Below are 144179 nucleotides of genomic sequence, written 5' to 3' on the forward strand. Positions count from 1 at the left end.
GTCTTCGGATTATTCTTGATTTTGAGAGGTTATCTTCTTGCTTTTTCTTTTCTCTTCCTCTTCCTGGTCGGTGACTCTGTACTCCGGGTTCTGCCCCTTTGGCATGCTCAGGTAAAGGTTTGCAGTTGATAAGTCTCTATGGCAATGTCATGTATTGTGCTTCAGCCTCGTTGGCAGTTGAGGCTCATTAGCATTTATAGACTCCGACAGTGAGAGAGTCCATGTTCCTGGATCCTCTCTCCTAGTCTTTCCTTCCTGAATTAGTAGCCTGATAATCCAGCTATGGGGTTGCTGCTGCCTCTTCCTGGATAGTAAGAGGCTCAAAGAGCTGGCAACTCCCCACTCTATTCCCACTCAGCACAGCGTTCTGGGTAAGGCTCAGTCAGTCAGAGCTGCTAGCATAATCAGGCAGGGCTTCCACCCACTCAAAGACCTCTGGCTCTGCCACTCTGTCCGGTAACATGGGCGGGTGCCCATGTTACCGGACAGGTAACATGGAGGAACTTGGGGCACTTGGAGGAAACTCTCGCTCACTATCTGTGCGCAGATCAGGATATCAGGCCGGCCACCTCACCCTCTGAGTGAAACCCCGCCCGCAAGGAAAAGTTCCAGCATTGGAATTGGCTCTCGCTCCCTCCCCATGCACGGCTTTTTCAGGTCACTGGGGTGGCCTGGAGATTCCTCTTTTGGCCCACACAGAGGCCTCTGACTCTGCCCCTCTGTGGGATAACAGGAGCGCCCACTCCTGAGGTGCTCGGAGGAATCTCTTGCCCACTATCTATGCGCACCAACCAGGAGATCGGGGAAAATGGCTTCTCCACTTGTCTTTCTTTGTCTGGGTTTGGTGTGAGTGTTAGCTTGTATTGACTGGGTTGCCACAGGCACAGTTTTTCCTCGGCTTGGATCTCCATGCCATAGCCTGGTTCAGCTGTTTGTGCTGCGGCCTGGATCTATTCATCCCCTTTGCCCACCTTAGTTTCTATATTCTCAGTCCCAGTGAAAGCAGCCCTATTTAGGTCAATGAGGAAGGCGGAGCATTTCTTACTCCCTAGTTCCTTCGGGGTTTGATTATATATTTAGCCAATTTTTTGCTCGACCATACCTTCGGGTGTATTGCGAAACATCTGGAGGCTCCAAGGATAGGTTTTTCTGTTTCTGGTTGAAGATCTTGTTGAGTTTTGGGGGAGAGTTATCGGTATCACTTCCTACCGCGCCATTACTCTGACATCATCCTAGTATACCATTTGCATAGAATAACATTTTCCATTCTTTCACTTTCTACGTGTTTGTGTCTTTGAGTCTAAAGTGTGTTTCTGGTAGAACAGTACATTATTGGATCATGTTTCTCTTTTGATTTTTCCAATACCTGCCATTTTATTGGAGAGTTTAACTCTTTAAAATTTAAAGTACTTATTGATAGGAGAATAACTACTGTCACTTCTTTGTTTTTTATTTATATTTTACTTTTTTTCTCTCCATTACCTTCATCACTGCCTTCCTTTGTGTTTAATTGATATTTTGTAGCGTGTCATTTGATTTCCTTCTCATTTCTTGTGTGTGTGTGAACTCTCTACTCAGCTTTTCCTTCTTGGTTTTAGGCACTGCACTCTATTGTATGCTGCAACATAGTCTGTTGTCCCAGGAGGCTGTATATTGTTAGTTTACTTAAAATGTTTTGAGGAATCCCTGCTGCTCATCTGCCCTGAGTGAGTTCTAAATCAGGAAAAAAAAAAAAAAAGACAGACCTCTTGCTCTTGCATTAGGTCTTTATTTAGCTCCAAAGCAGATTAGAGCAAACAAACACATTTCTATGCAAATAAACTTTGCTTGGCTTCCTCTAGAACAGGGGTCCAAGGTCTCACATTGAGCATATGGGTTGACGTCTTCAGACCATTCCTGATCCTGGAAGGAGTAGAACAAGGGAAAATAAAAATACCAAAAACTATTTCTACCATTTTTAGGTTGTGTTTTTCTTGATACTATATTCACTTTAGTTGCTATGCACTTTTGAACACTTTTCAGAGTTGTGACAAATTTGATTCTGACAGTTTTTGTTCAATGTTTAAATGTGTCTGCAGAGAGGTGTGCCCTAAGGGGTCCCTGAATCAACTATTTTATTGACTCTCTCTCTCCTCCATTTATTGTGACAACCTCCCTTCAATCATTGCTTCCATTTCTCCTTCCCTCTCAGCCTCTGAAAATTCTTTAGCACTGCTGAAAGCTATCATTTTATTTTGTTTTATTTTAGTGTTTTTGTTGCTTTATGTCACAGTTGTGTGTGTTTGCTTGTGAATGTTGAGGAAAAAGGGAGGTAATAGCAAATTAGAAAGTCCAGTTGGCAGAAAACAAATTTTAAATTAGCCTAATTAGGTGTCTCTAAATATATATATATTTTACATTGAATACCATTTGATGGAAGGTGCACAGTACTTTTCTGGTGAAATATTTTATAATGGAATTTTGAAAACATCAATAATCAAGAATGATCTATTTAATAAAAGGGACAACCAAATGTTTATTGAAGTATGTCACTGTCAAGCTCATCGTGTTCTGGTTTAGAGGAAGTAAGAAATCCCTATTATGAGGGAATTAACACCACAAAATATAAATCTTATGAGTAATTAGGCAGCTGTATATTTATCAGTACAGAATGTATTTTAATTTTTAATTAGGGCTTTTGTTCCAACTGACAAAACAATGGCTTGTTTGCAATCTTCCACTGAAACAGACTTCCCAAAATTAAATCTGATGCATCTGTGGGTCCCACTGGGTCTCATTTGCTCTCAAGTGTGATGCAGCAGGTAGTCCCCTCAGTGAGTGTGCCCAGGGCAACGTTGTGCTGCTTTAAAGTTGGCTATGTTTTTTCCCCACATAAGATTCACAAGGTAAATAAAAAACAGTTTTTTTGAGCAATGCATTTCCATTTTCAGGGAAATAAAAGAGAAATGTTATTACAAAGGTATTGGAATTATTATATGAACAGCCAGAATGGTGTTTATGGGCCTAGAATGCAGATTCTATCTCCAGAGAAACCTCAGAATTGAAGAACTCTTATTGGGATCGTTGTTATATTGCCCATGACAAAAATCTTCCCATTTATCTCCACCCCAATCATAAACAATATGTATATAATATAGATGCAAAGAATAATGATATTTCAGAAACATATTTCTGTATCCCTGGCACTCACTTCTTAAGGAAATATTATTTGCTATATTAGTAGATATGAAAATGTGTGTGGAGGGAGTTGTTAAAAACACCAAAAAGAGTTCCAGAATTTAATCAGAAAACCCAAACCTGAATCCCAACTCTCCAGTTTACTATGTGGCTTGAGCAAATAGTTTTGTCTCTGTGTTTTAGTTTTCTCATTGGTAAAATGGGAATCCTTTTGCCTGACCAATAATTTTGCTGCATTGTCATAGTAATTTGATGATACATCATATGAGAAAGAAGCAGCATAACCACTTAAGTTCTGACTTTGCTGTTTACAGTGATATTTGGTAAGTCACCTAACTATTCAAGATCTTCAGTTTACTCTTGTGCAACATGGAGATAACAATGCTAATCTCACAAGGCTTTTGTAAGGATACCTGAAAATTCAGGTAAATGTTTTTGAATATTTTAAGAGTGTAATCATGTTTTTTGAATAAATACCATAGGAACTTTTTGTTCTTAAGAATCGACATAAATCTTTCTAACAAAAGTACAATGGAATTCACTTCAAGTTGATTTTGGAAATTGGGAGATTTGTTCATTAGGAATTTGAAGTGATACCGACTCGTGGGTAGGAGTTAAGCCCATGAAAGACTTCCTCTGTAATGGGCTGGATGATAGGTATTTTAGGTTGCTGAATGTTAGGTGTCTGTCACACCTACTCAGCTCTGCCACTGTGGCACAAGAATGTTATGTGAAATCCTCAAGGAAGAAAAGAACATGCATCTCTAGGGGAACGATGAGAATCCATGTGATACTTCTTTCCTTTATTGGGAGTCATTTGCAGGTGGGAGAAAGGGCATTGCCATAATAGATGAGCTTGATCCAATCTTTTCATTCATGTTTTCCTCTCTGTTAGATGTGAAAATAACCATCATTGTACAGGACCTTGTAGAATATTAATACAAATTAGTGGCCTGTAGTGAATGGACTTAAGTTAAGATATCAATTAGAAGACACAAGCTCTCTGCACTCCTAAAGATCCAAAGAGTATCAACAGGAGAAGGTCTGCTGATGACCAGCTATCAAGGCAACTACCCTGCGGTTGCTCACCCTAGTCTGTCTGCATCTAAAATACATGATACTGACATTTTATCATAATATAATAGCAACTGTCATTCAACTGGGCACCTGACACTAACAGTTGTGTGCCACCAGGCCATTCACTGTGTAGTTGTGGCCCCCAATCTCTCCTTATTTTTAAAAAATGGGCTGGACTAGATGATAACTAAGATACTGACATGCCTTCCCATTGTGGGGATGCCATGATGTGGATTGAGTGCATGCATAGGACCTCACTACCTTTGCAGAACAGCTGATGGACATAAGGTCTTTCAGACAATGAGGAACATCCTCCTTTGGATAAGATATCAGATAGGCTAATTTTGTACTAAATTTTGCTGTGTAGTGAATAATATCAATAAAGTTTTCCTTTTGCAGAACCTAGAACACAAGATTCTACTCTGCCCATTGTTTCTCTTTTTTCCTCACTGTCCTTTATAAACCATACACACTTAACCCTGTGTTTTTATTATTTTTGTTTGTTTGTTTGTTTTTAGGATTTCCAGAACACGTTTCTATTTGGCTTAACCAGATCTTTGAATGAAGCCTTGGAGGTGATGCAGTGTAGTGGTCACTGCCATGGGCTGTGTTGTCAGTGAGACGTGAGACCTAGTCATAGGTTTGTTGTTTAGTATCTGTGTGGCCCAACCTCACGTTGGTTTTACACCTGTAAAATAAGCACAATGCCTACTTCTTGGGGAAGTTCTAATGATTAAGTGTGACAATGATAATAAAGTTCTAAACATATTATCTAGAATATAGGAAGTCTTCAAAAATAATAATAATTTTTATTATTTTATCATTTGGTTCTCTTTGAAAAAAAACTTTTGTTTAGCACCACGAAGACAGATTAGAAAGGTGTTCCTTATTTCCTTCTATTTCAGCTACCAAAACCAGCTTTTTTGCTGCTGGACTACACTTTGATGGTGGTGGACAACTGTGGCAAACACGATCAGGCAAATACAAGTGCCATATCATGTGACGGTACCCAGAGTGTCTTCATTAGCTGCTAATGTGTTCATTAAGCTAGGAAGAGCCACGATGCAGTAAGTGATTTATTTTCTCAGCAAATAAAATGCTAATTGAATAAGACTAACATTAAAAATAAAAAAAATTTTAGTTCATTTTCTGAAGTTTTATTTTTGGCATATAGGCCGTAAGCTCTCTGACATCTCTCACAGCAATATATTTGCTGATTTACCTCTATGCACAGGGGAAATAAAGGACAGGATAAACAAATGGGACTATATCAAACTAAAAAGCTTTTGCACAGCTAAAGACAATATAAACAAAATAAAAAGACAAATCACACAACAGGAAAACATATTCGACAATATGTCTGATAAGGGGTTAATAACCAAAATTTATAAAGAACTTGTAAACTCAACACCAGGAAGATAAACAGTCCAATCAAAAAATGAGCAAAAGAAATGAATAGACACTTTTCCAAAGAGGACATACAGATGGGCAATAGGCATATGAAAAAATGCTCAACATCACTAATCATTAGAAAAATGCAAATTAAAACCACAATGAAATATCACCTCACATCAGTCAGAATGGTGCTCATCAACAAAACAACACAGAATAAGTGCTGGTGAGGATGTGAAGAAAAGGGAACCCTCCTGCACTGCTGGTGGGAATGCAGACTGGTGCAGCCACTGTGGAAAACAGTATGGAGATTCCTCAAAAAATTAAAAATGGAACTGCCTTTTGACTCAGTCATCTCACTTTTTGGAATCTTTCCCAAGAATACCACATCAATGATTCAAAAGAAAAATGCACCCCCATGTTTATGGCAGTGTTATTTACAATAGCCAAGATCTGGAAATAGCCCATGTGTCCGTCAGTGAACGAGTGAATGAAAAATGTAGTACATATACACAATGGAATACTATGCAGCCGTGAAAGAAAGGACATCTTACCTTTTGTGACAACATGGATGGACCTGGAAACTATTATGTTAAGTGAAATAAGCCAGGCAGGGAAAAAAAATATTGTATGACCTCACTCATTTGAGGAATCCAATGAACAATATGAACTGAGAAATAGAATAGAGACAGAGGAGGGATCAAAGGGTCCAGAGGGAAAGCAGACAGAGGGAAAGGGGATGATAGGAAGGGATCAGAAAAGGGAAAGATATTGGTGAAATTAGACACACATAACACAACGTTATAGAGCAGTGGTCCCCAACCCCCGGGCACAGACCGGTACCAGTCCATGGGCCATTTGGTACTGGTCCACAGAGAAAGAATAAATAACTTACATTATTTCCGTTTTATTTATATTTAAGTCTGAACAATGTTTTATTTTTAAAAAATGACTAGATTCCCTCTGTTACATCCGTCTAAGACTCACTCTTGAACCTTGTTGTGGTCACGTGATACATTTATCTGTCCCACCCTAAAGGCCGGTCCGTGAAAATATTTTCTGACATTAAACTGGTCCATGGGCCAAAAAACATTGGGGGCCACTGTTATAGAGAACAGAAAAGCTAATCTTGGAGGGACAGGGGTACTGCCCTCTGATACATGCTGGGTTATCAGTGGTAGTGGGTATAGAATGAGGTTCTAAGACCAAGGGATCTCAGAAAGCTTGGGAGAGGAGGCAGGAATTTAGAAGTTCCAATGAAGTAGGCCAGGAAGGGAAATTATGAATGAAAGGTTCATAGAAAACAGTGAGTCTAGAGCAGAAACTGGGAAACTTGGTAATGAGCTGAAGGGTAAATATTTTAGGTTGTCCTGTCTTAAGTGATCTTTGTGCCTTGTCTATTCAACTCTGCCACTGTGGCAGAAAAGCAGGTATAGAAGTTGTAAATGAGAAGGCATGGCTGTGTTCCAATAAAATTTCATTTATGAACATTGAAATTTGAATTTTATTAGTCTTTGTTTCGTCAGTGTATTTAAAAATGTAGAAGTCATTTTCTCTTGTTTACAGTGCGCAATCAGGAGCTGGTGACAGTTTGCTGACTTTTAGCCTAAAGTTACATTCATGGAATTGCAAATTACAGAGAATTGAACAAGAAAGGACATCAAAGTGTAAAAGTGCAGCTGCCAGGCAGGCCGAGCTCCATAGATAAGAACCTGGCAAGCCTCAGGGAGAAAATGGGGACACATTTTACCTGGGCTGGGCTTATCTTAAGTGCTGCCTAAGGTCATCGGGATTTGTGGAGGGACACGAGAGGACATGAAGACTGCTGACGGACAGGGCCTCACTCTGGCAGGTCTTGACCTGCTTTTTCTTATTATTTTAAAAATGTTTCCTTTCAAAGCTGCCACATCTCCCTCTTCTGCTGGTTTTGACCTGTCTTCTTCAAAATACCTATACTGTCTTCCTGATGTTTTTCTGAACAAATGCCCAGAGTCTTTTCTAAAGCCCAGTTTGCTCCACAAGGAGATTTTGTGTGAGAGGAGTAAAGCCTGCATTTCACACAAAGACGATTACTTGCTAAAGAGCTAAAAAGAGTCCCTGTCAGAAAATCTCACCCAAAGTGACCACTCTAGAGAAAACCTCCTCTCCAGCATGCATGTACAGGCACACCCGGTTCTTAAATGTCCTCACTTAATCCTAGCCTAAAACTCTGTGCTTCTCTCCTTTATATGCATAAAACACCTGAAAATGTGCATTTCTGATAATAATATCAAGCCTGCATAAACTCAAGCTCTGCTACATGCTGGTTAAATGACCTTAGACATTGTTTGAATTTTGTCTAATCTGGATTTTTCAAATACATTTGACTATCTCCTAATCTAATAATGCAAGCATTACCAGTTTTTCAGAATGTTTGAAAATAAAGATATTAGTAGATTTAACTAATTTGTATATTCCAATATGTATCTGTTCTAAATTATTTAGAATACATTACATACAGTGTATCCATAAAGTCATGGTGCACTTTTGACTGGTCACAGGAAAGCAACAAAAGATGATAGAAATGTGAAATGTGCACCAAATAAAAGGAAAACTCTCCCAGTTTCATACCTATTCAGTGCAGTTTGATGTGGGCTAACACAGAGATTTTTTTAGGGCTCTTTAAGTAGCTATCCCGTATAGCCTCTACAGACTCGTCACTGACTGATGGCCTACCAGAACTGGGTTTCTTCACCAAACTGCTGGTTTCCTTCAACTGCTTATCCCACCGAGTAATGTTATTCCTATGGGGTAGCACTTTGTTATAAACGTGCCAATATTCACGTTGCACTTTGGTCATGGATTCAAATTTAGCGAGCTACAGAACACACTGAACTTTCCTCTGTACCATCCACATCTCGACTGGCTTGGCTGTGGGCTGCTCCACTGTATACACGGTGTTACGTCATCATCTGCGCATGTGCACATGTTGCCACACCATCCTACAGAAACTGGGAGGATTTTCATTTTATTTGTTGCAGATTTCACATTTCTATCATCTTTTGTTGATTTCCTGTGACTGGTCAAAAGTGCACCATGATTTTACGGACACACTGTATTTCAAAGAGTCTTTTAAATACATTCACACATACACACACACATTGCAGTGAATGACACAGAGATAAAAAGTGTATATATGTGACTTCTGAGTTTTCTTTGAATTGGATTTAGAAGCAAGGAGATAGGACTAGCTTTACAGGCTTAGATTCATCTTAAATTAGATATAAGGGTGGAAATATTGTTAAATATCTCTGAATATTTATTTCTTCATTTTTAAAAATGGAGATATTAATTCTTGCCTTCATCACAGGATTATTTTAATAATCAACTGAGATGATAGAAAGTGTTTTATGAAAAGTAGAGTGCTATGCAAATCTAAGTCTAGCCTCATTAACATCATTTTCTTTCCTGTGGTGACCTTGAAATCTGGTCAAAACTCAACGAATCTCCAGCTTGAAAACCACTAACAATAGAACAACAAACTTTCAGGAACAGTCAATGGTTCCTTGACAGCAAAATATACTTACTGATTTTTCTATATATGGTTAGAAGACCAACTTCAAAATGTGCTTTATTAAAGTTCAAAAGGCACTCTCAAAGTTCAACAATTGGATTTTCACTGAATCTTGAAATAGGAGATTCTTTCCACATAGGCCACAAGTGTATATAATATATAATTTTCCGTGTATCTGTTATTGCAACAAAATGTTGTTACTAGGGCACCAGGAGTTTGATGTTTCCCTTTGATCTGGAGAAAGGAGAAACAGTCTCTGTGGGAGTCATGGGGGGAAGAAAATTTCTTCCCTGCTTCTGAAGAAGGTCAGACAACTGGCCAATTTTGCCAGAGCAGTCAAGCAGTTAGCTGAACTAATTGCTTCCCTGAAATGACTTTCTCTGACTGAATATACTAGCTGTTTGAATCTAGAGGGATGATCTCCTATTGCTTGCTTGGCCCAAAGCCACAGGCAACATAGTTAAAATAAAACAAAATAAAAACAATTAGAAAAGTGGTCTTAAGGTATGCACAGTGACTCGTTAAGCGGGTCCATCCTTTCTCTATGGACTTCCTTTCTTGCTCTGTTATGGTTGGTCCATCAAAAGGCCAAAATACTCTGATCTTTAATAAAAGATTCCCAAATAGGACTATACTGAATCATTAAAAAAAGATTTTTTTTCTCATTCAAATCAGTGGAAGGCCTTTCATTATAGCCTCTGCTTACTCTTCATGAGAAAATAAAAGTGAGATTAAAAAAAAAACCAAAATTACCAGATCATAAGGGGAAAAGAATGCCTCTTTTTTCTATTGGTGAGATTTGGTGAGTCAGGCTACGTAAGAAAGCATTCTTTCAAGGATACCCGTCTGGCAAGATTTTATTGATATTGACAGAACACGAGGCAATGAATGGTGCAAGATACTTACTTTTGGGAAATGGAGGTCATTCAGACTGCAATGTTTAAGGGAAGGCATGCAGGTGAAATAGCTTGAGAGACACAGGAAAGGATTGTCAAGACAGTTGCAAGCCTATCTTTTAGGCTCATGTCTTCAGTTCCTGATTGCATGCTGACTAGTGACTCCAATATTCCTACTCCGGTCCAGTTTTGTTTTCTGCACTCCAGATCAATACATCCATTTACTCATTTTATATCTCCACATGCAAATCTCAAAAGCATATTCAAGTCTACCTGCTCAAAACTGATAACCTTCTACTTAAAATGTCCTTTCTCAGTAACTGATACCATCATCTGACAAGGAACAAATCAGAAACTGAAAGATGGTTTTGAAACTTTTTCACTCTTCACCCATCACAGCTAATTTATTACTTTATTTTCTAAAAGGTTTTATTTTACTTAGAGCATTTTTAGGTTCACAGCAAAATTAAGGTTTTTTTTTTTTTTTCTTAAGTGAGAAGTGGAAAGGCAGAGAAAGAAACTCCCGCATGCACCCCGACCAGGATCCACCCAGTATGTCCCCTATGGGGCAATGCTCTGCCCAGCTGGGGCCATTGCTCCATTGCTTGGCAACTGAGGTATTTTAGCATGTGAGGCAAGGCCATGGAGCCATCCTTAGCATCCATGGCCAACTTGCTCCAACCGAGCCATGGCTACAGCAGGAGAAGAGAGAGATAGAGAGAGAAAAGGGAGAGGGGGTGAGGTGGAGAAGCAGATGGTCACTTCCTCTGTGTGCCCTGACTGGGAACTGAACCTGGGACAGGCACACACCAGGCTGACACTCTACCACTGAGCCAATAGGCCAGGGCCAAGAGGTTTCTAATATACTAGTATACGTCCTGGTTCCACACACACAGAGCTCCCTCATTATCAACATCCACCATCAGAGTGGTTATTTATAACAATGGATAAACCTGCATGGACACATCATTATCACCCAAACTCATTAGTTTATATTATGATTCATTCAGGGTGTTATATATTTTATAGGTTTGGATAGTGTAATGTATAATGAAAAGTATCCATCATTATAATATTATGAGGAGTATTTCTTTGTATTCAATCTATTCAACTCTATTGTCCCCCAACCACATACTGCAAACATTTATTTTTCTTCATAGTTTTGCTTTCTTCAGAATGTCATATAGTTGTAATCACACATTAAGTAGCCTTTTCAGATTGGCTTCTTTCACTTAATAACTGGCATTTAACTTTCTTCCGTGTTTTTTCATGGCTTTACAGCTCATTTCTTTCTAGTGCTGAACAATATTCCACTGCTTGGATGTAAAATTTATCTATTCACCTACTGAAGGACAGCTTGGTTGCATCCAAATTTTGACAATTATGAATAAAGCTGTTCTAATCATCTATGTGCAGATTTTTGTGTTGTGTTTTCAACTCCTTTGGGTAAAAACCAAGTAGTGGGATGGCTGGATCATATGATGAAGTATGCTTAGTTTTTTTGACAACCTCCAAGCTGTCTTCCAAAGTGACTGTACCATTTTGTATTACCATCAGCAATGACTGAGCATTCCTGTTGCTCCACATCCTCACCATGACTTGATACTGTTAGTTTTCTGAATTGTGTCCATTCTAATAGGGATGTAGTGGTATCTCATTGTTGTTTCCACTTGAACTTCACTAATGACCTATGACATGGAATATCTTTTTATATGCTTATTTATTATCTATATATCTTCTTTGGTGAAGCTTCTATTAAGGTTTTTGATATATTTTTAATCAGGTTGTCTGTTTTCTTATTGTTGATTTTAAGAGTTCTTAACATACTTTGAATAACAGCCCTTTTTCAGTTTATCTGCTTAATATAGGAACAAGATATGTTTTGATATATCTTCTTAACAGATGTTATTTGAAATTTTTTTCCAGTCTGTTGCTTATTTTCTCATTTTCTTGAAATTGTCTTTGCAGAGCAGATATTTTAATTAAGTCCAGATTATCATTATTTCTTTCATGGATTGTACCTTTTGTGTTTTATGTAACAAATCATTGTCATACCCAAAGTCATCTTAGGTTTTCTTCTAAGTTATCATCTAGGAGTTTGATAGCTTTGTATTTAACCTTTATGTATATAATGTATTTTGATTTAATTTTCACAAAGGTGTAAGTTCTGTTTTCAAAATATTTTTGTGCACATGGATATTCAGTTGTTCTGGCACCATCTGTTGGAAAGGCAATCTTTGCTTTGTTGTATTGCTTTTATTCTTTAACAAATACAGTTGCTTATATAGTATATACATATATACTTTTTAATTCTTTTTCTTTTCTAATTTCATTATCTAAAATATTCAGTATGGTTAGTAAAGAAGTTATAAAACATTCAAGCTTCTGACATATCATTTTCTTTTTAAAAAATGTATTTTAACATGTTTTTTGCAAGACAGATCTATTTGGCAACACATTATCTAAATTTTTGTCTGTCTGAGAAAACTTTTATTTCTCATTCATTTAAAAAGAATAATGTCATAGGAGACAGAATTCTAGTTCTTTATTCCTCTCATTTTAAATATTTCACTCTCTTCTTACTTGTGTGGTTTCTGAGAAGTCAGATGTAACTCTTTACCTTAGATTCTCTATAGGAAAGGTATCTTTCATCCGACATTTTTCTTCAGGATTTTTTTGTTTATCTTTGATATTCTGTAGTTTGAGAATGAAATGCTTAGATGCAGTTTTTCAGCATGTATTTATCTTGGTATTCCCTGAGCTTCCTTTACATTTTCTTTATCCATTCATCTATTAGTGAACACTTAGGTAGTTTCCATGTCTTGGCTATTGTAAATAATATTGCAAAGAACATGAGGATGAACATATCTCTCTGAGATAGTAATTTCATTTCCTTTTGATATATACGCAGAAGTACAATTGCTAGATCATGTGATAGATCTACAGTGTGTCTGTAAAGTCATGGTGCACTTTTGACCGGTCACAGGAAAGCAACAAAAGATGATAGAAATGTGAAATCTGCACTAAATAAAAGGAAAACTCTCCCAGTTTCATACCTATTCAGTGCAGTTCGATGCGGGCTCACACACAGATTTTTTAGGGCTCCTTAGGTAGCTATTCCATACAGCCTCTACAGACTCGTCACTGACTGTTGGCCTACCAGAACGGGGTTTCTCCACCAAACAGCCGGTTTCCTTCAACTGCTTATCCCATCGAGTAATGTTTTTCCTATGTGATGGCGCTTCGTTATAAATGTGCCAATATTCACGTTGCACTTTGGTCACAGATTTGAATTTAGTGAGCCACAGAACACACTGAACTTTCCTCTGTATCACCCACATCTCGACTGGCATGGCCATGGGCTGCTCCACTGTATACACGGTGTTACGTCATCATGTGCGCATGCGCACATGCTGCCACATTATCCTACAGAAATTGGGAGCGTTTTTCTTTAATTTGGGTGCAGATTTCACATTTCTATCATCTTTTGTTGATTTCCTGTGACCAGTCAAAAGTGCACCATGACTTTACGGATACACTGTAGTTTTAATTTTGTAAAGAACTTCATACTGCTTTGCATAGTGACTATACTAATTTACATTGCCACAAATAATACACAAGAGTTTTCTTTTCCCTACATCCTTGCTAATGCTTGTATCTTTTTTCACACACTCTCTCTCTTTTGTTAACAACCATTTTACCAGCTGTGAGATAGCATCTCATTATAGTGTTGACTTAGTGACACTGAGCGTTTTTTCCTGTTCTTGTTGGCTATTTGTATGTCTTCTTTGGAAAATTTCTAACCATGTATCCTGGCCATTTTTAAATCATTTTATTTATATTTTTCTCTTGAGGTATAGAAATTTCTTAATATTACAAATATTTTCACTCATTCCATATGGTTTTATTTATTGATGTATATATTTAACTTTTACTTAATGTTTGTTTTATATTTTGTGAGATATAAAGATATGAAATGTTTTAGATTATAGTGGACTTAGATAGATAAGAGGTATATAGCAAGCAATACAAGATGACATTTAATAAAAATAATGTGAGCGATATTTTTTAAAGATTTTATTTATTATTCATTTTAGAGAGGGGAGAAAGAGAGAGAGAGAGAGAGAGAGAGAGAGAAGGAGGAGGAGCAGGAAACATCAACTCTCATATGTGCCTTTACTGGGCAAGCACAAGGTTTTGAACTGGTGACCTCAGCATTCCAAGTTGATGCTTTATTTACTGCGGCACCACAGGCCAGGCGTAAGTGATTTATTAATACTATATTCAGATTAAAAACAAGATATCATATTCTGCTGGGTTAGAGAAGTTATTACAGACTAGGGCTAAAGAAGCTAAGAGAGTTTATGCACTGAAACCTGAATAATGGTTGTTTATCTTGTAACAAATTGCATAAATAACACCACCACCATTCAATTAGTCAAGCAAGGATAAAACCTGGGTATCAATCTTGACTTCTTCCTTTATTTATTTATTACCCACAGCAGAAAAATTTCTATAATTGTTATTTAGTGAGTAAGACCTGGGTGATTGTTTTAGACCTCAAAATATCTAGTTAACTTTTCCTCTTTTATTTTATTTATTTTTTGCTTTTGGACTTTTATTTCTAACCATTTAGTAACAATGGCATGGAGGACTTGTCAGCATGAGTTAGTCATGGGAATTACTTTGTCTATGTCAAAGCAAGTCTTAGGAATCTGTCAGGGCAGAGGACTTGCTCTCCCTGGGTCTGAGCTTCCACATCTATTAGGTGAGAGAGTAGGCTCAGTACTATCAATATACTACATGAGGCATCACTTGTCTTGTATTGCATGCATCATCTAGATGTGGCAGTCATAAAAAATGAAAGGTCAGTGGTATCTCTGGAACTGAGCAGCACAGAGTTCTAAATAATATCTAACATGCAACAGGCAAATGTCCTTTTGATTCACACCAAATAAGGGTCTGTATGAAAAACCACCAGCTTGAGTTTTGAAATGTATTTATTTTGCTTCTATATATGTTCTATTGACTTTATAAATTAAACAATTTAAGCTTGAGTTTTGAAATGTATTTATTTTGCTTCTATATATGTTCTATTGACTTTATAAATTAAATAATTTACTATGCAAAAGATAATCTGTGTTTGCAGAAAAAATACTGTAACCTTTATTCAATTGAACATAATGGTAGAGGTTTATGATTGTCAGTGGTTTGTGGTTTGTTCAAGGTAACCATTGCTATGTATTATCTCCACTGTTATTATTCTAGGTTGGAAGCAGATGAGTCATGATTCATGAGCAGTAAGAAAATATATGAACAGAGTTTACTGCTGTGATAAAATAAAACTAACCACACAGTTTATCTGACTTTTTATAGAATACATAATCTTTATTGTGTTGCACAGTAAACAGGCATAAATTGTAAACTGTTCACTTTAAGACTCATGATTAAAATTACTTTTACAAAGACAAATGACGTTTTTAGTTTTCTCAGTCTTCTTGTATCTTGAATTAACATCAGTGGAGTTCAGTAATCAAAGAATGGATTCAGAATGGGGTATCTACCACTACTTAAAAGCAAAATGATTAATTCTCTAAACTCATTATATCTATAGCTAGAAGAAGAAGAAATTGACTTTCCATGTTTCAGAAGAAAGGACAAGTTGTTTAGAATTTTTTTTTTACAAAGACAGAGAGAGAGTCAGAGAGGGATAGATAGGGACAGTTAGGAACGGAGAGAGATGAGAAGCATCAGTCATCAGTTTTTCATTGCAACACTTTAGTTGTTCATTGATTGCTTTCTCATATGTGCCTTGACTGCGGGCCTTCAGCAGACCAAGTAACCCCTTGCTTGAGCCAGCGACCTTGGGTTCAAGCTGGTGAGCTTTTGCTCAAACCAGATGATCCTGTGCTCAAGCTGGCGATCTCAGGGTCTCAAACCTGGGTCCTTCCGCATCCCAGTCCGACACTCTATACACTGTGCCACCACCTGGTCAGGCCAAAATTTTTTTAATAAAAAATTTGTAGAGGAGTAAATCTGAAGATTAAGTGTATCTATTACAACATAGAATAAAAATTAAAATGGTAATAATTGCATTTTTAATGTACTTGTTAAATGTCTAAGACATGATGATTTGGTAAATTAAAATGGTCCCCACTTGAAAGATCTTGGTTGGATATTAAAAAAAATAAACACTGTGTAATGGATGGACCTTCTTATGTTAAAAATATTTGCTGCCTTGCCCTGTGGGGAGTATACTTTTGACTCCCACTTACTTGGGATTTAGCAATGCAACTCAGTGCAAAAAGTATGAGGGAAATAATATCTGCCACATTGGAGCATAAACTTAGAAAACACTGTGAAGTTCTTTAATTTAAGAGGCATTGCCCTGCCCCGTGCCATCAATCTAGGCATTCATAGGTCAAAGAGCAATAATAACCACCATAGATGAAGAAATCCTTCCAGGACACAATTGCCTATTCAAACCAGGGTCAGTTAAGTTTTCTGTAAGTCTGAAATCAAAAGTTATTCAAAATTCCAAAGGTTACCCTCTCAGCAATGGCCTTGAAAATATAAATAATGGCATTATCTTTCCAGGCTAATGCCAGAGTAAAGGAAGAAAGAAAACAAACAATGGTTTTGTGTTCAGCTAACCTAAGAAGACTTGATCCAGTGTCTTAGGCAGAAGCAGTCTATATCAATGTCGCTACTTCTCTTTCTAGTCAATTTGATTTGCAGGTCTTCAACATTTGTACAAAATTAGGTATCATGTGAAGTCTTCTTTAACTGTGAGATGTGTTCCCCAGCCTCAATGCCTTCTAGATTTGTAGCAGTGTCAGTGGCCAGGAGCACTTGGTAAGGTCCATTTCAGCAGGATTCAGAGGTTGTCATCTTCTGATGATGCTTCCAGCATACCCAGTCAGCAGACTACAGGTTGTGACCAAAAGGATAATTTGAATTGAAGCCTGGAAAATCTCCCTTGAGTTCTTAATGATAGTTTTAAGTGTAAGACAGTAAAGACTTACAGTAGCTGATTACACTAGCACATGATAACAAGGGACCAGTAGAAGGTTATATACCAATAAACACTGGTCTACAAGTGACTATCTCATGTTAAGTCAAAACACATTGTCTTTTTTAAAAATATCTTTTATTTATTGATTTTAGAGAGAAAAGAATAATAGAGAGAGGGGGGAGACATCACTGTGTTGTTCCACTTCTTTATGCATTCATTGGTTGATTTTTATCTGTGCCCTGACCAAGGATCAAACCCACATCCTTGGAGTATTGTGAAGATACTCTAACCAACTTTGCTACCCAGCCTGGGACCAAAACACATTTTCTAATGGTGAGAGCATCAGCCTCGAGGCAGGGAAAGGTTTCAACCTATTTGGAGAACATCATATAACACTAAGAGCATGTTGAATACTCATACTAAGTGGTATTTGAATGAAGTCCAGTTGTAGGTGCTCAAAGGGGTTGGAGGGAGGAGGTCTGAGGCTCCTGAAGACAAAATAGGTTTTCTTAAATGCATTAAGGTAAGTAAAGCATAAACTAAAAATAAAGTTTGCAAGGAAGCTTGAAAAAAAATGATTCTCTTGAGTTTCCCATAGTCCTTGCTGTTCATTTAGTTTATAGACATCTTTTACTCATTTACATTTCTTTGATTCAGAAGACTGTTGCCATGTTACATGGATTTTAGAATAGAAAGATTTTGGAAGGGTCTATTTATTTTGCAGCAGCAGAACAGAATTCACTCAAATGTGCCATAATTCTTATAAATTCTATTGTTGCTGATTTGCATTAAAGTCAGCTACTTGGGCATTTCCCTGGCTAATGCTCAGGTTCAGTACTTTCGGTATGAACTTCAGTTTCATTGATAGCAATTTAAGAAAGTAATGGAATAGCAGTAAGAAGGTCATTTCCTTGTTGTCCTTTATTAGAAATCTAATTGAGAATTCATAAAAAATGAAATTGACAAGAATATTTGGTTATTTCTGTAACACTGAATAGTTTAAGATAATAACTAGAATTATTATAAGTGATAACATTATACCAGACCTTGTCATATTTTTAGGAATTTTATATAGTTTCTCTAGAATAACATATTAACACATGAAAAATAACCTAAGATGTTTTATCATCACTTATTTAATAATGCTTCTTACATAATTTAACATATCAAAAATAAATAATCAGTTTAATATCTCCCATTTTATAAGTAAAGAGAACAAATCTTTTGAAATGTTCTAGAGACTCTCTTACAAACTTCGAAGTTAGTCTGTGGTCAGACTTTATGTAGAATTTGATTCTTGGGAAGTGTGTCAAAAATATGAAAAGATTTTAAAGCACTTGACTAAATATGGTCACACATTATTATGAAACAATACTTAATTATCTATTTGACTAAAATGACATTAAAGATTATAAATACAAACACAGAAGGTTAGCACTTACTATTAAAAAGATTCAGTTTTGGCCCTGGCCGGTTGGCTCAGCGGTAGAGTGTCGGCCTGGCATGCGGGGGTCCCTGGTTCGATTCCCGGTCAGGGCACACAAGATAAGCGCCCATCTGCTTCTTCACCCCTCCCCCTCTCCTTCCTCTCTGTCTCTCTCTTCCCCTCGCGCAGCCGAGGATCCACTGGAGCAAAGTTGGCCCGGGCGCTGGGAATGGCTCTGTGGCCTCTGCCTCAGGCACTAGAATGGCTCTGGATGCAACAGAGCAACGCCCCAGAGGGGCAAAACATCGCCCCCTGGTGGGCATGCCGGGTAGATCCCGGTCGGGTCGGGTGCATGCGGGAGTCTGTCTGACTGCCTCCCCATTTCCAGCTTCGGAAAAATGAAAAAAAAAAAAAAAGATTCAGTTTTTTAAAAGTAATCAAAGGCAACATAAAACAGAAAATTATTTGATAAAACACAGACTATTGGCCCTGGCCAGTTGGCTCAGTAGTAGAGCATCACCCAAAGTGTGGATGTCCTGGGTTTGATATCTGGTCAGGACACACAGGAAAAATGACCATCTGCTTCTCCACCTCGCCTCCCCCTCTCTGTCTTTCTCTCTCTTCTTCTCCTGCAGCCATGGCTTGACTGGTTTGAGCAATTTGGTCCTGGTACTGAAGATGTCTCCATGGCTTCCACCTCAGGTGCTAAAAAATGGCCCAGTTGCTGAGCAGCAGAGAAAAGGCCTCAGATAGGCAGAGCATTTCCCAGAAGGGGTCTTGCTGGGTGGATCCAGATTGGGTAATAAATGAGAGTCTGTCTCTCTGACTCCCCTCCTCTCACTAAATAAAATAAATAAATAAATACAGAATATTTGTTTTATTGGAAGTATTGGAAGATTGCTTGAAAAGAAAAACCTTTTACAATTTGTTATAAAGATAAGAGCAGTGGTCCAAAAAAACATTTTTCCATTTAGTAGAAAAAAGAAAAATTCTGGTTTTACTTAAGTACACCTTTGAAATTAAAGCTTAAATTGAAAAAAAAAAACCCTTATAATAATAATTGAATTTTCAGCTTTTAATTACATAAGGCAAAAGTCTTTCTCAAATGTACTCTCTGTTTTCAACTTTTTGTATATATTTAGTTTGTCCTTCATTATCAGAAGTTCTAGTTTAGGCAAAATGACTCTCATTCCTTTAACAAAAATGCATCTTCTTTTATTATCACTTTTCTTAGCCAAAATCACATCTTACTTTTTGCATAAAGTTACCCCATTGTTATTTCTAATAGCTTCAATTATATTTATTAGATTTTTATCAATCTTTCTGTAACCTTTATTTCTAGTAAAAACTTAGGAGTAAACAATTTTGAACATCTTTTACATTAGCATTCTGTGTCTTAAAAATTTTATAAACCTTTTTAAAAATTTTTTATTAATTTTAATTTATTGTGTTAACATGGATTCAAGTGTCCCACTCAATATAACTCCCTCATCCATCCTCTTGTCCCCACTACCCCACCCTTTGCCCTCTTCCCCCAAACTCCCTCACCCCTTCCCTCTGAGATTTGCTTTCCTATTATCTGTATCTATGTGTTATAAATACTTTTTATAAGTTATAGAAGCATGCTTTTTCATAGAAACTTTCTGAGTGTGGCATAAAACATGTGTAGTAATAGACCTAAATTTATGTTCAGGTTTTTTTGCAAGAATAAACCAAAAGCAGATAAACCTATGTTCAGTAATTATGTTTCTATGTCTTTTTTATTTGGAAATGACTTAGACTTTTAATACATTTTCATAATTTAACTTAATGAAATCTTAAGTTATTGGACATCTATTAACTTACTTGCTCTTAACAATTATATTTAGACTAGCTGTACCTGACCACGCATTGCTGTGGCTCAGTCTGGTTAAAAGGAAAAGAAAGAAAAGAGAAAGGACATGTTTCTAATGTTTAATTTCACAGTGCTTGTGGGTATACAATATTTTTTTTGTTCCATTGTCTGTGCAGATATAGAGATTGTCTGGTTTGCCGAGTGTAGAACATGCAACATATAATTGTCATGTGAGAAACAATCCGTGTGTAGATCTAAAGTGCACAATTCTAAAGATTGGCCCTGAGCTTTGTTGATGGTGATTGCAAATGCCAATAAAATTGGAAACTGCAATCTCTTAAATTGAAATGGCATATCTGTTGGAATCGTAGGAATGCGAGGAATGAGGACATCTTCACCTTTGAAAGGTCCTGTCAAGATGGTTGCTTCTACTACATTGCTTATTTTTTTTTTTTACAGTGCACAGACCCAAACACTTCATGTTTTACCATGAAATCCATCAGCGAGTTCAGCTTCTGTCTGAAAACACGTGCTGTGATGTCATGCCTATCCACTGGTGATTGGCCAGGAAGTAAGAGCTGTTGTATATGGTCCCAAGCTGGATTGCATGTGAATGTAATGAATAGGTCCGGACTCCCCTAGTGACAAACATATGCAATTGCATCTTGAGCAGACTCATGCATATGACATGGACTGCCTGTATATGATGATGGCAAAATCGTTAGTCTTCCAACGTTAGTTGTATTACCGTCATTTACAACTGCATCTTGCAAATGAATATATTCTTCAGAGCGAAGCTTGGTCTGATTTAAATGGATAAATATCAAACGTTCTGTTTCAAATTTTGCATACATATCTACAATGTATTGGTGAAACAATTGACAGCATTTCAAAATGTGATTGTCTTCATTCTCTCAAATCATTAATCGGTATGAATAATAGTTCATAGCGCTGCATTTCATATTTATTTCTTTGCCACTGACTGAATTTATCATCATAGCATTGAAGTGATATCCATAGTTACCATCCCAAAAAGTGATTGGATATTGCAGGGCATTGTAGCATTGATGAGTTTCTGCAACTTTTGTCAATTGATTGTTTCTCCAATGATGAACAATAGTCTAGGTTGGAATTGATCTCCAACTATAACAATTGCCACTTCGTCTATAGTTGGAGCATTGAATCTTCGCACATGTTCTCCAGCAGCCATTTTGTCAGCATGAATAACAATCTTGTGTGTATCAGATGGCATCATGTCAATTGCTGTTTTGAACAAATGCACTAAATTTTTTTTTTTTTCGTGAAGAAGGTCTTACAGTTGGGAAACAATGGACCTTTTTATGCTGGTAGAAATTCTGCAGCATGCATTCAATTCATCATTACCATCACCAATGAAATACATTTGTAGGAATTTATGTTGACCATCTGGGAATGGAAGCAGGGATTTATGATAAATTTGTCCTTTCACTTTGAAAGTTGGCATAAATTGAGCTGTTACCATTTCTGTGCCGAATGAACAACGTCATTTGGAAGCATGAATTCTATTTTCTGATGTTAGATAGGATATACTTTGATTTGGTGCTATATCTGGCAAGCAAAGTTTTTAATGGCTTTGGCGGTTCTCCAAGTTGAGGCGGTTTAATTTTTCTGGAGGCTCAACACATTCCTTTTGTTTCTCCATTAAATTTCAGAGCCTTGCAATAAGGACACACTTCAGTCATAGTGCCAATGAGAACATGCCAGCTTAAATTATAATCATCAGCTGGGTTATACCGGAATGCAAGGCAATTGTAATCGCATAATTGCTGAGCATGGAGTTGTGTTTGATGCTAATCTGCTGTTTCTTGTTGATGTCTTTCAGCTACTCTCAGCCTGTCGCATTCACTCTGTTGCAAACAAAGCAGATCTGAAGCTGCAGAATGCGATCACCGTGCTTGCAAACGTGCATCCTCAAGTCTGGCTGCATGTAAATAGATTGTAAATTGGAAATATTGAAATGGAATTGTAAAATATTTAGTATAGTGTGTGTTGCTTTTACGTTCAACAGATGCACTGTTTTCTTTTAAAAAAGCATGTTTTTACCTGTCACAGATATGACATCTATATTTATGAATATTAGGTATATAAAAAAGTGTATATATTTGAATGCAACATTGCTTCAAAATTTCAAAGCAATCGATGAAGAACTTTCAGAGATTTAAGATTTTGAACAAACAAACATTTACATTTTTATTTATATAGATTACTTAGGAAAATTTCATGAGACATTAGATGAAGTCAGTTATTATCTTAAGCTATTTTGTCTGTTGACAAATTTTGTAATAGAGGTAACATAAACTTATTTGACCCTTGATAAATCTAAGTAGAAAAAGAATTGTTTATCTGCATTATATTCAATGTTCATAACTTCAGAGATATGTCTGTTTTAATTAAGCTAATATACTTAAACTAGATTTTATTTATTAATGATTACCTCAGACCATGTGAATAAATATATAAATTAGTTTGTTTTTAAACAATCAAATACAGCTCTTTTGAAGTTAATTTTAGCAATACCATCCTGAGGTAGAAGAATATCACACACTTACAATATACATATATAGATGCCTAGAGACAAATGAAAATAAAGATTTTTTAGTAACAAATATTTGTGAAGACACTTAAGATTTTTTATTTGCCCAATTTCTAAATGCTGTGTCTTTTTTTCTTTTCTCTTTCTCTTCTTCTTTTATAAAGAGAAATATTTGCATTTTAGAGATTGAATCTTAGGTCCTAGAGAGTAGAAAATCTACATTTATTCAAAAATGTATTCAAGTATTCTCCAAGATGGAACTTTTTTGGACATATTTTCAGGACAATTCTGTTTCTAATGTTCAAAAACATATAAGTATTTTGAAAAAATTAGGGAGGTTTGGGATTAGAAAGAAAAAAACTAGACACATCCTCTCATCTATAGGTGAACATCATATTCTGGAATCTTTCTTTCCCTCTGGGTGCATTTGGCTTAAAAGAGAAGGCCTAGAAAAATTTTCATTAGAGCTCTGATCGAGTTGCTAAGTTGATTAGAGTGTCATCCTAACACGCCAAGGTTGTGGGTTTGATCCCTACCAGAATCAACAAATGAATGCTTAAGTAAGTGGAACAACAAATTGATGGTTCTCTCTCTCTCTTTCCCTTCTCTCTAAAATCAATAAATAGAAAATACATTTTTTAAAATTCTTATCAGGTGATGAATATGAGCTTTCAATTTGGCTAAATTTCAGATCATGAGGTTATTAAATCCGTTCAGATATCTTAATTAGGTTTCAACTGGAATAAAGAGTATTTTATTTCAGGCAATATTGGACAATCCCACTAATTTTAATTCCAGTTTCCCCTGACTGTTGATGGCAATAATGTAGCAGTTTGCTAAAAAAATCTTCCTAGTTTTGTCAACTTTGGGACAGGTCCACACAAAGCATTTAGGTTGATGTTGAAGAGTTTGCTTAGGGTCTTTGAGGACAATCTTTTTTTTAGTGTCCCAGTTGATTACAATTGAAACATCAATTTCTGGGCCAGTGTTTTTGATGATATTCTTTCAGGAGGGCATCATGGGGAAGCCCTACATGTTATTTGGGGTCTCTAGCCCTGAAGCCATTGCAGCGATAAAGCTATTAGCTTGGTAGACTTATTATGTTTATGATCTCACTCCAGAGTCTTTTCAAATTTGTCAGTTGTAGTCCTGAGTTTAGACAAGCTTGGAAAAGATCAGCTTTTATTTTGTGAGTCCTTTCTGACCTAGGATCTCAAACATCATCCTTAGGTTTGGCCATCTTGCCTCCTGCATCCATTTCTGGGTTCCCCCTATCTTAGCAACATGTGTACAAGCTGATAAGTTTTTTTCCTAAAAACTTTTTGGGGTTCTTTTAAGGTTTAAAAAATTCTTTAACAATAGCTCTATTTCAGTCTTTGACTAAGGCGTAAAGAACATTTAAGGAAGTTCATGTACAACCTCAGGCAGCTTTATTTTAAATGGTAACTTTTGAATATTCTCTTCAGAATGAAAAAGCAGTTTAGAAAGAGAATTACTTTAATGAATACTCAAATAGAGGATGATCGAGAGGAGCAACAGGAGTTATGTCAGTCTTATATTATATATATATATATATATATATATTATTGTCTTTTGTTTTAGATACATCCTGTCTCTTTAATTTTTTATTAGCCTTTTGCAGTAAAACTACTTTGAAATTTTAAAATATTTTAGAAACCTCTGTGGAATTGGAACATTTTTCATAATGGCCATTGCAGTTCTTGGCAATTTATTATAAAATGTGGCCATTTTACTCAGTATCTACAGCTTCTGAGACCAGTTCTTAGACAGAAAATAAGCAGGTGTGCTGGAAGATGCTGCACTCAGCTCTCTGGGAACAAAGGATTCCATTTCTTTAGCTAGGCCTTTGATTCTTACAGCCAAACTAACATATAAACTCTCTGGCTTTCAATATTTTCTGTTAGCAATATCCTTTACCTTGTGTGCACATTAACAGAAACCAAAGAAATGCAACTGTGGACACCAGCAGTAATCAGGGAACTAGAGTTGGAGGGCAGGATTGAAGGAGCAGACTCCCAAAATGAGGACTGTGGACTGACTCTAAACAGAAGGAGAAGTGTAGCTGCTGCCAGCTGTTTCCAACATGGAATCAGGGGAAATATTTCAAATAAATGAAGAGCTACAGCATAAACTGTCCCTGTCAGCAGCTCCCAACAGGGACAAAACCAAGAACTGGGGTTTCAACATTACTGCAGATTAGCCAATATAGACCCCATGTGCACCACCAGCTATTGCCAGTGTGATCTTAGCCAGCAAACCACAGTATGTCAAGACCATGAGCTGGAATTAGGGAAGGGATTCCAACATGCAATTGCAAACTGAACCAAAGGCTAGGGACTTTGGATTTCAGAACCATCAGCTAGCTTCAACCTGACCCACTAATTCTTAGTGTGTACAGCCAATTAGATTGGGAACTCAAACACAAAGAGAGAGTACAGCTCAAACCGAGAAGGACTTACCGATGGTCCTGGGGAACAATGAAAAAGACAGTGACCTCAAAATGGGGTTCGTGGGCACCATGTCTATGTTGCTCACTGTCCCTGAATGCTGTCAGAAGTTTGCTTCTGTCCTGACACTGCCACTACTCTGATAAAGAACAAATCTCAACTGAGTAAATCTGAAGAAATATCTGGTTTTATTAAGTAATTCATAAATCAGGCCACATGACATCTCTCAAGTAGAAGGATGTTCTAAGGGGATGTACAAAATGGAAGGTTTTTCTAGAAAGAAGGGTGAGGTGAGACAGGAGACTTATTAGTCAAAGAAAAATAAAATAGTATTTGTGGACTGAAATCCCTTTTAGGTGAAAGAAAATGGCCAGGGTTTAATCATGCAGACTGCCTGTTCTCCCTTAGGCAGATGGAAAGGGCTCATGTGACAGATTAACATACTGTTATTTCACCAGAAAATTCCAGACTGCTTGATTAAGATGTTTCTGGGATAAATTGAAAATGCAATTAAATTAGATATTAAATCTAGGTTTGGTATTTAAGCCCCCCTCCTTTTTTAACATATATTAAACCCAGAATGACAGTCAAATTCCCATGGGCCACCTGGGTGTTATAAATGAGGAAAGTGTCTGGGACAAGCAAGTAAAGCTGGTGGTATTGGCCACTGGAGCACCTAGAGGCTCACCCATCTCTGAGTGTGACCAGCACACACCTGTGGACTTACACTGCTGTGAATATTGACACCTCTCTATCACACTGCACTATAGCTTCAGTGTAGCCAGATTTCATTTTTCACAAGCAGCCAGGAGTGTGGACTTCTATGTGAAATCCCAGAACTCTTCATGCTCTATTACCCTGTCATATCCTCAGGCTCGCCTGTTCTTCTGCTACATTGACCTGTCCCTCTTCTCTCCTTGGCTGAGTTTAGTATGTCCCTCAAGAGTCCCCTCCAATGTTATCCCCTTTGTGAAGTTACTTTTACATCCTGAGGGGTTTTATTCTACCTCTCTATGCTGGCATTACCACATCGTCTTACAATTTTAAAGCTAGGAGCTGCAGTAGGTGTGCTCTGCACAGCCCGGAGGGCTGTCACACACATAGGTTCGTAGGGAAAATGCGCCCCCTGGCATTGTGCACTGAAGCTTCCCCAAGGCAACAATGGCCTTGTATTTGTTCCAATGCGAGGACAGCCTTTGAACAGAAAAGTGTGTAATGTGCAATGAGCAAGTGCTTGCATGTCTGTGTGGGGCTTGATTCCTCAAAAGAGGAAAATGGTTAGTTCATTGTCCATTCCTGCAATAAAGAGACAACTGAGAGGAATCAAGTTTCTTTGCAGACTTAATAACATTTGAGGTTAGTTTCACATAAAAATCACATTTGGAAAATATTCTAAAAAATTATTTAAAAAATGTCTAATTCTCTAACTTCAGATATGCTTTTGCATTCTTTTCTCTAAGTAAGTACTACCAATACATTTTTGAACAAATCACACACACACAAAACACACACACACACACACACACACACACACATGGAGATAGGTGGTCTTCATGTGTGTCTGGCAGCTGTAGTCTTTTAGCCAGGATGCACGTTAAAGCATTGTTCTACAAGAAGTAAATCTGGAGAGGAAAAAAAAGAAGAAAAGACCTGGCCAACTGGCTCAGTGATAGAATGTCAGCCCGGTTTGTGGAAGTTCTGATTCAATTCCAGAACCAGGGCACACAGGAGAAGCGCCCATCTGCTTCTCCACCCTTCCCTCTCTCCTTTCTCTCTGTCTCTCTCTTCCCCTCCTGCAGCCAAGGCTCCACTGGAGCAAAGTTGGCCCAAGCACTGAGGATGGTTCTATGGCCTCCGCCTCCAGTGCTAGAATGGCTCCAGTTGCAATGGAGCAATGCCCAGATGGACAGAGCATTGCCCCTTTGTGGGCTTGCTGGGTGGATCCCAATCTTACACATGTGAAAGTCTATCTCTCTGCCTCTCTAATTCTCACTTTAGAAAATTATAAAAAAAAAAAAAGAAAGAAAGAAAAAAAAGGAAGCACAGTGCTGGAACATGCTGTAAATTCATGGCTTCTACACCAAGAAAAGTTTCTAAATGGCAAGGGATGTTAGAAAGGATATCTTGTAGAGGGTGAAAGGCAGAAACCATGAGTCAAACCAAAACACAAGGCTAATGTGTTCCAAAAGGAAAATTTATTTTAAAAGCACCTGGGTGCAAGCTGGCTGAGACCAGCAAAGGGTGTCTGTCGGCAGAGCTGTGAGAGAGAGAGAGAGAGAGAGAGAGTATTGGATATGGGGGCTGCTGCAGGCATACTGGGGTTTGTAACCTTGGTTACAAGACTGTCTCTCTTTCCCAACCTTCAGGTTCCTAATGATGGCCTTATCCCAAGGAAATACTCAGAACCTTCCTAAGGTGGAAGGAGTTGCTTAAGAGAAGAGGGAAGTTAGGTGAGGAAGATGCTTAATGAAGAAGTTGCCCCAGTGGAAGGTTGGGTGAGGGGAATTTGAGTTTAAAGGGTCTTTGATTTAAAGAAGCTCTGAACCAAAACCTAACTGAGAGAAAGGACAGGAGTCCATACATTTTTCTGAATTAATAGAAAAACTTGATTGACACAACAACCACATAAAGCAGTGGTTCTCAAACTTTTTGAAATTGGGGTGCATTTAAAATCCTACAAATAATTGTAGGCACACTATATACAAATTTCTGAGAAATATGTTATAATAATTAAGTCAAATATTAAAGAAAAAAAGTACAAGTATGCTTTTATGATAATTTAACAAAATAAATACAACAAAAATTAAATTTATTCTGACATTAGAAAACATCCTTATGTTATATTTTTTGAGTTATGCTTTTTGAATTCATAAAAAAGAGGGGTTAAATATTAAAAATGACAAAACATTATCTTTTTATATATATAGATACATTCTTAGTAAGATTTAGTAAATTTGGCAGGTCCTGGCATGAATGTGTTAAGTTTTTTCATTCTTATGTTTGTGAGAGACATGAGCCTGATGTGTCCTAGTGATTTCTTCAATGTTAGACATATATTTGAAAGACAAACTCTCATTTCCTCACCAATACATTGGAGAATTCCTCTCTTTTTACTTGTAATTGTGTTGAGGGTAGAAAATCCTAATTCACATAAATAGGATGTTGAAAATTGTAGTAAAAGTTTCAAAGCTTTTTAGATATTGCCACATATTCTTCTTTTATAGAAATCCAAAAGGCTTCAAGAGACAATTCCTCATGTTTAATCATCAATCCACAATCAGTGGATATAGCTGCCAGTTATTCTTCTTCTGTTAATGTTAAACCAAAATCACTTGAAGCTTCCATGAATGGGTTTCTAATCCAATCGTATTGTTCAGTGTTAAGTGATGGAAAATGCTATAAATTAAATTCTGCCTATCAACCTTCAAGTCCTATTTTATTTATACTTAACTTTTGCTCACTTCCAGAATTGAATCCTTCAATATCATGCTTCTTTTTGAGAAATCTATTCATTTTATTTGGGTGTATTTATCTAAAAATAATATAATGATGTGTTAATAATAAATATAATAATGATGTGTTAATAAAAAGAGCGGTATTTCCATAATGAAATGATGTATAGAGTAACTATATTTATTTTTATATCTGGGCACATGCCATGAACCAGTGCAGCTAGTTCTAGGTTCTGAGTGGGAACAGTGCAGAATTAAGAAAATACAAAGTTGGGAGGATCCTGTAATTGCTGTTAGCAAGAAAAAAGCATGCCCCAAAACTGCATCTTGCTTTATTTATAGGGCAAAGTGGGCCATTAGCAAATCAATAAGATCTTTGCTCATGTTTCCAAGACAATCCAAGAATTTTACCAAGTACAGAAAACCCCCATCATACATATCATGTTAACTTTACACCAAACAAAAGATAGAAGAAACTTGCCTCCAGCCTTTTCGGGGAACATGGGGGGTAGTGTAAACCATCAAGCACCACAGCTTAACAGCCTTTTGCAACCTGATCAGGCAAGTGAGGTGGGGGTTTGGTCAGACTGTCAGTTTACAGCCAATTCCCCACACCTCTGTCCCCCAAAAATCTAAACTCCAAAAATCCTGTTGGTTTTTTGGTCCCAAACAGGTACATATTTCTCTGGAATACTATAGGGTGCACCTGGATATCTTCTAGGGCACACCAGTGCACCCTGGTGCACACTTTGAGAACCACTGACATAAAGCTTTAGTGTAAGCCATTCTCATGAAGTCAAGCCACCCAATCTCTGAGTCCTTGTCCCTCTTTTTTTTTTGTTTCTTTCCTCATCTCTTTCTCCTTTTTTCCCTTCCTCTCCTCCTTTCCATTTTCTTCTCCTGTTACATTTCTTTCTTTCTTTTAATCCTCCACTTCCTCCTTTTTTCTTTTCCTTTCTTGTTCTCCTCTTCCTCCTTTTTCCTCATTCTTTTTTTCTTATTGTTTCTTCTCCTCTTAAAATATAGCCCTAATTTTGGAAGAAAGTGGATCAGCAGAATTCATTTGATAGTCATTTTTAATGGACTGCATCTATTCCAGGATACGAGGGCTAATGATAATTGAAAACTATTATGAAATAAAATTTGACAGATTAATCACATTTTAATTAATCCCAGTCACATTTTCAGTGATAACAATTTCTATATGTTTTGTGTAATATTGCTTTAGTCATCTCACATGGTTCAGAATAAGTGGGTTTATTTTTTAATTAACTATGGGTAGCCAATGAAATGGCTTTGCCAGTTATCTTCTTATCTGCCTATTTTGTCTTTTAAAGTATACTTAAACACCAGAAAATCTCTTTTGTTTAGTTTAATTTTATTAACTAATTTTCATTTTTAAGGGTTCATCTGTTCCATGTGTTCAGGATATGACTTAATATACTTTATAATTTCAGTAATTAATACAACCATTTTTCTAAAATTCAATTGCTTCCTTATTGAATCAACTTTCTCTTATCTTAGAATGCTAGAATTTTTATAATATTAAATACTCTGTAGTTATGATTTCATAACAGAGCTGATTAAAATCCATGAGGGTTTTTTAAGCTGCATGTCATGCTTAAAACTTAACAACACAGATTTTTATAAAGTGAAGTAGAGAGGAGATATATCAATGACTGGTTACTATTTCACTTATCATAAAGGGTTTATCACTTGTGCATATTGCAAATGTAATAAAAATATTTCACTTTTAAAAAGAGTAGGTCATAGGAAACCAACATATTCATATACTTGTGAAGATTTCAGGTTTACAAAATTGCTTTATTCTACTACACATTAAGAACATCTACTATTTTGAGACTTTGGATGCTCTTTCCATGTCTAGGCATCAATCATCTATTGTTTTCTAACTCTATAATTTATGTAGTAATTAATGAATATAAAGAAATTTACCTATACACGCAGTATTTTTTAATATTAATAGTATGTGTGACATTACTCTTAACTTGATAATCTCCCTTTCTTTCTTGTTTACTGTTTTGTTTTTTAGAGAGAGAGAGGAAGACAGACAGGAAGGGAGAAGGATCAGAAACATCAACTTATAGCTGAGGCATCTTAGTTTTTCATTGATTGCTTTCTTATATGTGCCTTGACTGAGGGGCTCCAGCTGAGTCAGTGATCTCTTGCTGAAGCATGAACCCTGGGCTCAAGCCAGCAAACCTTGGGCTTCAAGCCAGTGACCTTTGGGTTCAAGCCAATGACCATGGGGTCATGTTTATAATCCCATGTTCAAGCTGTTTAGCCTGTATCCAAGCCATTTGACCCCACCTCAAACTGGCAACCTCAGGGTTTTGAACATGGGTCCTCAGCATCCCAGGCCAACACTCTATCCACTATAGCACTGCCTAGTCAGGCAGTTCTATTGGCTTGATTCACACCAATCGCAAAGTGAGACCTTTTGGTATCTCCACCCTGGTCCCAGCCACCACCATATGATATCTTGTACCAAGTGAGAATGTCTTCACTTCTGTTGCCCATTTCATTCATCCTACTGATGAGCTAAAGTGGCTGTTGAAATGCAAATCTGATTAACTTCTCACCCTCCACTAACTTGGCAGTAGTTTCCTATTCAATTTGGTATGAAGTTCAAGTTGTTGTTTTTTTACAAGACGAGGCCCTATCTGTGAGAGCTGTTATCTTTGCCTATTTCTCCAGTTCTCCTTTTCACTCCACATCCCCAGAAACTCAACTGTTTCATCTGCTGGACTTCCTTCAGATTTTCCAACAAGCCAAACTTAGCTCTAACCCCTAGTCTTGACACATTCTATTCGTTCTGCCTTAAATGTTTTTACTTCCTCTAGTATCACATTATAAATAAAATAAATATACTCTAAGTTTGTGAAAATAATGTTTCTACCTAAAGTGTATTTTTAAAATAAAAATATGAATGAATTGATATTTCATTTCAATTTACTCATTTTGAATAAAAAGATTGTATTTACCTGAGGTAATTAAATCATTTTACTCACTCTGACACTTTCTGTATTTTAGTTGTTATACTTAGCTCATTTATATTTAAAATGATTATTAATGTGTTGCATTAACATTTAGTATATTTGTAACTGTTTCTTAAAAGTTACATTTATTCTTTGATCTCCCCCTTCTTTCTATCTTCCTAGTTTTAATTAAGCATGTTATATGATTCTATTTTATCTCCTCTTTTAGCATATCAGTTGCAGTGCTTTCAAAGCCTAACTTTGTGATTTCCTATAGTTTGCCATATATATTTAAATTAATCTAAATTCACTTTCAAATAACACTCCATCACATTAAGTTAGTGCAGGTGACTAAGAACAGAAAATTCTCAATTCTTCTATCCAGTTTCTTTCTTTTTTTTATTATTTATTCATTTTAGAGAGGAGAGAGGGAGAGAGAGAAAGGAGAGAGAGACAGGGGGGAGGAACTGGAAGCATCAACTCCCATATGTGCCTTGACCAGGCAAGCCCAGGGTTTCGAACCAGAGACCTCAGCATTTTCAGATCGACGCTTTATCCACTGTGCCACCAGAGGTCAGGCTATCCAGTTTCTTATTACATTGCTGTCATTCATTTTACATATACGTGTGCTATAACTACCCAATAAATTATTACTGTTATTACTTTAAATAGTTACCTTTTAAAACAATTAAAATATTTAAATTACTTTATTTTCATTTATTCCTTCTCTGACATTCTTCCTTGCTTTAATGTAAGTCTGAGTGCTTGACCTATACCATTTTCCTTCTGCCTGAAAAACTTATTATAACACAACTTGCAAGGCCCACTTTCTTGTGTAAATTTCCTCAGTTTTTGTTTTTCTGAGAAAGTTTTTATTCTTCATTCTTTAAAGATAATTTTAGAATGGTAGTTTTATTTTATCAACACCTTAAATATTTCATTCAATCTTTTTTTTTGTTTGTTTGGATGATTTCTGACAATTTCTTATTACTCTATTGGTACAATATTTTACTTATCTCTGCCTCTTTTTAAGATTTTATCTTTGTTTATATTTATTTATTTTTTAATTCAGTGAGAGGAATTGAGGTGAAGACAGACTCCCGCATATACCCTGACCGGAATCCACCGGCAAGCACATTAGGGGGAGATGCTCTGCCCATGTGGGGCATTGCTCCATTGCTCAGCAACTGAGCTCCTCTCAGTGCCTGAGGCAGAGGCCATGGAGCCATTCTCAGTGCCCAAGGCCAATTCATTTCAATTGAGCCCTAGCTGTAGGAGGGGAAGACAAAGAGATCAGTGAAGGAGGGAAGGGTAGAATGGCAGATGGGTGCCTCTCCTATGTGCCCTGATTGGGAATCTAACTAGGGAGATCCATACACAAGACTAATACTTTAGCACTGAGCCAACTGGCCAGGGACCATTTTTAATTTTTTTATTTTTTGCAGTTTGAAATGATATGTCTTGGTGTAAGTATTTTGATATTTATCTTGTTTGATGTTCTCTGAGTTTTCCAAATTGTGGTTTGGTGTCTGTCATTAATTTTGGAAAATTCTTGTAAGTAAAGAAATGACAATTTTTAAGCTTTTCCATATTGTAGCTAAAACTGGATATCTAACTGCATAATTTTTAAAAGAATAATAAATCATTTACTAATCTTTCTCTTCTTTAACTTGAGAATAGTAATACATATTTACTTTGCTGAGGTAAAAATAATAAAATTTTTAATATAATGACTGCTCACAGTAGGTGCACAAAAATAGTAGCTGCTTTTAATTTTATTATTATTGTTAATTAAAGTTTTCTTTGCATCATTGGTTCATTTTAATTATTTTGGTAATTAATGTGAGCTAATTAGTTCTCAACTGATATAACTAAATAACAGCTGTTCTGGAAATTTCTTTTAAGAAAGAAAGACTGTTTTTGTTTGTTTGTTTGTTTTGGAATGGGAGCCTTTATTTCTTTTTTTTTTTTTTTTTTTTTTTTTTTTATTCATTTTAGAAAGGAGAGAGAGAGAAAGAAGGGGGGAGGAGCAGGAAGCATCAACTCCCATATGTGCCTTGACGAGGCAAGCCCAGGGTTTCGAACCGGCGACCTCAGCATTTCTAGGTCGACGCTTTATCCACTGCGCCACCACAGGTCAGGCGAGAGCCTTTATTTCTTGAATAAGTTTTATTTTTATTTGTATTCTTGCCTGATAAAAATAAAGAAATAAAAACTAAGACTAACATTTTTTTTATTGTGTGCTTACATTGGAGCAATCATTTTATATATAATAAGTTTTTATTTTCCACAGAAGTATAGTGAAGTAGATGTTATTATAATCACTTATGTGTAATTGATGAGTTAACTATTTCTCAGAAAGGTTAATTTATCTAAGATTATTGAACCAATAAATGGTAAGGTCAAGGTTTGAAACCTTATGTCTAACTAGTATGTCTGACTTTCTTCACAATAAAGCCTTTGGTCTTCAATTGAGCACAAACATGTCTGAAACTTTAGTAGTGCATGAAACCGTTTTAAAAGAAAAAAAAATATGCTATATTACTTTATTTAGATGTTTACTAATTTTTTATAATATTATTTAATCACAGATACACAAGAACCAGGTATAAACTCTCTTTCAAATAGCTCTTATCCAACTACAGAATGAACCAAGAGCACAATTTAAACGGAACAGAATTATGCAAATGATCAAATTTAACTAAGTGTTTTTGCTACAGAATTAAAGAGAAGGATACTATAAGGCAAATGAATGTTAAAAACAGAATTTAAGCACTTTTGGTGGTGTATTTTGGTGGATTCTGATTGGTGCCAAGCTTGTCAGAACAGCAGCAATTATATGTAAAACACACCACATCTCACACAGGAAATTACATTTGTTTAGTCAATGAATAACCATAAACAAAAAGGCTCTCTTTAGTGGAACTTGTGGAAAGGGACAGTACAGAAACAGTATCTGGACTGAACAGTGTCTTCTGAAATGGTGACCTTGTGGTCTCAGTGCTAATGATGTCAACGATTTCATTGACCTGGTTTATATACAGTAAGCCAGAACCACTTTTCAGTTCCCTGACGAGGTATTCTACACTGCTAATAACTAGACATTTTATCCCAAAATGCACAATGCTATTTTATAGAGAATGTCTGCCTAGCTTTGTTAAAAATAGTATTATATTATTTTAAAAGTAAAAATCATTATAGCTTACTTTCATTTCAGTCCAACTTTTTTCACCAAGTGAAAGAGTAAAATAACAAAATCTTTTTTTCTCATTTGATACATTTTACTGCTTTATACTCATATGTGTTTAACTTATTATATAAAAAAATAGTAATTCAGGTATCCTTGACCTTCTGAGATATCTTCTTTGTCCAGGAGTATCAGCCTTAGTTTTTAATATAATTCTGACCAGGGAAGGCAATGCATTTGGTATTTTCCACCTCTATATGTGGATTAAGTATAAAATTAGTCCTGCTGTTAAGGGTTAGAGTCCTATTATAGCATGAATTTACAGAGTATTCCAGTCAGCCATAGGTTCCAAAATTCACCATTTTTGGCCGAATCATTATTACTTTTTATCTGCCTCAATTTTCTGGGATTTAGAGAAGCAGAAAAAAACAATTATCAAGCACTTACAATTTTTCAGACACTGAGCTAAGGGATTTCTATACAAGGATTGATTTAAGGAGCAAATAAACCTATAAAGTATTATAATCTATTAGAATCCCACAGAAATTGAATTCCAAGCAAACTGAAATTCATAGAGAATAAGAAGGGGGGGGATGAATTAGATACCCCAGATTAGTTGGACTCCAATAAAAAAGGATCTCCTCACATCTTAAACTGATCCTACTATGAACACTTGTAATACCTATATCTTGGACATGTGGGCTGGACAAATGTCTATTGGTTGGAGCCCTGCTATAAAATAAATGAATTTATGACATCCATGACATGGTTTTTCATCAGAACTTGAACACAACCAACAAACACATGAATGTTCAATAAACAAACACACAATTCTTATTCATTGCACATTCCAATCAAGATTGAGTTTGCTGCATTCTTAATGTTAAGTATGTTAAATTGATGCGTAACCCATCAAAGATTATTTGTTGTTGTTGATTGCGTTTTTGTCCCTAAGCCTCAGGCACAGAATCTCGGCTTTCTGTCTTGTCTCACTGGTAAAATCTGATTATCAAATTATCTGGTATGCTTTCTGGTAAAGCCCAGAATATCTTTCACATCCCTTATTACTTTATAAAGTAGACATTGAATTTTCTATACTTTAAGTAATTAAAAATACTTCCTAAATCTTAAATTCCTCACTTAACATTTCTTGATTTATGCTAAATTATTTGTTTTTAGTAATCTTAGTTACCTTAGTTATGTTACTTAATTATTCATGATTTCTCTATGTATTTCTAATTGGCTACATAGCTCTTTTTATTTTTCATCTCCAAGCTTTTAAAACAAAAACTGGTGGGCCCTACGAATGAGTGACAGAGGTTCTTAGACCTTCGCTATTAGGGTGACAAAACACGCCAGTTTATATGCTGGAAACTGATATCAGACCAGGATAAAAGGGAGAGTTTACCAATCTTGAAGATGCTGTGACAATTTAAATTGCATAGGAGATAAAATGCAGTATGACCTCTTAGGAGGGAAAAGACAGTTGTGTTAATGCTTCCAAGTGCTGAATTGCTTCAGATAAAACATTTATTCATGGTTTTAGTTGTATTAACTATGAGAGAAGCTGTGGTAAAGACTATGAAAGTGCAGTGCTGTCATTCTTTTCAAAGACCTTCCTGAAGGTTGGACTTTTAAAATGCTTCAGGAGCAAGAATGGGAAAACACTCTACATATATAAGGAAAGATAAATGGTTGCTACCATTCATGAAAAAGCAAATATCTGCCTGAATATAAACTCTCTCTTTATTCATTTGCTTATAATGATTTCTTTGCTTGAAGTGACTTCTCTATCTTGGTAGACTATTATCCTTCAAGACACTGCTCAGATATGACTTTTTTTTTTTTTTTAATGAGAGGAGGGGAGATAGTGAAACAGACTCTCATAAGTTCCCTGATAAAGATCTACCTGGCAACACCTGTCTGGGGCCGATGCTAGAATCAGCCAACCTATTCTTAACACCCCGGCCAATGCTTGAACAAATCAAGCCACTGGCTACAAGAGGGGTATAGAGAGAGAAGGGGTAGAGGGAGGGGGAGAGAAGAGGATGATCACTTCTCATGTGTGCCCTGACCGGGGTTTGAGGATGGAACCTGGGATGTCTGCATGCCAGCCAGTGCTCTATCCACCGTTGGGCCTAAATAGAATTCTTTGGTAAAGCCTTCTCCAATTTTCCTTTTCTTTCAAATTGATATAAATTCATTCAATTTAATTCATTCATCCATTATTTCATTCATTCATTTAGTCAATGAACCTTTCCAGATTATCTACGAAGAACTGGGTCTATAAATACCAGTAAAACTTAAATTCAATCTACTAAAAGTTTATAATCTACTGAGAATAGATTCACATATTGAGAAAAAAGAATTTTTATATCTGTCAAAGCTTCTATTAGAGACATTTTTATGAAGCATAAGAAATTCACAAAGCAAAAGCTATTAACCACCCTTGGGACCTAACAAAAATGTTATGGGGAAGGTAACTTTTGTGATTACCTTAAAGAATGTATATATTTGGCCAATATGACTTAAACTATAGGTAGCCTGCCTATATTATTTTTGTCTTTACAATTTTGGGGCATTCTGGCTCAAATGTTATGGAGCTGCTCTTTGGCCACATTCAGATCAGGTTTGAAATTCTGAGAATTAACCACTCCATCACAAGCAGCCCTCTATCACAGATAAAGATTGTCTATGATCAAAAGAAGGGTCTGTGATAGAACATTAAGTATAGTGGTTGGTGGATAAATCCCTCACCTTCCTTACCAAGGGCCACAATAACTCTGAGAAATGTGTACTGACTGGGAGGTCCCCAAGTAAAGTAAACTTCAGTTACCCACAGTAGTAACTGGCTTTATTATGTATACTTATAAGCGAACTTCCCTACCTGTCTCACTGCTTTATCTCCCAACTTCCCAAATACCTGCTATATGTTGTTGTAAGATGATTTTTAAAATGTAAAATCACGACTCTCATACAGTTGTGAAATAAATATATATGAATGATTTCATTTAATTTACAAATTAATAAGAAAAACAAAGGGACTGGAAAGATGTCACAACTGAATCAAAGGTTGAATTGCCAGATCAAATATAGGATGCATGGTTAAATTTGAGTTTCAGGTAAACATCTTACAATTTTTCAGTGTAAGTATATCCCAAATATTGAATGGGACCGTACATATGCTAAAATATAACTATTTACTTGAAATCCAAATATAACTGGCCATCTTGTTAGTCTTATTTGATAAATAAATTTCTCACAGGAGAATTTAAACTACTATATATGGATGCCAAATAAGGAATGTTGTGAAATAAATTTACAAGTAGATGCAAAACTGGAAGAACTGGTCAGTATCTACAGGACAATAATCAATTACATTCCACTCGGCACAATATGTGTATGGAAAAGAATCATTGGCATTGATAGCAGTTTTCTACAACTTACAAAGCTGTAAAATAGGTCAAAGACAATAAAAAATAAGAAAAACTGGGAGGATGTGTTAGATAGGGCATTCAATAGTCTTTTTGTCTACTTTTCATTTCATAGAGTCTTATTATTTCTCCCTCTACAATAAGAATTCTGAGAGTCTGCTTTTGAGAGAACACAAACTGCATCTGTTTTGGGAACACATGAAGTGATCAATCTAGAAAGTGGGACAGACTCATGGTACACTATAAAAACTGTATAGGGTTAAATGAAGGGTTGTGTTGAGTGGTAAGAGGATAGTGGTAAGTTAAGAGTGAGACAACTAAGAACCCTGTGTACATTGTTAAGTAGCTTGGGCTATATCTTGTAGCAAATCTGGAGCTACTGAAGAAGTAACAAATCAGACTTGCATTTATAAAGATCAACCAATCAATAGAATGATGAATGGATTTTAGTGCTATACAACTGAAAGTGAGAAATAGAGGCAAAAGAGACAGTAAATACAGAAATAAAAGAGAAAGGGGAGGAGAACATGGGAAACAGTTAAGGACATAGAATAGGCAGGAATGATATATTTATTAAAATGTATGGATTGCATTGGAAGAAATAGTGTAGGATTACTATAAAGTTCTGCTTTAGTAGGAATATTATCAGACATAGACTATCAAGCCTTAGTTGGAAATGTTGAGTTTAGCTTTGAATGCATAAACATCTCTCAGCAGACAGCTAGATATGTGGTTTAGGATCAGGAGAATGGTCTGGTCTAGAGGTATGGATGTGTACATCTTAGTACAGTTTAAAATAGAATGAATGAAATCACTGAGGAGAAGATGGGCAAAGACAAGATGCTGAAGGGTACACAGAGGTAGAAAACTCAGCAAAGTAACTTGAGAAGCAATGTTGGCCATTGGAAGAATCAGGAAGGCATGTTTTAACAGGAAAAGAGAAGATATATTCAGGAAACAAGAAACTGTATCAAATGCCAAGGAGAAGTATGCCAGTAAGATTAGTAAACCACTAGTAAAGTGGTAAGTGTTTTCATGAAATATTGGGACAGTGTTTCCCAAAGTATCTTTTGAGAAACTCAAGTTTAGGCTTCCATGTCCAGATAAGTTTAAGAACATTTAATATTATATCCTCCTTTTATTAGTTTAAAATAAACATCATTTAGATAACTGAAAAATTATGGCATATTTCTCCAAAAACCAAAAATATGGAAAGAGGTATGATGTAATGTTACTTACTCCAGAAGTTTCCAATTTGAGTTGACTATGAAGCACTTTCTGCTTTCTATTTATATGCTCTGAAACTCATGCTTCTGAGAAGGATGCACTAGAATTAAGAAGAAAATAAAAGTATTGAAGAAAAAAGTTGAAAAAAAAAGAAATGTAAATGTACTTGAGCAATATTTCAGAGACTGTACGTACATTATTACAATTAAACTTCACAATGATCCTATAACATGGACACTAGTATTATCTCCACTTTACTGATGAAGAATCTGAAGATATTAGAGAAGGTAACTAACTACAGTGTGTTCATAAAATCATGGTGCACTTTTGACCGGTCACAGGAAAGCAACAAAAGACAATAGAAATGTGAAATCTGCACCAAATAAAAGCAAAATCTCCCAGTTTCTGGAGGACAATGTGGCAACATATGCGCATGCGCAGATGATGACAAAACACCGTGTATACAGTGGACCAGCCCACGGCCACGCCAGTCAAGATGTGGATAGTACAGAGGAAAGTTCAATGTGTTCTGTGGCTTGCTAAATTCAAATCTGTGACCAAAGTGCAACGTGAATATCGGCGCATTTATAACAAAGCACCACCACATAGGAATAACATTACTCGGTGGGATAAGCAGTTGAAGGAAACCAGCAGTTTGGTGGAGAACCCTGTTCTTGTAGGTCATCAGTCAGTGACGAGTCTATAGAGCTTAGGTAGCTATATAGAAGAGCTACCTAAAGAGCCCTAAAAAATCTCTATGTGAGCCCACATCGAACTGCACTGAATAGGTATAAAGCTGGGAGAGTTTTCCTTTCATTTGGTGCAGAATTCACATTTCTATCATCTTTTGTTGCTTTCCTGTGACCAGTGAAACGTGCACCATAATTTTATGGACACACCGTATTTTTCCCTAGATCACATGGAATCAGCCTCTGAACTCAGGTAGCCTAACTCTAAGCATATGCTCTTATCCACAATGCATGTTCTATAGATTACAGAGGTTGGCAAACTATAGCCTATAATCCAAGTCCAAAATGTCACTTCTTTCTGTAAGAACTCTGATCTAAATTTTTTTTTACATTTTTAAGGGTTGAAAACAAATAAAGAGTAATGTTTTAGAACATATGAACATTATATGAAATTAAATTTTAATGTCTATAAATAAAGTTTTATTGGAACACAAGCAGTTCCATTTGTTTACACATTATTTATAGATGCACAAGCAATTCCATTTTTTTACACATTATTTATAGATGCTTTCATACTACAACAGCAGAACTGAGTTGAAACAGAAAGAATGAGCCACAAAGCCTTAATTAAAATTTTTACTATCTGGCCCTTTCCAGACAGAGTTTGCTGAGTCCTATAAGAAAGGACAGGATCTCTAGAGAAAAATGAAAGTACAGCTTAAAGCTTAGGTGACACAAATGACATTATTATTATTATAAGTTTATGCTAGGCTTGGGAAAACTGAAGCCTTCTATTTAGTTAATATAAGCCTGTTATAAATGGCAGTGTGCAGAGCCAACACATAGCAAGCAGAGTTTGGCTACACAGAACAGAAACCACTCAAGACAGCAAAAATAAAGGGTTGGAACAGCATCACTGTGTTCTCAAAATGTGGGATTCCAAGGATCAAGGAACTGAATTGCAGTCTTTCTGTAAAATGGACAACCGTTGAGCCTTCACGTGTGCCCTCTTTCTTATTTTAGTCTCTTGTCTCTAATTTGCTTCAGCCTCCTTTTTTTCCCCTCCACAGTGCATCGTTCTGCACATTCATTTGCCTTCATAAAGCTGCCCCCAAATGGTAGTCTGTCTGCACAACCCAAGCTCTGCATGACCTTCCAGCTTCCTGCTAGACATCACACTAGAAATGCACACCTCTGCTAAAGCCACAGAAAGAAATCTGACCACTCTGGCTCAGGGAGGTACATGACTCAGTACAATTAGTTGTAACTAAAGGACTGGTTCATAGGCTTCAGATTTCTTCTTCTGACCTGAAAGGAAAGAATTTAAGAAAGTCACGTGTTCAAAAATAGTTTTTATAGAGTTCCCACCCTGGGAACAAGACATCTTGGTATTAGTGTGTTAGCAAAACTGAAAAATGCTGTGTATGGTTTGAATGTAATGACAGTAGAAAGAGTTGGGAAACAGATCTCAAAGTGACTAGAGAGGACAGCTGTGAATTCTCATCTCCTCCCTATAAAATCAGGCAACTAATGAAGGCTCTCTTTTTTTGGTACCTCTCATTCCGTTTGTTGATAGTGGTGGTCTTTCCCTGGGCTGCAAAGCTTGCTGAAGCACAACTCCTTGTGGCCAGCATAAAATGTACAGATGTCTGCTTGTTTCCTTCCCTCATTTTGCACTGGCTCCAAAATAATGCCACTTTCTAATGAGATTTGGAATTAAATAGATAGGTCTTAGTCTGATGGCCTTGGGCAAAAAGTCCACATGTTGGTCCTGGAAGGTGTGGAAAATGACTATGACATATCAATTACTGATATATTCCCAGGATGACTGCCTGTGAAAACTGGCTTAACTCATTGGAGATAACTCAGATCAACATAATAGCTATTCTTGGATCATTTGTATGAAGTAGCAAATCAGAATATTTAATGGAATAGATGGGCTCCTGGAATGTGGAAAGTGGCATCTTGTGACAAATGTCTACCTTTTTAAAAAATATATTTATTTTATTTTTTATTTTATTTTACTTCTAGTCACTTAAATTGGGGCAGAGGAAAGGTAAAAAAAAAAGAAATTCAAAAGGTTGTCTGAATCTAGAGAATGTTGTGCATCATTCCATTCATTCAACACATTTACCTTGGTGATGCCACACAGGTTCAGTGACCATGTGAGATTAGCAGCACTGATTTCTAGGACAACCCTATGAGCACTGAAGAGGTATTCAAATGGGTACTAGTATTTAGCCACTGTATAAGAAAATGTTTTCTTGTAAAGTAACTCAGCAAATATGTCACATTGCCTTGTTGCTATACCCATTAAAGAAAGGCCAAGGAATCATTTACAACCTTGCTAATTGTAATATTGTATATCTGTCAAGGCTTGAGTTGGCTGTAAAGTCTGAGTGAAGAAACCAAGCTCCTTCAGATACAAGTTGAAGTAAAAGAATAAAATCACCTGTCAAAGAAAATATCTCATGAGCCATTTGAAGTAATTCTTATCAGTTTGTCCCTTATGGCCAGCAAGAGGGAAGCCACACTTTATGTCTTCCAACTGCTTATACTTCCTAAGTAGAAAACTTAGGACTTGGAAAACCTGTGAGACACTCATTTACTCCTATATCGGAAGAGAGCATGAGGGGTCATGTTCAATGAGGTAGACTCAGAATACTATTCTAATTGACAATCTTCTTATCTATGCATCCTCTCAACAAACCACTACATTTACCAGAAAGAGCATCAGTCATAAAGTTTGGACATTCAAATTGCTTTATAAAAGTTGTTCCGCCAGGCAGAGGAATTTGAAAGGTATCAGCTATCACCGATGACAAGAAATCATGTTTATCAATGTTCAAGCAAGTTTGAGATTTGAGGGGCTTCCCTACACACAGATGTAGTACCTGGGATGCAGATCACTCAGAAATAAAAACCTTTCTTGAGTCACTTTATCCTGTTTAGTTTTTGCACATATAAAGTCTAGTTTCATTCAGTGATTAGAGAAGTCAATGGATAATTGTATAACAATTGACAGACTTTTCCTCAGTATAGTGACTAATTTATAATATCCATAATCATGATGTGTTCAAGGTAGAATGACTGGCTGTGGCTGATCCTAGGTTTACTTGTGAAATTATGGTGAAAAGTGCATTGGATACTTCCAGGGAATCCTTGCTTCTGACTGAGGCTGGGGCAGAAATGTCAGAATTACCTCCCAGGTTGTTTATTGTGTACTAGGTATAAATAACTCTACAGGGGAACCATAAAAGGCTACAATCAAAGTTTTATGTGTGTTTTCCTCTGGGGAATGGTGTCGGAGAATGAAGAAAACATTTCACTTCTATCTTGTACACCTTGTATGCTTTTATTTTTTTACCAAGGTCACGCATGTGTTAAAAAGTGGACTGGCATTCAAAAGCTGTGAGAAATCTCTGTGTTCTAGCTGAGTTATTCTCTGCAGGATAGAGGCTGGTTTTGTTATTTGTTTATTTTTTTTTGTCTTTTTTTCTACTGAACTTGAGAGTATATGTATTTCACCAAATGCTCTTAAGGGAAATAGAAAAATTGACTCTAAAATCTAGATGTCACATATTTAATATTTGAGCAGCATAAAATCTGTCATGTTTGAACTGCTTTGGAAAGCAGTTTTCAACCTGTATGTGGCTTAGATTTATAAATACATTGTCAAAGAACATTATGCTAAGTGAAATAAGCCAGTCAGAGAGAGACAAGTACCATATGATTTCCCTCATATGTGGAATCTAATGAACAAAGTGAACTAATAAGCAATACACAGACAGACTCATAGATTGAGAGCAGGGGTTGGGGAGTGATGGAGGGATTGAGCAAAAAGGAAAAGAAAACATAAAAAAATCATAGACACAGGCAGTAGTGTACTGATTGCTGGGGGAATGAGGGTGGTTGCCCATATATACAGTGTACAGAAGATGATGTGTTGTAGAATTGTGCCCATGAAACCTGTATAATTTTGTTAACCAGTGTCACCCCCAATAAACTGAATAAAAAGAAAAAATAGATTTATAAATACATTGCCCTAGAACTCACTTAAAAATAAAGCAGTTAAACCAATTGATTGGGTTTATGAAATAATGGGAAATATTGCTTTCGTTAAGGTCTTCCAATCTTGTGTGCTTACTTCAATTTAAATCTTTTTATTCAACTCCTACTAAGTGCAAGATACAGTCCTAAATAGTCTGAGGTGAATCAGAGGTACATGGTGCCCTGCAGCAGTCTACTTTTAACTGGTTAAAGAATAAAAGATTAAATAAGTACCACTCAGGTGTGAATGTCTAAGATCTGTGCAGTACAGAGAAGTGACAGTGCTAAGGAATATCCAGTTGAAGATAAAGTTTTCTCCCTGAATGGTTATTATTCTTATAGTGATGGTGTATTTCATCTCTTATTATGAAAATATGTTTAAAACTAAAGTTTGCAGAGGACAGAAATAGCACTGGGCTGGTTATCTAAATATCTGGATTTCAGTTCCAGTTCTTTGTGGGTCAGTTTCACTGGGTAGATGTTTGGCAATCATTAGGTTCAAGGTTCCTCACTAGTCTGCCCTCTTGAGTACAAGTTTAAGGATACTCACACACCCATTTTGCTGTGCTGAAATCAGTCAGGTGATATAAGGGAAAGTCAAGGTGCTGAGACCATGGAGGGGGTGCTCCTCTTTGGAACCTTTTGGAATTTATCTATAGGGTGCATTTTACCTTAGAAGGAAGTGCTTAGAGAGCCAATGAAAATGATAGCCCCTCCTAAGGAAAGAAGGCATGAAAAGTAGCTTAGTTCTATACGTACAGGTTTTTTGGTCAGACTTCCTCCTTCCACCATACTTTGCTCTGCAATTGTTTTTAGAATTAAGATGCTAAATTTAGGTCAGAGGATTGAAAAGTGTGTGTGATCTCATGGGGAAATGTGTCTGGACAAAGTCAAAGAGCTGGCTTTTGTTTTTTTGGGACAAAGTCTTGATAGCTCTATAAGAGGGCCTTGTTTAATTAACAAAGAAATTCTAATATTGTCTGATGGAAATATCTCTTAAAGAAACAAAATAATTTTGCCTTGATGACTGTCCTTATTTTCTTTGGGAACAGGAGGATAACTGAGGATTTGCATTTTCAAGATGATAAGACTGACCATTTTTGGTTTCATTTTTCCCAAAGAAATAAAACTTCTTTAGTTTTGACTTTTTCTTGTGTCATCTTTCTTTTTCCTTTTATGGTGTTTTTATAAATATATCCACTCTGTAATTTGTCACAGGCAGAGGTACCAAACAACTGGTTATAGGAAAACACACGTATCCTTTTTGGTTCCAACTCAAAACCTAGGGATAGCTAGAATATGTTATATAGCATTCATAAACTATTTTGTGGATTAATCAATTAGGTGGGTATTTGTTGTGCCCTCCATGTAATGCTATCTTCTACGCTACACTTTTATCTAGGCCTCTCATGTAGAGGCCCTTGGATCCCTAGAGGTTTCAAGGATAATTTTCAAAACACTATGAATCCCTTCAATTTATTGTGCTGGCAAGAAAGTAATTTTGGTTTTATAGTGTGAAATAAAACTCTTTTTTTATACAAAAAATAAACTTTAATCAATTATGTATTTTCCATTTTGTTCAATGACCTTTTGACATCTTTTCTTGCATCTTCATGATTCCATGCTCATAGAAATTTTGGTTCTTATTAGCAAAAAACTGGACCAAGTGGATTTAAGGTCATCATCATTTGTGAAAGTTTTACCATTAAAAGAATTTTGCAAACTCCGAAATAAATGGTAATCAGATGGTGCCAGGTCATGGCTTTATGGGGGATACAACATCACTTCCCAACTAAGCTCCAGTAATTTCCCTCGAGTTATTAAAGATGTGTGAGGCTTTGCATTATCATGGTGAAACACAATTCCTTGGTGATTTGTCAGTTCTGGCTGTTTTTCTTTGATTGCTTCATCCAGTTTCTTTAGTTGTTGACAGTAAACATCTGAATTGATCATTTGGTTTCTTGGAAGCAGCTCAAAATACACAATACCTTTGTAGTCCCACCAAATTGACAGTATGACTTTTTTCTGATGCAGTTCAGCTTTAGATGCGGTTTGTGTGGGTTCATCACTCTTGAACCATGATTGTTTTCGAATGATATTACTGTAGATGACTCATTTTTCATCACCAGTGATGATTCTTTTCAAAAAAGGGTGGGTTTCATTGTGCTTGACATGCATATTGCAAATATTAATGTATTGTGTTAAGTGAATCTCTTTCAATTCATGCAGAACCCAAATATCGAGCATCTTAGCGAGTCCAAGACATTTAAAGTGATTTACAATTCTGTGTGATACGTTCAACCTCTCTGCAATCTCTCAAATAGTTATATGATGATTCTCTTCAATTATGGCTTTGATTTGGTCATCAACTTCAGTAGGTCAACCAGAACGTTGGTCATCTTTGAGTGAAAAATCTCCAGAATGGAATTTTTTAAACCAATTCTGACATGTGCATTCTGTTATGCAATCAACACCATGAACTTCACATATCTTTTTGTGAGCCTCAGCAGCTTTCTTTTCTTTACAAAAATAAAAAAGTAAAATATATCGATAATGTTTGTTTCTTCACTCCACATTAAAATTGACTCTAAACTAACAGTTGCAAACAAAATTATACACAACTTGCTTCTAAAGTAACCTAAATGTGACTGATATCAAATGTCCAAAGAAAAAAACCATAACACTAACAGAAGTCCTTCAAAACAATTACAACTCTATGTGTGACAACCAAAAATACATTCTTGCCAACCCAATATATGCAAACTTTGTGTATATGCTCATCTAAAAATATAAACTTATAGCTTTGATACAATTTCCAAAGGGCTCTATAACCTGAAAAATGTAAGAACAACAAATTTAAAATCTAAATTTTTAAAGGTCACAGGCTTTATCTTTTCTTTCCTTGGTGTCTGTTACACAAAAATCAGTGTACAGTATAAAATCCATCACTGGGGGTTAATTCAATACTGTGGGTATTTATGGAATGCCTGCTTTATTCAGGCAAAATTTTTATATGCTAGGCAAAAAAGTTGAAGGTTAAGGAGTGGAAAAAAGGAGTTTCAGGGTTTTCTGAGGAGGTCATTCCCATCAGCCACCTGCTGAATCAAAATTTCAAGAAGAGGAGTAGACACAGTGATGAGCTGCAAACAAGGTTTTCCAGGTCATTCTATAGGCTCTCACTCCCTCGTGCAGGTTCAAAATCATGAGCCACATGAGAAAGATAAAGAGATATACACTACATAAATATACTTCAAGACAAGACGGACTCTCTTTTAAAAAGAGAACTCATTAACGTGAACGAAAACAACATGAATTAAAACAGTGAAAGAGATGTGAATTTCAGAATATCAGTGACTTTGAGCCAGACCTTGACGTGTGAGAAAATTTCAGTAAGAACAAAATGATAAGACTTGAAAATGCTACTAGGTCTGATGGAGAAGGGATGGAAAACAGAGTTTTCTGATTTTCTCCCTTGACAAAGAGAGTGACCACAAGGGAATATGTCGTATAGGCATCAGGTACAAATACGCTATTGCAGAGCTGCACACAAAGGACTATGTAGGTTTATCTGAGCTGGCTGACAATACCTTTACAATTGGCTCCACCATGAATTCACCCTCCTTTCATTCATATTCAAGCCTATTATAAACAGTATGTATAGTCTGACTGAATTCACACAAATAGATGGAATTGCCAAGAGCCAATTTAGTATAATCAATATACTTTTTTTTTTTTTTAAACAAACACATACCAGTTTGATCCCTAGTCTGGGCACACTTAGGAGTAGATTGATGTTCCTGTCTTTCTCTCTCCCTCTCTTCCTTCATCACTCTCTAAAATCAATAAAATAAACATTAAAAAAAAAAACCTTTTTTAAAGCACACACATTTATCAAAGCTTCTTGATTAAAAAAAATTCATTATGAGAAGAGAACTTAGATTTTCTGGGATATCCTGACAAGGCCAGGGTTTGTCGCAGAGGCTGACAATTCGATTCAGATAATTTCCTGTGCCTTTATGCCTTTCGCTGGTGATTGGCTAACTGGTATTTTCTTCAGGGATTTTGCTCAAAAACTTAATGAATATTGTGTTAGTGCCCCGTGGTTGCTGTAACAAGTGACCACAAAGTTGGTAGATGAAAGCAACAGAAATTCATTCTCCCAAAGCTTGGAGGCCCAAAGATCAAACTCCGGGTGTCAAAAGGAACACATTTCCTCTGAAGCCTCTGGGGCTGAATCTGCTCTCTGCCCCTTTCAGCCTCTGGTGGCTGTGGGTGCGGCTCTCTGCTTCATGCCTCCCCCTCTGTGTGTCTCCTTGGAGTATCTCTCACAACACCTTTTCCCCCTCTTATAAGGATATTTAAGATAGTGTTTTCTACTTCATCAATTTCTGCTCTAATTGTCTAATTTCTATTTTTTCTTTTAATTATTTTGGATGCAAAATGCTCTTCTTTCTCTTTTTTTCTTTCTATCATTCTTTCTTTCTTACTATCTTTCTTTCTTTTTTAGTTTTCTAAATAGCTTCAAGTATTAATTTATTACTTTTATTTGAGTATACACATTCAATATGCTGTAAATATCCCTGTAAGTTCTGCTTTCACTATATCGTAAAAATTTTGATAAGTTGTATTTTCATTTATTTTTCAGTTTAAAATAATTAAAAATGTTTCATGGTTTCTTCTTGATCCACTGTGTTATCAATGTCTAAATATTTTCAAATTTTTCAAACTATTATTCTATTATTATTTTCTCACTTAATTGGATTATGGTTTTATGAGTTCACGTCTTTTACATTTGCTTTACGGCCCAGAATGTGGTTTACCTTGGTGAGTGATCCATAAAATCTTAAGAAGAATGTGTTAGATGAATCGTGTTATGAATGACATTTAGACCAAATTACAGGCATAACTTGTTTTACTGTTCTGCTTCATTGCACTTCGCAGTTAGTGCATTTTTTACAAATTGAATGTTTGTGGCAACCATACCTTAATCAAGTCTATTGACACCATGTTTTCAATAGATTCAGATGATGGCTAGCATTTTTTCATAAGTATTTTTAAATAAAGGTACACATATTTTTAAAAACAATGGTATTAAGTGCTTAATAGATTACACTATAGTGTAAACATAACTTTTTAAAACATTTTATTTCTTGACTTTAGAGAGAGAGAGAGAGACATGGAGATGAAGAAAGACAGACAAAAACATTAATCTGTCCTGTATATGCTCTGACTGGGAATTGAACCAACGACCTTTGTGAATCAGGACAAAGCTCTAACCCAGTGTTTCTCAACCTTTATTGTGCCATGCCCCACCTTAACCTTTCTAAAATTTTTATGTCCCCCCCTATGTAACATACATAATTTTTAACATTAAAAAATGATTTGTTCACTTAATAAACATAAATGATAGGTTCTAGGAAGAAATCACTATGAAATTGTTAACAAAACACAGTAAGTAAAATTTCAAAACATATAATGAAAAACAGAAATTTAAATTCCAAATAATTTTAATACAGATTTTTCTATATTAATTTATTATTTTAATTTAGTGTGATCCTTGCGCTTGATGCTTGCTGCACAGAGATTTTATATTAGGTGCCAATTTGGTTAGCTTTAGTCTCAAGTCTCCACGTTGTGTTATATCCAGCCGATTTCTTTTTTTTACCAGTAAATCATTTACAGCACTAAATCCACATTCAGCTAAAAATGAAGATGGAAACGGTAGCAATAGTTTTCTTGCACATTTGGTTGAATTTGGGTATTTGATTTCTGTTTCCTCACAAAGCCATGCCATCGCTCCTTTGATATTAAATAAAGCTTTAACTGACTCACCATTTTGCAATTCTGCAAGTTCTTCTTGATACTGCATATTTGATATATCAGACAAATCCACTAACATTGACTGCATCATCCATGTTGGGAAATCAATTTGTTTTAAATCAGAAAATCTTTCTTTTAAATCAGCCGATAGAATATTCAAATGATTGACAATAACAAGTAAAGCAGTATCAGTTACTTCACATTTTTGGAGCCAATGAAACTGTTTAAAGTTTTTGTTGTTAATATGTTTCTGACATAACTCAATATTGGTAATGAAACCAGATATCTTTGCTTTTGTATCGACAAGAGTTTTATTTGTTCCTTGAAGTTGCTTATTTAATATATTTAGTTTTTCAAAGATATTGGCTAAATAACTCACAAATGCTTTACCATCTATTGTTAACAGATACTTCATTTCAGGTTTGTTGCTTAAAAAATCACTAAGAGTATCAAACAGTTCCATAAATCTTTTCAAACAGTTTCCTTTAGATAGCCATCTTACTTCAGTATGAAGTAAAAGTATCACATGGTCTTCATTTTGTTCTTCACAAAATAGCTTGAAAAGATGCTCACATTTGGCACTAGCTTTAATAGCATTAACACACTTTATTACTGTATGTAATACTTCATTCAGAACAGGTGAGATGTTTTTAGCTACCAAGTTTTCCCTATGAATAACACAATGCACAAGAATCATTTCTGGATTCGCATCTTTCATCAATTTTAAGCAGCCATTTTTCTTGCCCATCATATTGGGAGCACCATCTGCAGCACAAGATGTTATATTTTTCATTGGTATATCATTGATATCTAAGTAGTTTTTTTAGCTTATTATATATATCTTTGGAGGTAGTGGTGCTTTCTAATCTTTTACAGAACAACATTTCTTCAGCAAAATGTCCTCTATCAATATATCTTACGTAAGTTATCAATACTGCCTCACTGTCTCTCAAAGTTGATTCATCCATTTGCAAGGAGAATTTTCTTGTTTTCAGCTTTTCAATAAGTTGTTTTTCAATATCCTCACTCATTTTGTCTATTCTTCTGCTAACAGAATTGTTACTGAGTGGCATAGTTTTTACATCTTTGTCATCTTTTTCAAGAACCGTTTTAAGAAATGCTGATATTGATGGTTTTATTAAATTCTCTCCTATAGTGTGATTTTCTCCAGTTTCAGCGCTGAATAAAGAAATTTGATAACTAGCCTCAAGAACACAATTATTAGTTGAATTATGAGCAGTAAATAGCGACTTTAGTGTTGTTCTTTTTTCAAAAATTTTCTTTAAAGTTTTAAAGTAACTCAAATCTGAATTAATATGAGCACTATATTTCACCTTCAAATGCGCCTCAAGATGACCTTGTTTCATTGATTCGTTGGTCAAGCATTGCTGGCATAAAAGACAAAAAGGAATCCGCTCATCGTGAACAGCGGGTATGAACCCAAATTTTAAATATTCCTCTGAATATTGATGAGTTTTTTTCTTGCTTGCACCACTCATTTTACCATGGGCTATAATAAAAATAAGATCAATTAAAAACTAATATTAAAATATGTGTTAAAATATATTCAATGTGACATAGAGTAAATGTATACTAAAAATTCATATTTATTTAAATGTATATAACACATTTACTACACTACCACCGCAAATCAAAAGGTATCTATATTTTTTCCACTTGACAAAATTTTCCGGAAAGCTATGCTTCTAAAATTAAAATTGTCATGCATGCACTATTATAGCCCCAATAATATTTATAAAATATTAGTGCTTTCTAGCCCCGATGCAAGAAGTACTTAATAAAGAGTTTAATATTGATGAAAATAAAATCAAATACTTACCAATTATATCTATACAATATATATATGTATATTTATTAAATCAACGAGCTTTTACAACAGTTTTGACTGACACTTATTTCAAATTAACACCAACTGAATGATGTGAAACACAACAGAAGTTGCGATGGGCCAATTAGGTGAGAATAACTGCGTTGTTTAGCGAGTTTTTAAAACGTCCGGTATTCCCTGCGGCAGACGGCACGCTCCGCGGTGAACCCAGGACGAAGTTTACTTGAGGACGCCAATCACCCAGTTGATATTTTGGTCTCGTCAAACGAAATTATACTTAATAATTATTTACCGCAATTATTTAAGAATTGCATTTTTTGTTAAATTTGGCACCGATATCTAGCATTGCATTTAAATGGCCCAGGGTGCAAGAATTAAAGTTGTTGCTGGAGTCCATTTTCAAATTGCCCCCCTTAACTATCGAATTGCCCCCCTGTGGGGTGTGGGCCCCACGTTGGGAAACACCGCAGTCTAACCAATTGAGGTATCTAGCCAAGGCTAATCATAACTTTTATATACACTGGAAAATGACAAAAATCATGTGATTTGTTTTATTGCAATATTAGCTTTATTGAGGTGGTCTGGAACCAAACCTGCAGTATCTCGAGTTATGTCCTATAGTTGACAGTACTGGTCTGTTCAATTTCATCTTTATTGATTTTCTGTCTGCTGGATCTCTTTTCAACTACCATAGAGGATTCGTGTATTTTTCCTAGTAGGTAGGTCTATCAGTTTTTGCCTCCTGTATTTGATACTCTGTTGTTAGGTGCAAGATAACATTATGGATTGTTAAATCTTGGTGAATTGACTCTTTTATTATTATGGTATGCCCTTTTATCCCTGATAATATTCCTAGCACTGAAATCTTTGTATGAAATTAATATAGCTTCTCCAGCTTCTTTTAACAAATGTTGATGTGGTTTATTTTTATCCATTCCTTTACTTTTTATTTATCTATCTTTTTAGATTTAAAATGGATAGTATCTTATAAGCAGCATATAGATAGCTATTATGTTTTTATCCACTTACTTGAACAATCGATCTTTTAACTAGTTACATTTAAATTGAAAATTGATATAGTTGGATTATACCATGTTTGTAATAGTTTTCTATTCAATATCCTTGTTCACTTTTTTATATCATTCAACTCTTTCTTATTTTTGTTTTTAAGTGAGCATTTTATATAATTCCTTTTTCTTTCTTCTCTTAGCGTATCAATTATACTTATTTTAAAAATTATCTTACTGGTTGCCTTAGTTTATAATATACATTTGCACCTAATCTAAGTCCACTTGCAAATAACAACAAAACACTTCATGGGTAGCGCACATGTCTTCTAACAGAAAATTCCCACTCTTCCCTCCTGCTCCTAATTACATTCCTGTATTCGTTTTACTTATTCATAAGTTATAATTGGGCTATATTTTGTTGCTATTATTATTTTCAGCTGTTATCTGTTAGATCAACTAAAAATTGGAAAAAATAAATTTATTTACCCTCATTTATTTTTTTCTAATGCTTTTCTTTTCCTTAGATTGATCAGAGTTTTTAAGCTATATACTTGTTTTTATTTTTGAACAATTTTGTTTAACAGCTCACTGGCAAAATTTCTCTCTCTTTCTCAGACAGGAATATTGAGCTCTAAGCAACTGAACTATCTGTCCAGGGATTCATTTTTCAGTTTTTTTATTTTGTCTGAGAAAGTCTTATTTTTCCTTCACATTGAAGGATCATTTCACTGGATACAGAATTAAAGTTGCTATTTTTCTTTGCTTTCTTCCTATACTTCAAATGTTTTACTTCACACTTTTCTTGCTGGCATGGTTTTGGGTAGAAAGTCCACTGTGAATCTGATCTCTGTTCCATGGTTGCTTTCCCTTCCCCCAATCCTTGTCCCCACTTTCCTTCCAGGTTTTCTTTAATGTGGTTGCAATAGACTATGCCAAGTATGCCTCATTATACATTCTGTAGTGTTTATTTTGCTTCATCTCTAAGCTTCCTGGATCTGTGGTTTGGTATATGTCATTATTTTTGGACATTTTCATCTATTATAACTGAAGCTATTGTGTTTTATTTTTATTATCCTTTTTTTTTTCTGTTTACTTTGGGAATTTTCTATTGACATATAGTGAAGCTTACTGAGTTCTTTCTTGGGTCATTTCAGTCTACTGGTGAGCCCATAAGAGGCATTCTTTCTTTTGCAGTGTTTTTGCTTTCCAGAAATTCCTTTTGATTCTTTCTTAGAGTTTCCATCTTCCTGATTACTTCATCTATCTGTCATTGCATACAGTCGACTTCTTCCACAACAGCAATTTTCTTTGTTAACCACAGTTATTTTAAATTCTTTGGTCTGATAATTCCAGTATATCTTACATATTGGAGTCCAATTTTTATGCTTCTTTTGTTTCTTCAGATTGTATTTTTTTATTTTATTTTTATTAATTTTAATGCAGTGACATTGATAAATCAGGGTACATATGTTCCGAGAAAAAAATCTCCAGATTATTTTGACCTTTGATTATGCTGCATACCCCACACTCAAAGTCAAGTCGTCCTCCGTCACCTTCTATCTGGTTTTCTTTGTGCCCCTACCCACACCCCACTCCCTCCCTCTCCTTCCTCGCCCTTTCCCCACCCCTCCACCCCACTCCCTGTTACCATCACATTTTTGTCCATGTCTCTGAGTCTCATTTTTATGTCCCATCTATGCATTGGTTCATATAATTCTTAGTTTTTTTCTGATTTACTTATTTCACTCCGTATAATGTTATCAAGGTCCATCCATGTTATTGTAAATGTTCCGATGTCATCATTTCTTATGGCTGAGTAGTATTCCATAGACAGGGGTCTCCAAACTATGGCCCATGGGCCGGATGTGGCCCCCTGAGGCCATTTATCCAGCCCGCCGCACTTCCGGAAGGGGCACCTCTTTCATTGGTGGTCAGTGAGAGGAGCAAAGTTCCCATTGAAATATTGGTCAGTTTGTTGATTTAAATTTATTTGTTCTTTATTTTAAATATCGTATTTGTTCCCATTTTGTTTTTTGTTTTTTTTATTTAAAATAAGGTATGTACAGTGTGCATAGGGATTTGTTCATAGTTTTTTATTTTATAGTCTGGCCTTCCAACAGTCTGAGGGACAGTGAAATGGCCCCCTGTGTAAAAAGTTTGGGGACCCCTGCCATAGCATATATGTACTAAAGCTTTTTAATCCACTCGTCCTCGGACGGACACTTGGGACACTTCGCTATTGGGAACAATGCTGCTATAAACATGGGTGTGCATTTCTCCTTCTGAAACCGTTCTATGGTGTCCTTGGGGTATATTCCTAAAAGTGGGATGGCTGAGTCAAAAGGCAGTTCGATTTTCAATTTTTTGAGGAATCTCCATACTGTTTTCCACAGTGGCTGCACCAGTCTGCATTCCCACCAGCAATGTAGGAGGGTTCCCTTTTCTCCACATCCTCGCCAGCACTTATTCTGTGTTGTTTTGTTGATGAGTGCCATTCTGACTGGTGTGAGGTGATATCTCATTGTGGTTTTAATTTGCATTTCTCTAATGATTAATGATGTTGAGCATTTTTTCATATGCCTATTGGCCATCTGTATATCCTCTTTGGAGAAGTGTCTATTCGTTTCTTTTGCCCATTTTTTGATTGGATTGTTTGTCTTTCTGGTGTTGAGATTTACAAGTTCCTTTTTTTAAATTTATTTATTAAATTTAATGCAGTGACATTGATAAATCAGGGTACGTATGTTGAGAGAAAACATCTCTAGATTATTTTGACATTTGATTGTGCTGTATACCCCTCTCCCAAAGCTAAATTGTCTTCTGTCACCTTCTATCTGGTTTTCTTTGTGCCCTTACCCTCCCCCAACCCCTCTCTCCTTCTTCACCCCCTCCCCCCTCCCCCAACCCCCCACTCCTGTTGCCATCACATTCTTGTTCATGTCTCTGAGTCTCATTTTTATGTCCCTTCTATGTATGGATTCATATACCTCTTAGTTTTTTTTCTGATTTATTTATTTCACTCCGTATAATGTTATCAAGGTCAATCCATGTTATTATAAATGATCTGATGTCATCATTTCTTATGGCTGAGTAGTATTCCATAGTATATATGTACCAAAGCTTTTTAATCCACTCATCCTCTGACGGACACTTGGGCTGTTTCCAGATCTTCACTATTGTGAGCAATGCCGCCATAAACATGGGGGTGCATTTCTCCTTTTGGAGCCGTTCTATGGTGTCCTTGGGGTATATTCCTAAAAGTGGATGGCTGAGTCAAAAGGCAGTTCGATTTTCAGTTTTTTGAGGAATCTCCATACTGTTTTCCACAGAGGTGCACCAGTCTGCATTTCCACCAGCAATGTAGGAGGGTTCCCTTTTCTCCACATCCTCGCCAGCACTTATTCTGTGTTGTTTTGTTGATGAGCGCCATTCTTACTGGTGTGAGGTGATAACTCATTGTGGTTTTAATTTCCATTTCTCTAATGATTAATGATGTTGAGCATTTTTTCATATGCCTATTGGCCATCTGTATGTCCTCTTTGGAGAAGTGTCTATTCATCTCTTTTGCCCATTTTTGGATTGGATTGTTTGTCTTCCTGGTGTTGAGATTTACAAGTTCTTTATACATTTTGGTTATTAACCCCTTATCAGACGTATTGTCAAATATGTTCTCCCATTGTGTAGTTTGTCTTTTTATTCTGTTCTTGTTTCTTTAGCTGTGCAAAAGCTTTTTACTTTGATATAGTCCCATTTGTTTATCCTGTCTTTTATTTCACTTCCCCGTGGAGATAAATCAGCAAATATATCGCTTCGAGAGATATCCGAGACCTTACTGCATATGTTTTCTTCTAAGATGCTTATGGTTTCATGGCCTACGTTTAAGTCTTTTATCCATTTTGAGTTTATTTTTGTGAATGGTGTAAGTTGGTGGTCTAGTTTCATTTTTTGCAGGTTGCTGTCCAATTTCCCCAACACCATTGGTTGAAGAGGATATCTTTACTTCATTGTATTTCCTTACATCCTTTGTCAAATATCAGTTGTCCATAGAACTGTGGGTTTATTTCTGGGTTCTCTGTTCTGTTCCATTGATCAATATGCTTGTTCTTATGCCAGTCCCAGGCTGTTTTGAGTACAATAGCCTTGTAGTATAGCTTGATAACAGGAAGTGTGATACCTCCCACTTTATTCTTCTTTTTTAAGATTGCTGAGGCTATTCGTGTTCTCTTTTGGTTCCATATAAATTTTTGGAATATGTGATCTATATCTTTAAAGTATGTCACTGGTATTTTAATTGGTATTGCATTGAATTTATAAATTACTTTGGGTAAAATAGACATTTTAATGATGTTTATTCTTCCTAACCATGAGCATGGTATATGCTTCCACTTGTTTGTATCTTCCTTGATTTCTTTTATCAATGTTTTATAATTTTCCGAGTAGAAGTCTGTAGTCTCCTTGGTTAAATATACTCCTAGGTACTTTATTTTTTTGGTTACAATAGTGAAGGGGATTGTTTCCTTAATTTCTCTTTCTGACTGTTCATTGTTGGTGTATAAAAATGCCTCTGATTTCTGAGTATTGATTTTATATCCTGCCACCTTGCTGAATTCATTTATCAGGTCCAGTAGTTTTTTGACTGAGACTTTAGGATTTTCTATATACAATATCATATCATCTGCAAATAATGATAGCTTTACTTCTTCTTTTCCCACTTGAATGTCTTTTATTTCTTCTTCTTGTCTGATTGCTGTGCCTAGGACTTCCAGGACTATGGTGAATAAGAGTGGTGAAAGGGGGCACCCCTGCCTTGTTCCTGATCTTAAGGGGATTGCTTTTAATTTTTGCCCATTGAGTATGATGTTGGCTGTGGGTTTCTCATAGATGGCTTTTATCATGTTGAGGTATGTTCCCTGTATTCCCACTTTGCTGAGAGTTTTGATCATGAATGGGTGCTGGATTTTAACAAATGCTTTTTCTGCATCTATTGAAATTATCATATGGTTTTTCTCCTTCTTTTTGTTTATGTGATGAATCACATTGATTGATTTACGAATATTGTACCAGCCTTGCCTCCCCAGAATAAATCTCACTTGATCATGGTGTATGATTTTTTCCATATATTATTGGTTCCGGTTTGCTAATATTTTGTTGAAGATTTTAGCATCTATATTCATCAGGGATATTGGCCTATAATTTTCTTTCTTTGTGTTGTCTTTGCCTGGTTTTTGAATCAGAATTATGCTCGCCTCATAAAAGGAGCTTGGAAGGCTTCCTTCCTCTTGAATTTTTTGAAGTAGTTTGAGAAGGATAGGAGTTAGTTCTTCTTTGACTATTTGGTAGAATTCCATTGTGAAGCCATCGGGCCCTGGAATTTTCTTTGTTCGGAGTTTTTTGATAACTGTTTTGATCTTATTTGGTGTAATCAGTATGTTTAGGTTTCCTGTTTCTTCCACATTGATTTTTGGAAGACTGTATGTTTCAAGGAATTTGTCCATTTCATCTAGGTTGTCTAGTTTTTTGGCATACAGTTCTTCATAGTATTTTCTTACAATCCTTTGTATTTTCTTTGTGTCAGTTGTTATTTCTTCTCTCTCATTTCTAATTTTATTTATTTGAGTCCTCTCTCTTTTTTCCTTGGTGAGTCTAGTTAGGGGTTCATCAATCTTCTTTACCTTTTCAAAAAAGCAGCTTCTAGTTTCATTGATCCTCTGTATTGTTTCTTTAGTCTCTATGTCATTTATTTCTGCTCTGTTCTTTATTATTTCCTTTCTTCTACTACATTTAGGTTTTACTTGTTGTTCTTTTTCTAGTTTTTTTAGATGCAGGGTTAGGTTGTTTAATTGAGCTTTTTCTAGCTTCTGAAAGTGTGCCTGTAGTGCTATGAACTTCCCTCTCAGTACTGCTTTTGTTGTGTCCCATAAATTTTGAGTTGTTGTATGTTCATTGTCATTTGTTTCTAGGAATTTTTTTATTTCTTCTTTGAACTCATTCTTAATCCATTCGTTATTTAACAACCTGCTATTTAGTTTCCATATGTTTGAGAATTTTTGAACTTTTCTGTTGTGGTTGATTTCTATTTTCATGCCATTGTGATCAGAGAAAGTGTTTGATATGATTTCAATCTTCTTAAATTTGTTGAGAGTACTTTTGTGCCCTAACATGTGGTCTATCCTAGAGAATGTACCATGAGCACTTGAAAAGAATGTATATTCTGCTGCTTTAGGGTGAAAGGTTCTGTAGATATCTATTGAGTCAAGTTGATCTAGTGTGTCCTTTAATTCTGCTGTTTCTTGGTTAATTTTCTTCCTTGAGGATCTATCTAGTGATGTTAGTGGGGTATTAAAATCTCCTACTATTATAGTGTTATTGTTGATCTTGCTCTTTATATCCATCAGAGTCTGCTTTATATATTTAGATTCTCCTATATTAGGTGCATATATATTTATAATAGTTATATCTTCCTGTTGGATTGCTCCCTTTAACATTATGTAGTGGCCTTCTTTATCTCTTACTATATCCTTTGTTTTAAAGTCCATTTTGTCTGATATAGGTATTGCTACCCCAGCTTTTTTTTTTTCATTTCCATTTGCATGAAATGTTCTTTCCATCCTTTTACCTTCAACCTATGTCCATCTTTTGTTTTAAGGTGTGTCTCTTGTAGACAGCATATGTACGGGTCCTGTTTTCTTATCCATGCAGCTACCCTATGTCTTTTTATTGGATCATTAAGCCATTTACATTTAGGGTTATTATTGACATGTAGTTGTTTATTGCCATTGTATTCTTTAAAGCTGTATTCCTCTTTTGCTATATTCTTTTCCCACTTTGATCTTTTTACACCATGCCCCTTAACATTTCCTGCAGCATTGGTTTGGTTGTAATGAATTCCTTGAGTTGTTTTTTGTCTGGGAAACTTTTTATTTCTCCTTCAATTTTAAATGATAGCCTTGCTGGATAAAGTAGTCTTGGTTGTAGGTTCTTTTTCTGCATTACTTTGAATATTTCTTGCCATTCCCTCTGGCTTCAAGTGTTTCTGTTGAGAAGTCGGATGTCATCCTTATGGGGGCTCCTTTGTTGGTGATAGCCTTTTTTTCTCTTGCAGCTTTTAATATTTTCTCTTTATCACTTAGCTTTGGTATTTTAATTATGATGTGTCTTGGTGTAGGTTTCTTTGGGTTTCCTTTTAGTGGAGTTCTCTGTGCTTCTTGAATTTGTGAGAGTTTCTCCTGCATTAATTTAGGGAAGTTTTCAGCTATGATATGATTGAACAAAGCCTCTATCCCTTGTTCTTTCTCTTCTTCTTCAGGAACCCCTATGATGCAGATGTTATTTCTCTTCATGTTGTCACAGAGCTCTCTAAGAGTTTCCTCAGACTTTTTGAGTCTCTTCTTTTTTCTTCTCTGCTTTCATGCCTTCATTCCAATTGTCCTTCAACTCGCTGATTCAATCCTCAGCTGTATCCATCCTGTTTTTAATTCCTTCCAATGTGGTCTTCATTTCTGATATTGTATTTGTCATCTCCAGACTGAATCTTTTTTAATATTTCAATATCCTTTTTTATACTTGCTATTTCTTTATTTAGGTGTTTGTAATGACCATCCATTGTTGTTCTAAGGTCCCTAAGCATCCTTACTATCATTATTTTATACTCTGCATCCAGAAGTTTGATTATTTCCATATCACTCAGTTCATCTCTTGAAGGTCTCATTGTGGTTTCATTTGGATTGCACTTTTTTGTCTTCTCATTGTGCCTACCCAGGGTGTTTTATTTGTAGAGCTGGTTGAGTCTAGGCTTGGTGTTGTCTGCCTCTAGTTTTTACTTGTGTTGTTTCTAAGTCTTCTTGGGTTGGCATCAGCTATTATTTGTAATCCACTTTAGGATTTGGGCCACTTTGAAGTCTTGATTTGTTTGTTTTCTTAACAGGTGATTGTCTTGTTTGCTGATCTCAGAAGGGGGCTTATTTGGAACTGTATCCAGGAATGCGGTGGGTGTGACCTGAGGCTCTGAAATCCTCTTCTGCCAGTTAATCTCTCTGGGGGCGGTTTGCTTTCTCAGCTTCAGTAGGGGGAGGTGTATCTCAGATCTCCAAGGAGACCTGAATTACTGCCCCTCCTCCCCACTTCTTGTTTTCAGCTGTGTCTTGTTGCACTGATTGGAGCTGGAGAGATGTCTGTATCTCTGTGACCTGGAAGTACTTTTGTATTTTGCTTTGTGGAAGGATCAGCCCCTCCCCCAGTTATGGCTGCCTCCAGCACTGAATTAGTCAGCTTTTTATGTCATCACTTATATTCCTCTCCCCCTCACCATCCATCTCTCTCTTTCTCCTCTTTTTGGAAGACAAGCGGGCCCTTTCAACACACCTCGTTCCCTGGTTGCCAGGTAAGTGGCTGTGAGCAGTACTCACTGCTCTCCTCCTTGGAATTGAGAGCCCAACCTCACCCCCCATGCCCTGTTCCTGTAAGCAGGGGAGATTCAGGCACTCCCTACCAGGTTCATTGTGGCTTCTTCTTTGCTCCTTGATTTTTGAAAGCTGTTCTTGTAGTCCAGATTTGGTTTTTCATGCTGATTGTTCATAAATTAGTTTATAATCCAGTTTGGTGGTGTGAGCTGGGAGTTCGTGCATCTGCCTACTCCGCTGCCATCTTCAGGTCTCCTCCAGATTGTATTTTTGTTTCTTAGCATGTCTTGTAAGTTTCTGTTGAAAGTCCAATATAATGTACTCGGTAAATGAAACTGAGGCAAATAGGCCTCTAGTGTGAGAATGGTTATCTGGCTAGGAGCAAGGCTGTGTTTACTGTCTGTTGAAGTTGTGCTGTGCTGTCAGAGGCTAAACTTGATTTTGCTTTCTTTGTTTTTGTCTTCCTGATTGTTCTGGTTTCAGGGTCCTTCTTAAGTAAAATCTTGACATTCTTCCAAATGTTGTCTCCTGTTAGACAGGAGATCTATTGGTGTGCTGATAAGATAAGGCATAGGAGAAATATTCTATAATTCTATGATTAAGTATTAGTCTTTTCATGAACCTGTGTCCCTGGGCTGTAACTTTTATTAATGTTTCTCAGCTTACCCCTTTTCTTTTAGGTGAGACAGGAATACTAGAGGGGTCTGGAGTTGGGTAATACCTTTCCTCCAGGCTCTAGAAAACCCTAGTTGCTTAAGTTCTGGTAGTTATCCTTGAAGACAGGCAGTTTTTCTTTTTTTATTATTATTGATTTTATTATGTTAACATGGATTCAAGTGTTTCATTCAATATAACATCCTCAACCCTAACCACATGCCCTTCATGACACTCACTTTGTCCCTTTCCTCTAGCTTCCTCCCCTTCTCTCTGTAATTTCCTGTCCTGTGATTTGTATCTATGTGTTATATATAAACAATTTCACAAATTCCTTCACCTTCTCTGATCCTATCATCTCATCCACTTTCCCTTTGACTGCTGTCCCTCTGCTCCCTGTGAGATTCTATTCCTGCCTCTGCCTCTATTCCATTCTTCAGTTCACCTTGTTCATTAGATTTCACATGTAAGTGAGATCATATGATACTGTTCTTTCTCTAGCTGGCTTATTTCACTTAGCATAATATCCTCCAGGTCTATCCATGCTCTCACAGAAGATGAGATTTTCTTCTTTTTCACAGTAGTATAGTATTACATTATGTAAATGTACTACAGCTTTTTAATCCATTCATCCACTGACAGACACTTGAACTGTTTTCAGATCTTGGCTATTGTAAACAATGCTGCAATAAACATAGGAGTGCATACCTTCTTTTAAATCTGTGTTTTGGTGTTTGTTAGATATATTCCTAAAAGTAGGATAGCTGGATCAAAAGGCAGTTACATTATTAATTTTTTGAGGAAATGCCACACTGTTCTCTCCACAGTGGCTGGACAAGTCTATATTCCCACCAGCAGTCCAGGAGAGTTTCCTTTTCTCTGCACCCGTGCCAACACTTATTATTTGTTGATTTGTTAATAAACACCATTCTGACAGGTGTGAAGTGATATTTCATTGGGGTTTTAATTTGCATTTTTCTAATGTTCAGTGACATTGAACATTTTTTCATATGCTTATTGGCCATCTGTATGTCCTTTTTGGAGAAGTGTCTATTCAGTTCCTCTGCTCATTTTTTAATTGGATTGTTTAACTTCCTGGTGTTGAGTTTTACAAGTTCTGTATAAATTTTGGTTATTAACCCCTTATCAGATATGTTGGTGAATATATTCTCCCACTGTGTGGGTTGTCGTTTTATTTTGTTCATGTTGTCTTTTGCTGTGCAAAAGCTTTTTAGTTTGATATACTTCCATTAGTTTATTTGTCCCTTATTTCACTTGCCAGTGGAGATGTATTGGCAAAAATATTACTATGGGAGATATCAGAGAGTATACTGCCTATGTTTTCTTCCAAGATGTTTATTGTTTTGTGACTTACATTTAAGTCTTTTATTGATTTTGAGTTTGTTTTTGTGAATGGTGTAAGTTGGTGATCTAGTTCCATTTTTTTGTTTGTGCCTATCCAATTTTCCCAATACCATTTACTAAAGAGACTATCTTTACTCTATTGTATGCTCTTACCTCCTTTGTCAATTATTAATTGACCATAAAGGTGTGGGTTTATTTCTGGGTTCTCTGTTCTGTTCCATTGATCCTTATGCCTATTGTTATGCCAATATCAAGCTGTTTTAATTGCAATGGCCTTGTAGTATATCTTGATATCAGAAAGTGTTATACTTACCACTTTATTCTTCCATTTTCAAGATTGCTGAAGCTATTCGAGTTCTTTTTTGGTTCCATATAAATTTTGGGGATATGTGTTCTATATCTTTGAAGTATTGGTATTTTAATAAGAGTTGCATTGAATTTATAGATTGCTTTGGTAGTATAGACATTTTAATGATGCTTATTCTTTCTATTTATGAACATGGTATGTGCTTCTACTTGTTTGTATCTTCCTTGATTTCTTTTTTCAATGTCTTATAATTTTCCAAGTACAAATTTTTTACCTCCTTGGTTAAATTTATTTCTACATATGTTATTTCTTTGTTGTTGTTGCAATAGTAAAGGGGATTATTTCCTTAATTTCTTTACCAGGCAGCTTATTGTTGTTGTATATAAATGCCACTGATTTCTTTCCTTTTTTTTTTTTAGATTTTTTTAATGGGGTGACATCAATAAATCAGGGTACATATATTCAAAGAAAATATGTCCAGGTTATCTTGTCATTCAATTTCGTTGCATACCCATCACCCAAAGTCAGATTGTCCTCCATCACCTTCTATCTAGTTTTCTTTGTGCCCCTCCCCCAACCCCTCCTCCTCTCCCTCCTTCCCCCCCCCCCCCCCCGTAACCACCACACTCTTGTCCTTGTCTCTTAGTCTTGTTTTTATGTCCCACCAATGCATGGAATCCTGCAGTTCTTGTTTTTTTCTGATTTACTTATTTCACTCCGTATAATATTATCAAGATCCCACCATTTTGTTGTAAGTGATCCGATGTCATCACTTCTTATGGCTGAATAGTATACCATGGTGTATATGTGCCACATCTTCTTTATCCAGTCCTCTATTTTTTTTTACAGTGATTAAAGCCTTTAAGTAAACTCTTGGCTAATACAGCAAGAATCCATAAAAGAGTAGTGTCCTTAATATGTTCACCAAGTCCAAGTTGGCCCCAGCACCATGCAAAATCCCTGAAAAATGCAACCCAACCCGAGTTCAGTCTGTTAGGAGCTGCCACAAGGAGTAGGAATCCAGGAAAAGTCCACATCCAGAAAAAGTTCGCATGGCACTGGAATTGTTGTCACAATTCTATACTTTGAAGCTCACATCCAAGTCCCAATGACTGCTGCTTCTAGCTGGTAATGATTCAGGTAGACTGGAAAAGCCATCTGCAGCATGTGTGGAGATGGAGTTTCTGTTCTCCTCTGCCTGGAGAGATGAGACCAGGTTGCTTTTCCCTGGAGCTCTACGATGGTGTCTTGGTAAAGAGAACTTTGGGATACACTAAGCTGGGTAGGAAAGGTAGATTCATAATAGAAGTTGGCAAAAGAGGGAAAGAGAGCTCTAAATTAGGAGTAGGTCCCAGCCTGAAATATGAGTGGGGCATTGAGGTAGGAGGAATAAAGGAAACACTATATATTAAACAAAGCAGCAGAAAATAGGACTATCAATAACCACAACAGATATCTTCAAGTAAAGAATAAAAAACCTGACTATTTAGGCTAGACATAGTTAAGTGGCCCTTGTGCAAATGAGATCAGTTTACCTACTTCTTGGAAAAAATACCCTAGGCTCGTCCACAGTGTCGTAGATGGGGCCAACAGCCCTGGGCACCTTCAGCCTTCAGTGGCAAGCCCCAGCATTCTGGGCAAGGTTAGGTCATAGGTGGCTGGAGCAGGGCTGGAAGAGACTGAACCCTCCCTTAGAGGAGCGAGGGAGAAGCCTACCTTCCAGTGTCCCTGTTTCCTCATAGCAGAGGCATGTAAGTCTGGCAGGCTTTAGCTCAATGACTTTCCTTTCCACTATTGAAGCAGGACCCAGATGGCATCCTATGAGGCCCCTTTGCGGTGTTGGAACATTTAAGGGTGTATTCTAAAAGCTGGTAGTTCCCCTGATCTCTATTGGGCTTTTTCTGCCTCTTGGTATCTTAAAGGCCATGCTCAGAAGATCTCGCTGAGGGGTTTGAGGATCCCCATCTGCCTATATAAATCTTTTCCATATATTTGGAGCTATTTGGAAAAAGACAAAACAGTGTTATTAGCTGGAGCAAATAAAGAAGGTAGTAGTTTGCAGGTGAAAAGATTTGGTGTCTCCTGTTCATTAGCATTCAAAATAAATTTAAATTTTTTTTAAGTAAAAAGCATAATATGGTAGATCTGTAGGAGTTCCAGGATATGACTCCCCCCTTTAAAATTTTTTTTTAATTGACCTTAAAATATTTGCTGGGTATACTTTAATAATACCTTGACTTTAAAGATTGTAAGAATGACAAAATACAGTAAATGCTTTTGCTCCATATGCAGGAGCATTGTCAGTTTAACCAGTTTAGAAAATTCAATAATAGAACAGTGCATACAGACAATGAGCTATAACATGCTTAGCAGTCTCTTTTATTCTGACGAGGTTACTATAAATCCAGAATATGTATCCACTGTAACGTGGACATAGGACTGTTTACCAAATGAAGGTATATTAGTAACATCCATTTGCCAAAGTTGTCCTGGTATGGGTCCTTGAGGGTTAACTCCAAATGAAGGGGCAGATTTTAGTATAGGACCCCTTGGACAGGATTTCCCAATCTGCCATGCTGCTTCCCAAGAAAGTTGAAACTGTTTACATAGGGCTGCAGCGTTCTGGTGATGAATAGTATGAGACTGAATTGCTCGATCTGTCATGGTTGCTCCAAATAATTTTCTTTTGGGTAGCTTGATCAACAAGGGCATTCCTAGGCCCTGGCCGGTTTGCTCAGTGGTAGAGCATCAGCCTGGTGTGCAGGAGTCCCAGTGCGATTCCTGGCCAGGGCACACAGAAGCGCCCATCTGCTTCTCCATCCCTTCCCCTCTCCCTCCCCTCTGTCTCTCTCCTCCCCTGCTGCAGCCAAGGCTCCATTGGAGCAAAGTTGGTCCGAGTGCTGAGGATGGCTCTGCGGCCTCTGACTCAGGAGCTAGAATGGCTCTGGTTGCAACAGAGCAACACTCCTGATGGGCAGAGCATCCCCCTCTGGTAGGCGTGCCGGGTGGATCCCGGTCGGGCACATGCAGGGAATCTGTCTGACTGCCTCCACATTTCCAACTTTAGAAAGGTACAAAAAAAAAAAAAAAAGGCATTCCCTTGTGCTAAAGTTCCAGGGAGTATGAAGTGAGGTTGAGTATGTCCTATAAAACATGGAGTTCTATGTTGACATGCAAGTCTTTGAAGGAGGAGGAACTGCTGAAATAGTTCATCAGCATTTGTCCCGAAGACAGCAGTCTTTATAGTGGAAACACCATAAGTAAATATTTGCTGTCTGTTTATAGATTAAAGAGAGAATATGGCAAATGCTGAAAAGCCATGATCATGGCATATAATTCTAGACTTTGAGCTGATTTTAAGTTGACAGTTTCAGTATAAAGTTGTCCATTGATTTGCAAGAGCAATTTGCCATTTAGTGGAAGTTTCCCAGAGCCATTGTTGTTGATCCTTTGAAAAAAGGAACAACAATAATTTTGAGGCTCAAAACCTATAAGCTGTAAGGGTCGGCTATGCCCCTTGATAATCCAGGAGGCAACAAGATCAAAATATGGAAGTGTATTCCATGGGCTATTAGATGGTTCAATGTGCCCAAGCTGTAGATGCTCTTGTATCAATTCAGCAGCTTCCCTAAGTTTCACCTGAGAAAGGGGCCATTGGTCTACGCACACAGGATTATCTGATTTTCAAGTAATTGGGTCTGAACAATGCATTATTGAGGTAGCAGGAGCTACCAAGGCCCCTATGCTAAATTTTGATATCCTAATCCACACCTTCTGGTATTGGGTGCCATTTCTATAGGGGTGAGAATTCCTAGCTGTTCTCTCCCTAGTCCCTTGGTGGGCAAAAATCCCCAATCAAGCATCTGAGTACTGACTAAACCATTAGGACTGACAAGCAATGCTCCCACATTTTTAAACATCTCTGCCCCACAAATTAACTGGCCATCCAGGGAGCACATAAGGCTTAAAATAATCCAAAATGACCTTCTTAATCTTCCCAATGTAGAAAACTAGAACTTTGTTGAGGGGATTTACTCTGCCTTAAACCTTGTAATTCTGTGGCTGCTGCATGAGTGGGCCAGGAAGGAGGCCAATGTAGCTTAGCAATAACAGATACATCAGCTCCAGTATCTAAAAGTCCTTTAAATTTATGCTCATGTATTGTTAGTTACATTTCAGGGCATTCCTGACCTATTTTTTTAAAATCCAATTGGCAAAATCAGAGGAGCCAAATCACCAATTTGCTTGGGGCCCCTTTTTCAGGATGTGGCCTGAAAAACAGAATTAGCATCCTTATACTGTTCTCCTAACTGCCTGAATTAGCCATGAGACACATTCTTTTTTTTTTTTTTTTTTTTTTTTTTTTGATTAATTTTGTTGGGGTGATATTAATAAAATTGTCTTCTGTCACCTTCTCACTGGTTTTCTTTGTGCCCCTCCCCCAAACCCTTCCTTCTCCTCCCCCCATCCTGTAACCCCAACACTGTCATCCATGTCTCTGAGTCTTATTTTTATGTCCAAGCTATGTATGGAATCATATAGTTCTTAGTTTTTTCTGATTTACTTATTTCACCAGTATAATGTTATCAAGGTCCATCCATGTTGTTGTAAAAGATCCGATGTAATCATTTCTTACGGCTGAGTAGTATTCCATAGTATGTATGTATATGTGTGTGCGTGTATGTATGTGTATATGTATATATATATATATATACCAAAGCTTTTTAATCCACTCGTCCTCTGATGGACACTCGCGCTGTTTTCAGATCTTTGCTATTGTGAACAATGCTGCCATAAACATGGGGGTGCATTTCTTTTTTTCTGAGAGTGCTATGGTGTTCTTGGGGTATATTCCTAACAGTGGTATAGCTGGGTCAAAAGGCAGTTCGATTTTTAATTTCTTGAGAAATCTTCATACTGTTTTCCACAGTGGCTGCACCAGTCTGCATTCCCACCAGCAGTGCAGGAGGGTTCCCTTTTCTCCACATCCTCGCCAGCACTTATTCTGTGTTGTTTTATTGATGAGCACCATTCTGACTGGTGTGAAGTGATAACTCATTGTGGTTTTAATTTGAATTTCTCTAATAATTAGTGATATTGAGCATTTTTTTATATGCTTATTGGCCATCTGTGTGTCCTCTTTGGAGAAGTGTCTATTCATCTCTTTTGCCCATTTTTGGATTGGATTGTTTGTCTTCCTGGTATTAAGTTTTACATGTTCTTTATAAATTTTGGTTATTAACCCCTTATCAGATGCATTGTCAAATATATTCTCCCATTGTGTAGTTAGTCTTTTTATTCTGTTCTTATTGTCTTTAGCTCTGCAGAAGCTTTTTAGTTTGATAAAGTCCCATTTGTTTATCCTGTCTTTTATTTCACTTCCCCGTGGAGATAAATCAGCAAATATATTGCTGCGAGAGATGTCAGAGAGCTTACTGCCTATGTTTTCTTCTAAGATGCTTATGGTTTCATGGCTTACATTTAAGTCTTTTATCAATTTTGAGTTTATTTTTGTGAATGGTGTAAGTTGGTGGTCTAGTTTCATTTTTTTGCAGTTAGATGTCCAATTTTCCCAACCCCATTTGTTGAAGAGGCTGTCTTTACTCCAATGTATGCTCTTACATCCTTTGTCAACTATCAGTTGTCCATAAAAGTGTGGTTTTATTTCTGGGTTCTCAGTTCTGTTCCATTGATCTATATTCCTGTTCTTATGCCAGTACCAGGTGGTTTTGAGTACAATGGCCTTAAAACATAACTTGATATCCGGAAGTGTGATACCTCCCACTTTATTCTTCCTTTTCAAGATTGCTGAGACTATTCATGTTCTCTTTTGGTTCCATATAAATTTCTGAAATATGTGTTCTATATCTTTGAAGTAAGTCATTGGTATTTTAATTGGTATTGCATTGAATTTATAAATTACTTTGGGTAATATAGACATTTTAATGATATTTATTCTTCGTAACCATAAGCACGGATTATGCCTCCAGTTGTTTGTATCTTCCCTGATTTATTTTATCAATGTTTTATAATTTTGGGAGTACAAGTCTTTAATCTTCCTGGTTAAATTTATTCCTAGCTACTTTATTTTTTTGGTTGCAGTGGTAAAGGAGATTGATTTCTTAATTTCTCTTTCTGACAGTTCATTGTTAGTGTATAAAAATGCCTCTGATTTCTGAGTATTGATTTTATATCCTGCCACCTTCCTGAATTCATTTATCAGGTCTAGTAGTTTTTTCACCGAGACCTTAGGGTTTTCTATATACAATATCATATCATCTGCAAATAATGATAGTTTTACTTCTTCTTTTCCAATCTGGATGCCTTTATTTCTTTTTCTTGTCTGAATGCTGTGGCTAGGACTTCCAGCTATGTTGAATAAGAGTATTGAAAGGGGGCACCCCTGCCTTGTTCCTGATCTTAAGGGGATTGCTTTTAATTTTTGCCCATTGAGTACGATATTGGCTTTGGGTTTGTCATGATGGCCTTTATCATGTTGAGGTATGTTCCCTGTATTCCCACTTAGCTGAGAGTTTTGATCATGAATGGGTGCTGGATTTTATCAAATGCTTTTTCTGCATCTATTGAAATTATCATGTGGTTTTTCTCCTTCCTTTTGTTTATGTGATGAATCACATTGATTGATTTGCAAATATTGTGCCAGCCTTGCCTCCCAAGAATAAATCCCCCTTGATTGTGGTGTATGATTTTTTTCATATATTTCTGGATTCAGCTAATATTTTGTTGAGGATTTTTGCATCTATATTCATCAGGGATATTGGCCTATAATTTCCTTTCTTTGAGTTGTCTTTGCCTGGTTTTGGAATCAGAACTATGCTTGCATCGTAAAAGGAGTTTGGAAGTCTTCTTTCCTCTTGAACTTTTTGAAATAGCTTGAGAAGGATAAGAGTTAGTTCTTTGAATATTTGGTAGAATTCCGTTGTGAAGCCATCGGGCCCCGGAATTTTCTTTTTGTGGGAGTTTTTGATAGCTGTTTCAATCTCATTTGTTGTAATCGGTCTGTTTAGGTTTTCTGATTCTTCCAGATTGATTTTTGGAAGATTATATGTTTCAAGGAATTTGTCCATTTCATTTAGATTGTCTAGTTTTTTGTCGTACAGTTCTTCATAGTATTTTTTTACAATATTTTGAATTTCTGTTTTGTCAGTTGTTATTTCTCCACTCTCGTTTCTAATTTTATTCATTTGAGTTCTCTCTCTTTTTTTCTTGGTGAGTCTGGTTAAAGGTTCATCAAACTTGTTTACCTTTTCAAGGAACCAGCTCCTGGTTTCATTGATCCTCTGTATTGTTTCTTTAGCCTCTATGTCATTTATTTCTGCTCTGATCTTCATTATTTCCTTCCTCCTACTAGCTCTGGGCTTTACTTGCTGTTCTTTTTTTAGTTCTTTTAGATGTAGGGTCAAGTTTTTTACTTGAGTTTTTTCTAGCTTCTTGAGGTATGCCTATAATGCTATAAACTTTCCTCTCAGGACTTCTTTTGCTGTGTCCCATAAATTTTGAGTTGATGTATGTTCATTATCGTTTGTTTCTAGGAATTTTTAAATTTCTTCTTTGATCTCATTGTTTACCCATTCTTTATTTAATAATATGCTATTTTGTTTCCAAGTGTTTGAGTATTTTTCAGTTTTTCTGTTGTGGTTGATTTCTAGTTTAATGCCATTGTGATCAGAGAAAGTGATCGATATAATTTCAATCTTCTTAAATTTGTTGAGACTGCTTTTATGCCCTAACATGTGGTCTATTCTAGAAAATGTACCATGAGCGCTTGAAAAGAATGTATATTCCGCTGTTTTAGGCTGAAAGGTTCTGAAAATATCTATTAAATAGAGTTGATCTAATATGTCCTTTAAGTCTGCTGTTTCTTTGTTAATTTTCTTTCTTGAGGATCTATCTAATGATGTTAATGGGGTATTGAAATTCCCTACTATTATAGTATTGCTGTTGATCTCTCCCTTTAAATCCATCAAAGTCTGCTTTATATATTTAGGTGCTCCTATATTAGGTGCATAGATATTTATAATAGTTATATCTTCCTGTTGGATTACTCCCTTTAACATTATGTAGTGGCCTTCTTTATCTCTTACTATATCCTTTGTTTTAAAGTCCAATTTACCTGATATAAGTATTGCTACCCCAGCTTTTTTTTTCATTTCCGTTTGCATGAAATGTTTTTTTCCATCCTTTTACCTTCAATCTATGTGTGTCTTTTGTTCTAAGGTGTGTCTCTTGTAGACAGCATATGTATGGGTCCTGTAATCTTATCCACACAGCTACTTTATGTCTTTTGATTGGATCATTTAATCCATTTACATTTAAGGTTATTATTGATATGTAGTTGTTTATTGCCATTTTTTTCTTTAAAGCTGTATTTCTTTTTTGCTATATTTTTTTCCCACTTTGATCTGTTTCCAACAGGTTCCTTAGCATTTCTTGCAGCATTGGTTTGGCTGTAGTGAATTCCTTGATTTTGGTGGGGTTATTTTTTGTCTGTAAAGTTTTTTATTTCTCCTTCAATTTTAAATGATAGCATTGCTGGATAAAGTAGTCTTGGTTGTAGGCTCTTGTTCTGCATTACTTTGAATATTTCTTGCCATTCCCTTCTGGAATCAAGTGTTTCTGTTGAGAAGTCAGAAGTCATCCTTATGGGGGCTACTTTGTAGGTGATATTCTTTTTTCTCTAGCAGCTTTTAATATTTTCTCTTTATCATTTAGCTTTGGTATTTTAATTATGATGTGTCTTGGTTTTTATTTCTTTGGGTTTCTCCTTAATGGAGTTCTCTGTGCTTTCTGAACATGTGAGATGTTTTCCTGCCTTAAAAAAACATGTGGAAGTTTTCAGCTATGATATGCTTGAACAAAGTCTCTATACCTTGTTCTTTCTCTTCTTCTTCAGGAACCCCTATGATGTGGATGTTATTTCTCTTCATGTTGTCACAGAGCTCTCTAAGAGTTTCCTTAGACATTTTGAGTATCTTTTTTTTTCTGCTCTGCTTCCATGCCTTTATTTATCATGTCCTCTAACTCGCTGATTCGATTCATTGCTTCATCCATCCTGCTTTTAATTCCTTCCATTGTGTTCTTTATTTCAGATATTGTATTTGTCATTTCTGACTGATTCTTTTTTATTATTTCAATGTCCTTTTTTATATTTGCTATCTTTTTATTTAGGTTTTTGTAATTACCATCTATTGTTGTTCTAATATCTTTGAGCATCCTAACAATTGTTATTTTAAACTCTGCATCTGGTAATTTGGTTATATCTGATTCATTTAGGTCCTTTTCTGGGGATTTCTCTTGATTCATTTGTGCTGCATTTCTCTGTCTCTGCATTTTCTCTGTGTAAAGAAAGGTTTTGGCCCCTGGCGTCCACTGGGTATGCCTCTGTTCCCTAGGTATGGTCTGTCTGCAGGCCCACCACCCCATCTTTTGTTGCTGCCTAGGGCTTTTGGTTTTGGGCATTGCCGGTGCCTGCCCACTGGGGCTGTTGCTGTGGTTTCCACCTCTCCCTCATGAGAGTGGTCATGATCATGTGCTCAGGTGCATAAGCCTTGGTGGCCTTGGCCTTTGCCCCACCCCCGTAGGTGGCATTATACTCAGTCCTGAGGGCACTGGTGAGCACCTTTGCTCAGCTGCGGGTCTCCACCTGTTTCTGGGTTTTCACCCCGCCCTTGCAGGAGGATCCCGCTCATGGAATGGCTGATAGCCTTGTTTCTACTGGCTGGGCAGGACTGCATGCCCACGCTCAGCTCAGTAGCAGAACTCTGCCTGATCTGGGCTTTTGGCTCCACCCTCGCAGGAGGAGCTTGCTCCCAAGTCAGGCCACAAGCCTTGGTTCCACGGGTGGGTCAAGGCTGTGCTCCTGCATCCTTGCTCAAGGGCTGGTCTCCACCCCTTCCATGGTTCCCACCCTTCTCCCACGGGCTGGATTACAGTTTGCCAGCAGCTAGGCTTGACCACTTTTGCAGCCTACTCCTCCCCAGCTGGGCAAGACTGAGCTCACATGTGAGCCCAGTGGCAGCCAGCAGGCTTCTGCCCCTGCCAACAGAACCGCCCCTCTGTGTCCTGCATCTGCCCTATCCAGTGCACCCTCAGCCATGTGGGGTGCGGGTGCTGCAGCTCAAACCCTAAGACTCACTACTGTAGCCCCAAAAACTCCTTCCTTCTTAGCAACTCTGCTCTCATTGCCATGGGAGAGCTTTTTTGGCTGCTCTCCTGCTTCCCTTTGCTGGTATTGCTGTTTCCAGGGGAAATATTCACTTCAGATTTGGGGAGTAACTCGACCCAGGGGTTAGGGTGGCTGTCTCCCAAAATGTTTCTCCCTGTGCCTCCTAGATTACACTCTCTTCCTGCTACTCTGGTATTCTCTTCTCTCTCCCTCCCCCAGAGCCCCGAGTGAGTGGTTGTGAGAGAAGTGTTCTGCACGGTCCCTTTAAGAAGAATCCTGGGTCTGAGAAATCAGACTCTTTCTCACAAACAGTATCTTGACTTGTTTCCAGCTAAATACTGTCCTTACGCCTCTTCTAGGCTCTGGGGCTGCAGGCTGGGGTTTTGTTCCTGGGGCTCAGGACCTCCGCCTCTCTGCTAAACTCACTTTCTGCCACGCAAGTCTCTCCCAGCTGCCGTTTGCTCTGGGGAGATGGGCAGCCCTCTCCATGTTTCTGCTTTTCCTACCAGTCTCGGTGTGGCTTCCTCAGTGTTCCTTGGTTGAAGTGTCCTCAGTTTTGCCACTGATTTCTGAACATTAGTTTTACATCCTGCCACTTTACTTAATTTATTTATCAGGTCTAGTAATGTTTTGACTGATACTTTTGGGTTTTCTATGTACAGTTTCATATCATCAGCAAATATTAATGGTTTTACTTCTTCTTTTCCAATTTGGATGCCTTTAATTTGTCTTCTTGTCTGATTGTTGTGGCCAGGATTTCCAGAACTATGTTAAATAAGACTGATGAAAAGGAGTTTCCCTGCCTTTTTCCTGATCTTAAGGGGATTGCTTTTAATGTTTGCTTACTGAATATGATATTGGATGTGGGTTTGTCCTAGATGGACTATATCATGTTGAGATATGTTCCCTGTATTCCCACTTTGCTGAGAGTTTTGATCATAAATGAGTGCTAGCTTTTATCAAATATTTTTTCTGCATCTATTGATATAATCATGTGATTTTTATCTTTCCTTTTGTTTATGTGATGAATCACATTTATTGATTTGCAAATATTGTATCAGCCTGTCTCTCTAGAACAAATCTCACTTGATCATGATGTATGATCTTTTTGATGTATTGCTGGATGTGGTTTGCTAATATTCTCTTGAGAATTTTAGCATCATTCATGAGGTATATTGTCTTATAGTTTTCTTTCTTTGTAGTGTCTTTACCTGGTTTTGGAATGTGGACAAGCTTGCCTCATAAATGGAGCTTGGAAGATTTTTCTCCACTAAATTTTTTGAAATAACTTGAGAAGAATAGATGTTAGTTCTTTTTAAAGTGTTTGGTAAAATTAGCCTATGAAGCCATCTGGTCTAAGCCTTTTGTTTGCTGGAAGTTTTTTGATAACTGTTTTAATTTCATTTGTTGTAATCAACCTATTTAGGTTTTTTGATTCTTTCATATTGAGTTTTGGAAGATTTTATGTTTTTAGGAATTTATCTATTTCACCTAGTTTGTCCAAATTTTTTACATATAGAACTTCATAGTATTTTCTTTATAATTCTTTGTATTTTGGCAGTGTCAATGGTTACTTCTCCACTTTTATTTCTAATTTATTTATTTGAGTCGTCTCTGGTTTTTTCTTGATGAGTCTGGTTAAAGGTTCATCAATATTGTTTACCTTTTCAAAGAACCAGTTATTGGTTTCATTGATCATTTGTACTGTTTTATTTAGCCTCTATATCATTTATTTCCTCTCTGATCTTAATTATTTCCTTCCTTCTACTTCCTCTGGGCTTTATTTGATTTTTTATTCTAGTTATTTTAGGTGCAACATTAAGTCATTTACGTGAGCTCTTTCTGGCTTCTTAAGGTATGTCTGTAGTGCTATGAACTTCCTTCTCAAGACTGCTCAGGAGAATGTACCATGAGCACTTGAAAAGAATATATATTTTGCTGTTTTGGGGTAAAAGATTCTGAAGATATCAATTAAGCTCAGTTGATCTAGTGTGTCATTTAAGTATGTTGTTTCTTTGTTAATTTTTCTGTCTGGAGGATCTATCCATTGATGTAGTGAGCTATTAAAATTCTTACTATTACACTATTTCTGTTGATCTTGCCCTTTATGTCCATCAAAATCTGTTTTATAGATTAAGTACTGCTATATTAGATAAATAAATATTTACAATGGTTATATCCTCCTGTAGAATTGCTCCCTTTATCATTATGTAGTGACTTTTTTTATTCCTTATGATAGCCTTTGTTTTAAAGGCTATTTTCTCAGACATAAGTATTGTTACCCCAACGTGTTTTTTTTTTCATTGCCATTGCATGAAATACTGCCCTTCACTTTCAGTCTATGTGTATCTTTTGTTCTGAGATGTTGTTCTTATAGACAACATATACAGGTCTTGTTTTTTTATCCATGCTATTGTCCTATGCCTTTGATTGGTGAACTTAACCCATTTATATTTAAGGTTGTTATTGATATGTACTTATGTATTGCCATTTTATTCTTTATATCTATAATCTTCTTTCTCTCAAATTTTTTTCCCTTTGCCCTTTCTATAGCAGGCCCCTTAACATTTTTTGTAGTATTGGTTTGGTTGTAATGAATTCCTTGAGTCTTTCTTTGTCTGGGATGCTTTTTATTTCTCCTTCAATTTGAAATAACCATGATAAATAATGTAGTCTTTGTTGTAGAGTTTTTTTGTTTGTTTTTTTGCATCACTTTGACTATTTATTGCCAATCTCTTCTGGACTCAAATGTTTCTGTTGAGAAGTTAGATGTCTTTCTTATGGGGATCCTCTCTAGGTAATTAACTACTTTTGTTTTGCAGCTTTTAGTATTCTTTGTTTCTTAACTTTAACATTTTAATTATGATGTGTCTTTGTGTAGGCCTCCTTAGGTTTTCCTTTTTTTTTTAATGAGACTCTCTGTGCTTTTTAAACTTGTGTGACTTTATCCTTTATCAATTTAAGAAAATTTTTTAGCTATGACATCTTTAAACATGAAATCTATCCCTTGTTCATTCCCTTCTCTTTCAGGAACCCTTATGATGTGGATGTTGTTTCTCTTCATGTTGTTACAGAGCTCTTTTAGAGTTTCCTCAGACTTTTTAAGTCTCTTCATTATGCTGCTCTGCTTCTATGTTATTGTTTATCTCTAAATAGTTGATTCGATCCTCTGCCTCATCCAGCTTACTGTTGATTCCTTCTAGTTCAATCTTGGTTTCTGTTATTGTACAGTGGTACCTTGAGATACGAATTTAATTCATTCTGTAACCAAGCTTGTAAGTCAGTCAACTCTTATACCAAACTGCCGATACTGAAACTGTGCACCAATGCACCTAGTGGCAGCTTCCTGAATCACACACAACTCATATCTCAGAATTTCGCTCGAATCTCGAACAAAAATATGAACCGAGTTGCAGCTCATATCTTAAAAAATTTGTATGTTGGTCTGTTCATATCACAAGGTACCACTATATTTGTCATTTCTGACTGGTTCTATTTTATGATTTCAATGTCCTTTTTTATGCTTGCTATCTCCCTATTTTGGTACTTATTATGACCATCCATTATAGCTCTAAGGTTCTTGAGCACTCTAAAAATAATTATTTTAAACTCAGTATATGGTAGTGTGGTTACTTCTACAATGTGTTCATAAAGTCAGGGTGCACTTTTGACTGGTCACAGGAAAGCAACAAAAGATGATAGAAATGTGAAATCTACATCAAATAAAGAAAAACCTTCCCAGTTTCTGTAGGATGATGTGGCAGCATATGTGCATGCACAGATGATGGCATAACACCGTGTATACAGCAGAGCAGCCCACGGCCATGCCAGTCGAGATGTGGATGGTACAGAGGAAAGTTCAGTGTGTTCTGTGGCTCGCTAAATTTGAATCCGTGACCAAAGTGCAATGTGAATATTGGCATGTTTATAACAAAGCACCACCACATAAGAATAACATTATTTGGTGAGATAAGCAGTTAAAGGAAACCAGCAGTTTGGTGGAGAAACCCCGTACTGGTAGGACATCAGTCAGTGACGAGTCTGTAGAGGCTATATGAGATAGCTACCTAAGGAGCCCTAAAAATCTGTGTGTGAGCCCACATCAAACTGCATTGAATAGGCATGAAACTGGGTGAGTTTTCTTTTTATTTGGTGCAGATTTCACATTTTTATCATCTTTTGTTGCTTTCCTGTGACAGGTCAAAAGTGCACCATGACTTTATGGACACACTGTATTTCATTTAGTTCTTTTTCTTGGGATTTCTCTTGTTGATTCATTTGGGTCACATTTCTCTGTCTGCCTGTTTTTTCTGTGCATTAGGTAGCACTGTCTGACTTTGAAAGTTTTGTACTATCTTTATGAAGAAGAATGTCTCAGTGGTACTGACCTCCAGACCACCTATTTTCCTTGTTCTAGGAATGGTTCTTGAGGGTAGTATTTTTCCCTCCTGTTGTATGTGAGTATTGAATGCAGTTAGTCTAATCCAGAGACTAATCTCTTAGCAACTACTGGATACAAAAATTTTATTTCTCCCCAGCAAGGTGAGCAGCAGGTTCAGATTGATTGAGGCCAACAGTCCCCTCTGCAGAAGTTCTTACAGCTGGTGAAACCCTGGTTTCAGGTGTGAAGACTTAGCAAGTCCTCTCCTGGGATGGACTGTGCCCCCCCCCCCATGAACTAGCTAAGCCCCTCAACCTGACCCAATTATCAGCTCACAGGGACTCATATTTTATATGTCCATGCTCCAAGACTCTCTCCCTTCCCCCTGTGAAATCCAGCCCAGCAGATCAGGAGATACAGCACCCATTCTGGCTAGCTGTGTAGTTCTACACTGTGCAATGCACACGAGCCACTCTGCTGGTGCTGAACACATAGAGCAAACTTGCCTCAGCTGGGCCAAATATGTGGAAACCTTCCTTAGGATACCACACTTGCAAGGTTTGTTAGGCCCTGAAATGATGCTCTTTGCAGCTGACCTCTGGATGTGTAAGCCCTGGGCCTCCCTGGAAGGGATTTGGCACAGACCAGTAGGAGACACTGCCTGTGACTGGCCCTCAGCAACCTTCTTAGATCTACAAGCAATCCAGTGTTTGGGGTTACATCTGCTGGGCCCAGGTGCACATGGAAATACCAAGCCACATGCTTAGGCTGGCTTGTACCCACATTGGGCTTGGGGGAAGTTTCACAAAAGACCAAGGTTTCCTGAATCTCGCCTTCTGTGGTCTCTGTTTGCTGGGTGCTTATTGGGATGAGTCACTAAAAAATCTTGTGGTAGTCTAAAGCCTGAGGCAATTCAGGGATTAGGAAGGGTGGTAGGTGTGGCTCTTCCTCAGGTGTCAGTCTGTCTAAACTTTTACATACATCTCAGTTGGGTATGGCTCCAGGATTCTAGTGGGAGTGGCCTCTGAGACCCAGAGGTGTGGTCTTCCCACAGTCATGACAATTTTTACGGAGTTTCCTATGAGGCAGAAGCACCAATTGGAGTGAGTGCTGGGGAAAGCTCCAGCCTCAAAGCCAGAAAACTGAGTCACTGATGCACCTCCTGCTTCTTGGCTTCTCAGAACAACCTTGTGTGCATGGGTGGGTCAAGAGAGACTTCTGAGGGTGGGGCAGTTGCTTTTCCCCAAGCTGATGCCACTCAGAGGGGACTGCTCCATCCAAGAAAGATGATGACTGCCATATTGGAGAATGACTCAGTATAGGGGTTCTGTTGGTTGTCCCCCAGCATGTCTCTCCCTGGGCCACCAACTTTATACTCTCTTCACGCAACTCTAGTCCTCTCAGCCCTTCCTCGAAAGGAGCCCAGGGAAAGTGGCTGTGAACAAGATTTTTTGCACTGGCCCTTTAAGATGGAGCCTGTTTCTCCGAGAGTTCCAGTCTCTTTCTTGCAGAAAAAAAACCCTGTTCTTTTCACTGCCAAATGCTATATGGTTGTCTCTTCTAGGCTCCAGGGTTCCAGATTGGGTTTCTGGGCCTGGGGATGAGGACCCACACCTCTGAGAGCCACCTTCATCTCAGTGAGAGTCCCTCTGGACTCTTAGCCGCTGATTGCTCCTGGAGTTAGGGAGCCGTCTCTGCATCTCCACCCTTCCTACCAGTCTCAGTGTGGCTTCTTCTATGATCCTTGGTTACAGACTCCTCTTTGTTTAGTCCAAAGTTGGTTTTTCAAGATAACTGTTCTTAAATTAATTTGTAAACCAATTTGGCCCTGGGAGGTGATAGTTGGAACATCTGCCTCCTCTATCACCATCTTGGAATTCTGACCAGGCAGTTGTTAAAAAGAACAAATTACTCTGAGCTTACTTAAAAATTATTACTTTAACACTTCCTCTGCCGGAAACATGAATAGAGTTTTCTGTGATACTTAGAGTTAGAGCTCAATGGAGCTTTTGAAGGTAAAACCTATGATTGGGCCCTGAGGAGCTTTGATCTTTCAAGCTAGTCAATATTTCATCTCCAGCAATTATTTAATCACCATTTAGGTGTTCCTAATAGGCTCCAGCAGCAGTTTCTGCTCCTGGTAAACTGTGATTATCCATATTCACTGTCTCTCCACTTTTCAAGTTAGTGGTTTGACCTGCAATCTTAGTTCTCGAACAAATTTTCAGTTTGTTTAGTTTTTTTCTTGGAAAACAAACAAACAAACAAACAAACATGATCCCAAACTTTTTGTATGTTAGACAGGAAACTGAGTCATTAAAGCCTACTTTTTAGATATTACAGAGTGGATATATTTATTAGGAAAAAGAGAACTTAATAATCATTGGATTCTTTCCCAAGTCTGATTATTTTTATAATTGTAACAAATTTTGCTGCATATATTCAAGCAGTTGCAAAGCCATTAAATAGTTCTTTGATTTTACAGCTTTGAAGCAATATACAAAGAAGGTGGTGGCAAATTTTATATACACCATGAGGGTGATATCTGGGCCTCAGCTTATCAGTTCTGCTGTGGTGTAGAAAAAGTTGTTTCCTATCTATGGATATCACCTCCTTCACCTGTGGAATAAATTGCAATTTTACATGAATATTCTGTTATTCTAGAGGACGATTCTTGAAAGGATTCAGAGCAAAAATGTGCCTAGTTTTTACACCCAACCTTAGTTCTTATACATGAAATACTTTATTGGCATTAGCAAATAACTTGTTGTCAGCAGGGATCTGGGTACCCTATCTGGCCGTTTTCCATTTTCTAAATGGAAAGGGGAGGTCTTTCTGGTGTTCCCATTTATTTTAAACATAAGAAATATAGTTCCTGTGGTTCCTGATGGTTAACAGATCTCCTGAAAATTAGACAAACTGGACTCAGTTGGACAAGGTAGTTTTTGAATAGCTGACTAAGTGAAAGGGTGATAAAAGCTACAGACATTAAATACTGATTTTCAGCCCTTAATACTCAAATTACTGAATTTGTCAATAGATTCTGTTAGAACATAAAAAGTTCAGTCAGGCAGTTGGTTATTTAGGCTAATATGCTCCAAAAAGGTAGACATTTTTTTCCTTCTATATTGATTTGAATATATTTTTCTATGAACTGAGCAAGTAGATTTTCTTTTATTACTGTGTAGGCACAGAATGGTTCCACTACTGGCCTGTATGAAATAAATTGACATTTCTTCTGTACTTTCATCTTCTAATTAATTAAAATATCATTTACTCAATATATCTGGCATGTCAGATACTATTTCAAAGTTTGAAAATAAAGGTATAAAAAATTATAGGTAAGTCTTCAAAGAATTTCCAATTTTGTATGAGAAACATCCTAGTGAAGTTAGGTCTCTGAAAGTTACACAAGAGTTAGAGAAATTGATATGAGTCAACCTAAAGATGGTAAATAAAATCAAGAATGCAGATGAGTTCCACCAAAGAATGAAACCTTGAGAATCTCTAATACTTAATTTTTAAAAGTTTAATGATTTTAGAGAGAGGAAAGAAGAGAGAGGAAGAGACAGAAGCATAATTTTGTTCCTGTATGTGCCCTGACCAGGGATCAGACTGGCAACTTCTATGTATTGGGAAGATGCTCTACTAACTGAGCCAGACAGCTAGAGCTCCCCAATATTTAAAGAGTCACAGTGATAGAAAAAACTACTGAAAAGAAAAATTCAAAGAAGTAATTATAGAATTAAAATTTTGTCTTTGTTTGAATTCCATAATTTTGTCTTTGTTAAAACTCCAAGACAAAATTTGAGTGCAAGGAATTTATCTGGAATGATCCTAGGAAGTAGCAGTAGATGAGAGAAGAAGTGAGACAGGGAAGAGGATAAGACCAGTAAAGGTTGATTTATGGAGTAGGTTACAGTTGTGAGTGACTGAAGTTTAACTTTACTGTGGAACTCTGAGACCCAGGATAGATACGTGTTGTAAAATTGTCTTGCCTTTGGGGTGAAGTGGCTGAAGTATCTGTACAGCAATTACTGTGAAGTCATTGATTAGGGGTAATTCTTAAAGGTTGTTAATTCCCTGATACTATTGGCCTGTCACATGTTAATTGAGTGGGTTCCAGTAGTCAGAGAACCCTCAGGCAAAAGAGAATCTGGTGCTGGTGGTAATAAGTCTGGGCTGTCATGCATGGAAATGTTAAGTGTTTAAGAGTTGTGGATGGAACATTAATGGCACCTTTTATAGTTTAGTGTCATGGAGGTCATGGGAAGAGTTTCTGGGAGGCAGGAGTAATGAATAATGCCATAAAAGATGAACAAATCAAATAAGTCAAAGAGGAATTCAGAATGAGTCATAAACAAAGTGGAGGATGCTAATAGAAATGGAAAAAAAAAGTAGATATCATAAAGAGGAGATAGGGAATGAATAATTGATAAAGAGGTAGGAAGACATGGAATGAGTGTGTGAATATTTATAACTAAGAATTAAAAATGCACAGAAAGACAAATAAAACTATTGTTAAAAATAAAAATACCCTTTTATGTTTTAATTCCTATAACAGTATATTCAGGTGATTCTCCTTGAACTGCCAAGTCTGGCTTAAGCGCTACTTCTTTTCTTTTGAACATATCCTTTGCTTATTTTATAATGAAGTTGACAGCACAGACTCCAAATTATTCATTTACTGTCTATGCAGGGATGGCATCAGGTAGAGACATTGGGGCTCCATTTGGTTCATTTGAAACATAAAGCTCTGAATTACTTTGTGCCCACCCATCTTAGGATACATGAATAAAAACTAAACCAGCATCCTGGGGGGTAGAAACCTGGTCACACAGTGTCTATTGCAAACAGGTTAGTCACATCCTTGATGTTTTGTCCTGATACACTGACAAGCTGTTGCATTGCAGTCCACCATCAGAATGCAGAATGACTTCTTTTTAGCAATTCCATTTTTCCTAAGCAGGCTCTAGATGGAGATATTCATCTACTGTTCTTTTGTTTTCTCAACAGTAGAGGTGAACAATATACTAAACAACAGATAAAGTAAATTAAAATTATTCCTCATGTTTAAGTCTCTTAAAGCCTCACAGAAATTATCTAGAGTATTACTGAAGGCAAATATGAAAAATTAGTTTTGATTGTTAATCTGGATAATTTATTAAAGTGCGAGACTGCTGCATGTTACCTCTTTTATATATGTACATTTTCTAAATAAGGTACAAATCAATTGCTTATTTTATACAAAATAGATTTAATCAAAAATACAACGGGGTCCAAACATTTCCATTTATCTTTTAAAAATCTGCATTTTGTTAACAATAGGGACTAGCAAAGTCAGTACACACAGAGAGAGAATAAGCAAAATTTGCAAAAGTTTTCACATAGATTTTAACATTTAGGTAAGGCTAAAGGAACAATTTTGATTTTTATAATAGAATAATCTTGGGCATCTCTTTCCCAGTAAATGGGCTATTCTGTACCCTGAGTACATAAGTTTACAGAAGGGGAATGAATATGGATACCAGAGAGAGACATAGGGCGATGGAAGAACTAACTCTTGGCACACTGGGCTAGCAGTAACCTCTCTGAGGTTCTATTTTCTGTGCTGTCAAACCAGGAAAATCTTCCTTGCTGTATTCCTCTGGAGGACTAAGGTAAACACAAACGACATTGTGACGCAGGCGCGGCAGGGCAGAGGACTGACAGGCAGCAGCGGACCGGCCTCTGCACAGTGCCGCAGGGACTCTGGCTGCTGCTCCTGATCTATGCCATATGCACCGGGCTTCTCTGGCGCTGGCACTCGGGAGCTGGGCCAGACGGCAGAACTGGGAGCTTGGGGCCTGCAATGCACCCGGCCTGCCCGTGCCCCCTGGTTCTGGCCCTGCAGCGGCGCCCACGCTTCCAGCTGCTCTTCAACATCTCGGTCCCAGTTCCCGTAGGGGGAGGCCTCCTCACCCCGGAGCTCTGGGATGGCCTGAGCCAGCTCTCAGAGCCCTACAGCTGGCACAGCGTCTCCGGGGAAGTCATCGCCTCCACCCTGAGCCTCCTGAACTGCTCGGAAAGCTGTTGGCCGCCTTGCATTCGGTGCGCCGTGGTGGTCAACAGGGGCATCTTGAAGGGTTCAGGCCAAGGCCGCTGCATCGACGCCCACGACTATATGTTTTCATGACTCAACGGGACTGTGATCAAAGGTTTTGAGGAGGATGTGGGCACCAAGACCTCCTTCTACGGCTTCACGGTGAACTCTATGAGGAACTTCCTCACCAGATACAGGGACCAGGGTTTCCTGTCTGGGCCACAAGTACCAGATGTGTGCTATATCTTCATCCCTTCCAGCGCCCGTGACTATCTGATGCTGCAATCTGCTATTTTGGGTGTGCCTATCACTGAGGGCCAAGACAAAGGGGACGTGCCACAGACCTATTTTGGACCAGATGCCCTTGCAGGGAAATTCAAGCTACTATACCCAAACTTCATATACTACCTGATAGAGAGGTTTCTGAATTCAAACTTTATTGACAGAGGTGCTAAAGACATATACATGTTTGGTATCAGGGCCCTCATCCTGCTGACACCTTTGCATACCTGTGACTAGCTTAATGCCTATGGATTTATCACAAAAAACTACTGGAAATTTTCTAACTACTAATTTGACCAAATAAAGGAGTTACTGAAATTTTACCTATTCTAAACCGTGATCTGCATCTTGAGGCCTGTTTGTGGAAAGGCTTGCACCAGGCTGGCATCATCCAGCTGTACCATCCCTGACTCCGACTGACCCCGATGTTCCTCGGCCCTCTGTCTTTGCAGAGCCTTGGCTTTCATCCTTTCAATGGAAGAAACCTCCTTCTTTTCCTTTTTTTTTTTTAAACCTATGAAAGGAACTCCATTTCTGCTCTACTATCCCTTCACCTTAAAGGGGGGATGCAGAAAGTTGGTTCATGACTCTCACCAAATGTGAGCCATTAGGTATTGCATCTGACCCTTCTAAGAGATCTCCCCTAGACATTCCAGCCTTAGCCAGGGAAAAACAGACTGGCTTTGCTGCATTTGTTCTAAAACAAAAGATACCCCCCCCCCAAAGTTAAGACATACCCTTAGCTAGCAGAGGCAGGCATACCTCAGTTTAGCATCTTAAAGCCAGCATTTATTTAGTATCGTGATTCTATAGGGATGTCAGTCCAGCCATTCCAGACCTACCAGTTAACCAAAATCAAGCAGTGGTACAGGCAGATGCACAATGCCTAGCCTCAAATTGTTCCACTAGCTACATCAAGATTTTACAAAAAACTCCAAATCAAGTCTTCAGCAACTCAAGGATAAGTCTCAAAAATTTTTCTGTAAGATGTTCATTCTCTGAGAACATGACCGACTTGCCTCTGCTCCATGGGGAGTGGAGCCTTCTTCTCTGATACAGTTGAAGCACATAAAGAAGCAGAAAAGAAGAGATAATGTAATCTGTCTTCTTTCTTTCTTTCTTTCTTTCTTTCTTTTTCTTTCTTCCTTTCTTTCTTCCTTTTGCATTGATGATGTAGAGAAAGCAGATGATGTAGAGAAAGCATATAAAATGTAGGGTGAAGTGTGAGGTAGACTGAACATTGACAGGGGAGGGAGATTGGGGGGACTGGGTTGATATTAAATGTGCTCAAAAATAAAGATGATTAAGAAATACAAATTGGTAGTTAAGAATAGTCACAGAGATGTACTTATAATGTAGAGAATATAGTCAATAATAGTATAATAACTTGGTATGGGGCCAGGTGGATACTTGAACTATTGAGAGAAGCACTCTATAAAGAACTATGCTGTACAGCCAATACAGAATAATATTTAATGTAAATTGTAATTACTAAAAAGGATCAGGTGATGTTTTTGAGTGTTTGATGAGGGTGTCAATAATACTAAAGACTGCTTACCAATGGAGTAGATTCCATTACAGATGTATAAATATTTTGTCACAAAAAAAGCCACTAATGGGTAATGAATCCTCAATCAAATCACAATTTCAATTAATCTGAACTAAGGTAGCTGATAACCAGTTTAATGGTTTTAGTTGGATTAGGGCTGTACATTCTGGGCTTTTATTGAGACTGGTTAAGGAAGCATCATCCAACATATTATCACCATACAGCCTATTTTACCAAGATTTTACCAAGTCTTGTGATTTCATGTCTTGGTAACTAGTAGCTTCAGACAGTCTTTTTCACAAGGTGTTTAGCTGAGAAGCGACTTCCCAAGGGAGCATTTGCCTTGAAAAATTCATCAAGGACCAGAATATGGCCTTCAGTTCTGTAGTTTTGGAAGATAGAGTTTATAAACACATAACACTAGGAATAAATGAACTCAACAACTAGAACCAAGAGACCAATGTATATTAAACTGTGACTATAATACATTTACAGAAAAACCTTATATACAAAATATGGTTGTGATAGTGTTGTAGAAGATGTTATATACAAGGGAGGCATTACAATAGCCTTTGAATATTAACAGGGTACTCAGGATAGATCCAGCCTAACAGTGGAAGCTCAATTCTTGGAAATAAAGTTTTAGCTCTAATCCTTTGATCTGTTTTCCTGATCTTAAAAAGCCAGCTGATTTTTCTTTGCCTTTGTTACATAATCAGCAAAAGTGGGATGTGAATAAAGCACCAAAGGTGAGCTGTCAGTAAGTATAAAGAGCTAAGATAATTAACTACAGTAGATTGCATTGTTCAGAGAAGTTCAAGTCTTCTGCAACTCTAGTTGGTGAGATTGTTCCTATGCTCTTCAAGTTGGCATTTGAAATCCTGAAATGGAAAAACCTTTCCAATTTTTACAGGGGGAAGAAGGCATGGGTTAAGATTCTTTTCCTGCCCCCCCCCCCTCCTGGGATAATGATTAGCCAGGACAAGGAACAGCATGATTGAATTGCTTCTTTAGAGCAGACTGGGAAACCACACATGATAAACCTGGTGTATTGTTCAAATGTAGTTACATTTTTCACACTCCTTTACTGAGGAGTGACTCATATAATGCTAATTATAACACTGTTGGTCTCAGACAGGCAGACACACATCACCCACCCACCCCCACCCCCACACACACAGCTCTATTATATTACTGATCAGCATACTTAGTGTCTGCTTTTCCTATCACTGCAAGTAGTAGGTTGAACATTAATCTCACCAGCTAGATGTGGACTGACCTCATCACACATTCATGGCCTATGGGCCCCATCTGCTGCCTAAAGATCTCTCAGCACATTCCAAGTTTTTTTCCTCATTTAGAGCAACACTCACTAATCTCTACGTTTAGTCTCCTATAGTATTGTTTTATGTCATCACTGTGTTTTTCTTTCTTTCTTTCTTTCTTTCTTTCTTTCTTTCTTTCTTTCTTTCTTTCTTTCTTTGTGTGTGTGACAGAGAGAGAGAGAGAGAAAGAGAGAGAAAGAGAGAGAAGGACAGACAGGCAGGAAGGGAGAAAGATGAGAAACATCAGTTTTTCAGTGCAGCTCCTTAGTTGTTCAATGATTGCTTTCTCATATGTGTCTTGACCTGAGGGCTATAGCAGACCAAGTGACCCCTTGCACAAGCCAATGACCTTGGGTTCAAGCTGGTGAGCTTTGCTCAAACCAGATGAGCCCGCGCTCAAGCTGGCGATGTCAGGGTTTCGAACCTGGATCCTGTGCATCCTAATCCAATACTCTATCCATTACGCCACCACCTGGTCAGGCTGTCATCATTGTATTAAAATAAACACTTTTGGCTAAGGATATGTATGTGGTCACACTGTAAGTTTTGCAGTGGCCAGAGACATGACATAGAGGCATATACCTTGGAGATATTGTGGGTTCAGTTCCAGACCCCTGCAGTAAAGTGCATGCAAATGAGTCACACAATTTATTTTGTCCCTAGTGCACATAAAAGATATATTTATACTCTACATCAGTTTATTAAATGTGCTATGACATTATGCCTAAGAAACAATGTATATACCTTAATTAAAAAATACTGTATTACTGAAAACACTAACCATCATTTGAGCCTATTGAAAAATGGTGTTGACAGACTTGTTCAATGCAGGGTTGCTACAAACCTTTGATTTATTATTTTTTTTGAAAGGCAATATCTGCAAAGCACAATAAAGCTAAGTGCAATAAAATGTAGTATGCCTGCCATTCCATGTGTATGCTGCTCAGAGTGTACTTCCATGAGACTTTAGTGCACATTCACTCAGTGGATGCATTTTCAAGATACCAGTTCTGTTTCACTGCTGTAATACAGTAAAATTAGTTGCAGAATATTAAGATAATGAATCTAGATTTGGCCCTGGACAGCAGGCTCAGAAGTAGAGCATCACCCGGGCATGTGGAAGTCCTGGGTTTGATTCCCAGTCAGGGCACGCACGAGAAGCACCCATCTGGTTCTCCACCTCTCTGCCTTCCCTCTCTCTCTCTCTTTCTCTCTCTCTTCCCCTCCCGTAGCCATGGCTCTAATGGTTTGAACAATTTGGCCCCAGGTGCTGAGGATGCCTCCATGGCCTCACCTCAGGCACTGAAATAGCTCCGTTCAGAGCAACAGAGCAATGGCCCCATGCAGAAATCTGTTTCTGCTTCGCCCCCCCCCCCCCACTGAATAAAAAAAAAGAAAAAAGAAGAATGTAGACTTGGAAAGAGAATAACTTGGGTTTGAGTATGGCACCAAAAAGTACTAACTATGTGACCTTAAACAAGTTGTGTAATCTCTCAAAGTAGGCTCTATAGAGCAGCATTCATCCTCCCCCTCAGGGCTGCAGGTCCAATCCCCCTCTCTCCCCTCCCCACCACACCCTTGATGAGAATGTTGGTGGTGGTGGCTGGCAGCTTTGAATGAAGTTGCTCTCAGCTGAATGAAGCTGCTTCACCCAAGGTTTTACCTCCTCTCTGGGGGCCGACCTGTCTGCAATGATTGTTTGATGTAGAAGTTTCTCTCTTGACTTGATCTGGGACAATCTGAAAGACTATCCCGGTTCCAGAGCTTCCCCTGGGATCGCATGAGGTCTTTGTTGAGACTAATCGCAGCTCACTATCTCTCTGCCCAGTCCTCTGCAGATGCCTCCCCCCAGTACAATGACTGAATGCAAGTATCTGTTTGAGAGCCTATTTCCCCTAGCACATGCCAGCAACCCCTCTTCGAGTATTGTTAGGTCATTTAAATATAACTCATAAAGCACACATCACATACTGACAGAGTAAGTGGCTAAAGAAAGACATGTTGTTATCGTTCCTGTAACAAACTGAGGGAGGCTTTCCTCTTCAGGTGTCCCTCCCACCAGCACTGTCCTGTCCTCTTCCTTCCTTTTACCACTAAGCTTTTCAAACAGTTGCTTTGTGTCTGCTAACGTCTCTTTCTTTCCCAGCAGTATTCTTAACCATCTGTGATCTGCTTTTTTTTTTGTTTTGATTTTTGTTTGTATTTAACTTTCCTGTCACAACCCTGGTTACTTCATATGGAATAAGGCCTAAAATTAAGGCCCCCAGTGTTTTGTTTTTTTGCTGTGAGGGGCAAAGCAGGAGTACCTCAAATGGCCTAATCACAACTTCACCTCCCCACTCTGATCCTAAGAATACGATTTCATAGCTAAACCACCCTCTTTACTTTGGGGACCAGACACAGACCCTCCCTCAGCTCCTTGCCAATTATTTGAACAAGTCAACCATGCCCCTCCTTGGGAAGAAGGAGTCCCTCTACTCTCTTGGCACTACAGAAGTATGGTAGTTCACTCTGCTCCCCGACGCAACCGCATGTGGTCCAACGTGGCATATGGAATCCTCTCATACACTCACATCCAAGATGTGAGTATATGTGACTAGTAAACTGTTGCTGATACCTATACAGTGTCAGTTGTGTGTTTGTCCACCCCCATAATCTAAGTCAAGAATTCATTTCTCACCAACAGGGTGAAGAGAACACGATTGAGACACTCTACTAAAAGAAAGAAGACCTTTTCAGGGGCCTACTTTACTGTTATAAACGTCTATGTCTGAGATAAAAATAGTAAACAAGGCTTTACTCAGTTCTTGAATGTCTGTATGTGCAACAACACAGGCATATCAACCTTTGGTGTCCTATTTCAACAGTTGCTCCCTTGATGACTTGTGCAAATTATTTTGTCACCCAGGCCTCTAACTTTTGAATGCTTAAAGGCTGCTTAAGAAAATTGAGAAGGGTTCAGTGTTTTAATCAAAAGATACAGGTACAATGGATTTGTCTTTCAGTCACCAAAATGTAACAGTGAAATGCTCAGTCTTTCTGACTCTATCTTAATTCTAGCCTGCATTTTCCCTGTGGTCTTCAGGCAAATAGCTCCTGCTTTTGATACACTAATATCAGCAGACTTCTGCATGAGGCTTTAGTTTTTGGAAGAATAGTCTATTGCCAGCAGTTGCCTCTCATGAAGAGGTGGGGAAATATGTACTAAATAATTGTTTATCAAAGATTTGCAGGAGCCTCAAGACAGGACTCAGACCAGCAGGGTTAAATGAACTGAGAAAAAGAGATTAGAGAGGTTGTGCTTTTCTTTGGATTCCTGTTGGTGCCCAGGTATCTGTGGTTGTCCTGAACTTCTTGTTTGGGCCATTCTCTCTCTCCCTTACATAAAAGAAACCTGAATTCTGGACTTTTTGGATTTGAGGAAGCCCTAGGGCCCATCTTCTTGAGTTGATTATCAATAATCTCAACCAATAAACCATTCCTGACTTTAAATTCTGACATTTTGAATATCAGCCTTTGAAATGCCAGGCACACGGACCTTGAATCAGCAACAACTATGCCTTTTCAACTGTCAAGTCCAACTTTTATTTAAGGCTTTATTCTTTCTGTATCTCTCATTTATTTCATGTTTCACTTACACGCTTTAAGCTAATTATTTTCAAATATTTCTCTATTTTGACTTTGCTACTGAAAGACAGTTTCATATATATATTCAGCTACCAAATGGATAATTAAATGGCTGTCTTGCCATCAACTCCAATTCTACATTTTAAATATTTTATTTATTTATTTATTTATTTATTTATTTATTTAGAGACAGAGAGGGATAGATAGGGACAGACAGGAACGCAGAGAGATGAGAAGCATCAATCATCAGTTTTTCATTGTAGCACCTTAGTAGTTCATTGATTGCTTTCTCATATGTGCCTTGACCACGGGCCTTAAACAGACTGAGTAACCCGTTGCTCCAGCCAGTGACCTTGGGCTCAAGCTGGTGAGCTTTTGCTCAAACCAGATGAGCTGGGCTCAAGCTAGCAACCTCAGGGTCTCGAACCTGGGTCTTCCGCATCCCAGTTCGACACTCTATCCACTGTGCCACTGCCTGGTCAGGCTCCAATTCTACATTTTAAATGAATTTATGTTTTATTCAGTTCAATTTTTTTTCCTATGGCTGACTTACTCTTAATAGTCCATTTTCTTCACCTACATTTCCCAGTCTTCCTTGCAGATAGGTTGGAGCCATGTGACCAGTTTTGCTAATGAACTGTGAACAGATTGGTAGGTGTAGCCAGTCAATTAAGAGCCAATATTTTCCCTCCATTTTTCTTTCCCTCACAATGTCTTAAAAGCTAAATGTTCTTGATAACATAGCTACAATTAAAAGGAGAATATCTGCTCCACACTAGAATTTACCAGAATGTGAAATAATTCTTTAATTTCCATATGTATTTGTTACAAGTGAGAGTTCATGGTTGGGCACTGTGTCAACCTGGAGCAGTCATGTACTATCCAAAGGAAGCAGCCATGTTGCCATTGCACATTATTTGCATGTAGAGATGTGACTATAGTGCACCTATTCTGATTTTATTAGTTGAGTCCACAAACCCAGATTTTTATGGGAAATCTTCCAATGTTTAAAAATCAGTTCCAATTTGTTAATCACTATTTGGAACACACAAAATGTCTGTAGGCTTGTGAGCCACTTGTTTACAATTTACAAACTGAGTAATCTTGAAGTCTTTCTCTGCTCTGTTATGCTATGATCTTCTAATTTGATGACATGCCACTATATCCACTGGACAGATGTTCATACATTGGTCCAGAATAATATTGAGGTATCTATTTTATTAGAGCATAATACCACTTTAAAAACAAAACTGAGGCCTTGGCCAGTTAGCTCAGTTGGTTAGATTATGTCCTAAAATGCCACGGTTGTGGGTTTCATCCCTGGTCAGGGCATATACAAGAAGCAACATATGAATGCACAACTAAGTGGAACAACAAATTAATTCTTCCCTCTCTCTCTCTCTCTTTCCCTCTCTCACTTTCTCTCTCTCTCTCTTTCTGAAATCAATCAATAAACAATAAAAAATTATTTAAAAAATGAAAATAAATAAATAAAATCTAAGATAGTGTTTCCTTATTTCCCACCCCACATTCTTCAATTCTTCTTTCTGCTATTTAGAGCTTTCCTCAATACAGAGCTTCCTGGCCTTAAAATCTTGTACTATCCACTCTAGACAACCTTGACCTCACATAGATGAGCTGGTTTCATTTATTTCTCTTTACATATGTTTTCTCTGCTGTGCTTCATGCAACTGTCTTTGTTCCCTCTGCTTAACCAAATCAGATCAATTCTCAGGGGTCACTTAGCTCATTCAGAGCAACCTTCCTTGATCACCATAGTCATCACTGGACCACTGTTGTTTTCAATCCTTGTAGCATTTATAGCTCAGACCCATAAATTACTTTTAAACACATTATTACATATTGGAAGTAAAATTTCAAGGACATTAACACTTTCTCTCAAACCAGAATGAAGGCTGAACCATATCTCGACTCATGCCACTTTTATATTTCTTCGTGCTTAACACTACTCTCCAACTTTATGTGATACATCTTTGTGTCTCAGCTTACTAATGCCTAAACTGGATCACTCTAATACTTCTCCACTACCAACAGACTTGGTAACACTGTTTAGTATGGACAGGTGAGGTCATAACTTGAAAGCAGCCTATATTTGGTAGAAAGCAGACAGAAGGAAAGAGAAAAAGAGATTAAGCAAGTGGATGATGGGGTTAGAGGGATAGCACAGGGATAGCACAGGGCTAGAAGTGGGGACGTTTTATGTAACAAGCAGCTTTTTTTTTTTTAATTTAAGCTTTTTATTTTGTTACAGACAGCTAGACAAGGCCTCTACATTCTAGCATGTTTTCTTAATAATCACTAACCAAATGAAGGATTACAAGGGAAAACGATCATGACTGTTTAACAGGGAATTTGAATCCCCAAATAAATTATCTTATAAAAACTCAATTTTGCTTTTCCAAACATTTATGTATTGGTAAAAATGAAAAAAAAAAAAAAGGTCACACTTAAAAGAAAAATTTGTAGGCTCATATAGCAAGTTAAGACCATCATTTTTATACACTAGAGAATTCCTTCAAATATTTTACACAAATTTACATTTTCAAAAAATAAGTCAAATAGTTTTCCTATCTTTGCTTGGTCAACTGACGTGCCTTTTACCAAATTGACATTATACTGGACTGCAAATGCTATCCCACAAATAGGAACACGCCACTGAGGCTGGATACAAACATGTGCATGTTACATACGTGTGAAATGGCTAACACTGCAGTGCATACTACTGCCATAAGTAGTTTTACCCTATAAAGATCCTTTAGATTATCTCAAGTTGAACTGCAAAGAAACAGCAACAGAAACTGCTTTGATTATTGTAGACATTTGCTCAAGTATTTAAAAATGCAGAAATGATAATGCTTCAGGACTTAAAGATTACTGAACATAAGATCAAAGTCAACATTTTTTATGAAATTCTTGAATGTGGAGAGCATATTTAGCATGCTTATGTGGACAGCACATGAAGAATGTATATCACAGAACCCTGGAGTCTGTCGGTCTATTCCTGTTGTCTAAGTCTAAGTTTGACATGGCCTTGGATCCTTAAAAGATAAAGATTTAATCCAATAGTATTACATTAACTCTTTTTGATCTGATCACCAAATTGAAAAAGAAGTACAGTGGAAGGCGTACACCTTCATGTACTTGTATTTTTAAGGACAATTTAATTTTTATTGTCATGTGATATTTTGATTAACACATGCCAACAATAAAAGTGACTCCATTATGGGTTTTTCTACAACATCCGAGTATTTTATTGCTAAAGTATTCCAAAATGAATCTTCTAAATATTTTCTATTTTCAATAGCCTGAGAGATGAATCCAATTATTTTTAGCAATTACAGCTAAACTGGGATGGGGATAGCTGTGCTAAAACCCTGCAAACCAAGGCCCATCATCAAAATATTGAAAATGCTAATGCTTTTTGTACAAGACAGAAAACTGAGCATCCAAAGAGACCCTCGTGATTAATCAAGTAACCAATTAACAGCTGCTTCTCTGTTATCCAAGCTAATAGTGTTTCAAAGTTTCAAATTTTTGCCTTTATTATTATTGTGGTTTCTAGAGTCACAGTATCAATGCCAATGTCTAAGGCCCCTTTGCCCAGCAGTAACTGTGGGCAACTGAATGGCACCACTTGTTTTAAACTAAACAGCTTGATTCTTCTGCAGACAGTCATTTCCATTCTGTGCTTCTGCACAGACTCCTCTGGTGTCTCTTCTTTCTATTTGTTTCCCAGCTTCAACCTTGAGTGTTAATGTCTTTCCATAGAGGTAAAATGAAGTGCTACTGTTGGAGAGACAGCAAGGCACATCTGCTCTAGGACTCAGCATTTTCCGTACCCTTCATGGCTCTGTTCTCACAGACTCTGGCCTTCTGGTCTATAATTTCTGCCTCTCTGGGACTCTAGATTTGTCTGCTCCCTTGTGTCTTAGTGGACTCCTCACCATGGCTCTCTGTCTTCCAGGACTGCTAAATATGCAGGTGTTTCTGCCCCAGCGCCCTTCTCTCCCTGGCTCATTTTGAAGACCTCTGTACAGTATACTGCCCTGTCCTTTGTTATTTAATGATCACAGGCTTGAGGGGCAGTTTAGCTAAAATCAACTTGTTGATTTTTATTGAATGTTTACTGTGTCCTAAATGCTTTACTCAAATCAAGTCATTTTATTCCTTTTTTTTTTTAAGTGAGAGATGGGGAGGCAGAGACAGATTCCCACCTCCCACATCTACCCTTAGTGGGATCCACCTGGAAAGCTCCCTACCACGTGATGCTCTGCCCATACGGGCTGCTGCTCTCTGTTGCTCAGCAACCAAGCTATTTTAGCACCTGAGGTGAGGCCTTGAAGCCATCCTCAGTGCCTGGGACCAACTTTGCTCAAACCATTCAAGCCATGGTTGCAGGAGAGGAAGAGAGAGAGAGAGAGAGATGGAGGGGCAAGGGGGGGGGGGAAGCAGATGGTCTCTTCTCCTGTGTCCGTTGACCTGGATTCAAGCCTGGGGTTTCTACACACTGGGCCACTGTTCTGTCACTGAACCAACTGGCCAGGAGCAACCCATTTATTCCTGTGGCGACTTTGTGAAGTTTCTATTAATGTCCCCACAAAGTAACTTGCCCTTGGTCATCCAGATGTTAGGGGACAGATCCCATATCCAGATAATTTGTTTCCCAAAAGCTGAACTTTTAACCATCACATCATAAGGACTGTGTAAACACCTAGGTAGTAAAAGGGGAAAGCCAGAGAAACAGGTTGAATCATTTAATATTTAATATTATTTGTATCATGTGTCAGGCTCTTACACATGCTATAACAGATTTGAAGTTATACCAGTGACAATTTCACATTCTCTGAGTTCACAACCTAGTGAACACTAAAATAAAGGAGAGTGTAATCAAGACTAGATAGAAAATGTGGTCTGGTTGCTAAAAGAGCACAGAGGAAAGTATGAGCAGTTTCAGGACAGAGGATCAGGGGTCTTCATTTGTCTAGTCAGATCTTGATTATATTCAAGCACAGTATTTGAGAATTAGAAGGGAAGAAAGAGGGGAAGTCCAGGAAATAGAATAACAGAGGGAATGTCCTAAGGATGCAGTATGTACAGGGGAAGCACATGACTCTAGACGAGAACTAGAATGAGAGCAGAAAATAAACTTGAGAGGTTTAGGCCAGAAACCAGAAGATCTTATATAGAATCTGCATTCAGATTGAAAGGGGACACGTGCCAGTGGTTTTGAGTGCATTTAAGGAGGACTGATGGGGGCAGCAGAGTAAGATATAAACTGGAGCTAAGAAAAACCGAACAGAGGGGTCTAGAGGCTGGTGAAAGGTGAAGAGATTAAGCAAAAAGAAAAAAAAAAGCCTCACAGACAGAGAACAGTATGATAATTACTACAGGAAAATGAGGGGCAGGGGAGCTAGAGAAGCGGAAAGGGAGGGTGAATGGTGACAGAGGAGACATGACATGGGGGGGCGTGACCACACAATATATAGATGATGTGCTATGGAATTGTACCCTGAAAGCTATAGAATTTTATTAACCAATGTCAGCCCAATAAATTCAATACAAAATAAGTAAATAATGTGTAAGGTATAGCCTCCTGAGGAAGCAATGAAATTTCATCAAAGAAGCTGATGTAACTGACAAAATCCCAGAGTCTTATTTAATTTGCTTTCACCAATCTTAAGAGGTCTCCTTTCCCTTTATTATGGGTTATTGGAGTGTGGTTGGATTAAGCTGGTATCTCTAAATTTGTCCAGTATGAGCCACATAATGGCCAGCATGGTGTTCATCCTGGTTTTTACAACTGACACCTGATATTTTGAGCAGATGGCAACCACTTTAGAGGTAGGGACATAAATAAAACTTGGCCATGACCTGGAAGGCCCTTCACTCAAGGGCTGGCATCAAGATTCTCTCAGCCATGAAGTCCTCGGGATGTGGCATGAGGAGGAGATGGAGGTAGCGGCCAATGACTGGTAAGATGGCTACATCTAGAGTGCTAGGAGAAGTGAGCAACAGGCCTCCCCTCAGTAAGCCGAGAAATCCATCCCCCTTCGCTGAACTCACTGGAAAACAACTTATCCCCAATATGCATGAGGTTTACCTTTTGCTCTTTGCACATAGTGTGAATATTGAATTCAGCAAATGAGGAATTCTTACATGAGATTGTCTGAAATATTTCCATAGGATCAATAAAATGGAACTGTAACTCTTTAGTGGGTCTAAGTCCACAGCAATGTGGAGAAACCATTATCATGATTTACACTGGAATTTATCCAAAGCTGCTATGGGTCCCAAAATTAAGCATCCTGGGGTCTATCATGGCTGCATAAAAAACTGAACTGAGGATAACAGAAGAGAACACACATCAAAAAGCAAACCCTTTGTCTTTGACAAAATCTTTTTTTTTTTTTTTAATGAATCCCTAGAAAGTGGTATGCTGGTTACTTATATTATGTTCATATTATCCATCCAGATTTCCTAGCCTGTATTTGAGAACCAGGGCCTGGGAAGGAACCCCTCTCTGCTGGCTGGCGGGGATTCCCAAATGGCTAGTTTAATTGAGTAGTATCCCTTAAGTCTTTGTGTTCCCCAGCTAAATGCTCTTGGAGCAATTCCACTCACAGCTCTGCTGCTGACACTGCTGGGGACTTCACGGGTTCTACGCTCAGGCTGGCTCTTTGCTCCTTCAGCCAGACTTTACTCTTCCCTAACCCAGTTCCTCATTGAGGCTTACTAGACCACATATTCACGCCTTTTTTATTACTAGTTTTGTACTAGTTTTTCACTGCTGCTGTTAACAAATCATTGCAAAATTTAAGAGCTAGCACAGAGTTATCCAAACTACAAAGTCAAAGTGAACAGTGCCCGCAAGTCTGCCCCATTTAAGACTCCAGCCCCAACTCTGGAAGTTCCCAGTTTCACCCTTACTGCAGACTAGCTAGATACAAGTTCTAGGGTTCCCACTACCACTCAGGTTTCATAATTCTGTAGAATGACTCATAGAACTCACTGAACAACTTATCACAGAGAAAGGATACAGGTTACAAATAGCCCCAGGAAGAGCTACACAGAGCAGAGTCCGGGAGGGGCCCAAAGGCAGAGCTCCTGGCTTTGCTGTCCCATTGGATCCACAGAGGGTGTTCCCTCCTCCCAGCCACTGTGTGGAACACAAAGCATGGTCAACCAGGGAAGCTCACCCGAGCCTTTGGTGTCCAGAACTTTTTTTTAATCACATGCCCATGTGGCTGACTGTCAGTTGCCAACTCTCCCTAACAGACTAACATCTTTAGCACCCAAATCCTTCAGAGGTGATGGTGCATGATCCAAAATCCATATTGTAAATCATATTTTTAGACCATCCGGTGGCCAAAGCCCCCAGGCACACCAAGTCACTCTTAAAGACAGGAGGGTCGAGGGATCTGGACATTACCACCTAACAGCTGAAGTTAAAGGCCAGACTTCCCTTGGGCGAAGCCAAAGATCTTACTATATACAGCTTAAACAACACAAATTTATTGTCTTACAGTTTGATACGTTAGAAGTCTGACAGGGGTCTCACTGGGCGAAAACCAAGGCAATGGCAAGGCTGCATTCCCTTCTGGAGCCTCTAGGGGGATGATCTGTGTCCTGTTCATTTGGGTTGTTAGCAGAATCCAACACCTCGTGGTTACAGTACTGAGAGTCCTGTTCCCTTGCCGAGGGCTGTTCCGAATCCTACAGGCTGCCTGCATTTGGCCTCCTTCCTCCATCTGCAAGGCCAACAATGGCAGGTTGAAGTCATTAAATTCTCTACCTCCCTACTCCTCCTCCTACTGTGTCATCTCTCTGACTATGATATGAGGACTATGTGATTAGAAGGGTAACCAGATCATACAGGGTAACCGCCTTGTCTCAAAATCCTTAATTTAATCATATCTGCGCAATTCCTTTTATCATGTAAGGTAACATGTGTACAGGTTCTGGGGATTACGGCACGGACATCTTTGAAGGTCATTATTATGCTTACAACAGATACCAAACATGAATTTTAAAATGTGGTGTTGTTACCTTAATTCAAATGAAAGCATGAGATACAAACTTCTAAGCCATAACAGGGTCAGGAGAGGAAATAATTCCAGGTGGGAGGTTTTTCGTGGCCCATCAAATCTCATAGAAAGAGTTGGTGAGGATGGCTTTGTTTACTTTCTTCCCTCAACTTTTATACTTATGTGGTTTTATATTTTACAAACAATTACCAAGAAATGCCTGCTTACCCAGCAGTGTGCTAAGCACATTTGTTTGGTTTTCTCACTAAATCACTTAACACTAGGAAAAAGATACTTCAGATTTTCAGTTCAAAGATCAGGAAACTGGATTTCAGTGGGTTAACCAAAGTCTCACATTGAAGAAATAGTATCTCAGGGGTTTAAATATGGTTTTCTCTGAGTCTAGGATTCTTCAGACTGAAAAATGCTCTCTCTTCAGTTTTGTATCTAATATGTATGTAATATTTACATATACATAGTCTTATAAATATATGGTCGACATTTTTTATTTTATATATAAATTTTACTTTTTCTTCAACCTCTGAGAACCTAAGAGCAGAAAACATGCATCTAATTTTATCTGTTGAAAGGTTAAGTGTGCCTGGCCTGCAGTGGCGCAGTGGATAAAGTGTCAACTTGGTACATTGAGGTCTCCAGTTCAAAACTCTGGGCTTGCCTGGTCAAGGCACATATGGGAGCTGATGGTTCCTGTTCCTCCCCCCCCTCTCTCTTTCTCTCTCTCCCCTCTCTAAAATGAATATTGGTAAATAAAATCTTAGAAAAAAAGTTTAGTGAATCTTAGGTGCATATATTAATTTTTTAAAATATCTGATAAATGGGGTGGGGGAGGTGGAGGTGAGCAAAGTAGGGCAAAGGGGGACAAAAGAGGCTTTTCATGGGACAGAGGGAGCACATGGAGTTATATGGAGTTGTACATTTGAAGCCTGTATGGGTTTTTGAACCATATCATCCCAATAAATTTAATTAATATAAAATAACCCTCTAAACAATAACAAAATATTATCTGATAATTTCTTATTAGGTCAAAAATTATACAGTAAAGCTATTTTAAATGAAATTTAACAAGCTCAGAGGTTAGTTCTTTTAACAGCTAAAATCTCTACTCAGGTAAACTCTCAGAGTACGTGTAAAACACTTTCAGTGGACTCATCGACAAGAGGAAGGTAGGTATTTTAATTTTTATTGCTTTACTCTTTTAACTTGTATCTTCTCAGTTGGTTAAATTAATTCAAGGCAATTCTCAGACCAAAACTGAGGCAATTATTATCCTATCTATAAGAAGTAATTAATAGATCATTTATTTATATTCCTGGAGATTTAGATTTCGAGCATTTTCACCAGGTTGCCTACTCTGTCTGTACGTAGCGTGGCTCACTTCTCTTACAGTCCCTAGCTTGGACACTCTGTGTTATGAAACCAAGCATCAAAATGCTGTTTTGCACCTTTCTATTTAAGGGAACTTATCTTGGGTTTCTAATTCTTGTTCCCTCCAATGGCTCCCCTCTGTGGCCTCACTGACCGGAAGACCACTTCTGCCAGGGAGAAAGGTATATTCTGTCATTTCAGTAAAGTACATCGTGAAGATTGATTGCTAGAATTTCCTCATTCATTCAAAATGGGAAAGCAGAGCCAGTGGTCTCCTGTAATGACTTGGGGATGGCAGAGAACTGCAGAAACATCCAGATCAAGATGTGCTGGCTGGAGGACATCTGCTCCTCCTACAGGCGTCTTTGCAGAAGTAGTGTCTCTCACTCACTCTTCCTGGTGGCCCTGAGTCTCTTTGTAGGAACCCTTCTGCCTTCAGGTATTTCTCCAAGCTCCATGGGTTATAGAAAAAGTTATGTTATTTTTAGTTCTACCTTCTAGTAACTCTGTTTTTTTTTCTTTTTTACTAGACCTTTTTGTGGTAGCTGTGAGGCCATGCAACTAATTTATATATCCAGTTTTTGAAAGTTTCTTTTTGAAGGTCCAAAGAGTTTCACAAAGAAGTAAACAGACACCCAGAAGCACACATTTAGTTCCTCCCTTTAGTTCTTTTTCATCATGTCGGAATGGGGCGCTGACATGCCTGGGATGGGCATTCATTTACTCATGGAACTAATAGTGACACCTCCTTTGTACCTCACAGTTCTATGCATTGGGAAATAAATAGTATCACCAAAAATATGAAATTTGTCTCGTCATCAGACTTGTTTTCAAGTTGGAAAGAGAGATGATTAAATTATATATATATATATATATATATATATATATAATGTGTATACACTGATAGGTTATAAATCAGGGATAACTAAGTAACAAGGATAAAAACAAATTCAAAGTGGAAGGCTGGAAAACAATACTCCAAGCAAATAACATCCAAAAAAAGCAGGTGTAGCAATACTCATATCGGATAATGCTGACTACAAGACAGGAAAAGTACTCAGAGACAAAAATGGCCATTTCATAATGGCTATGGGGACACTGAATCAAGAAGACATAACAATTCTTAATATATATGCACCAAACCAAGGAGCACCAAAATATATAAGACAGCTACTTATTGATCTTAAAACAAAAACTGACAAAAATACAATCATACTTGGAGACCTCAATACACCGCTGACGGCTCTAGATCGGTCATCCAAACAGAGAATCAACAAAGACATAGTGGCCTTAAACAAAACACTAGAGCACCTGGATATGATAGACATCTACAGGACATTTCATCCCAAAGTGACCGAGTATACATTTTTCTCCAGTGTACATGGATCATTCTCAAGAACTGACCATATGTTGGGCCACAAAAACAATATCAGCAAATTCAGAAAAATTGAAGTTGTACCAAGCATATTTTCTGATCATAAAGCCTTGAAACTAGAATTCAACTGCAAAAAAGAGGAAAAAATCCCACAAAAATGTGGAAACTAAACAACATACTTTTAAAAAATGAATGGGTCAAAGAAGAAATAAGTGCAGAGATCAAAAGATATATACAGACTAATGAAAATGACAATACGACATATCAGAATCTATGGGATGCAGCAAAAGCAGTGATAAGAGGGAAGTTCATATCGCTTCAGGCATATATGAACAAACAAGAGAGAGCCCAAGTGAACCACTTAACTTCCCACCTTAAGGAACTAGAAAAAGAAGAACAAAGACAACCCAAAACCAGCCGAAGAAAGGAAATAATAAAAATCAGAGCAGAAATAAATGAATTAGAGAACAGAAAAACTATAGAAAAAATTAATAGAACAAGGAGCTGGTTCTTTGAAAAGATCAACAAAATTGACAAACCCTTGGCAAGACTTACCAAGGAAAAAAGAGAAAGAACTCATATAAACAAAATCCAAAATGAAAGAGGAGAAATCACCACGGACACTGTAGATATACAAAGAATTATTGTAGAATACTATGAAAAACTTTATGCCACTAAATTCAACAACCTAGAAGAAATGGATAAATTCCTAGAAAAATACAACCTTCCTAGACTGAGTCAAGAAGAAGCAGAAAGCCTAAACAGACCTATCGGTAGAGAAGAAATAGAAAAAACCATTAAAAACCTCCCCAAAAATAAAAGTCCAGGCCCTGACGGCTATACCAGCGAATTTTATCAAACATTCAAAGAAGACTTGGTTCCTATTCTACTCAAAGTCTTCCAAAAAATTGAAGAAGAAGCAATACTTCCAAACACATTTTATGAGGCCAACATAACCCTCATCCCAAAACCAGGCAAGGATGGCACAAAAAAAGAAAACTACAGACCAATATCTCTAATGAATGCAGATGCTAAAATACTAAACAAAATACTAGCAAATCGAATACAACAACATATTAAAAAAATAATACATCATGATCAAGTGGGATTCATCCCAGAATCTCAAGGATGGTTCAACATACGTAAAACGGTTAATGTAATACACCATATCAACAAAACAAAGAACAAAAACCACATGATCTTATCAATAGATGCAGAAAAGGCTTTCGATAAAATACAACACAATTTTATGTTTAAGACTCTCAACAAAATGGGTATAGAAGGAAAATATCTCAACATGATAAAGGCCATATATGATAAACCATCAGCTAACATCATATTAAATGGCACTAAACTGAAGGCTTTCCCCCTTAAATCAGGAACAAGACAGGGTTGTCCACTCTCTCCACTCTTATTCAACGTGATGCTAGAAGTTCTGGCCAGAGCAATCAGACAAGACAAAGAAATAAAAGGCATCCATATCGGAAAAGAAGAAGTAAAGGTATCACTTTTTGCAGATGATATGATCCTATACATCGAAAACCCCAAAGAATCCACAAAAAGACTACTAGAAACAATAAGCCAATACAGTAAGGTCGCAGGATACAAAATTAACATACAGAAGTCAATAGCCTTTCTATATGCCAACAATGAAACAACTGAGAAGGAACTCAAAAGAATAATCCCCTTCACGATTGCAACAAAAAAAATAAAATACTTAGGAATAAACATAACAAAGAATGTAAAGGACTTATATAATGAAAACTATAAACCATTGTTAAGGGAAATCGAAAAAGATATAATGAGATGGAAGAATATACCTTGTTCTTGGCTAGGAAGAATAAATATAATCAAGATGGCTATATTACCCAAAGCAATATACAAATTTAATGCAATTCCCATCAAACTTCCAATGACGTTTTTTAAAGAAATAGAGCAAAAAATCATCAGATTTATATGGAACTATAAAAAACCCCGAATAGCCAAAGCAATCCTAAAGAAAAAGAATGAAGCTGGGGGCATAACAATATCTGACTTCAAACTCTATTATAGGGCCACGACAATCAAAACAGCATGGTATTGGCAGAAAAATAGACACTCAGACCAATGGAACAGAATAGAAAGTCCAGAAATAAAACCACATATATATAGTCAAATAATTTTTGATAAAGGGGCCAACAACACACAATGGAGAAAAGAAAGCCTCTTCAATAAATGGTGCTGGGAAAACTGGAAAGCCACATGCAAAAGAATGAAACTGGACTACAGTCTCTCTCCCTGTACAAAAATTAACTCAAAATGGATCAAAGATCTAAACATAAGACCTGAAACAATTAAGTACATAGAAGAAGACATAGGTACTCAACTCATGGACCTGGGTTTTAAAGAGCATTTTATGAATTTGACTCCAATGGCAAGAGAAGTGAAGGCAAAAATTAATGAATGGGACTACATCAGACTAAGAAGTTTTTGCTCAGCAAGAGAAACTGATAACAAAATAAACAGAAAGCCAACTAAATGGGAAATAATATTTTCAAACAACAGCTCAGATAAGGGCCTAGTATCCAAAATATACAAAGAACTCATAAAACTCAACAACAAACAAACAAACAATCCAATAAAAAAATGGGAAGAGGATATGAATAGACACTTCTCCCAGGAAGAAATACAAATGGCCAACAGATATATGAAAAGATGCTCATCTTCTTTAGCTATTAGAGAAATGCAAATCAAAACGGCAATGAGATACCACCTCACACCTGTTCGATTAGCTGTTATTAGCAAGTCAGGTAATAGCAAATGTTGGAGAGGCTGTGGAGAAAAAGGAACCCTCATACACTGTTGGTGGGAATGTAAAGTAGTACAACCATTATGGAAGAAAGTATGGTGGTTCCTCAAAAAACTGAAAATAGAACTAGCTTATGACCCAGCAATCCCTCTACTGGGTATATATCCCCAAAACTCAGAAACATTGATACGTAAAGACACATGCAGCCCCATGTTTATTGCAGCATTGTTCACAGTGGCCAGGACATGGAAACAACCAAAAAGCCCATCAATAGATGACTGGATAAAGAAGATGTGGCACATATACACTATGGAATACTACTCAGCCATAAGAAATGATGACATCGGAACATTTACAGCAAAATGGTGGGATCTTGATAACATGATACGAAGCGAAATAAGTAAATCAGAAAAAACCAGGAACTGTATTATTCCATACGTAGGTGGGACATAATACTGAAACTAAGAGACATTGACAAGAGTGTGGTGGTTACGGGGGGGAGGGGGGAATGGGAGAGGGATAGGGGGTGGGGAGGGGCACAAAGACAACAAGATAGAAGGTGACAGAGGACAATCTGACTTTGGGTGGTGGGTATGCAACATAATTGAACGACAAGATAACCTGGACTTGTTATCTTTGAATATATGTATCCTGATTTATTGATGTCACCCCATTAAAAAAATAAAATTATAAAAAAAAAAAAAAAAAAAAAAAAAAAAAATTGTAATACTATTTGGAGTTCACTTAGTTTTGTGAATCTGTAGGTTTTTGTCTTTTGCCACATTAAGAAAGTTTTCATTCATTATTTTTTTAGTACTATTTTGCCCCATCCTTTGTCTCTTCTCTTTGAAGAGAATATTTTATCTTTTATCAGAGTCCCAAAGGTCCTTAAAAATCTGTTTATTTTCTAATCTATTTTCTTTCTTTTGTTTACATGAATAATTTATATTGCTCAATATTTAAGTCCACTGGTTACTGCGCTCTTAATTCTGGTTATTGTATTTTTCAGCTCTGAAATTTCTACTTGGCTTTACTTTATATCTTCTGTTTCTTCGCTGAGACTTTCTTTTTCCTTGCTGGTTTTCCTTTTTTCTTTTCACTTGATGCAAGTGTTTGTACTTGCTTATTAAAGCACATTTTTATGGTGGTTGTAACATCTGTGTCAGATAATTCTAATGACTCTATCATATTGATATTGGTATCTATTGATGGTCTCTTTTCATTTTGTTTGAAATCCTTCCGGATTTTGGTATAATGAACCTTTTTAAATTGAAATCTGAAGTTTTTGTACTATGTTATGACTCTACATCTTACTTAAACCTTTTGTTTTAGCTGGATTTCTGTGATACCACTTCAGCAGCAGAAAGTAGGAACTGCCTCATAATTGTCAGGTGGTTATAGAAACTCAGATTTCTTGGTCTTTGTTTTCATGTGGATAAAAGTCTTATTATTGCTTTGTGGGGTAGGAATTGCAATCTCTTATGTAGTCTCTCTTGACAATACAGTGGCTTTAACCTCATTACAAGTGGGTGATTCTAAGTCTTGTCTCTCCACTGATCTCTTTTGACTTTACCCAAGCAGAAAAAGTGAGCAGGGGACACCTCACACTGTGTGTGTGTAGGGCAGGGGTCAGGTTTATGGTTGCAGGTTGCTGGAGCCAATCACAGCTGTCCTCTGGGACAACACCAAATTTTTATTGGATAATGCATAACGTACACGGGTCATTGTATGGCTCTCACAGAATTACATCTTTATTATATGCGGCTTAAGTGTCTGTTTGTTGCTGATAGCTTATTGGTTGCTTGCGTAACTGTACTAACCAATGGGGTGAAGTTGCCACGGCATTCAAATAGTCCCGCCTTCTGGCATGCCACCTTACAAATTGAGGTTAAAGATTGGAGCAATTGGCCCTGGCCGGTTGGCTCAGCGGTAGAGTGTCGGCCTGGCGTGCAGGGGACTCGGGTTTGATTCCCGGCCAGGGCACATAGGAGAAGCGCCCATTTGCTTCTCCACCCCCCCCCCTCCTTCCTCTCTGTCTCTCTCTTCCCCTCCCACAGCCAAGGCTCCATTGGAGCAAAGATGGCCCGGGCACTGGGGATGGCTCCTTGGCCTCTGCCCCAGGTGCTAGAGTGGCTCTGGTTGCGGCAGAGTGATGCCCCGGAAGGGCAGAGCATCGCCCCCTGGTGGGCAAAGCATCGCCCCTGGTGGGTGTGCCGGGTGGATCCCGGTCGGGCGCATGCAGGAGTCTGTCTGACTGTCTCTCCCCGTTTCCAGCTTCAGAAAAATACAAAAAAAAAGAAAAAAGAAAAAAAAAAAAGATTGGAGCAATTATTATGCTGTTAAGAAATCTTAACCCCAGAAGGGGTCTTTGCAATGGTACAAGACTAGAGGTTCTCCAATTGAAAAATAATGTCATAATAGCTAAGTCTTTGACTGGCTCCTCTAAAGGTGAAATACATGTCATTCCAAGAATTGATTTGGCTCCATCTCAAACAGGGTTGCCGTTTCAATTGAGACGTAGACAATTTCCTGTAAAACTTGCCTTTACTATGACCATCAATAAGTCTCATGGCCAAACGATTAAATGTGTTGGCATTTTTTTACCTGAGCCTGCATTTGGACACGGTCAACGTTATGTTGCCTGTTCAAGAGTTCGTGAAAGAATGGACATAAAATTAAAAATAATTGATGGTCCTCTGCAAGGCAAGCTTAAAAATGATGGAAAGATCTACACAAGAAATGTTGTGTACAAAGAGATCTTTGACATGTGAATTAATATTTTATTATTTAAATCACCTTTATTTATTGAGCTAGCGGTGGCTCTTAAGAAATGTACTACCAGTGGTTTCCTTCATTGCACTCTACTTTAAGCAATTAAGCAAATAGAAGAGGGAAACACCGTGGGGCACTAAGCAAAGGGGCGTCCTCGCCACCTGCCCTGGGTAATTCAGTTTGAATTAGCAGACACCTTTGCACAAATCATTTTAATTACAAGTTATAATATCTAGAACAGCGGTCATTTCATATGACCGCCGGGCTTTCTAGTTTTAAAATATGTGGCGTTCATGGTTCTCTCAGCCAAAAGGGTTTCCGACCCCTGGGTAGGGGAAGGATAGATTTCCCTATTGGTCTCCACTGTAGATAAACACTAGTAATTGTTAAGTCTAAATTGCTAACAAGTTCATTAAAGTCAAAGTGGCTCTAAATAAAAAATTTTAATTCTCTAAATGAGAGACATCTGAAATGTTTGAAAAATTAAATATAGTAAAAAATGTAGGGGAAAATATACTTTATGATTTTGTTCTGAAAACTTAGCTTTTTTTTGTCAATCATTACTTAACATACTGGTTTATTTTGCATTTCCCTGTTCTCTCCATTCCTCTATTTTGCGTGCACACGCACGTGCGTGTTTGTGTGTGTGTGTGTGTGTGTCTTTGTGTTTGTGATGTAAGACTAAGAAACTGTTTTCTTAGAGGAAACATTATAGCAATTTCACAGAAACATTTGGATCCCTCTGAAAGCACTTGGTTTGCAATGTTTCATCTGCATGCTGTTCTCCCACTCAGTTGCACTTCTCCGAGAGATAGCTTTATACCAAGGGTCCCCAAACTTTTTACACAGGGGGCCGGTTCACTGTCCCTCAGACCATTGGAGGGCCGGACTATAAAAAAAACTATGAACAAATTCCTATGCACACTGTACATATCTTATTTTAAAGTAAAAAGACAAAACGGGAACAAATACAATATTTAAAATAAAGAACAAGTAAATTTAAATCAACAAACTGACCAATATTTCAATGGGAACTATGCTCCTCTCACTGACCACCAATGAAAGAGGTGCCCTTCCAGAAGTGCGGTGGGGGCCAGATAAGTGGCCTCAGGGGGGCCACATGTGGCCCGTGGGCTGTAGTTTGGGGACCCCTGCTTTATACGAATGAGCATATGCTGGGAAAGCTTTCTTCTACCAATTTCCTCAGGTCAGAAATTGTGGTTGCAGAAAGCTCATGTTATATTGTTCTTAAATAAAAGAATAACTTTTAGAAGGAAGTTCAAGTCTTGAATACATTTTGCTAATATGTCTTACTAATTTTTTTTAATTATTAACTTTATTTACATTGTGTTTGATCTCAAGTACATGGATTCATTTTGTTTATGGAATTACTTATTTGGTCCACGATGGAGAGAGTTCTGACCCAAACCTCCCCTTATCTTATGTGCAGTTCGCACAGTGTGCAGAATCAAATTCAAGAGGCAGCAAAGGAGACTTGATTCTAAGATGCCTTAGTGTTTTAAAGGATGTCAGAAACTAAGAATGTTTAGATTTTAAGATAAATAAAAATAATCTCAATTCAGAAAATAGATCCAAGTGTGAAGAATTTGAACTGGCTACAAAAGCAAGTGTATAAAAAAATGTTTTATTTTTGATGAGGAAATATGACAAAGTATGAGACTGTTCACTTGAAGCACTGATTTTTCTTTCCAAATCTTTTTCTTATTTTTTTTTTAATTTTGTATTTTTCTGAAGTGAGAAGCAGGGAGAGAGACAGACTCCTGCATGTGCCTGATGAGGATCCACCCAGCATACACACCAGGGGGCAATGCTCTGCCCATCTGGGCTGTTGCTTTGTTGCAACCAGAGCCATTCTAGCCCCTGAGGCAGAGGCCATGGATCCGTCCTCAGCACCTGGGCTAACTTTTCTTCAATGGAACCTTGGCTGTGGGAGGAGAAGAGAGAAATAGAGAAAAAAGAGAAGGAGAAGGGTGGAGAAGCAAATGGGCACTTCTTCTGTGTGCACTGGCCAGGAATCAAACCAGGGACTTCCACACACCAGGGCGATGCTCTACTGCAGAGCCAACTGGTCAGGGCCTTTCCAAATCTTGATGATACTTAATATGATTATTACTGCATTTCACTTTTTTTTAGAGATAGTATTTCTCTGACTATTACAGCTAATATCCAGTTCTGCCATATCACTTAGAGAGCTTTTTCTAGGAATTAGCTTGCAAAATGAAATGGTAGAGGAACAGACATGCTCCATTTATAAATGCTTTATAACTGCTGCAGCTTAAAGACCTGTCAAGGAAAAATGAAGAGAAATTGAGAAAAAACTTTACATTCTCTTCTCAAAATCCAGATATATATATATATATATATATATATATATATATATATATATATATTATTCCATCTGAGAGAGATTATTGGTTGCATGGCAAAGAGGAAGAAAGAGACCTGTTACTGAGGATTTCTCAGCCTTTCCACCTTTCGGCTCATGCCATGCTCCTTTGAAGACAATTTTCCTCTTGAACTTCTCTCTTTTGCTGTATTGATACATCATATTAACCCATCTCCTGTTCCTCCCTATTCTCCCACTCCCAAATACCATGCATATATACACCTGCCGGGATCATTTCCGGGTCAAATGGCTCTTTATAAGGTTGTAGACAGGGCATACTTGAGACTGGAAATGGAATGAAAATTTTTGATATTCAGGGTCTATGTACAGCATGAAAAGAAAAAAGGTCTATTGTTTTCTTTAGGATTGACATCTATTTTAACTAGAGTAGATCTAGTTCTTGGTATCCTGTCATAAATTTTACCTGTTGCTTAATAAACTTTCAATTGTGGTTTGAGCTTATTCTGTAACTCTAGAATGTCTATTTCCATTTTCCCTTTGATTACTGCATCTGTCCCAGTTACTCAGGTTTCCCTAGAGCACCACGAATAATCCACAGGCTTCATCTCCATTTTCTGTCTATCATGTTTGTTTTCTCACTCATGTTTTCATAGTGGTTTACTTGATTCTGGAAGAGTTTTATATTTTTCATTCACCTATTAAAATGAGTAGGGGTGGGAGCTCACTGTTATGCAGAACCCCAGCCAGTTTTCTGGAATTTTGTGGTCAGTGAAAAATCATAAGCCACAAACTACCCTTTTCTCATATATTTTCCTGTCTTTGCAGCTTCCGATGACCCCTTGGCCCTGAAGGATGCAATGGACCACTCTCTTCTTGGGATTTACAGTGAAAGAGATGAAAGAGGGTATAGTCAAAACCTGGTCACCTTAACACACAGGCATTTCCATCTTTTTTTTATATTTGGGACAAGGACTATATTTTTAAGAAATTCTGAAATGTTGAATTGGTCTATCTTTTTTTGTGTAACTCACCTATTTTGTTTTAGAGGTCAAAGCTAGTGTCAGAAGTCAAAGCCGATATTTTACATTATGACCCTGTTTGGTGATATAGTTAATAGAAATACTTACATCTCTTTATTTTTCCTCATAAAATTCATTTGTCAGTAATATTAAGTTATCTATTGCTTATCTGTCTATTGTCTGCCTCTCTTTATTAGAATATAAGCTCCCTGTGGGCAAAGGATCTAATTGCTTTGCTTGCTTCTAGATTCTTAGAGCCTGGCACATAGTAGATGCTCAGTAGATATTTCTTAAAAGGAAGGGAGGACGTAAGTGTAAATTGGTAAAAACCAAGATGATTATCATGTGGGTGGAGCACAGAGCACATTCCTAGCAGCTGTGGCTGATGCAATGCTGTGAGAATACTCCAGCTCCCAGAAGCCTCCTGGGCACACCCAGGAAAGAAGCTTGCCTGCTATAAGGAAATGACTTAGCGCCAACCACGCAGCTCCCCGATCTTTTCAGCTATTGGCTATGAAGGACACACTGTAACAACCTATAGGCTGAACCTGTGTATTTAAGCTAGTTTACTTCCTGAATAAAGTGGATCTGTGTCACTGAACCTGTCCCCGGAGTCGGGTCTTTGTGTCTCCGTCGTCCTTACCCCCGGCAGGACTTGTCCACATTACCAGGCTCTTTACTTCTTTGACTCTATGGTCTCAATATATATATAAGTATCTGAAAATGAAGATGAATGACTTAGGAAGGGAAGAGAGATGGTTTATTTGGAATATATTGAGTATAAGGTGCTCAAAAGACATCATGGAGATGCCAACTGGTTATGTGGAGTGAAAATATGAAGCTAAAGGCATAGTTTTAAGCTAATGAAGAAACTGAGTATTCAATGATATTTATATAGTATTTCATGAATAAAAAGTGCCCAGCTGATTTTATGGTATGAAATGAACAGTGGGTTGAAGACTGAAACCCTGTGCACACTAATGTGGAACTGAGGAAAATATTTTCATATAATTATGTCCTCTGAGCTAAGAAAACTAAGTATATGGACAAACACTGGATGGTAAAGAGTGATTAAATAGATAGAGACTTTTAGAGATAGATTTATCTCCAGGCGCTATGTTATTATATTTTAAGAATGGAAAAGTATCCTTGGGACCACATGTTTATATAAAAATTGTAGAACATTAAGGAGAAAAGCTTTATCTCAGTTTACCTGTGGTTGCGAAGAGTGATATAGCATTTTTTTATTTATGCTCCCAGATTCATAAATTTAGGATAATTTTCCCAGAGTGCTAAAAAAGAAGAAAGTCATTTGAGAATGCAAGGTTACATCTGTCTCCCATTATATTACTTTGAAGGGAAAACTAACTAAAATGATGAGAAACTAACACATTTGCTGCTGTAAAGTAATAAATACCATGACTTTGGTCCAGAATTTTAATGTTTGATTTTAGGTTAAAATTAGTAAACATGGATATTAAAAATATTGACTAATATTTATATGCCAACAAAAAAAAAAATATAGAACTCATGCAGGCAGAGGTGGATTTAACAGCAGGTGCACTGAGCACATGACTTGGGCTCTGACTTCTGAAGGGCCCTACAATACCCCAACTTTACACTTTTTTCTAATGACAAGGGACACAACATTTTCTTCTGCGCCTGGGGCCTCAACCAACCTTAATCCGCCTCTGCATGCAGGTGATTGAGAATGGCAAAGGGCGATATCTTAGAAGACAACTGAGTTTTCAAGTATTTAAAGAACTTCCAGGTAGAAGATGGATTTAATCTAGATTACAGAAGGCTGTATAAAGCTCAGTTGTTACACATTACTAGGAGGCAAGTTTTGTACAAAAAGGGAAAACAGTTTTATCAAAGTTTTCAGTAAGGAATCATATCCACTTAGCACAAGAGAAGTAATATGTTACAATGAAAGAAATACTGAGCCAGGAATAAGACAATACTTGGGATTTTTTTTTTTAATCACTCATAGTCATGTTGTTTGGGGCAAACATGATCATCTTTCTTTTTATTTTTTTAATTTTTTTTCCCCAAAGTTAGAAGCGGGGAGGCAGTCAGACAGACTCCCACATGCACACGACTGGGATCCACCTGGCATGCCCCCAAGAGGCGATGCTCTGCCCATCTGGGCAGTTGCTGCATTGTGGCTGGAGCCATTCTAACACCTGAGGGGAGGCCATGAAGCCATCCTCAGCATCTGGGCCAACTTTGCTCCAATGGAGCCTTGGCTGCGGGAGGGGAAGAGAGAGACAGAAAGAAAGAAGAGGGTTAAGGGTGGAGAAGCAGATGGGCGCTTCCCCTGTGTGTCTCAATTAGGAATCGAACCCTGGACTTCTACACACCGGGCCAACACTCTACCAGTGAGCCAACTGGCTAGGGCCCAAACACAATCATCTTTGAATCTCTGTTTTCCCATCCTTAATCTGTCAAGTTAAGAAGACTGTCCTAATGATCAATCATGTACATATATTTGTAATTAAAAAAAAAAAAACAAAAAAACTTTTATTTATTGATTTTAGCAAGAGAAGAAGGGAGAGAGAGGGAAAGAGAGACAGGAACATTGGTCAGTTTCTGTATGTACCTTGGGTGGGGATTGAACAGACAACCTCTGAGCTTCGAGATGATGCTCTAACCAACCAAGCTATCTTCCCAGGGCACATTTGTAAATTTTTAAATGCCAGATAAATCTTCGGATAAATTCTCCTGAACTAAAAAGTATTAAAGCAGAGACACAGTGGCCATCTCTCAAACCATCTGATGTTTAACATTCTGCTAACTGCATCCGCTTGTTATCTGAGTGCAATTTCATGCAGGGCCTTAATAGTAACCACCCTGAGTCCAGTCAACCCATAGAACTGTGAGGGACAACAGTAAATTGTCCTGAACTGAAATATAGTGCTACAAGGCAATAGATAATGTACTTCGATGCATTTCTGTGTGAACTAGAATATACAGGAAAATAAACTTCCTGAAGATTCCCAAGGCCACCTCTTGATATGTTTTGCTAAGAGCATATTCTTTGTTATTATTACACAGCTAACTGTAACTTTTAAAATTTTATGTGCCCAAGTGGTCATTCGTTCCAAGACTCCAGCTCAGTTCTCTGTGGGACAACTGCACTGTGCCTTCAGCTGCCCCAGAGGGTATAGCGCAATGTTCCTTTCCAAAGCCATCTAGGTTACCATGCTGCAGCTGTATTGCATGGGCAGCACATGTGTATTCTCTTCTAGCATTTTCTTTATTTAAGAAAATAAAATTACAATAAGAAAAAAAGATATTTTTTTCCATTCTTTGAGAGGTCCCATAAGCACCTGAAAGTTGCATGTGAATATGATCTTGTTTTTGAGAAAATGGTATATATTTTGTACATATTTTTCCTGAAGATTGAACACTGATGTTATTTCACCACAGAACACAGTCATTTATCAGCAAGAAGGCAATATGTGATAATGACAGATACATACTTTGTCAGTCTGCTTTTACATATGTTAATAAAATTAGAGTATTAAAGTGAGGAATAATGTTAGACAATAAGTTTAATATCCTCATTTTTTCAGAAGAGGACAAGAAGGACTAGGTGGTCAAGTGGTTTGCTCAGACATTTAGCTAGTTGGTGTCAGAATCCAGATTCTTTGGTCTCTGCCCATCATTCATTATGTCACCTCTGTCTTGGGAGATCTCTGTGGTAAATATAGTAGTGCTTCTTTGTCTAGTTTTACAGTCAGCAAATTAAGGCATAATAGCATTATGGTTGAGTGATTTAATTAAAGTAAAAAAGGCCCTTTAAAACATAACCCCAAGCACAGTTAAGATCTCTGACCACCTCAGCCATTCCACTCCTAGGTATATACACAAGGAAATGAAAACATATATTCACATAAAATTTTGTACATGAATGTTGATTGAATAACTCCTAACAGCCAAAAAGTGGAAGCAACTCAAATGTCTACCTACTGGTGAAGAAATAAACAGAGTATAGTATTTCATATAATGGAATATGCAGCAATACAAAGGAATAAAGTCTCGATATATTCTACAACATGAATGAGTCTTGAAAACATGCTAAGTGTAAGATGTCAGACACAAAAGCACATATTATATGATTTCGTTTATATGGAATATTTAGAATAGGCAAATCTATGAAGTCAGGAAATAGATTAATGTTTCCTTAAGGCTGGGGGTGAGGAGGCAATCGGAGAATAGGGGTGACAAATAAAAGGTATGAGTTTTCTTTTTGGAGGATAAAAATATTATAAAATTGATTGTGGTGATAATTACACAACTATGTGAATATACTATTGAATTATAAACTTTAAATGGATCAATTTTATGGGATACAAATTCCATCTTAATAAAGATGTTACAGAGAGAGGGGGGGAGAGAGGGAGGAAGGGAGGGAGAGAAGGAAGGAAGGAAGGAAAAAAGGAAGGAAGGCGGGAGGAAAAGGGAGAGGATGAGTGACAGGGAGAAAGAAGACAACAACTTTTCACCATGATTTAGGAAGTTTGGATGGGATTTAAAAATGGCATTTTCTGGAACACTTAAATATGCCAGTAGATAACTCTATTCAAGTGATATGCAAATGAGTTAAGGGTTATGACTTATTCTTGATGTGAGTCAGATTTTCCTGACAGTAGTATTTGATAAAACATGGTAAGCAGTCTCTTGGAAGCACACATGATGGTTTTAAAGTGTACTGAGATTTTAATTAACATAAAATTAATTTGTTGCTAATATTCTATTTGTGATGTTGATATTATTTTTGAAATATGTTAATTTGAGTTAAAAATAAATTACTGTAAAGAACCAAAAATATACAAATAATGGTGTAATTAGTATACAGACATAGTAAAACTTATGAAGATGGATTATGAACAATTGACTTTTGTATAAAACATTTCCTCTGAAAACTTAGGATATTTCCTAAGGTTCTTCAACAACAGTAAGCTTTAGTTATCTAAAGGGAAGGTTAGCTGCATGAGAGTAAATGACTCAAGATCATCTGTTCTTAAACCAGGAGGCTTAAAATGGCAAATCAATAGCGTCTCACTTCTATGTGAAGAACCGTATCTCACATTTGATTCAGTGATATACTGAAAAGAATAAGGACAGTTGAACTCAAGGAATTTGAATTTGATTATTTGCTGTATGACTTTTGGGTCACATAACAATATCTTTGTGTCTGTGTTTCATTTAGAAAATAGAAATAGTATAATCTGTTTTAATAGTATGGTTGTGTAAAACAAAGTAAGTGACATATAGTTCCTGAAACAGAGTAGATGATTAAAGACTAGTTTCCTTTCTTTCACTGGAAGTTATATAATCACATTTCATGGAAAAGAGTGGAAAGTTAATTGACTGTGTCATTCTGTCAAGAAGATACATGTTAAGGCTGTTTTAAGGTTGAAGTGTGAAGCCCTCTGGCCTTTCCTAGTCAAGTGCAGTTATTGGTCAGTCACACTCCAGAAGCAATTAACATTCTCTGGACAAAATTTACTTTTAAAAGACTTCTCTGTCTCTGCCATTCTGACTACTGTTCTGGAAACCTTGGTTGGTACATATTTTTTATGTGTGTGTGTGTGTGTGTGTGTACGTAGTATCTAGTGATTGCATCTTTTGTGCATGAAGATTGGAAGATAACCCATGTAAATCCTTTGGGGTCTTAGACACTTCCTACAAGAGGAAGCTAAGCACTTGAAGCCTGTTAATTTGGTACATTTATAGATAGGCCAGGAATGACTTCCCCTTAAGTGCCATTGGACCATTCATATGTAATAGATAATTGGGTCCTTACTCAGTATGCAACTTGAGATGGTAAACAGAGCACCAGCTTTGCAATGTTACATACTTGCATGTACCTGCTAGCTCCAAGTATTTTTAGCTTTGTGACTACTATAGCAATTTGTTTTTCTTAGTCTCAGAGTTCCCTTTAATGAAAGAAGACAAAGGAAGTAAGAGAAGGAGAAAGAAGGAAAGAAAAGAGAGAGAATGGGAAGAGGAAGTAAGAAAGGTAGAAAAGAAGGAAGGAAAGAAGAAAATTAATATCTTCTTCACCATAATGTTGTAAGAATGAGGTAATTTGAGAGATAATTAGAATAGGCATTTAGTAACTATTTTTGCTTTTGCTTTTCCTCCCTTCTCCCTTCTTTACTGATTTTGGAGTTTAAACTTAACTTTATTAAATAATATATATATATATTTGATAGGTAATGATTACAAAAATGATAAGGGTATATAGTTCTTGTTCTTAAGGATGACATCAGTTTAGAGAACACAAAAGTGTGTTTAACATAAGTTGAATCGCAGAGCAATAGTTAGGAGCTGTGCATAAAAGCTAATATAAATTCTTATAAACATTGCTGAGTTCTCTTTCTTCTGTATTACGTTGTTACAGTGACATTTCAGTCAATATATTTTTGGCTTGATAAATGAGTAGTTTTGTCCTCTGGCAATGATACTGTTTCACCAGCAAATTTGTCATACATAGAGAAACACCAAGATAGGGGCTACCTTATCGTCATTTTATTGATGAGGGAATTAAGGCTCAGTGAGGCAAAGTGACATGTCCAAAGTTATGTAACGAGGAAGGGAGCACTTGGACTCTGTTCTCTTCAACCCTAGAGACTTGATTCATTGTCAGCATGTGGCCTTTCCAGGTCTGGAAGAAAATAAGGAGAGCAGGTTGTGTGGCAGACAGCATGATAGAAGGGTATTCTTCTGGCTTCCAGATGTGACACAATAAAAGCTTTAGCAGGTTCTGAAGGGACAGACATTACACAACTTGCTTGCCACATGCAGAATAGAGAGATGAGATAACTATCATCAGCTACTGGAACAATTGGGAAATGACACTGATTCCAGTTGGAAAAGAGCAAAGCATGTAACACAATCAACAGTTCAAATGCTATAGAACTGTTTACCTGAAACCTATGTAGTCTTATTAATCAATGTCACCTCATTTAATTTAATTTTCTAAGTAAAAAAAAGAAAAAAGAAAAAAAAGAAGAGAACAGAGCACACATTAGCCTGGATGCTTGATTCTGAATTAATTAATTGACCTTTGTTTCATAGGTTGGGCAGAAGAAAACAAAATTATGACTCTGCCATGACTTTTCTTTTTTCTCTCCTTGTTAAAACCACTGCAGTCCAAGCAGTTAGTTAATATTCCTGCACATATGCATGTGAAAACCAACCCTTCCCTTTTGCTTATGCAAAAAGTCATCATGATGTGAGGTAAGGAAAATGCTAACAGGCTTTACCTTTTGCATGTTGAAGGAAATGGGCTCAGTTTCTGTGAAACCATCCATTATTTTTAGTGTGATTTTCATCAAAATGAGATAATGCATGATTTCTACTGCTTTTTTGAACGTTTGCAGGATGGATATTGTTTAAAAAATATGGTCATGAAAGTGCGCACAGGGGAAGGTGATATGTAGGGTCTGCGTGGTGAGTGTCAGGGCACGGGATTCTTTAAGCGAAGGGTGGCCTGGGCAAAGTCATAACTGGATAAAGTTTGTCTTCGGGGCATCTCTTTTGCTCCTTTTTGTGAGCTTCTCTTCTCTACTTCCTGGAATCCTCATCCTTCATGAAAATATTTAGTGTGGCTTACTCCCTTGGGTGGCATCCATACATCAAACACTGCCCTCTGACTCCAGTTTCCTGAGCCAGAGGTTCAATTTTGTAGGAACAAGAGTTTTTTTTAAATGTCTGTTTCTTTCATCTCAAATAGAGCAATCATGTGTCCAGCTCTGCCACTTAATGCAGAGCCCAGGGACCCGGTACAGGTGCCACCTGGGAATTTGTTTAAAATGCAGACACTTGAGTTCTACCTCAGACCAAATGGATTATAATCTGCCTGCTAACAAAATTCTCAGGTGACAAAGGTTGGGAAGCTCTGCTTGAGAGACTCAAAGTTCTTCTATGGGAGACAAAACCCGGAGCTAAATTTTCCGAATATCATATCTTAATCAATTCCATGTGATCTTAACATGTGCTCAATATGAGGTCAGTTTGCCCGTTTGAAAATCTCTGTGTTAAATTAAATTAAACAGGTGAATATTGATAGATACATGAATTTACCAGAACTTCCAACTGCCCTCTTGATGTTCCGCTTATCTGTCAGACCTCACCCTTATTCACTGGACTATCACCCCTGAGGCAGAGGAATTCCAAGAAGCTGGTCACCGGCCCCAAGGAGGAGCATTCCGGATATACCAGGACTTTTTTTTTTTCTTTCTTTCTTTCTTTTATTACTATTTTTTTATTTTTTTTATTTTTATTTTTATTTTTTTTTTAATTTTTCTGAAGCTGGAAACAGGGAGAGACAGTCAGACAGACTCCCGCATGCGCCCAACCGGGATCCACCCGGCACGCCCACCAGGGGCGAAGCTCTGCCCACCAGGGGGCAATGCTCTGCCCATCCTGGGCGTCGCCATGTTGCAACCAGAGCCACTCTAGCGCCTGAGGCAGAGGCCACAGAGCCATCCCCAGCGCCCGGGCCATCTTTGCTCCAATGGAGCCTTGGCTGCGGGAGGGGAAGAGAGAGACAGAGAGGAAAGTGCAGCGGAGGGGTGGAGAAGCAAATGGGCGCTTCTCCTGTGTGCCCTGGCCGGGAATCGAACCCGGGTCCTCCGCACGCTAGGCCGATGCTCTACCGCTGAGCCAACCGGCCAGGGCTATACCAGGACTTTTGATTCAACACCCACTTGCTCGAGATTCTCCTTTACCCTGTAAAATTCGTCCCCCTTAGCTTGTACTGGCACCCTTCTTTTGGAGAAGTGCCCCGGCAGGTCTTTCTCCTCTAATAAAGCCTGCACAACTAGTGATCAAGTGCCGTCTCATTTTTACATCTGGTGCCGAAACCCGGGACAGGGTACTAACTGCCTGGATGATCCCTCTTTGCTGTCCAAACTTACAACAAGGGAAGCAATGGGCAGTGGCAGCTCATCCCAGGCTTACTCCCTGATAATGTTTGGATGTGTAATTGTAGGTTGATTGGCCGGCAATCTGTCCCTGTCCTGAACCCCTGCTGGATCAGGAGGTAAGGAGTTTCTCCCTCCCCTTCCCTGGTTGGCCTCCAAATTTCTCTCTAAAAACACCCCTTCCTGGTCAGACGGTTTTAACTTCGGACCCAATATATACGAGTGGTCTGCCTCTACTCCTTTATGGACTTCTACGTAAGTCTAGGCGTGCCTAGCCAGGCCCCTCTCCTACATCCAGGATCTCAGCCTTGGGGTGATGACCTCCTGTCTGAGACTCTCTTTCTACGGAGATTTTTCTCCTCTCAGAACTGTGACTGAAGGCAAGGATGCCCCCTTCTCTTACCAGTCTCCTCTACTGTGGGCTCCTCTCAGTCCAAACCGTCCAGCCAGGCTCCCTTCAGAACATGGGCTCCTGCCAATCTCAGGCCTCAGAGATTACTCTTCTACTCCTTCGGGACTACTCCTTCGGGACTCCTCTACTCCTTCGGGACTCACTCTACTCTCTGAGGTTCATAGTTTGGGAACTTTCTACTCTGAGTGGCTAGCTTCTACGGACTTCTTCAAAAGTCTAAGTGCCTAGCCAGGTTGCTTTCTACTACCATTACAATATCCTAAGAGATCTTGACAATTTCTGCCACAGGATGGGGAGGGCATCAGAAATTCCTTACATGTAGGCTTTCTTCTCCCTTCACTCCTGTCCTTAATTTCTGTGCCGCTTGTTCTACATGATGGCTGTTTTTAGCCAGAGAAACCTCACCTAAAACCTCCACTCCCAATCTCTCCTTCTCCACAGACTCTCAACTCTCTCCCCCTCCTGCCTGACCCCTGGGGGCGCCCCTCTCTTGGGACCCCGAGAGAGTGCAAATCTCTTCCACTTGAGTCTCTTTTTTCCAGAAAGTCTCCTCCCTTCACAAAATCCTGTTTCTCATTCACCTGCAAATACCAGTCTCTCTTTCTCCTCCCCTGGTGGCCAGGGGCCCCTTCCTTCTCCACTGTGTTCTTAAATCCCTCCTCCCTCCTTACAGACAGGCAGCTCTGTCTCTTTTTCTTCTATGACCCATCCTCCCACCCCACTGGTTTCAGCTGACTCTTTTTCTTCTTCAACCCATCCTTCCCCCTCCTCAGAGACTGACTATGCCGTCCAGTATCCCTTGTCCTCTTCTTTCTCCTCAGAGCTCTAAATCTTTTTGACTCCTCTGACCATGTAGCACCACCACCAGCACTTTAATCTCCTCCTCTTCCTCTTGAAGATTCTGACCCTCCTTCTTTCCATCCATCTGTTCATGCTATCCACCCATCTGCTTTCTCTCTTCCTCCCCTCTATGCTGACAAGTCCCTACCATCTCAATCTATATGTAAAATCTTTGTTTAATGTGTAACTTTGTCTGTTTCTAAGGCCTTAAAGCAATACTTAAGTTGCCTCTTAAATCAAGGCTTGCTCATCCCCATGGACTCTCCCTGCAATACCCCCATTTTTCTTGTTTGAAAACCTTCAGGGGCTTATCACCTCATATATAAGCCTTACATCTAATCAATGAGGCAGTAATTCCCCTCTATCCAGTAGTCCCTAATCTCTACAGGTTACTGTCACACATTCCCTCAAACACCACTTACTTCAGGGTCCTAGACCTCAAGAATGCCTTCTTTACCATTCCTCTACACTCTGACTCTTACTTTCTGTTTGTTTGGGGTTTTTTGGACTGACCTGGACACTAATGCAACCCAGCAACTTACACGGACTATCTTACCCCAGGGGGTTAGAAATGGCCCACACCTGTTTCGGCAGGTATTAGCTCAGGATTTAGCAGCATGCCATCTCAAAACTAGTACTCTCTCACAATATCTAGATAACCTACTCCTCTACAGCCACTCCCTGCCTGCCTCAATGAGACACACAGCCACCCCTCTTAACTTCCTCACCATGAAGGGATATCGTGTCTTCTTTGCTAAGGCTCAACTTTACTCTCAGTCTGTAGTCTATCTGAGCATCACCTTAACCCCCACCACCTGAGGTCTCACCCTAGATCAAACTCAGACCCTCCACAGTCTCCAACCACCTACCGCCACAGATCAAATCCTTTCTTTCCTTGGTCTAATAGGCTTCTTTAGACACTGGATTCCCAATTTTTCTCTCTTAGTCAAGCCCCTCAGTGAGATCTTCTGAGCATGGCTTTTAAGGTCTATAATGGCCAAGGAAGTAACAGAAAAGGCAAATAAGGCCCAAAAGAGGACAGGAAATACCAGCTTTTGGCATATGCTCTTAAAGGTTGCAGCACCCTAAAGAGCTTCATAGGATTCCATCAGAGCCCAGCTCCAGAGTGGAAGGAAAGGTGATTGAACTAAAGCCTGCCAGGCCTCCCAGCCCCACTGGTTTACACATCTTTGCTGTGAAAGAGGGACATGAGAAGGTAAGCTGCCCCCTTGCTCCATAGAGGGAGGGTTCAGTCTCTTCTAGTCCTGCTCCAGCTACCTGTGACCTGACCTTGCCCAGCATGCTGGGAATTGCCACTGAAGGCCCAAGGACATCATTCACGAGCCTAAGATATATCTTCCTAGTAGCAGATAAACTGATCTCATTTCTTGTAAACACAAGGGCCATCTACTATGCCTTGATTGAATATTTGAGTTTTACTTATCCCTCAAAGATCTCTACTGTGGGTATTGACAGTCTGATTTTGATGCTTTATTTAATGTATAGCATCTCCTTTATTCCTCTTGTCTCAATGTCCCATGCATATTGTAGGCTGGGACCTGCTGCTAATTCCAGCTAGATGCAGTGGTCACTAGAACTTAAACTCTAGCTATAAAATATAGAAATGTAACGACCCTTTCCCTAAGTACTTGCAGGATTTACAGGTTACTCAGCAAACTGTTCAAAGACTGTCAAAGAGGCACTTCCAGCAGTACATCACCCAAGGACTGACTTTCACGTGGACAGGTCCACACACCAGGATCGTAACAACTCCCACTGCCGCTAAAGTAGAAAAACAGCATAACACCTATATTTGTCTCCCTAATAATTGGACAGAAACCTGTATCCTAATCTATCTCACCCCAAATATCAACCTAATTCCACCCCATGAATCTCTTCCAGTTCCTAGTACACTACCCGTCAATCTAAGGACCAAATGAGTTGTACAGTTCCTGCAGGACTGAATGACAGAAATCTCCAGGATTACCTATAATCAAATGCTTTTACAACCCCTACTCCAACTAAACCAAAGAGGGGTTCACGAAGGAGGCCCCCTATAGGAATAACAGCAGGAAGTAGCTCCAGAAGATGGCCAGTCTGAGACAAACCTCTTCCTAAGCCCTATACCCTCTCCTTTCCCCATTTCTTTTCCTTTTTATTATACCACAGAGTTGAGAAATTATAGATACATGAATTTACCAGAACTTTCAACTGCCCTCTTGATGATCCACTTATCTTTCAGACCTCACCCTTATTCCCTGCACTATCACCCCTGAGGCAGAGAAATTCCAAGAAGCTGGTCACCCGCCCCAAGGAGGAGCATTCCGGACATATCAGGACTTTGGATTCAACACCCACTTGCTCGAGATTCTCCCTTACCCTATAAAATTCATTCCCCTAGCTTGTACTGGTGCCCTTCTTTTGGAGAAGTGCCCCAGCAGGTCTTTCTCCTCTAATAAAACCTGCACACCTGGTGTTTGAGTGCCATCTCATTCTTACAAATATAATGATGAAAATGCTGACATAGCATACTGCTACCAGATGCCATTGTTGAATACTTGTATTAAGGTGAACTTGAAAATTTCTCCCCTTCATTTTTTACTGTAATTCTATTGAGGAAAGTACAATGCATGCCTCTCTTTCATGTGAGCATAAAATTAGCTTTAAAATATTAAATATATGGTCCAAGGTTAGTAAAGTAGTGATCAAATTGAAACCCAGGGACCTGGATCCAAAACTTAAACTAATATTTGAACCCTGCCAAAAGTGATAAGAGCCTTTAGAATTCTGATATGCTTTACAAATCTGCAAACCAGAAGTACAGTTAAGATTTCCAAAATGAATCGGGCCACAGAACCCCTTTTGATGGGATGGAAGAACTTTCTAGAATAGACTCCACAGAACATCTGGGAGCTGTCTTCTTTTGTCTCAGCTTCACAGATGATGACAGACCTGGTTACAAAGTAGGGCGGATCAATGAGTGCTTTGCATGAGCAGGGAAAAGCCTGAAATTCCCTGACAGGCCTAGGAGGGATACGTGGTACTCTCACTAGTAAAATCATTCATTTTAAGCACTGGGTAAATTTTATTATTTATTTATTTATTTATTTATTTATTTATTTATTTATTTATTATTTTATGTGTGTGTGAGAGAGACAGATAGACAAAGAGGAAGGGAGAAAGATAAGAAGCATCAATTCTTAGTTGCATCCCTTTAGTTGTTCATTGACTGCTTCTCATGTGTGCCAAGAGCCACATGAGAAGCAGTCAATGAGCCAGTGACCCTTCGCTCAAGCCAGCAATCTTGGGCTCAAGCCAGCGACCATGGGATCATGTCTATGATCCAATGCTCAAGTCAGTGACTTCAGGGTTTCGAATCTGGGTCCTCATCATCCCAGGTTGATGCTCTATTTACCATGCCACCAATGATCAGGTAAGTATTTTATTTTGTTTAAGCTTTGATCTTCAACTGTCTATCAGGTCTTCAGTAAGCAGCAGACTCTAGATTCTCTTTCTGAATGTTGTTGAGGAGCCACTGAGCCACTTCACCTGCAGGTGTTGTAAAGTACCAAAAGCTACAGAATTAATATTAATATTTTGGGAGGCTTGAAGAACATTTTATTAATTTGGGTTAAGGTGTGCAGAGAAATTGTGAGAATAGTCTCTGTACTGTGTGATTAGCATAACCTGGATGGCCCTTGGCATTGTATTGTAAATGCAAAGGGGAGGAAAACATAGATCCCCAGACATTCCACCACACCTGTGGGGAAAGGGGTGAATGGCTAGCCAGGGGCAGGGAGAGAAAAGCCAAAATAAATCTTTTCCTCTAACTATGAGCCATTTGCGGGCATTTGTCCCCAAGGAAACTACCTCTCCTATGTAAATGCGTGTAGTTAACATGTGTGACTCTGGACAGAGAGATAGAAGATGAACACTAGATAATATAGGAATGCCTTTTAATATGTAAAAGATATCTTTCTGCCATTGTGTTGACTTGTAAATTTTGTTTTCTCCAAAAGGTTGTGTGGCTTGCAAATTGAACATGGTCCTATCATGTTAAAGGACATATGACTATAACCAGTAGTGGTAAAGGACTCCTAATTACAATTTTTGCTTCTGTACTTCCCACTTACAAAACTATAAAAACTAAGTAGAACAAAGGGCCGGCGCACTCTCCTGTCGGAGTTGCTGCCGCTTGGCCAAGCTAGACAATAAAGCTTTGATGTGTAATCAACGGACCTTGTTCGTGTCTTCAATGTTTCGGGTCCCTCCGGATTGGGTTTAACATTGTGATGAGCCAAAGTGGGTTTTCTGAAGCTCAACTTTTTTTTCAAGGCTCATTCTTTAAGCTTAAAAATTGGTATGACTTTTGCTTTCTTCCCTGGACTGTTGGTATTCTGTGTTTGTTCCTTCAGATTTACTTGTTACCTTCTTTACCCCATATTTAGCCTCTATGGATAATATCCTAGGACACCCTTGTCCTCCAGATTATGGTTGGACTCAGCCAGTGCACATTGCTGGTCAGAGTGGGGCTGGGTAGAGAGGTCAGTTTACTCACTCAGTTGGCTCTCTGCCTGCTAAATGACACTACTCCAGGTGGTAGGTTTTTGTAGCTTCAGATGACCCCAGGCTCCTTCAGCGTCAGACATGGGATTGGACCCCTCCTTATAGGGTAGGTCACTGCCCCTTGTTGGTTTCCCTTTATTCTTCCCCACAAATCTGTAAATAGTCTTTTATTAAACTTCTTAGCTTCACCATTTGATAATGCCATTTGCTTTTTGCTTGGATCTTTACTGACATATAAATAAAAATAGTCAGGTATATTTAAATCAAGGTGTTATTTAAATTATTTACTTCTTATATTATTTAACTTCTTTCTCATATATGCCCTCATTTCCTAAATCTTCAGTTAGAATCAGTGTTCCCTGTTTCTCCACTGGCTTCTTTTAGGTATTTCCAGGGATGTTATGAGTGTTCTGGGTGAAGGATGCTGTCAAACTGATAGGGGCGGTCATGCCCGAGGGGAATGTGCACAGCAGAAAGCTAAGCCTGGAAGCCTAACTTCTGTTTATTGGAGACACAAGGAGCATGACTCAGGCCACTGTGTCAGAGGAAACCTTGGTGAACCATAGCAATAGTATGTGGGGGTTAGGGACACATTGGAGGGGAAAAGAGAGTGCTATCAAGAACACTGCTGTGGAGAAAGAAAAGAAGACAAAATTCCTTCTCTAAAAAGTATCTATGACCTCAAGCAGGAGTGAGATGTGGTGTAAGATGTATTTCTATTTGTGAGAGCATCAGCATGAGAGCATCTCCAAATCCAGGCAGAGGCTGTTGGAACACAAATACCCCTTCTGGGGACAGGAGACATCTGGACCAGGTCAGATAGGCAGATGTGCCGGGGTGTGAAAAGAGTCAAGGGAACTGACAAAAACGCCAGAGGCTTTCTGAAGAAACGCAGGGTGAGGTACTCAGAGAACAAAGGCTGTGAGAATAGCTTTCTCTCAAATCCCATAAACACAGAGGGGTTTGGGGGCACACTGATGGAATGGCTGTCCGAGCTCTGGGGGCTGACGGTACTCCCTGAAAAATGACAAGTGGACTCTGCCTTGTTAACAAGGATGACTGCCGGGACAGTAGCATGGGTCTGGGTCCAAAGGAGATGAGAAAAATGGGAGCTACAGTTTCGTAAACAGTATCAGACACTTTAACATAGTAGTCTCATTTTAATCTCATTAAGGAATTTGTTTTTTTCCCCTTTCTTTTCATACATGAGGAAACTAAGAATGAAAATTTACTAGTAAAGGGTCGCAAGACCAGTATCAGAGCCTGACTCACACTCTGCGTGCTCTGAATCTGGAGCTGACTATGCTAGGCATCCTCCTTCTAGGCCAAGGGAGGTCACTTCCCAACCTTGTCATGGATGAGGGGATCAGTGGAAGCAGTCAGCGTAAGCTTGTAATGGCAATAATTCAGACGATTAAGAAAAACTGATTTTCATATACTCAATGCCTGAAGGAAGAGGTCTATGAAGCAGAAAGAGGAAAAATTGAGAAACTCCTTGAAAGAGACAGTTTCAGGTTTGTCATTTGTGGCCAATGAAGTTAATAAGGTGAAACCCCATATTTTAAACTTACATTAACCATATGCTTTGCTCAGTTCTCCACCACAGATCCCTTCCACTCCGACAAATCGCAGTTGAGCATTAGAATATATTCAATGATTAAATTGAGAAAGCAGATCTCAAATTTACTGTGTACAAAAATCATTCAGGAGTGACAGTTAAAATACAGACTCCTAGGCCCCATTTCTAGACATTGTGATTCAAAAGGTCGTGAGTAGAAGCCAGAGAAGTCTGTCGTATAACAGCCACCTGGATAACTGATGAAAGTCAATCACCTGCTTGAAACATCGGCTTTGAAGTACCTCTGACCTGCAATCTGACCTTGGAAAAGTGACCTCAGCAGGAAAATGGGGTTATATGGCAGATATATAAATGAAGCTAATTATGAAAGTCTGATTAATATGATTGTATTTCATTCATCCATTTTTCTCACTCTCTGCTTAGTCTCTATAATGTTGTTTACTCTATCAGTTCCCTCTTAAACTGTGAACTCTTCACTTGGGATCTTGAAAATACTCTCTTTTACCCACTACCTCATCCAATCTGATATATCCCAAGGTCACTTTCCCATACCCAATCATAATGCCATTCTTGAAAACAACAATAACAACAATGACAAAAAACCTTCACGTTTTGTTAATGAATTTTTAGAAATGATTTTAAGATTAAGATTTAAAAGCTGGTCTCCTTGACATGAAATTTAAAGTGTTGTGAAATCTACCTCTTCCTTATTTTCTAGGATAATTCTTCTGCATCTTGTATAGAATAAGGTTGTCTCCTCTTTTGCACCAAGTACAGTCTGAGCAGCCATTCTTCCTCATCCTTGCTGATACTCTAGTTACGGGAAGGAAACTCCTCATGTCTTCCCACATGTCTACCTGGAGGCATGGAGGAAGAGGGTATAATGACTTGGTATGCAGGTAATCAGCTCTCCCTGGGGAAAAAAGTTCTGATTTTTAGCATTTGCTCATTTTCATGGTGTTAGTCACCCCAATATGGCTGATTTCAAGCTGCCAATATTGTGGCACTGAAAGCGGGTTTGGAAGTGCTGAGCAGCCTGTCCCTCCCTGTCACCCTCTCCCCACCCCCACCAGCCTAGCTAAGCCACCTCCAGCACACCAATAGGATGGGGTTATGCCCTTATTGCTTCACCTACCACAGTGCTGCCTGCCTGTGGGGGAAGCTCTGCACTCTTTCCTACAATAGGTGGAGGGATGACTAGCCTATATGCCAAGTTCATTCAAGCCCAGGGCCTGGCTGGTTTCTGGCCTGACTGCCTTTTTCCTTTGTCCTGTGCAGTGCTCAGTGTTCCCCAGAAGCTGCTAAAATCTAATTGGTGATTTATGCCATCAGCACTTTAAGTACTTCTAGGGCCCAGGGCCCCTTCCCTATTAGCTAAATTGCCTCAACTCAGCTGTTGCTGGGATCATAGTGTCTGTGTTCAGCCACATGATCCACTTGTCGGTTAACTCATGCTAGGGCCCTGAAATGGCTTCCTCACAGCAAGTCTGTAGCTCCCAACTCAGCTGGCTTCCAAGTACTGACAGGGTGCAAACAGAGACCTCCTCATCTTTAATCCAGAGAGTTGAGGGAGACTTGGGGACAGTATCTATGACCTGCTCTCTGTGTAATCTCCTCCTTTATTTATTTATTTCCTGCCACATAGGTAGGGTCCTGCTAGTCACAGAGTCTGTCTAAGAAAGCGAGCAAACTGCCCAACCTTCACCTGACAGACAGAGAGGTGGTTGCTGGTGCTCACGGACCCCTGATCACACTCAAACACACACATTCTCTTCTCTATCCTTCCTTTTTCTGTCTCCTGCAACTTTTATTTTTCCTACTGAAGGGTACCTTTTAAGATAATCACTTTTCTCAGATTGTGGGTTCTCCCTAAAAATGGAGAACAAGAAGAACACACAAGGGTGGGCAGTAGGTTGACAGTTATGAGTAACACAAAACACAGAGTTTATTCTTGTATTACTGTTTATTAATTATTGTATGTATTTGTGTTATAACTGTAAGCCTCCTTTTGCCCACCCCTATAGGAACATAAACAAATATTCTATTTATTTTCTCCACATGTACAAAGTGATTTGAATGGCAAACAAAATTTGTAATGACATTATATTTTGCTTTGGAACTCACTGGAAAATGGACCACTCTCAGGTCAGCATACACTCTCGAATACATCTCATTCAACCCATTAACAATTTTAGTGCATTTGTTGTTCTCTAGGCTCTCAGCATGTCTGCCAGATCTCTACCTATTTTGCATGCTAGAATCCCCAGGCTGCAGTTATCTCTGGGCAAGAGAGCTGTCTCCGTAGTGACAAGTGGCAAGAAGAATTCTCACTATCTTGCTTTCTAATTCTGTGATCAAGCCAAGAGTCTAACTTATGAGACTCAAGGGTTTAAAACAGAACCACAGATGAGTCAGCAATTACCCTGCTGGCAGTTCTCCTGGAGAGAAGACATTGAACAACTGGGAATGACTTGTTCCTTCAGGGTCTTAAATATTTAGGGAGGTAATCTTCTCACTGGGTATCCCTAAATTATTTAAACTCAATTGGCCTTCCCTGTGGTCTGTCCCCTCTATGGGATTTGAAAGCCTGACTATTTTCTTCTCCCATGTGGGAAGGTTTATAGCTTAAACAAAATGACAATTACCTAAGGTATTATGTCTATTATAAACCACATCTATTACAGGGTCACCAAAGCAGGGATGAGGGAGGGTGTGAAGAATTTTGGGCTGCTGGTATAACTGGAAAACAGACTCTCTACTCTGCCTCTACCCCTCCCCTTGAAGGTTAGGAGTGAGCCTGCCCTGGAAGCAGTTCACCTTTCTGGTGGCCGATTCTTAGGCCTGTTTCTGGGGTCCCTGTATGAGCCTGCGGGTGTTTCACACACACATGTGAGTGTACCGGACAGCCAGGAATTTCAACTATCTTTGTCCCAAACATTTCTTTCTTTTTTTTTTTTTAATTTAGAAATTAAATTTAATGGGGTGACATTGGTCCACAAAAATGGATAGGTGGCAGGTAAACATATCTATAGCATTTGAATTATTCATTGCATTGTGCACCTATTACACAGAGTCAAAAATTTTTCCATCACTGTATATTTGTCCTTCTTTACTCCCCTCCTCCTCCCCCTTCCCTCTGGTAATCACTTCACTTCTATGTCCGTGAATCTCAGTTTTATAATATATCCCACCTGCATGTGAAATTATATTGTTCTTAGCTTTTTTTGGATTTACTTATTTCATAGTCTGCATTGTGTCCAAATCATTTTTGTCATAACATGCAGGACTTTTTTTATTTTGATGAGAGAAAAAAAATAGAGGGGCTGAGACGTGTGGACCTGACTTGGAACATTCTAAGGGCTGAGTCTGATCTGGAGACTCTGTTTATCAACGTGGAAACGCCAAAAGGGGAACTGAAACCAGGCAGTGAAATTTGCACTGGGGTCGTCTTTGCTTTTGTTTAAGAAGTCTGCTAGGTCACATCTGCACATCTAGGGTTAATTAAAGAGATCTGAGCAGTAAATAAAATGTTTAATGACATTAAGTTTTTACTACAGAACTCAGTAGAAAAATGGAACCTCCAGTTTCTCCAAATTTTCATTAGCGTTCTCAGGCTGGCATATATATTCAGCGTAGGTGGACTAACTACTCTGTTTCTGGTGTACCTATCTCACTCTGTGGTATTTCTTTATGCTGCACTGATGCAGCAGAAATAAACTGACGCTACTTTTTCCTCTTTTGTGAGGTTATTAGTCACCTGATCTTCAGTCACAGTCGTTAACAAAACCAATTCTCTTGCCTTAGGTTATGGCCGCTTTAATACTTTACCAATTAGATTAATTCTCTATGATTCCAAAACGGTGTGCTGCCCCTTCCCCATGGTGATTTGAATACAGTATTTGCACATAAAGTTTTGCTGAACAAATTAGGTGAAGTGAAGTGAAGAGAAAACTGGCAGAAGGGAGGAGTTTTTTTCTGGAGTTCTTAAAACGGAGCAATTTGTCCCCTAAATGAGCTCATTCTCTGGGAGTCCCCCACGGCTAAGCTCATTAGAAAATAAAGCCATAAGCACACCATAAACCAGGTAAAAGTTCTCAGTGTGATGCTTGGAATGGTGCCAAAGGGAGGTTGGGGACCAAGATGAGAAATTTACATCCACCTTGCTCTGTGGATGTATTTCTCCAAATTACAGTGGAAAAAAAAATTATTAGAGGAAGAGCTGCATAGACAAAAGTGGTGTTTTCATTCAGGAGACACTCCTTAAATATAAGATTGCCCCCTCTGTAAAGACTCGTAGAAATTGGGATGGCATGACAAACCGTAAAGGAGTCATAATGACATTTTAATAAAGATAAGATGGACTGAATTCTTCTGCTGTGTTATGAGACAAGGAACAAGCTTATGAGCACAGAATAAATACAGTTAAAGAATGTAGTTTAGGGGACAACATTGGGACATACAGGTACAGGCAGTAGAGTAGGCGTTTTGAACATAAAAACACTAAAGTCAAATAAAGTCATGTGTTAACAGTATAATGAATAGCCTTTGCTATCATATTTGGAGAGAGGGATTAGGTATTGGTATTGACTCTCTGAGATTCTTAAATAAGATATTTATATGACTTTTAAAAAAATAATTTAGAGAGAGTAATACAAATTATTGGGTATGTTTGTTCTAAGCTGTCTGGGCTACCTGAAAAATTTTCAGGGCTACCTGAAAAATTGGTATAAATAATTTATTTCTGTTTTGCTTAACTCAAACTCACTCAGGGCAAAAAAGCAGCAAAACATAGGCAAAGGGAAGACCTGCAGCCACCTGGGACAATGCATGATGGGAGAGACATACAAGAGGCAGCCTTAAGCCTGGGAACAGTCAACTGTGGGGAAACAGTTTCTTTGGAAAATTTAAATGCTCCCATTTTTACTTGAGAATTTACATAGGCACAAACATACCCAGGACTGGATGCAGCTCAGAAAACACCTGAGAAAATCCTAAACTTTCATCTTTGATCTCTAAGGTTAGAGCAAGCAGAAAATTGAGGTTAAGTAAGGCAGATTTGTATACGGCTCACCTGAGTAGTATTGACAGAGTCCTCAGGACAGGCTAGTTGCAAAGCCTGGGAGAGGTAGGTCTTGTTTTTACTTATTTATTTATTTTTATTTACTGATTTTTACAGGGAGAGGACAAAAGATGGGGGAGGAATGAGACATATCAACTCAGTTGCTTCACTTTATTTGTTCATTGATTGCTGGTCCTATGTGCTCTGACCAGGCAAGCCCAGGGCCTTGAACCGGTGACCGCAGCATTCCACAGCACCACCATAGGCCCTGCCGGGCAGTGGTGTTCTTAAGCTCCTGTTATTCATGGAAACCTCTTTCAAAACACTAGCTGAACACAAGCTAAAAATAAATATATATGTTTATATATAGAGAGAGCTTGTAGTGACCACATATGACAAAAAATACAATCTTTGCAAAAGCTGATTTAAAATGTCACTAATCAAATGGATGACTGGGTACTTACAAAATTCCACAAATAACCTGGCCTGTGGTGGCGCAGTGGATAAAGTGTCGACCTGGAAATGCTGAGGTCGCCGGTTCGAAACCCTGGGCTTGCCTGGTCAAGGCACATATGGGAGTTGATGCTTCCAGCTCCTCCCCCTCTCCTCTCTCTCTCTCTCTTTCTCTCCCTCTCCTCTCTAAAATGAATAAGTAAATAAAAAAATTTTAAAAATCCACAAATAACATAATTAATGATAAGAGATTAAAAGTTTTCCACCTAAAACTCAGGAACTAGACAAGGATGACCATTTTAACCACTACTAGTCAACATTATACTGGAAATTCTAGCCATACAAAATGATTTGTGAGGTGTAGGCAAATTTAGATGTTGAAAGGTACTTCTTGGGTGTTATATATATTATAGTTTTTGACTCAGGTGTTTTTTACACAAGTTGGTTAACTGTGAATAATTCATGAAGCTATACCTTTGCAATTTGTGCATTTTTTGTATCTAATATTTTAATTAAAAGTTAAAACACATATAATTGAATAAACATGTCTACTGTGAGTGACTGTTTAGTTCTAATATAATTACTTCCCTATCTTTGAATTAAAATAATAAATTTATTTTTAAGTAGAACATAAGAAAATACATAAAAGCATATATGTGCTCCAAGTAAATGAAGAGTAAATGCTTTTTGCAGCAGTTACCTCTTAATGGAGAACCTGAGATATGGGATTTCTCATGTCAACATTAAAAATTCACTGAAGGTGATGATATAAAGCTAGAAGAAACTTCTGATGTAATCTTATGTTATCAGCTTAGCTGTTTCTTCCATTTATAATTTTGTCAATATTATAGTGGAGAAACAACTCTTTCTTTCCCAAAAGATTGACTTATAAATTACTATCTATTTATTTATTTGTGCTGATTTTTCCTCCATAAGTGTCTGAGAGTCTGAATATGCAGAGAAGAAATCTTTCTAATTATACTTTGATTGATGCTAAATGTATTAAACTTTGTGCTTTTGGCATTGTCCTTGACATTTGAGAAGGCAGTTCAGTTTTCTGGCAATAATATAATAAACCCAGAACCATTTTGATATTTTCTTGGCCCCGTCATGGAATCAAGTGCTTTACAAGGTTCTTAGTTCTAAAAATTATGTTGCTTAATGTTATAGTTTTAGGACAAGGTTTCATCACCACTAAGCTTTCTTTTATTCTGATGATGTGCTAAGGTGACCAAAGCAAGAATGCAGGAATATAGAAGATCCCTGATACTATGATATGAAGGAAAGAGAAACTGAGGTCATGTACCAGTAGTAGAAGGCATATTAGCATTCTAGCAGAATTTTGTAGCTAGGTACATTTTAATGAGCATAGTTATTTGCAAAAGCACTGTGCAAACTGGTTTTAAAATATTAATGTTACTAAACCATTGCTATGCTCCTTTCTTCTTTGTTCTCTAAAACAGGAATACACACTAATGTAGGAGGATAGTATAAATTAGTGACCCTTATAGTCAGTGAACAGATTTGAACTAATCCTATTTGCTATCAAATCTGTTCTTCTTCAGCCGGACCAGGCAGTGGTACAATGGAGAGAGCGTTAGCTGGGATGCAGAGGAACCAGGTTTGAAACCCTAAGGTCGCCAGCTTGAGCACGGGCTCATCTGGTTTGAACAAGGCTCACCAGCTTGAGCCCAAAGTAGCTGACTTGAGCAAGGGGTCACTCGGTCTGCTGTAGCCCCCCGATCAAGGCACATATGAGAAAGCAATCAATGAACAACTAAGGTGCCACAACGAAGAATTGATGCTTATCTCTCTCCCTTCCTGTCTGTGTCTCTCTTTGTCTCTGTCACCAAAAAATAAAAATAAAAAAATTAAAAAAAAATCTGTTCTTCTTCAGTATGACCTATGTCTTTTAGTTATTATACCAGCTAACTGTCAACCAGTGTTACAGACTGTAGTATCTTTGACCTTCTTCTTTCCTTTCGCTTTATTAAATATAGCAGTTTGATCCAAACAGATCTGAGTTCAAAATCTAGGCTTGCCACCTACTATCTGTGACCTTGACATGTTATTTTTCCTCTCGCTTTACTTTAATTTCTTTATCTGCAACATATGAAATAATCACAGTCTTTATCTTGTAGAGTTACTGACTGAATCAAATGATAAAAGGAATGCATCTGACAATGCATAATGACTATTACTTATCACAGCTATTATTGCTAAGTACCACTGATTCTAGTTTTAAACTTTCTGCTACACATTTCTCTCTTTTCATCATAGTCCTGTCCTAATTTAGGTCTTGTCTTCCTGCTGTTCTGGACTATGACAGATCTAGTCCAATCTACTCATTTTACTCACTTTTATTTCTTATCTTATGCTATTTCCTTTAAAAAATTTTAATGCCTTTAATTTTTCCAGAAAATCAGGTTGAATTGTCTCAAGCTAGCTTTTTAGGCTTTTTTTTTTTTTTTTTTTTTTTTTTTTTTGTATTTTTCTGAAGTTAGAAACTGGGAGAGACAGACAGAATCCAGCATGTGCTCGACTGGGATCCACCCGGCACGCCCACCAGGGGGCGACACTCTGCCCCTCTGGGGCATCGCTCTGTTGCGACCAGAGCCACTCTAGTGCCTGGGGCAGAGGCCAAGGAGCCATCCCCAGCACCCAGGCCATCTTTGCTCCAATGGAACCTTAGCTGCAGGAGGGGAAGAGAGAGACAGAGAGGAAGGAGAGGGGGAGGGGTGGAGAAGCAGATGGGCGCCTCTCCTGTGTGCCCTGGCCGGGAATCGAACCCGGGACTTCTGCACACCAGGCCGATGCTCTACCACTGAGCCAACTGGCCAGGGCCACTTTTTAGGCTTTTTAAGTTTTGGGTGAATGTTCCTTTTCAATTCCCTTTGCTCTCAGTTTGCTCTTAACCCATCCTGTGGTCTTGGATAAGCCTCAAGACTTGGCAGGGAAGGTACCTACTCTCAAGGTTTACTATGAGAATTATTTAATTCATTTCTTAGAATTTCTGGCTTTGAGAACCTCACTAATTAGCAGACTGGCTTTGGGAAAATTAAGACTACCCTGTGCTTTATTTTACCAATCTGTAAGCTGACAGGTTCTCAAGCTTTTGTATGTATAAGCATCACTTGGAGAACTTGTGGAACATGTAGACTCCTGCCCTTATCCCAGAGATTCTGATAGTTTTAACTTTTTAAAAGTGAAAGATAACATACAATAAGTGCACAAAGTACACAAATATTTAGTGTGCATCTTGATTTTTTACTTATGTATACTGTCATGTGAACACCATCCAGGTCAAGATATAAAATATTTCTAGTGGCCCGGAAATTTCCCAAGCTTTCCCAGTCTCTTTCTCTTCCAGAGACCACACCCTTCCTTCCATCGTGCTTTCTTTTGAACAATCTGCTTAGATGATTTTTTTGGTGATTTTTTTAGATAACAGTTTACTTGATTCTAAATTTTGAATAAATTCCAATTGTTGTCCCAAATTTAGAAATTACTTAGAAACCCATTTTATATTCCCGCTGTCCCCAGCCCCTTAAGAAATACCAGAGGATTTTCCTCTTTTGATTTTTTACCTCTACAGACCTTCATACCCTTTCAGCATTAGTGTGTTTTCTTCCCAAGACAGCCCAGAAATATAGAATAATAAAGCTAGAGGTTAGGTGTTCCAACCTCCATCACTTGCAGCAATCTTCTCTACAACATACTGGAAAAACAGTCCTATATCTCTGCATGTAAACTAGCAAGTGAAAGTGCTCTCATCACATTTTTGGAAAGTTGTCTTTGCTATAAAGTGCTTTTATATATTGAGATTTATAAAATATTTATTGGCTATTTTGCTCACAGTTATGTCCTTTAGACTATCTGGCTTCTTTTCCTTATGGTGGCCTTTCACATATCAAGGACTCTAGCCACCTGTGCCCTAAGATTCCTTTTTCCTCCTAGTTGGAATCAGGACTCCCAGCACTTTACTGGATTCTGTCATGCCTTTCAATGACCCAATTTTGAATCACAATAGCCTCTCAGGGGAGAAATTACGCTTCACAGTGTAACACAAGCATAGTGGTGATATGCACAGGTTCCATTCCACTGGGACACACAGAGCAGCACAGATCTGTTTGGAGGACCGGCTGCATGACAGGCAGTCTGTGCAGTTTCACTGGGCTCAAGCCTCATTGGACTCCATGCTCGGCTTGGTGCTCCGCTGTTGCCATCTTAAAATTTTTAATATATTTTGAACAAAAGGCCCTGCATTTCATTTTGCTCTGGGTCTCACAAATTTAAACAGCCTGTTCTGCTTTTCTGGTTGCTTTGCATTTGCTAATGCCTTATATATTTTGATTTTTTTTTTTACTAACACTTTCTGTAACTACCATTAAGAGTATATTTATAGTTCTTTTCTCTTATTTGATAAAGCTTTTCCTTAGAGCAATGAAAATAGGTTCAATATTGTAATCATGCTCATGTTGTAGATGAATGACCTAGGGCTTAAAGAAATTCAGTGATTTGCCAAGTTTTTAAAGCTTATTAGCAACAAAGCAGGGCCAGAACTAGATCTCTTGACTTTAGCATTCTCTTCTGAAATAGTTCTATATTCCAGATTCCCAGGGTTCGGGTTAGATATTATAATTTTATTACCTTTCCGGCTTCCTCTAATTCTCTCTTTTTGTTCACTTTCCAAGCACCATGGTTTGACTGGAAGTATGTATTGCTGACTCATGTTTAATCTAGAATTCCCTCTCTTTGCTCCTCAGGTCACATATTCATAATTGCCTAGTCTTTCTTATCTAATAATCAAAGCTTATTTTTCTATCCTAAGTGATTTACTCTGAGTTTGCAGTTTTAAGAGAAAAAGTAATCTCAGGTTAATTTTGAGAGAATTTCAATGCAGTTTCTATTTTTTCCTTCCTCAATTATGATTTCGATTTATAGTTAATCTCCAGATCATTAAGGATGTTCTAGTAATTGGAAAGAAATCTCCATTTTTTTAAGTGCTCATCTAACTTGCAAAGGGAAGTTAAACTACTTGAAGCTGCTGCGACATGCCTTATTTGACCAAAAAGAAATCCAAAGCAATTTTATGAAAATGCAACTTCATTTGCAAGAATATTAGTCAGCTGATGGGAAATGGAGGGTTTAATGTAACAAGGTGATAATGACCATTGGAATATGGCCGAGTGAAGAGTGGCATGAAACTTGACATTGGCATTATGTCTGCACACTCCAGACTGATCTCAGCCTCGTGGGCTGTCTGGCTCAGTAACACCATGCAGGTGAAGTCTTTGTCTTCTGCAGATGCCTCGACTCAGGCTCTTTTCCTGGATTGCCCACGTTGAGATAGGCATTTCACATGCAATGCTCATACTTGAGGTAGTTTAGCAATGTTATTTCCTAATTCCTAAAGGATAAAATAAAAAGACTTGGTTGAGATGATTTGACTATCCTTATATCTATAATGTTACCACTTCAGGCAGGTCCCACTGACTTGGAAATAAATTTAACCAGTAACTTCTATCCCAGTTAATGACACCACCTCATCTTCCCCACTGAAGAGTTAAGAACCTGAGCTCTCTCCTTTTTCCCTCGTTTTCCTTTACTTCCTTCCACATCCCATCAAACAACTAAGCCCTGTGGCTTTTAGCTCTGAATACACTCCAAATGACTTTTGCTCTTCATTACACAGCTATACCTACATACCATAATGTACACCGTGCCCACATGCTACACACTACTTCTACACACTAAAACTCAAGTCAGCACTGCTTTTCACTGGGTCTCTGCAGTCAGCTCTTATCTGATCTCCTTTGGCACAGTTATAAGCTTCTTTCTATATAGCAGCTAAGATTAAACTTCTAATAATCTAAATCAGATTATATCCTTCTTTGATTACAACTCCACTCTAATTCTGTTTTTTTTTCTTTAAATAGAACACAATAATATTGATTTGATACTTTCCTCCCATTGTTTATGTTGTTTTCTTTTTTCTACTCCCAACCCCAAACTAGAATGAATAGAGGGCTTTCAATTCTGGTCATGAGTTATCTCCCCATTATAAGAAGAATGCTGGCACCTACTAGGTACTCAAAAATTATTCACTGAATAAGTAAGTGAACCTGCAAGCCAGGCCTGAAATAAAGTCCGTCTCTCCTTATTTCAGACAATTCTCTCTAATACTCCAGTGCTGACTCCCAGCCTTGGCAAACCACTGCCTCCCCTAGAGTTGGCTCTCTGGGTTTGCACATCCTCTACTATCTCTTGGACATGGCTGTAGCCGAACACCTGACTCTGATTGGGGCCCGGTTCCCCTCTTTCTTCCCTATTGCCTTTCAATTTATCTTCAACTCTGTAACTTTAGAAGCAACTGTTCCCCCTATCAGGATTTGACCTTTGACTAGTCATGCCTTTTTTTATTCTTTTCTCTATATCTAATGTTGAGTAAGTTGCCATTCCTGACTTCCAGTGTTCCAACTCCTTCCCTGAGCCAATTAATAGTTGCAAGTTGTCATATGCCCTTTAACCCTTATAGGGTTCAATGGATCCCAGGTACTTAGAAAGTGCTTAGAATGACTAAACTAAAAAAATGCCTCCTTCTGATTATATGCCATATTTAAGATATATGTTTCCTCTCAGCTGAGATTTTCAAGGCTTCATTGCTTACAGATAAGTGCTCGTCTCATAAAAGTAGTCTATATTTTTGCTTACTATGTCCATCTATGAATCTATAATGAGAATACCATTGCCCAGCACCCAGAGAAAAAATGAGTTGCATTTGATACATTCCCACTGTTCTCTGACAACTAAAACTTAGTTGTTCAATTAGAAGTCAAGAAAGATTGCAATAAGCATCTGGCAAAACAATCTTAATGGCAGAGATGGGTTGTTGAGCATAACTTTGGCTGGCATTTTCAGGATTTTTAAATGCTTGGTTGCAACTGTCACTTTCTTAAGGATTTTATGGTGATTAATAATGTATGGAAAAGGCCATCTTTAAAGTAACTGAGCACAACAGTTAGCACTTTTTCCCGGCAAAATAAAGAAAATAAATTTGTTTCTTGTATGTTTATTTCTACATTTTTTCTTCTTTAAAAATCTTTATTCAGCTTTTGTTAATTATGCATCACTAAGCTGAAAAAAATACATTACTTTACTATTATATCATGATAATGATAATATATAATAATACATACATATATGCATAATGAGCTGACACATATTCATGTATGTTTGTGCATATGTTTAATATTTGAAAAAAGGAAATAAACTAGTAAATATACCATAGTAAGCATTCAATAAATATTAGCCCTTGTCATTGCTATATTATTATTTCTATAAATAATTAATGCATTCAGATAGAAAAGGAAGATCAACTTTAGTGAGACCGTGTGGAGACCTTTATTGCCCCAGTACCCAGTAACACAAGTGAAAACTATATATATAAGTTTAAATAGTTATATATATATATATATATATATATATATATATATATAACTATTTAAAAGCCTCTGCAAACTAGTTCTAAGAGCAAAAAGCAAATAAAAAAACAACCCATCTACCAAAAAGCATTTATGAAAAGCTGGTAAGAAAGACAAGAGTTTGTGATGGGATTAAGCAAAGACAAAAAATAAAATACCCTCAGACACAAACAACAGTGTGGGAATTTCAAGAGAGAAAAGGGTGAGGGGAGGTAGAAGAGGGTGGAGGGGAGATAGATAATGATGGACAGAGTCTTGACTTAGGTTGGTGAACACACAGTGGGGTGTTTTTTGTTTTTTTTGGGGGGTTGTATATTTTTGAAGTTAGAAGCAGGGAGGCAGTCAGAGAGACTCACGCATGCGCCCAACCGGGATCCACCCGGCATGCCCACCAGAGGGTGATGCTCTGCCCATCTGGGGCATTGCTCTGTTACAGCTGGAGCCATTCTAGAGCCTGAGCAGAGACTATGGAGCCATCCTCAGCAACTGGGCCAACTTTGCTCCAATAAGCCTTGGCTGCAGGAGGGGAAGAGAGAGATAGAGAAGAAGGAGAGGGGAAAGGGTGGAGAAGCAGATGGGTGCTTCTCCTATTTGCCCTGATCAGGAATTAAACCCAGGACCTCCACATGCCGGGCCAACACTCTATCGTTGAGCCAACTGGCCAGGGCCACAATGTATTTTTAAAGTCTGATGGTGAATAATGCTTTTTTTTTAAAAAATTATTTATTTATTCATTTCATAGAAGAGAGAGAGAGAAGGAGGAAAGAGTAGAAAGCATCAACTCCCATATGTGCCTTGACCAGGCAAGCCCAAGGTTATGAACCGGCGACCTCAGCATTTCAGGTCGACACTTGATCCACTGCGCCACCACAGGTCAGGCTGAATAATGCTTTTTATACATTGTTGGATTCAACTTACTAATAATTTTGTTGAAGATTTTTGCATCTATATTTATGAGAAGTGTTGGTAGGTAGTTTTATTTTCTTGTAATACTTTTGTCTGGCTTGGATATTAGGATAATCCTGAACTCATTAAATGAGTGAGGTAGTGTTTTCTGTTTCTAATCTATTAATATAAGAGATTGCTGAGAATTGATACTATTTCTTCCTTAAACATTTGGTAGAAATTCACCAGTGAAGACATCTGGGTCAGGTGTCTTTTGTTTTGTACAGTTATTAATTATTGATTAAATTTTTTTAGTAGATATAATCTTTCTTCAGATTGCCATTTTCACAGGTGAGACTGCTGGTAGATTATTTCTCAAGATATTGGTTCATTTCATCCAGTTTATCAAATTTGTGAGCATAGAGTTGTTTGTAATACAGTATTCCTTTATTATCTTTTTAGTGTCATTGAGATCGATAGTGATTTTCCTCATTTCTGATTTTGGTAATTTGTGTCTTCTTCCTTTTTTCTTAGTTAACTTGGCTACAAGTTTATCAATTTTTCTGATCTTGTTAAAGAACCATTTGTTTTTTATTTTTCTTTATTGATTTCTTTAATTTTCAATTTCATTGGTTTTTTAATTACATTTCTTTTCTTCTGCTTATTTTGGATTTATTTTGCCTTTTTTCCCCCTAAAGTAGAAGCTTAGATTATTGATTTTATAAACTTTTTTTATTCTAAGAGCTTTAGTAAATTCTATAAATTCCACCTCAGCTCTGCTCTCACTAAATCTCATAAATTTTGATGTTATATTTTAATTTTCTTTCAGTTTGAAATATTCTAAAATTTTTCTGGAGACTTCTTATTTGACCTATGTGTATTTTAAAAATGTGTTGTTTAATCTCCAAGTATTTGGGGGTTTTCTAGTTATCTTTCTGTTATTGACTTCTAGTTTAGTTCCAATAAGTTCTGATAAAATACTTTGTAAGAATTCTATTCTTTTAGATTTGTTAAGGTTTGTTTTATGGCTCATATATGTAAACTTGCAAAGAATGTCTACTTTGCTATTGTTGGATAAAGCATTATGTAGATGTCAATTGGATCCAGTTGAGTGATAGTGCTGTTAAGTTCAAGTATATCTTTACTGACTTTCAGCCTATCAGTTACTGATAGAGGAGTGTCATAGTCATTCTATGTTGAATCTTTTGAGAAACTGCCAAACTGTTTTCCACAGTGGCTCCACCATTTTACATTCCCACGAGCAATACACAAGTGTTTCAATTCCTCCACAATTTAGCCAACACTTGTTATTTTTCATTTTAAAAAATAATAGCCATTAAAATTGGAACAATTTGGTATCTCATTGTTATTTTGATTTGACTTCCTTAATGGTTAGTGATGTTTTGTATCTGGGGTTTCCTTTTGAGGGGATGAAAATGTTTTAAAATCGACTGTGGTAATAGTTACAACTACTGGAAATATGTGAAAAACCATAAATTTACTGATTTAAGTTGTGCGAGAATTACATCTCAATAAAGCTGTTAAACAAGGGAAAATAATAGACAAGAAAAAAATGAAAGCTTAATATTTTTCTGTGCAGGATGACATAAACACACAAGGATATGATGTAATTCTACATCTGACTCATAGAAAAAGCTGCTATAGTGCACACTGAAATATCTCAAGGAGGGGACCATGTATTGGCTAGAGGCAAGCCAATTCTTGAGTTACCTGAAAGTAATTCTTTTGCTAGGAAAAATATTCTTATATTTGTAGAGGACAAATAAAAGAAAGGTGAAAAATGATAGCTAAGAGAAATAAGTTTTCCTCTCTTTAATGAAACAGGAGAGATTTGGGTGAGCTAAAACCACAGAACCCTTGGAAGAAAACATAGGGATAAATCTTTGTTCCCTTGAATTTGGCAATGGATTCTTAGATATTGACAACAAAAGCACACACAAAAAATATATAACTTAGACTTCACCAAATTTAAAAATGTTTGCACAGTAAAGTAATAATCAAGAATATAAAAAGAAAACTTACCGAATGGGAGAAAATATTTGCAAATCATGTATCTGATAAGGTGCTAATATCTACAATATGTGAAGAAGTTTTACAGCTCAATACAAAGACAACCCAATTAAATCTTCAGAGGCCTGTGAGTTAGAGATAATCAGCCCTTTTATACAAAAGGAAGCGGAGGTTCAGAGAAGTTGGGTCACACAGTAGGTGAGACGCTGCTGCTCTCAGGCGTCAACTCCTCAGCCTCTCACTCAGGTAGGGGCTGGGGAAGCACTCCAACAATGGCCATAATCACTGTAAAGGCTTTCCTAGCCAGGGCATGAGGTCCAGGAAGGGAGTATCTAGTAAACTCTTAGGCAAGTTACTTTTCTTCTCTGGCCTTAGTTTCACTTTCTGTAAAATGGGAGTGAGATGAAATATGTGCAGGACTTTATATCCCTTTCTGGATCAACACTGATGGCTCTCAGGGAATTTGCCTCTATTTCCAAGTCAGATTTTTGGGTGTTGTGTGTGCAGCTGGCCCCCAACAAAGGTTTTGAGTGGTTCTAGGGTGATTGGATTAACATCATGTTCTCCTCCCTTCCCCCATGGAAGAGGGAACCTTTACTTGGGAAACTCCAAACCCCACCTATTACTGTACCCTTCATGGTAAGGGAGGGTGGGGCTTGCTAGGGATGCTGTAGCACTTGGAGCCTCCAAGAACCTTGTCTACCAAGGTGTTCTCATGGGACTCAGTGGCCCTGGAGAAGTCATATCTGTGAAGAGATGAGGTGGGCTGTGCCCTGTCCCCTTTCCCCATCCCAGAAGCCAGAGAATATTTGGCCTCAGTTGACAAAGCCCAAAGGGTAAGATCATAGCACTCAAATGTTAGTCATTATTACTATGTTATTTGTAATCTTG

At 37.9% G+C, this 144179-nt stretch overlaps 1 pseudogene; it reads left to right on the forward strand.

The window, feature by feature from the left end:
- The first annotated feature begins 22147 nt into the window (after positions 1 to 22147).
- LOC136329891 (alpha-N-acetylgalactosaminide alpha-2,6-sialyltransferase 2 pseudogene) lies at positions 22148 to 85193 on the forward strand (annotated as a pseudogene).
- The last annotated feature ends 58986 nt before the right edge of the window (positions 85194 to 144179 follow it).

This window comes from Saccopteryx bilineata, chromosome 3 (assembly GCF_036850765.1).
Source record: "Saccopteryx bilineata isolate mSacBil1 chromosome 3, mSacBil1_pri_phased_curated, whole genome shotgun sequence".
NCBI lineage: Eukaryota > Metazoa > Chordata > Mammalia > Chiroptera > Emballonuridae > Saccopteryx > Saccopteryx bilineata.